General features: G+C 37.8%; 4 protein-coding genes across 13 annotated transcripts; all 4 read left to right on the forward strand.

The window, feature by feature from the left end:
• Nucleotides 1-1,478: 1,478 nt before the first annotated feature.
• Nucleotides 1,479-49,630, forward strand: kank1a (KN motif and ankyrin repeat domains 1a). Of its 8 annotated transcripts, none has more exons than XM_081367132.1 (13): nucleotides 1,479-1,684; nucleotides 29,434-29,562; nucleotides 37,874-40,516; nucleotides 41,948-42,100; nucleotides 43,056-43,152; nucleotides 43,563-43,748; nucleotides 44,875-44,962; nucleotides 45,548-45,767; nucleotides 47,573-47,715; nucleotides 47,832-48,032; nucleotides 48,208-48,306; nucleotides 48,576-48,681; nucleotides 48,837-49,630. In XM_081367132.1, the coding sequence occupies exons 2-12, from the start codon at nucleotides 29,526-29,528 to the stop codon at nucleotides 48,633-48,635; spliced, it is 3,927 nt and encodes a 1,308-aa protein (XP_081223258.1). In that variant the 5' UTR covers nucleotides 1,479-1,684; nucleotides 29,434-29,525; the 3' UTR covers nucleotides 48,636-48,681; nucleotides 48,837-49,630. The 8 variants fall into 8 exon arrangements, with proteins under 8 accessions (XP_081223258.1, XP_081223256.1, XP_081223259.1 ...); XM_081367133.1 differs by having other exon boundaries at nucleotides 1,654-1,814; XM_081367130.1 differs by having other exon boundaries at nucleotides 48,576-49,630.
• Nucleotides 49,631-50,918: 1,288 nt separating this feature from the next.
• dmrt1 (doublesex and mab-3 related transcription factor 1) lies at nucleotides 50,919-84,384 on the forward strand (the record flags this gene model as incomplete). Its single annotated transcript, XM_081366926.1, has 5 exons — nucleotides 50,919-51,110; nucleotides 51,659-51,839; nucleotides 55,242-55,399; nucleotides 70,538-70,682; nucleotides 84,263-84,384. 5 exons carry the CDS (start codon nucleotides 50,919-50,921, stop codon nucleotides 84,382-84,384), a joined length of 798 nt encoding a protein of 265 aa, XP_081223052.1.
• Nucleotides 84,385-91,961: 7,577 nt separating this feature from the next.
• dmrt3a (doublesex and mab-3 related transcription factor 3a) lies at nucleotides 91,962-94,763 on the forward strand. The gene is made up of 2 exons (XM_081364937.1): nucleotides 91,962-92,430; nucleotides 93,717-94,763. Exons 1-2 carry the CDS (start codon nucleotides 92,046-92,048, stop codon nucleotides 94,688-94,690), a joined length of 1,359 nt encoding a protein of 452 aa, XP_081221063.1. The 5' UTR covers nucleotides 91,962-92,045; the 3' UTR covers nucleotides 94,691-94,763.
• A 4,738-nt stretch (nucleotides 94,764-99,501) lies between these two features.
• On the forward strand, nucleotides 99,502-110,560 carry dmrt2a (doublesex and mab-3 related transcription factor 2a). 3 transcript variants are annotated; one of them, XM_081364934.1, is made up of 6 exons: nucleotides 99,502-99,638; nucleotides 99,939-100,301; nucleotides 100,482-100,584; nucleotides 101,047-102,121; nucleotides 110,193-110,344; nucleotides 110,430-110,560. In XM_081364934.1, the coding sequence occupies exons 2-5, from the start codon at nucleotides 99,969-99,971 to the stop codon at nucleotides 110,302-110,304; spliced, it is 1,623 nt and encodes a 540-aa protein (XP_081221060.1). In that variant the 5' UTR covers nucleotides 99,502-99,638; nucleotides 99,939-99,968; the 3' UTR covers nucleotides 110,305-110,344; nucleotides 110,430-110,560. The 3 variants fall into 3 exon arrangements, with proteins under 3 accessions (XP_081221060.1, XP_081221061.1, XP_081221062.1); XM_081364935.1 differs by having other exon boundaries at nucleotides 99,546-99,638; nucleotides 99,943-100,301; XM_081364936.1 differs by lacking the exon at nucleotides 99,502-99,638 and adding an exon at nucleotides 100,739-100,803 and having other exon boundaries at nucleotides 100,057-100,301.
• Nucleotides 110,561-144,179: the final 33,619 nt, after the last annotated feature.

The raw sequence follows: 144,179 nt of genomic DNA on the forward strand, positions 1-144,179 counted from the left end.
AACCACTAGAGGTCAGCCCTGAATAAGTGTCACTTTCCCCACTGAGAAGCATGATGAGCCCATTTCAGCAAATGTTCTCATAAACTTTGAATAATAACAAACATAGACATTAAATCAGACTGAATATACAGTACTGAGTTAATAAAGAGCAATAAGTTACAGAATTAGCTCTAAGAAACTGGTTAACACTGCTGTAATGGCCTAGACCCTACTCTCTGAAGCCACATCCCACCTCAACCCTCAATGATCAGCCACACCACAAAACAAACAAATGAAAATAATGATCATGGATAATGACACAAGTATTAAGAATAAACTATAATAAATAAATAAATAATAATAATAATAAATAATAATAATAAACTCTCAGAACATTTAGTTTATGAATGAGTTCAATACAGTCTATTAGAAAGGTAATTAGAACAGAAGTAAAAACATTCAGGTTAAGTGTTGGATCCTATTAAACATAAACCAAAATAAAAGTCACCACTTTGCAAAGTTCATTTATAGCCTATTGTTGGCCTGACTTGAGAAAAGGTGAAAATGCCCCAGGAAATCTCTATCTATTAGCATTTACATTTGAACTTAAAATAGCCTATAAATAATTATAATAATTTGGTGTTATTATAATCACAATTGGGTGACTTTCTGACCCTGCTGATGTCCTCCTGAGACCCAGGAAAAAAGTTTTTTTGAATTAAGTATTTTTTCATGTCATTAGGCATGACATTTTTCATGTTTAGGCAAAAACAATGTGTTTTTTGTTTTTTCATTCTCCAATCAATTTTTAGGTTTCAGGATTTTTTTAACCAAACTTTGTATAAAAATGATTCTCAACTATGTTATGGCATAATGGAATGAATTGATATAGGCCAACTATTTTAATTTATGCAATAAATGGCCATAAATGGGTTGTTCTATTCAATACAATATGCACTGTATCTAATTTGCATATTAATGTTCTTGGGGCAACATGTAATGAAAAATGTGTAATATTAGGAGTAATAATTGGTAATATTTTCATAATAATATCTAAAATTTCATAGGAATATTGATATATAATTTATAATTTACTTGTTGTTCCTCCCAAAATGCCTGATAAACATGATTCCAAGTGTCCTCTAGAGTGGACATGAAACCAATTGTATTGTTTTGTAACAGAAAGTCATATTTTGATTAGAAACCCATAACATTTTCCTGATATATTGATTTGTGACAATTAACTTGAAAACTAGTCAGATTTAAGTGCTAATTACAGTGCTAAATTTGATCACTAATTTCATTTCAGTAATTTGTAAAGACCAAGGAGAAGTTGTTGTCATGTGAAACTTTCAAGCATTTGGTATCTGTGAAAAGCCCCGAATGTGCTCTTTACATGACTTCCAGACTTAAAACTGTGACATGTATGGTGTCAGAGAAATTCACTAACATGTAATGTCCACTACAGTGTACAAAAGTGTATTCCTGGTTCCCAGGAGGATAGTAAGCAGAGGAGCACCTGCCTTTGTGTACTCTGTTATTTGCACGTCACGCTCTCACGTCAGGGAACATGTATTGTGCGTTCGGGTGAAACACGCTCTTGTGCGCATGAGCGAAGAGGACAGGAGGACACTTCACCGGGACTTTTACAAGGGGAGCGCACGGACGGGAGAGGGACGTAAAAACAAACTTCTTTAAAAAAAAGGTAGGCTAATTTATTGTTCCTTTAAAAAAAAAAAAAAAAAAAACGCTAACCGCATAGGCTACTTATAAACTAGACTTTATCGCTCACTTCAGGGCGCGTGCGAAACCTGATCCCGCAGCAGCTACAACAGGTCTGCAAAACACTTGTGTTTTTCTGTGGGATATGTTAAGCTGATAAATTTTGTCTTAAGTTAAAATTATGAGTATATTTATAAATATAAATGAATCGTGATAGTGGTATAAAAACACTGAATGTAAACTGCAGGACCAACGTTTGGAATAAATGCTATGGGCGATTGTAGTAGGTGCATGTCGCACGACTCTTGTTACATGTCAAGATAAGAGATTACAATATAATTTTAATGGTTAACAGGGTCAGCTCATTTGTGAGGAAAATAATTTTCTTCAGATGTTGTGTGTTGAGACTATACTCAGTGAACCCATGATTTGTTTTAAAACAACGTTCGATATAAATGATAGAGTTTTTGCAGCTAACCTTTGTGTCAGGAAGCATGCGTTCTTGATTCTTCCCGCTACGCCATGCGTTTATGTTTATTTATTTAGGTGTATGTGATAAATGATAAGTTTAGGTTTGTAGTTCTCATAACTTAGTTGGCTATACCTTGTGGAGAGCAGGGTAATTGTTCAAGGTCTGTAACTGTGTTTTTGTGTCTTAAAGTTATGATATAATGTTACTATACTTGTTTGTTAAATATAGTAGTTTAACATTCTACAACTGTAGTATAAATTCATGTCAAGTGAGTGCTGATGTTACAACTTACGGCCAGATGGTTTGTGTTACACTAATAGAACACACAGACATTTGACAATTTGGTTAAAGTGATTGTACACTCCCCGGTCTCCCCTAGATTAGCTATACATTTCCCTGTATTCATGAACTCTTCAGATGCAGTCCTCAGGTCGCTTGACAGGAAGTAAGTAATTATGATGATCGCCTTTCCTGTGCAGATTTCAGGAAGCTCGAACTGATTTTCATGATAACCACACTATAAACGACTGATGTCTTAAAGCTGCTTGGTGGTGGTTTGAGTTCTCGAACAGCCATTTACTGAAATTCTTATCATTCTTTCACTACTGAATTTATCGTCCTATCAGTCGTTATCCAGGAAAATGTAGTTGTACTACCAAAATCTGCTTTGTACCTTAAAAGATACTGAAAACCACCATAATGGGCTACTTGATGTATTAAAGTTCATCTTAAGGGACACAATAAACCGTGACTATACACAAACCAAGACGAGGACAGTGCATCGCGTCATACAACAAAGACAAAACTCTATCAGGGTTACTCATGTGACACTAAAATAATGAGATTTACTTAACAACATGATATGTAACAGAAATGCCCTAAATAAGGAAAACTCATAACTATTTAAACTTTAACATAACCATGGGCTTCTGGGAATGTCATTTTATATGTAACATGACATTTTTTTTTATAGTGCAGCTTTCCATGAAGGTCCAGGAGAGGACTTTTAGTCCTGAAATACACTGAACTTTAACTTGTTCATTGTGTGTGCAGTGTTGGCATGCTCATTCTTCCAGGTTGGCATCATTGCCATGTACAGTCTGCAATAGACTCTCACAAAGACATTATTATGCGCTAGTGAAAAGGATTGTCAGCGACCTACAAATATTATCACCATCAAAAATGAAACCTCTGTTTGGCGTATATCTGAAACAAGGGAGCCCTTTCCCCTTTCAAATATCATTCGCTGGATGCATTCACCCATCATTTCAACAGCAGACAATTTTTAAATTCTTCTTTGTTGGATTGGATCCCTCTCTTATTCCAGTTGCACTCCTCAAGAAGTCTGTGGCCTCTTTGACCACGTTAAACTTGTGATAGTATATTTTGTAAGGGGCCAATCCAGAGGAAAATCGGCACATCCACAGGGTGTAAACTGTTCGGTTCTGCTCCGAGACTGTGAATGGAAGAAGGCTTTGCGATGCCGAGACATCTTTTGGAGGTAGTCCCAGTTGTTTAAAGAGGGAACTGTTTCAAGATGAAAGTCTTCTAAAGCCTCCTTTCACCAATGACATAATGAAAGACCATATTAAAGAATGTGAGATCCCTGTCTGCCTTTATGCTTGCTTTCCAGAGGGATTCTTATTGTTAAAGCAAGATGGCTAGATCTTTTCTTTGAAGCTGAGTGCTGTTCATGGGTGGCAATGTGGTGTTTCAAATGAGAAGAGGTTTGAATGTGAATTTCACTTTCTACCCATGTGAACACATACATGTTCCTGTCAATTTGAAAACAAAAGGATGTTCTATATGCACATTGTGTGCCTCATTAAATATTTATCCTGTACCATTATGCATTTGTTAGCAACAGCAGGCTTGGTTTCTGATTAGGATACTTGTTACAAAATAAAACGGCTACAACTACAGTTAAAAAGGATAGGCTAGATGGATTCAAAAATCATTTACTCGCCCTCATGCCTATCCAAACCTGTATAACCGACTTTCTTCTGTGATACACACAAAAATGGTGTTTAGACGTTCTTCAAAATATCTCCTTTTTCAAAAAAAAGGAAATCCATGCAGGTTTTAAAAGACAATTTCTACGTTCAGGCCCTTGTGGACATATGGCGGAAGCCTCCTCAATTTGCACCTTGCTGAGGAAGCTTTCCACATTGGGATCAAAGCTCAGTTCATGGTGAAGGAAACTGTCACCTAGATCTCTCTCTCTCTCTCTCTCTCTCTCTCTCTCTCTCTCTCTCTCTCTCTCTCTCTCTCTCTCTCTCTCTCTCTCTCTCTCTCTCTCTCTCTCTCTCTCTCTCTCTCTCTCTCTCTCTCTCTCTCTCTCTCTCTCTCTCTCTCTCTCTCTCTCTCTCTCTCTCTCTCTCTCTCTCTCTCTCAGGCTGTAAAATCCACACTGCCGCCTGTTTATACAGAGGAAATTACTTCCACTTTGCTGCTTGGTTAGAATTGTTTGCAAATCTAATCTACCCCCTTTACCATCGCTCCAAGCCTACCAAACATCTCTAGCATAGAGAATCTCACACTATATTGTGGATGGGTTACCATGTCTTTTTATGCTGTTTTTTAACACTGCTTCTGATTTAGTTAGTTCTTAAAAAAACCTAGATTTTTTTTTTTTTTAATTCTGTTTCATAACTTGCTCCTGGTCAATATACACTGTCGTTAAAAAATGTGGAGTTCATGGTTTAAACAAAGGCTGCGTTTATTTGACCAAAAACAATAATGGGAAAAATATTACAATTTAAATAAACTTTATAAAAACTTTTATATATTTTAATGTATTTCGTTTCTGCGATGTAAAAGATGAATTTTCACATGATCATTCAGAAATCATTCTAATGTGCTGATTTGGTGCTCCTTTTATGAACAATGTTGAAAACGATTGTGCTGCTTAATATTTTTGTGGAAACTGATATTTTTTTCAGGATTCTTTGATGAATGAATAGTTCAAAAGAACTTGAAATATAAATCTTTTATAAACTTAGAAATGTCTCTTTCTGATTAATTTAATGCAGACTCTCTGAATACATTTATTAATTTATTTTTCACAAAAAAAAGTCATATTGACCTATAACTGTAGTGTAGGCGAATCTTGAAATTCACTCACTGGCCAGTTTAATTTGTTGTGTCATAATTTAACTTGTTACTTATATTGTTGAACAAAATGCAGACAGAAATACAATCCTGTGTTCAAATTATTCATCATTCAGGATGGTTGTCAATTTGAGTTACTCATTCAAATAGGTACAGTAAACCATGCTATAATCCTTCCTTAAGAGTAAATGCTGTTTTCTATCTCTTCAAAGTAAAGCACGAAATTTTTTTTAGGACTTCCTAGTGGAAAATTTTTCCAGTTGTTTGCACTCAGAATGTTAGTGACCTTTATTTCCATGGTGATTTAATCACCTGCATTTGATGCCTCATCAACTTCATGTTTGTTCTTTCTCTTGGTGGAATAGGATGTACATTTTTAAATCAAATCAGTAATTTTCCATCATAAGCAGTAAATGTACCTTCAGTTAAAGCCTTTTCTCATAAAAATGCACCCTTTTTTTGTCCTGCTAGCCTCAAGGAAGGTTATATTTGAGGAAAAGACTCGGGTACAAGGCAATTAAAATCGAGAGGCAGGAGGTCCAGATCTTTTGTTGTTGTTAACTGGTCGTATCCAATCAGGAACCATCACATTGGCTTGTTTGACCGTATTCAAGACACTCCAGTATGACTTTTTGCTGAGGATGCTGTCTAGACTTCGTGTTTACATATTAATTAGGAATTAATTATCTAGACGATCAAAGTCCGGTGGGAACTTCCTCTTGTTATTTCCTCATTCATTTAATGATTGCAATATTTACAACAACAAAAGTAAAAGGTGCTATTGGCAGTTTTATGGAGTATTGCTTTGCTTTTTGTACTTTTGTGTTCACAGCTTTGCCTTGAGCATCCACGAAAGGGCTTCTCAAAACCTCCCTGAATATAGCTTTTTTTGGTCAGTAGTATCAGTGCATTGCTTTCAGGCTTCCCCTTTTGCTTATGAGAAAGTAATTAGTAAAGACTCTTAATTAGAAGTGCAAAATGAAGAAAAAACGCCATTGCTTGTTTAGGTTGGCTAGTCACAGACTTAAACTGCTTTGTAAATTCATAAAATCTTTTCTTTGTTACCCAGAATGGACCGATTGAATGGCTTGCTGCATTCTGATACATGGTCCAAAACACTGGATTTAGAGGAACACCTGGTCATTTGACGTTTTCTTTTATTTATAGCTAGAAACATTCCAGTAAAATATACCAAAGGATCAGGTTTTCTGCATCCCAGAGAGCTCTCAGCGCTTTAAGGTCATTGTCCTTAGACTATGTGTCTGCCTAACACAGTGACTTTATTCTAGTCTGTTTTAGAGTTTTGGATTGATTTCTAAGAATAGGAGGCCGAGAAATGCTTTACCCATACATCTACTGGTTCGTGTTTACATGTCGAACTGTTTGCTGTTTTCCCTCTTCTTCCTCAGAGTTTAAAGTTTGTTTCCCATATAAAACATTTTCATCGCATAGAAGATGTCCACATTATGTCCACCAGGTTGTATAATTAAATTCCATTTTTAAAATGTCAGAACGAGACAAATGGGGGTCTTTATTATTTATTTAATCATGCCTGTAAGTGGCCGAAGACATCACTTCACTATATCCATTTTTAAAATATTTATTTAATCATGCCTGTAAGTGGCCGAAGACATCACTTCACTAAAAGTGATAACTACATCACTCAGTTGTTCCATGAGGTATATCTAAGAGGTTTCTCTGTTTGGCTCTTCACTTTCCATCAGGCATTTTTCATTAAAATGAAGGTAGATAGATTCACATGTGGCAGCGTGAAGATCTTGTCAGGTGACGAGAGAAAACGCACTCTGAGCAAAGATGCAGCTGGGATTAGTGGGTGCAGAAGAAACTCCTACATTCTCAATGTGTCAGTTGTTTCACAGAGGTCTTTTTGTTCTTCGTGACGTATGGCATACCCACATTTGCAAGTGACATTCATCTTTGTAAATATGGTTTACTCTGAGTCTTTACATAACTGTGCCATTTGACAGTGAAGTTATAGGTCAAATGACTGTTTTCTATCAGACTGAGCCACAGTTGACTTGCTTTCCCTAATATGTTGACATGCACAGTTACAGTCTTCATCTGTCTGTTGAAATATATACTGAGCATCACTTATGTATGTCTGATTGCAGTATGTTTAAAGGCTGGAATTCTCTGCACAAATTTTAGCCCCGATTTACAGTCTGGACAAGTCAATGGCAGTTGCTGAAAGAGCCAGTCAGCAGATTTTGGGCAGTCTGAGTTTACAGATTTCACAGAAAAACACTTACCCCCGGTTTCACAGACAAGGTTTAAGTCTTACTAGTCCCAGATTAAAATGCATGTTTGAGCTGTTTTCACTGAAAGCAACTTGCTCTGACAAATCTAATATGTCAGTGGCATTGTTTTGTCTCAAGATGCACTTCTTGCTCAGGCATGTTTATAAAAGCTATTTAAATGTCCTAATTAAACTATGGCTTAATCCTGGCTTAAAGGTGAACTAAGTAACTTTTTTATCTTAACCGAAGTCATTGGAATGGTTATATGACTGTTTTCGGGTTGAATGGTGGTCTTCTCGCACCCCTCGAGTGCCTGTGAGACGAAAAACCACCCTTGCAACTTTGGGCCGGCGGGCCGCAGCGTCAGGAAGTATCGCGTGATATCAGGTCTCGCGATGTAACAAACTGCTTTACGGCACTGCACGCATATACTATCTAAACATTTATATGCTAGCCTTCTGTGTATTATACATACCTCAGTGGACATGGCTCCGTGCGTTCGCCGGGTTCTTTGAAAACAAATGCACATGACCAGCGGGAGAAGATGGGACGAGCCAACGAGTTTTGACGACCGTGTTGTCAAATATCTATTCCGAAGCTGTAGGGGGAGCTCTATAGAGAAACCCGCGAGCAAAAAGCGAGAAAACAGCGAAGAAATTGGCAAAGCTGCATAATGCAGCTTTAATCTAAGCCCTGTCTGTGAAACCAGGCTGTAGTGTATGACAGGTACAGACTCATTTGCCATGCATCTCCTAGAAACAAGGTGCATGTTTCTGTGTGAGTTTGTTGTGTTTGTCTGGTAGTGTATTTAGTAGTAGTAATTTAGTGCATGATGCCCAGTTTTTGTCAATAACCATTTAAAAAGTCGACAAGAGTATGATGCCTAGTGTTTAAAAATATGTTCAGATTTAAAAAAAATTGGGCTGTATATTCCAGCACTAACATAATGTACGTGCTTGACAAACCTAAGCTACAATTGCATTTCAACTTCAGAAAAAAAAAATTCAATCAGGTCTCTGATAGTGGCATTGTAAATTTGAATTTGTGCCATCAGATCTACACTAGAGAGAATACCGCCCTGGGAACTCCTGTGCTTGATGATACCTGCTCTAATTGGTTGTTTTGATGGCTGTTCATGATGGAGATCATGTAGACTTGAGCAATATCAGAACCTCATACTCTTACATTACTATTCCTGCCATAGAAAGATATCCTAAAAATGGTTGGAAGAGCAGTATGCTTGTATGTGGTTCTGAATTCAGCAACTGAGTCAATCATTAACCATAAACATTTTATAACAAGATTCCAGCAGGTGTGATTGAAGTGAGGAAAAGATATTCAGGGAATGAACCCTCCTCTGATCTCCCCTACACTGACTTCTAAAGTTCAGCGCTCAATGGAATGCAGTGAAGGGTAGCGTTGATAAATACTGAGCTGAAGGTTTGGGGCAGGAACAGGCAGGTCTGAGGAACGTACAACTTTGCTCTATTGAGTGCCCAACATTTATGCAAATCTGCCTTGTTTGAGATCTTTCTTTATACATTTTAACCCTAGTCATGAAGTAGCTGGTCTTTTGTGGACTGTAGACCATAGTCAGGTTAGACGCCATATTGAATTTAACACGGTGAAAACGAGGCTGTAAGGGATAAACTTATAGTCTTTATAATGGTGCACACTGTATAAAGGTTCTGAAGATCACTTAATTTTTACAACTTACAACTTTTACAGAGTTTTCGTCTACTGAAAGTTTTATTCGGAAAGATGTTTTGTCAGTTGAACAAATGGTATGTTGTTAAACTACCGCATAATCCATTGAACACACTGTAATTCTACCCCTCACAGCTTTAGTTTTATAATCGGACAAAATACAAATATCGATATATTTAGTTTATTAGCACTGGAGGCCCTTGAGCAAAGATGGCAGAGTTCAAATTGTATCAGCTGAGCAGCTAGCATTGATATGAATGGGAATGGTAAAAGTTTCTCAAGGTATTATTGACCTCCAAAGTAACAAAAAAGCCATTATTTAGGCTGTGTGTGTATATACTTGTACACTCTAATGTATTTAACAGCCCACATTTGACTGTATGTGTTGTGGCAAACTGACAACCTACAGAGAGCTTGGTTGACTGACCACTGATCTCAGGTTTCAGATGAAGGCGTCTACCTCAGCCTGTCGGACTGCTTGAGTTACCCCATCAATGTCAGCTAGGCCGATGTCATCCTACACAATACCTTTAGGTGTCCAGTGGTTACATGCTGATGGTTTGTCTAAAAGCGATACAACTTTAAGAATAAAGACAGGATGATATGGTGAGTTTAATCTGAGAGTGAGAGCGTGATTCGATCATTTTGTGTTGATCGTGCATGTGCAACATCCCATAGGTTCTGTACAGGAAACGGAAATGATTAGTTCACCTCTGAAGTCTTTGGTTCCGAGTCGTTCGTTCTATTGTCACGTCACGTGATGTGACGACCGTATTGGATACAGAAATTAGTTAATCATTCCCAATAATTAGTAATTCCCATAGTAATATTTTAATTTTTTTCTCTTAAAGTTTCGTGATGCATTTCCAGTCTCAAATTGCATACATTGCGTACTGCATAGCTTCAGCTATGGGGCTGTGACGTGACAAAAGAAAGAATGACTCGGATTGGGAGGTGAGGTGACTGCATAGCCTGAAGACCCAGCTAAGCAATTCATTAATCTGTTTTAATTAATCTTAATTTCTGTTTTGTATAATTTGGCTTTGGCTGCATTAATAGTTTTTTGGTTTGATGTTGATGTTGAGAATGGGAAAGATACCCTTATTTTGGCTAACTAGGAGACTCTAAAGGAGGTCTCACACCGCATCCTTAATTTGAACACTGTGGTGCCCAGCTACGATTCGAAGGCTGTTCAAAACCCTGCCATGCCACTCACATAGTTTTCCATTAAATTACAGTATACTTCATTAAATTCCATTAAATTACACTATACAAATCATTGTTAATAATGCTTTAACCCTAGGCTGGAAGATTGTGTATTGTGCATTTTTCAGCAAAACGTTTGACTTTCTTTCACTTGAATGAAGTCTATGCTTCATATAGAGAGCTGTAATAATATAGATTGTTGTGAACACCGTTAATTAATAAAAATTTAGCAATTGGCTTGATTTCGCAGTTATCCTAACCAGTACAAGCATGCTGCCACAAGCTTGTTCCTTATGTTGAGCTCTTTATGTTCAGACATGCTTTATGTTGCTAACTACTTTTGCTTCTGTTGATAACACATGTACACAGAAATACTCTGTGTGATTTAAAAACCACAAGAACAGCCTGCTAATGTTTTTACTTATCTAAATTGTTAACAGCATGCTTACCTAACCTGAAAGTGTCTCTCTTGGCATTTTTTTGTCCCCCCATATTCACCTAATTTCAAACCGAATTTGGTACTGTCATGTTTCTGCTTGATATTAATCTGAAATAACCAGGCTGTCTGTGTGGGATTCAGTGCTTGGCCTCTCTTAGCTTTGTGCCGAGCTAAAGCAAAGCCCAGTTCATAATAGTCCTCTCAGGTTTCTGTTTTCACTAATACGGGCAGGTTCACCTAGGTAACCAAATTTCCATCTGGATTCAACCTTCTAATGTGTCTTTTCATCCTCCCCTTCATGCTTTTGAGAAAAAAATCAAACAAGTTAATGTTTACTGAAAGAAAAATCACAAAGTTTTGTGCATTTGTTTAAATGGCCGAGCAGGATCTCACCACCTGGTTTGCTTATTAAAATGAACAGGCCACCTGCACGTCAACACAACCTTTTTAGCTGAAAATTATTTCAGGGTATGGTGCTCAATATGTTGAATTTTGCAATAGACATAATATTCAGATAGACTGAATATTAACAAAATATGCAAAATAATATTTTATTGGATTAGGGAAGTTCTATGGAAAAAATCCTTAAATAAGTTTTAGGGTTTGGAGTTTGGGGTTGCATATGTCAAAGTACATGTAAATTAAACCTAAGGGGCAGTTAGCAGTCACAAGTTACCAACCAGTCACAAGTTACAACCCAATATTTTTTTTTTAAATTTACATTTTGACATTGGTGATATACGACTTGAGTAGTATGGAAACTGCATTAAGGCATAATCTATACAACCAATCAGTTTTATATTAGGCTACAATAGTTTAATGTTATTAACAGGTGAGGCGATTTAAACTGTCCACTCTCACTAATGGGTGTAACAGTGAAGTTGCGATTCCTAGTTAGAGTGCAATCGTGACATTACAGAGAGAGTGCATTCGCAAATGTACATGGATGCAAATATGGAGATTTAATCTCACAATCATCTCAAGGGATGATTTGCTACTATTTAACCGATGTATTTTAATATGCACTGTGTAAAGTCTTTTCCCTTGCTAGAACATCCATTATTCATTCTCTAGAGAGTGGCTGGGCAAACCTAAATGTAGCTGAGTCCTTTATTGTTATAGGGAAAGTAAATGTCTTAATGTATGCAAATATGAAAAAATGAGAGATGTTTAATCACAATAGTTTTTTTAGTTTCTCTTTTACAGTGCCTAAAAAGCATGCATCTTTCTCTTACTAGGCCTATATCTTGGTATTATGAATCTTGGAGAAAAAAAAAAAATCACTTGCCAAACAAATAACTTAAGCCCATGACATGTTAGGCATTCTAACTCTTGTACATGACTTTTCATTAATTTATCAAGACATATGATACATGAATTGCTACTTTAAGTAAGTGTAAAAACAAAATGTAAAAGACAAATTAGAAACATGTTACCGCATTTAAGACAATCAGATAAACACCACTTTTATATTCTGAGGCACAGATACTTTACTTTTTTTGCAGTCATATGCTGTGTTATGTATTATATGAGAGTGTTTGGACTGTGTTACACTCTTCCAGGGGCTTGTGATGTGATGACTTAATTAAAAATTCCTTAACCTCAGGCCTTGGCAGAAAAGTGTGCTGTACAGTGACAGATCTCTCAAAGCCTAAGCAACAGAGAACTGGTCATGTTTAACGGGATTCAGTAGCTTTGAATGAAATATATATTGAGCTTTTTATATTTACTTCATAAGATTCACAAAGCTTCATCCTACTTTTGAACTGATCTTTGATAATCCATCGTAAGCCCCTTAAAACTGCCTTAAGTATCAGAATTTAAGAATCTTGCATCTTATCTTTATTTGTTTCTTCTAAAAATCCATTATTCCCATTATCAGTAATTCCAGATTATCTGCAAATTCCTCTAACTACCCTAGTGAAAAAAAACCTATACCAAAATGTATTTAAAATACATTTATTTCATACCAAGTATAGCACAAAGCCATTAACATATTTACTGACATCGCTTGAGACTTATTGATAAAAATATTATAATTAAACTTGGAGTATTTCTTTATTGCACAATGCACATTTCTTAATATTAAGCCTAAAATGTGTTTTAATATCACTCTTAGTAAGGATAGTATGATCTCTGTATAAGATCAGTCTTTAAATGCAAGATATTTAAAGTGTACCTAAAGTATACTTGCAATAGTTTAGCACAATCAAATATACTTATATATATATAGCACTGCTATATATAGGACCATAGCACTACTTCAGGATAATTAAAGTGCATTAAGTAAAAAAATTAGTTGTTCCAATTTAGCAGACTTTAACTAGGCCTATCAATTTAGTATATCGAACGCACAATTGCAGGGTATTTATATTAAGTATATGCATGTGTAAATGTTTTTGTAGTATACTTAGCATAAAATAAATGTATTTCAAATAATACATTTTAGTATATTTATTTTTCACTAGGGTACTGCTCCAAAACCAAACTTTACGTGTTTGTGTGGCTATGTGACAGGACCCCAATTGAGGGGGCTATTTACAGACTCCTCCACATGTCCACGGCGAGAGGACGGTCCCTGGAGTCAGCTTTGCGGTCGATAGACAATGCTTCTCCTAATTTGATCAGTGCTCACTGCTCATTGATTCGTTAAGCCATGCTTGTAATTTCTGAGCTCATTCCCAGGCATTCCTCTAGTGTCAAGGTCATGAGCCGAGCTGTGTTCTGTAAGATCAGTCCACTTGGGGTGCCATGTCTAATGGACCCAGGCAGCTTGTAGACCAGAAAGAGCATCTCACTCCTCTCAAGCTGCCCATTGTGTGGGTTTGCTAATGCTGATTACTGTTAAACAGTTTTTAAGCCAAAATTGGAGATAAAATCTCTTTAGAAATATTTCTGACTGCAATTTAGAGCAAAATTTAGAGGGTGAAATCCAGTCATTCTATGAATCCGTGTTATTCAACTATTTTTTAACATGCACACCAGATTAACACATCAGTTAATTAATTGAATTTCATGAAGAATAGGCATTTGTAAATGTGTAAGACACACACATCCTTAAAATATCTTGTTGATGTTTTTTTCTGAACTGGTATGGGATGTGGTCCAAAATGGAAAACAATTTCAGCCTCTGGATTGACGTGGAAAGACGGGATGTTTAGCAAAACTCCCACTGGCAAAATGTTGTGAATTGTGAAGCCCTTGTCTGCCATAACCATATCACCTGGTTGTTGGTGTTGAAGTCCACAGTCACCTGTTATTGCCTTGAGTGAGGCACTCCCACCACACAGGTCACTGGCAAAGGTAATTACTCCATTGGGAGCTATACCGATTTAAGCCTTCAGTGTGGTCCGTCCTTTGTAATGGCTGTACAATTGACTGTGCGTCAAGCCTCTCTATGTCACAGAGAGCAACCTCGGTGCAGTCAAGCTGTGGAGGGGATTTTTTATAGTGCACTAACAGTGGTTGTAAAGATGTTGGCTACTGTGGCTGTGCAAAATTAAACCTTGTTTCCAGGTCTATGTGGCCACAATTAAGTCTAAGCTTCATTAAAGGTCAGGAGCAATTGATCGACTATAGGGGCATAATTTAGACAGTCCAATTAGAGTGATATTGCAGCTCGAATCTAGAAAAAAGCGCTTCCAAAAACAGGCAGAATCAGGCAACAATATTGGTGAAATATTGGACTCTGTCAGAATTGGAGGACATTTGACTGAAGTAAATAGTTTGCTTCTGTTTCTCCAATCTTCTCCTTCATCCTCACTTCTGGTAACGACCGTTTGTTTCTTCCAGTTAGGGGTATGGCTAAGGTGGTCAGGGAATTGGAAAGTCTTCCCCTCATTCCACGGGAACCACGATGGCCTAGCAACTTTGCTGTTGGAGAAAAGCCAACTGCACACCCTAGAATTTCAGTTTGAGTTGAAGTTTTCATGTCTGTATAAAAGCTCTTTCTTGTACACAGCAAATTCAGGGAAGTGCTTAATGTCAATGAAAATCTTAAACTTCAGGCTCAATACAATACAATAATGTTCAAGCGATATGCATAGAAAAGAGAAGCATGCAAGTTAAATATAAATAATACTTAAGTTTGTAGACAGTAGTATTAGCTGTACTCTTGCTTGGTTAGCACACAAACTATAAAGGTTGTATCAGGGGTATCCGAAATGGGCCGGTTTGGCTTTTACCGGTGGATCCTAACATTAGCACAAACTAGCGCCAAACTTTATGTATCTTTGTACGTTCAAGAAAAGTTCACCTTTTCAACTGCAGTCATTTCCTCTTCTTTCTCATTGCAAGGAAAGCGGTAGAATGACAATTGCATCGTTTTTTTTTTGGACTTGATCGATTCAAACAACAAGGGACACAGCACTGCAGGATGTTGAAAATGCTAGAGCTTCAGCTAATGCAGTAGATGCTTGGATCGCTACGTCATGACTTATTAGCAAACAGATTGGAATCTGCGCAATTGGGAGTTTCATGTAAGAGCAAAAAAGTTCCCGAATGCAGATTTTGCTAATGTTCAAGTTAGTCACGCACATTCGCCGTGCACACTGACAGAAAGCTGCTTGGTTTGAAAGTGACTTATGTTTGAGTTGTGTTCCATACATTTATACGCTATTGACAATGGACCTTTTTTGCCTGTCAAATTTAGCTGAGATTTAGCTAATTTGACTGCACTTTAAGACTTTGTTTATTGAGATGACCTGCTGCTTCATTAGTTCATCTGTAGGAAACTATATGAATGAACACTTGACAAAAGGACATGCAGTATCAATGCAACATTGTGAGAAATATAATTGCTAAATAATGACTGCACTGCAAGGCCCTATTGAAGACTAACTTTGTGTGTATTCTGTACTTATTTATACTTTGTCCACTAAAAAAAATGGTGTATGTTTTACTTTAAAACAGTTTTCACTTAGAAATACAAGAAACACATGACATTTTGAAGTAGACAGACAATTTTACAGTGTATGTGATTGTTTCAAATGTATGTAACAGGTAATTAATGGGGTAAATAGGCTATGTATGGCATATAATACTGTATGTATCTCATAGTTGTAAGTTTCACCAAGATCCAATTCACACACACATTTTTATAATTTGCACTTCTTCTCATATTATAGTTTTCTCATGAGTTCCTCCAGTTCTCAGAGCTCTTGTAATTACAGGGACGGTCTGGATGTGGGATTCCTGCTTTGATGTGAGCGTACAGTGACCCATAGGGTCACAAAGGCACTGTCTGTTCTCCTCCAGAACTCACTTATCACAGCTCTCAACTTCCTGCTGAGAGCAGAGCTCCAGTGGTCTCCACACAATACAGTGCATTATCTGCAGGAGGGTGTGCTAGTATTGTCATAACCTTATGACCCTTTAACCCCTCACACCATAGACAAACAAAAATAACAAATCAGTCAGGAGGGGCAAATGGTCCCAAGGAGCTCAGCTGAAGTTGTCCTACTGTTTCAGATGAATAATTTGTGTTCCTTTTAAGGAATCTGAAGCAATTTTCCAGCCATGAGCCATGTAATAATGGAAAATAATGCTTGTTGAGAAGACTGAAATCGATGTTGAGATGGACTAATGAAATAAAGTCTTTAATCTCTGTGTATTCTTGGTGTAATGATAACTTGCGTTTAGAGCTTTGCTGAGAGCTCTTACAGATTTGTTATACAAGTTGAAGGTTTGCTTTGTCTTCATGTTCTCTTTATGAAATGCGCTGCTCTTTGTGTGTACATATTTCTGATCAGCTGCACATTTGTGAACTCTGAAAAGTTTGAAATGACTAGTCACAGCTGCCAGCACCATTCAACATGTCTGAACATCAGAAACATTAAACAGGCATTATCATGTCCATGTGCAAAATCAGCTTTAGCTGAAGGGGATAGTTCAATTCATAGTATGTCAGATATCATGGATAGGGACTACAGCAGAGAACCAGCTGCTGCTTCATCTGTGTATGTTTATACATTCCTATCCCCGTGTTTGTGTTTTTTTCATTCTTTAAATGTCAAAGGATCAGTCGACATCATCCTATTGATCTCAGTATCTCTTTTTCTTTCTCCAGGCAATGCTTGTTGTCATCTGTTAAAGGAGTTTCTTGCTGCATGCTTTATTTGCAGATCATAAGTTCTGAAAACTGTGGGTCTTCTCTTTTTGTTACTTGAACAGCCAGACGTTTTTGGATAGGGCGTATGCATGAATGACTTTATGAAAAAAACTGATGGGTGTTTATTTAGAGATCTTTACTTTAGTTGCTTGCGTGTGAATCCTCAGACAGAGACCTTTTGTGAACATACTGGATTTTGTCAATGGTTAGATGCTGCTGACATGCTGTCAACCACAACACTCATTATACCTTTCGGTTTGAGCACACATAAGGGTCCATTTACAGACTATAATGTCTCTTTCAAAAGAACTAGGGAAAGCACCACACACACACACACACACACACACACACACACACACACACACAAGGTCTTAATCTGGTAAATGATTATTTTGCTGTCCTCAGCTAACCATTTCACTAATTCTTGTTTTGTAGTCTAAACCACCGCCTTTGTTAATCTCAGTTGATATATATATAAAAAAAATTGGTATACACAATTGTTTAAAAGTTTTTGTCTGGTAAGATTTTTATTGTTTTTAAAAAGAAAGTTTATTATGCTCACAAGGCTTTGATTAAAATACAGTAATACATTTATATTGTGAATTATTATTATTATTATTATTATTATTATTATTATTATTTATTATTATTATTATTACATTTTACAGTTTTAAAAATGTAATTTATTCCTGTGATGGCAAAGCTGAATTTTCAGCATCATTACTCCAGGCTTCAGTGTCACATGATCCTTCAGAAATCATTCTAATATGCTGATTTGGCACTTTGGTAACTTGGCTGCTCGCTCTAACGTTAACCTAAACAAATGTGCGCTATTATTAGGCGCATGTCCAAGTGATTGTGTTGAGTGTGGAAGACAGCTAAAGTATATCGTGCTTACAGGGGGTCTACTTTTGTGTCAGCTCACAATAATAAGAAAATGTTGTGCTTTTGTAAATAAAACAAACTGGATGCACTTTCTGCCATCTCAGTCTCTGTGAAGTTGAGCGTGCCAAAAAAAATACACAAAAAAACAGTGTATACTTGCCTCACAGATATAATAAATATATCTATAGAAAGCTTGAAATGTTAAGCGATGGTCAACCAGTTCAAGTGGAAAACAGATTATGTTATCCGAAACGTGCATATAGGCACATCAACTACTGCAGAGATGATGAGTCGGCATCGTCGACTTAATCTCTGCAGCCGAAAACACAGAAAACATTATCAATAAGTTATTCAAATGTTCAGATAGTCTCCTTGCTGTTTTTTTCACGACACATTCATAATCATTACTTTTGCCGGTGCGCTGGCAAGATTTATGCGTGCTCTTGAGCGCTGATTAGGCAATGTATTTTGTATAGGCAATTAAAGGCTCATTATTTTGATTTCTATAGCTTATTAATATACACGTGCGATTAGTCGACTAATTGTTTAAATAAACGTCTAAAAATCTTTATTTGAGGGCAGCCCTAATTGTAAATGTTTAAAATTGTAAATGTAAAAAAAAAAGGTCGTGCTGCTTATTTTTTTGTGTGTGGAAATTGTGAAACTTTTTACTGGTTTCTTTGAATACAAATTTTAATAGGACAGCATTTTTTTTAAATAGAAATCTTTTGTAAAATAATAAATGTCTTTACTGTCAAATTAATACGACCTTGCTGAATAAAAGTAAAACATCTTACTTACTGTTGATTGACTAAGCAAGCCCAATCTAAGTATTCTTGCACCCCTTCTTACTATTGTTCAGCCTATTCCTGCCTCAGTTGTTATACAGGAAGCTATTCAAATATTTACTGCCAGATTGTGTCTAGTGCATTCGTTCTAGTCATGAGAGGTTTTACAGAGCACGCTTTAGAGTTCTGACAGTCCGACAGATCCCATGGGGAGAATGGGACGGATAGAAAAGTGTGTGTGTGTGTTGGATGGCAGTTACAGGGTGTAAATGTGGGGGTTTCCTTAAACTGGCTTCGTCTACCAGTGGCTAACCCAGATGGGATCCTCGCAGTTTCTCTTCCTCGACTGTGTGGTGAGACAAATCACTTCACTGTGACAACACCATTATCTACATCTCTCCCACACTTGCTGCCAGTAAACAACCGAAATCTCTTAACCTATTTCAGACAGCAAATAGCCATGAATTGGGTATCTCTTTTTTCTTATTTTTTTTCTTACTTTTTAAGACTTTTCATAAAGTGCATTTGACGTGTCAGAATCGTTAAGGTTTCTACTTGATTTCTTTTCCCACCAAGCTTCTTCCTCTGGTCTTTCATTTTCAGATAACATTATACGGCTTCTCAATTAACCATGGGAATACTCTGTTCTGCATGTCATTCGACCTTAAAGAGCATCTCTCGGTTCCTGCTGATAAGCTCACGGCATATTGGTCCGCTCAATATCAGCATGAATGTCTGAAGGAAGCCATTTAATGGCCATCCTTGGCCATGACGTCACCTCAGAAGTCCCTCTGGACCATATCTACAACTGGAGACAAAAGACTACTAGAGTAGTGACCGGCTAGTGGAGATTCTATCTGACTCTGAGACTCAGATATTGGGGTTAACAGCTGGTCCAGTCAGTGCTCAACAGATGGCTGTGCATAAACAGTGGATGAGGGTTAGAAAATGAATTCCGAGGGAATACATTAGGCCACTAACAAGATCCTTTGACACATTAATGTTAATTTGTTACTGCGTCTCTTTCAATCTGGAAGCTGATTTGTAAGCGGAGGTTAAGCCAATTGTTGCTTTCCTTCACCTGCGTCTGTTGTTGGCATCTATTAGGCTGAGTTTTACAAAGCGTATCGGAGAACCTCCCTGAAACATATTGTTGCCTCTTTTACGGTTGCTCACTCGATTCAAATCATAGCGGATGAATGATTTCCCAAACTTTCACTGGGGATGCTCTTGGTCTTTGTTGTGCTGATTTCGGGCAGGGGAACAGATGTGGAGGCTTCAGGATCATAGGGACTCGTAGCGTGGGGAGCAGAGGGAAAATTGATTTTTAACGCATTTCAGACAAAACCTGGTGGGATGCTTGTGCTAAAGCCAACGGTTCTGAAGCGGTTAAATGAAATGTGTATGTTATACCAGTCCCTTCTGCTGGTAATTGTTTTTTTTAGAGGGTTAATGTCCAATGTATGCCAAGCAGTAAGGTTTGCCCATTCCATGCATTTCCCAGCCGAATCCAGCCCCTCTCTTCCCAGCCCCCTGGAATGGGCCCTTTCTCATTAGCACCATTATAGCCCAGCCAGCTCAAGTGGTTAAGCCAAACAAAACCCTTTAGCCTTTAAACGCAGCTCTGATTAAAGGCTGGCAAGGTGTGTTTAGTAACTGCTTCTTTGTAACTGCTGTCTAAAACATTCCTGTAGTGTCTGTCAACAAGGAACGCTCTTTGGGTTTCCAATGATTTTTATTTTTTATTTTTATTTTGTCTTCGAAACGTAATTTGGAATTAACTTGTAGGAACAAAGCATCCTGTGAATTAATAAATGTAATTTATTTATTTATTTTTTATTTTGTGTAGCAGTAACTATATTTAATATACATTTTAAATTATTATTTTACAAGATGGTAAAGAGATTAAAAAATTGTGTTCTGGTTGTATTTTGAAGTGTTGTTTCTCTTTAACTATTTAAAAAAAACTATTTAAATGTTGTATGGATAATAACTATATGGAAAATATATTGCATTAAATGCGTATACCTATATAATAAAATATATTCATTTATTTTCTGGTTTTAAATGTTTTAATTTTATATAGCATCAAATGTTTATATATTTTAATATACACTTAAAGTTAATATACAAATATATGGGTGTGTGTGAAATACAGATAATTGTTACATATAAATATAATAAATCACATGAGAGGTTAGAAACTAAAATATTTAATGTATTTATTTTGTTTTGCAGTAACTTTATTTAAATATGTATGTATTAAAAAAAAAAATATATAAAAAAAAAAAAAATATATATATATATATATATATAGATATAGATATATATATATATATATATATATATATATATATATATATATATATAGATATAGATATAGATATATATATATATATATATATATATATATATATATATATACACTAAAGATAATACAATATGTTTAAGTAGTCTAATTGATCCATATTATTCATATGAAAGCTGAGGATTAATATTTGATTCCCATAAATGGTCCTCTGAGGTAGTCTTGTGTCAGTTTGACTGAACACAACTAAAAATGTTGTCACAAGGTTGACTAGAACTTTTTTGAAGGTCAAAGAGCTTAGACACAATTATTTAACACAAAGAACCAAACAGTTTAATCTTAATTCCGCGCTGCGTGTGGTAGAGCAGCTTTCTGTGACCGTAACGCTGGGAGGCTCCGTTGGCCTCCAGCACTCTCAAGGCTCTTTATCATGAGAAGAGTCTGCCTGGCTCCACTGGAGAGCTGAACAAATAACTGGCTCCAGCCTGTCCTTGGTCAAATGCACGCTTGGACAGAGGTGAGGAGATAGGTTTGGAAGTAAAAAAAAGCACTGTTTTATTTAGTTCCAAAAGTGGTAGTATAAGAGGAGTAGAAAGACATCCCTCTGTCAGACAAAAGAGGGTAATGGTAGCGAGTGTGTGGCTGATAGGGACTACCCACTTTCCTCACACACCCTGAGGAGTGGAAGGGCTGGGTCTTTGTTAAATGAAGCAGTGAGTTTGCTCTGCAGCATTACGTGGAGTGAACGGTTTCCCTTCGGGTGCTTTCATGCATATTTTACATGACTCAATATTGTATTTTTTTTTACTTTAATCGGAGCAGTGAGACAAATGGACTGTTGGTTTTTTTTGGTATGTATGATTTTCTTTCCTTTTCCCCCCTTTTTAAAAAAAAAAATTGCTTATTTAATTGGAGTTTGGTGATTTCATGGATATTGTATTTGTGCTTGGGGGGATTTTTTAGGATATTTAAATGCTCATGCACCCATTTACTGCAAATGTATGTTTGAAGAATGCTAGCCTGTAGATGGCAGTGTTGTCAGAAAATTGTATTTGGACTTGCAGTGTAACCCCAATTTAGTCTGCCTAGAGAAGTTTATACAGTCCACAGCAAGCAGACAAAAGTGGAAGTGTTTCACTGCTGTACATTTCTGCTATTAAAGAGAAGAGAAGTTGAATAGAAAGTTATTTGTGTTGGATCCTCCTGGAACTGTTAGGTTAAATGAGTCATCTGCTATACACTTTTGCTGGGTTAACCGTTATTTGTGATTTATGGGTTCATATTCTTATCTCAGTCACTCTGAAAATCAGCCTGTCACTAACTTCAGACTGGATTCATTTTTGGGAAAGAATAATATTGGAAAGACAAAACAAGAAACTGTCAGACGATCTCTGTTAGCTTGATCTGGAAGTTTTAAACTCTTTAAATGCTAATACATCAATGTTCGAATTTAGGGTTTGTTTTTTCCCATTTTGTCTTCAGTGTGTGTGTGTGCCCCCCTACCTAACCATTATTTTGATCAAATATATTGTAAAGTTTTTATTTTTGTGTGGTATTTTACTTCATTTGGTCAGCTCTTTACCTTTGACAGAACTTTGCTGTCCTTGTAAAATATTCTTCTGTTTATATAGCACATGCAACCCTTTCTGTTATCAGGAAATAGTTTTAGATTATAAAGGAAAGCTCTCAGCTCTTCTTCAAAAGCAGCTCTTTGAAAACTCACTCTACCAGACCTCTTGACATTAGACTATTCATTAGAACAAACGTGGTGTATTGTTTTCGGATTATTCATGAAAATGAGTATGCATGACTATTAGCTCAACTATTTCAAATGTAAGAATGAGTCTTGCTGTATATACACTACTGTTCAAAAGTATGAAGTAAATATATATTTTTTTAATCGAAGACATGTCCCATGTCCAAAAGTCTCTTATTTCAAATAAATGTTGTTCTTTTATACTTTCCATTCAAATGTTTTCAACATTAATAATCATAAGAAATGTTTCTTGAACACCAAATCAGCATATTAGAATGGTTTCTAAAGGATCATGTGACCCTTATGACTGGCTACCAAAAATTCAGCTTTCCCATCACAGAAATAAATTACATAAAATAAAAATGTACTTACATTTTATGCTGTATATTTAATAAAATAGATGCAGTCTTGGTGAGCATAAGACACTTCTTTCAAAACATTAAAAAAAATCTTACAGACCACAAACTTTTGAACAGTAGTTTATCTATAATCTTTCATTATTAAGGCATTCCACAACAATCTATTAACCCCAATTTCTCTGTCAGCATGACGTACGAAGGTCAAAAACCTCTTTAACCTTTGACAACACTAGATAAGCTGGTTTGGAAAGGCACAAATGGACTTTTCATATGGTCTTACAATGGAATCAGACTAATTTGTTCTAAATGGTGTTCATTTCATATAGCCTACTTGTTGTTGTCATCCTTTAAGCTTTAAAGTTGTTTATTGATTCCAAAAGTATCAATGTATTTGCTTATTCCACATATTCCATATATATTGCACATACAGTTTTTATGTTTCAGGGAGTGTGAAAACAAGAAGAGGCTATAGCTTCGAGTGAGATTACTAATAAGCAAACACTTTGCCTTTACTTAGTGAGTCTACAGCTGTATCGCAGGATGCCGTTTAAGGCGAACAGACCAGACAAGAGGGTGATATGATAATGATAAAAATAGGGTCTACAGCTCATGCGAACGGGTCTTTGGTTATGATCGAGTCCCTTTCTCTTCAGGTTTCTTTATATTTAGCTGACCTAGATCAGGTTTGGGACCGTTCAGTCTGATCTTCAGTTTAGAACTGGCTGTAGAGCATCGGCCGCTTGCAGGAGTTTGCACTCAAAGTTTGAGGTTTGACTTTGACTTTTCCAGCAAGTTGATGTCGAGTTCTTGGAATATCCTGGATACTTTTGATTCAGATGAACCGGGTAATGACAATGTGGCTGGATTATTGTACTTATTTATATAATAAACCAATGTAGGACTCTACACTGCTGCCAGGGTTTCAGTGTTTGCCTAATTTGCATGTAAAGATGATTTCTTTTGGTTTCACATTGCTTAGGCTGAAAAACCAGACAGAATAAAAGTGATATGCAGTTTCAGAACCCCTGCTTGTCAAGATAATTATAAGCTTTGAAGCTGGATTTGAAAGAAGGGGGATCAGCATGGTTGTTGTAAGTAATGGTTGGGGGCATTTGAGCCCGGGTCAGACCTTTGGCCCCCCTGCCAGAAGCTAACACGAATGCACAGGTGTGTTCAGCCCCTCTCTTTTCTGAAGTTCTTTAGTTCTGGCTTATTCAAAGCTCAACGCTATAATGAAATTCAGCTGCCTGCTTTCATGGTCAAGTTGCTGCTGGAACCCCCCCCCCCCCCCCCCCAACTCTTGTCTTCATAATGACTGTGGCTGATGGGAAGGGGAAAATGGTGTTTATGAGTGTTCATTAGGCTGTTTTTTCCCCCCACTCTCTTAAACACGAGTGTGAAAGATCAAAAAGGGAGTTTGTACGTGTGAGTGTGTTTCTGGCAAGTAGTTTCAAAGGGAAGTAGTATTATGAAGTTTGCTCGCTTGTTTGGTCATAAAATGATCGTTTCACTTGAGCATGTGATCTTGCCCTCTCGATTTTCTGACTTCAGGTTGTCACATTATTAATGCCTGGAGACCCTTGCTGAAAATTATCAATGGACACACCTGCAGCTCCACCTCAAACTACAACAGCAATATCCGAAACGACCATGTGCTCCTCTTCCCCTGAGGATGTAAAGATCATGTCACTTTAACCCATTATCTGAATTTTTGGGAGAACCGCATGAGGCTCTATAGGTGGTCTCGGGTTTAGAGTGGTTAGTTTGAAAAGCTTTTTGGATGGTGTTAAAGGAAATCAAAAATCTCATATTGCCCCATATCACTTGCGTTTTGCGGAAAAAATAAAAGGAGATATTTAAAAAAAAAAATCAGGTGACCCCCAGCCTTTCATACTCCAAAATGAACAAATGCAAGTAGCCCATATACAGTAACTGCTGTGCTGTATTTCAAGACTATGAATATGATAGATTTGTATGAGAAACTGATACTCTTCCCCTCCACAATAGCTCTCATATTTAGAGCTGTGCAAATAATAGTTAAAAGATTGTGATCTGGATTCAAACACCCACGCGATCTTAATTCTAAATGTCAACGATTTGGCTGTGTCTATTAAATCTTTGACAAGTAGCCTATGATCACAGCGTAACATTCAGATCTACGTTTGCGCTGCCACTGATCCAGAGAGAGCAGTTGTCATGTTTAGGTATGAAACGGCTTCACAAACAGTCTTTTCAACCACACAGTTTCATTATTTCTCTTACAATAATTCAGATTAATTCTGGGATAAAATGTTTTAGTTCGAACATAAACACTGTCTACGGTAGTGATCAAAATGGAGTAAATCACCTTTTGAAATTTGATGCTTCAAAATAAAGATTGTATCAATTACATTGTTACGCCAGTAAGTGTATTTGTCATTTAAATAATTCAGTCATGGACAAACGCTAATTCATCCAGTAATGAAACAAGTTTCTTTATGAGCGAGTCATTGAATCATTCATTCATCGTGCATCTCTACTGTCAATTTTTATTTATTTATTTGATTTTTTTCTCACCAAAGATGCATTTATTTGATCAAAATACCCTAAAAAGTAAATACCGTAAAATCATACTATATTTTAAATATCATTGCAATTTAAAATATCTTTTTCATCAGCCATTCCTGCAGTTTTGTGCAGATTCTTCAGAAAGCATTCTAATATGCTGATTTGCTGCTTAAGAAATATTTCTTAATGAAAACAGTTGTGCTGCTTAATATTTTTTACATATAAAAAAAAAAAATGCTGATACTTTTTTCAGGATTGAGGGAAATGTTCAATGAATAACTTTAATTTTGAATGGTACACAGGCCACAATTCATGTATGCCTTAACCACACTTCCAATTCTGTGGAAGGTGTGGTGAAAAGAGCATTTAAATTAATGAGAAGCGACAAGGAAAGTAGGTGTGTTTGCATTTTTCTAAAGCAATACACCTTACCGCTCCCATTTTAGATCTGTCTCCAGCAGTGGAGCGTGTGTGTGTGTTTGAATTCAGAGCCTCGTACGGACCTGCACTCCATGTTTAAATGCTGCCTCTGGCTGTAGTGTTGTGTCAGTTGACTGCCTCGTCATGCTACCCTGCCCTCACCTCTGGAGATGTGCTATACCTCCCACTAGCATGCCACATTCTTGTGTAATTCCTGTATTTCCTGTGTCACTTTCCCAATCATCTCTGTTCATGAAAATTTCTAGCACAAAATACAGACTGTGTAGTACTATGGAAGCTTGTTTCTCCCACAGAATAAAACCTTTTACAAGATAATTGCGACTTTTTATCTCACAATTGCGAGTTAACGGTTTAACTTTATATCTCGCAATTCTGACTTTATTTCTCATTACCTTTTTTATTCTGTGTGGAAACAAGCTTCCATAGTGTAGCCCCCTTCCTAGGGACACATTTATAAAAGGAATTTGATATTATGGTTATTTTTTTCCCTCATCAGTATCTACCTTTTAGCAAGGCTTTAAGTGATTACAGATATCTTAATTTATATTTGTGTTTTTCAGGAGTCATTTTGAGCTTGTATTTTCTTTCTTTTATAGAGTTAATGGCAAGATTCCACTGACATACCTGGAACAAGTTTATGAGAACATCTTTCCTTGCCATTAACTGTAGACTGTTATGATTTCAATGGCATCGGATTCAGACAGGCCACATCACATGTCCAGAGGTGTTGTCTGTGCATTATCCTTTAATTTTCGTTTTTGAAAAGATTCACTCATATTCTAATATTCAAGTACAGACTTTGCTAGCAGGGTGTTTAGAACAGGGAGTGACACTGAATGAGTAAAAAATGATGCAACACGCCTTTCCGTTTCGTCTCGGTATCAGTAAGAAGGATCTACCTGCAGTTACACGTCAATCTGTAATGGGCTGACCCTGTTTGCTAAAACAGCAACCTTGTTGATGCCATTGTGCCAATAGAGGACTTAACATTGTAAGAGTGTTTGATGGGAGATCTTTTCCTTTACACAGAGGGTCTCTTGTTAGTGGTCTGGTCACTGATCTGTTCTACACGGACGGATGCATCCTTTCCTCTTATAGGACCTGTGACATCTGAGAAAGTTAGCTAATCTTAGCTGTAATATACACTTCACGTTGCATAGATGCTTTGGCTTATAGGTGACTGCAAGGCCGTAGTAACTTCATTCCCTGTGACTAGATGTTGAAGAAGTTTAAGAATGACTGAACAAGGTAGGTGCGCTTTTTAGTCTAATGTCACATCTGCATGCATGCACCTTCGCAGAACGAACAGGAATATATCTAATGTGTGTAAATACACATTTTGGACTGAATCTGAACTGACCCTTGAAGTATTTGTCTGTAGAGTTAGTGATCCAAACTAATCTGTATGACATTTTTTTTTTTAAATAATCAAGCATTCTGCGTTTAAATATATATTTTAATGTTAGCCATTCATTCATTTTAATGGCAGCATTTTAGCATGTTTTGACAGGCTCAGAGTTGACTTTCGGCCACAAATGCATATTTTCATACAATTAACTTGGTACATTTTTGCGTCTTTGTTGAGACAGTTGTTTAGCTTTAAGAAAGATAATCACTCAGTCTACACAGTGTTGAATATGCCTCATTGTTTACAGACTGAAGTGATTTATTGATGTGTTAATGGTGAAAAGGAAAAGCTGTCCTTTGTCTTCGATTCATATAAAAAAAGAAAAATGGTTACACTTTTTGTCCTGGTGACTGTTGAAAAAGACATTGCACAACATTTCTAAGTGGATTCCTCAGTTTGGCTGTGAGCTTTGGCTGTGCTGTATGTTTCTGCAAAAACTGAGACATGCTATTGTTGTAATATGTGTGTTTGTGTATTTCTGTGCGAAATGGAGGAAATTCCTTAACACGTCCTGTGTTTCGTAATACTCAGGACTGGTCCAATCATTGTTTTTACTAGCTTCCCAAGTCTGTGTTCTTCAGAGAACATGGCAGACCTCCCACTGGTTCCCCTTCCTGCCGTTCTTCCACCAGGGGTTTATGAGACCCACCACTGTATCTGCTGCACACATGGATGTTTGCTGCTCTGTCTTTGCTTTGCTTAAACAATCCCGATCTGCTGCCTAAACGCTTTAAGGTCATACTGAATGCTGAATTCAGCAATACTGAATCTTAGTTTTTGATTATTACTGATGCTCCAACATGTAAAGATAAACAGCTTCTCCATCACACAAAAACAAGTTTTTGTTCTGGCACCAGAACAGTTTGAGACAGTTACAGATGGTGAGCTGGTTGCCCAACATTTCTGATTGGTCAAGTTGCTCCGTCTTTAGTTCATTCCAGTTCCAGTGCTAATTTAGAATGCAGTGCAGTTTCATTTCAAATCTCTTACAAGGTGAAGTAGAACGTGACTGTGTTAGGCTGTCAGTCTGTTTCTAATAAGATAGCTTTGATGATGACAAAATTTTATCTTTCTCAAAATTATGCCATTTTTAGGTGATGTATAAAAAATTTTACTCTCAGAAAATAATGGTACAAAAGCTGTCAGTGGTACTCTTTCAAGTGTCCCAATATGTACAAAAGAGGTACTAATAAATAATACACTAGGTAATATGTACCTTTAGAGTACTGATATGCACCCTTCAAAAGTGCACCTTTCTATATGCCCACCATTTGAAGGTTAGAGTTCTATTTGTTGTTAAATATTAAATGACCTCAATAAAAGCTCATGTTTTGGTTAAACTGCCCACAAGGTCTTGCAGACAAGCACACAGTTGCAACACTGAGGTGCGTCACCTATATCAGATCTGAGTCCATGATTTGTTTTGTGAACATCACATTGACTTTTGGGTTGTTTATAGTATATGTACAGGATTTGAAATTAACTTTTTCACTCACCGGCCAATTTGGCTATATATATTTATATATATATATTATATTTTTTTATATATATTATTATTATTTTTTATCTCCGGTATGCAAATTAACAAGTTTGTCGTTATTTGTTGTGTAGTGACGTATGTGTTCAAGTAAGCCAGATATGTACAGATTCTGTGCACAGTATTTAATTTATCATGATGACTCACGAGTTATTTGCGCTATATCTGCACATATTTGGCTTACATGGACTTCCCAAGCAAAGCGGGTTAACATAATAAGTAACACACCAAATTGGCTTGTGATTTAACAGCGTTACCCGCCACAGTTGATTTTTACCCGCATTTGGTGGGTTGGCAGTTGTTAATTTCAAACCCCTATATATTTATAAAATGTGTATTTGTAGTTGTGAATCATGCTGTGCTATTGTGTCTGACATTTTGTGTTTTGTTGTTTTGTCCAGTTTGCAGGTTGCATGGCAAGCTGATTTGATGCATGGCATTTGCATGAGTGCATTCAGGCTCTCTGTGGGATTTCAAACGAGTGTCTGCGGCCATGGCCCAAACCATGCACGTTAACGGCAATGCCTCAGGTAACACCCCTCCCTTTTAATTAGCATGTTTGTCTGTTCTGTTCACTAATGAATCATCAGTGTTTATGCCTAGAATTATTCTCAGTTAAAACTGAAGTGTGTAATTTCTGCACCTGAGTCACTAAATAGAATTGCAAAAATAATACTTGCTGTCAAACAGGTTTCCCCAAACGCTCCCCCTAAACTGTCCCACCCCAGACTCACACCGTTGGTTGAGCCAGTGGTTCTTTGTTGGGCTGGTTGTTTGTGATGCTCAAAAAACTAAGATGGAATTTTTTTTAAATCATGTCAGCTTTATCTTTGCCAAGTGAAGACCCAGGTGAGCATTTGAACAGATTTATGAACATATGCTTGTGAGTTTTGAGACACATTTTTTCAGATTTTTGAGCACTGTTTGAAGATTCATGCCCGCTATGTTTGCACAGTCCGGCGTTTCTTAAACAGGACAGGAGTGTGATTTTCACTGCATTCTGTGAAATATTGCGTGTCAGCTTTGCCGGGCTCCGAACACTCAACCACAACATCAACGCATTCCACTGCACATTCCTTCTGACAATAAAGTGAAAGAGCAACAACTTGAGTAATAAGAAGAACTGTTTTGTCAGTCCCTTTATATTGAGTGATGCAATGGAAATAAATTGAATTAATGGGTTTTGCTCCTTTTTTGCCATGTAGCCAGCGTGTGTTGACAAAAGGTCATTTTAATGGTACTTTAAATGTCAAGTAGGAATGTTCTTCTTGTAGATTAGGGAAATCAGCTTAACTAAACTAACACAGTCAATAGATAGCTTCTTTCTTTATGATATTGTATCTCCTTTTGGCATTTTGGTTGTCTGTGTCAGTAAACCCTCACCTTTGATACAATGAAATTCAGGTCAGTAATAGCCTAAAGGAGATTTTGTGTTGTCTTGGACTCTTTCCATATGGCTCCTCCACAGCAAACTAAGGCCAGAGCACTTGGTGTTAAACAAGGCTGCCAAGCTGTGCCATTATAAAGTCTAGAGTTCTAGCTGATTAGCATGTCAAGATTGAAGGGCTAATGGACGTGCTAAATTGTTGGACACTAGTATTACGGGTACTTTAATACTGTTGAGGTACAATGGTCTTCTTTATTTAAGCGATCTGGTACCTCATTAACCTTTAAACATATTTTCAGTTTCTTTATGTATTATTATGTGTCTTCAAAGTCTAGCTTTCATCCTGATCTAGAGTGTAGAAACTTCCAAAGTAGATTGATGTATTGAACATTTAGAAGCGTTTTTAGAGCCTGGGATCGGATGTGACTGCTTAAATATTTTGTATCAGCGCATAATTTGAGCACATGAATTCCACATTAGGTACAATGTCGAAAACATGAGCTCAAAATGGAAGTTTTGTGGCTTTTAGTCAATGTCTGTTAGCTTTGTGGCCATCTGTGTTGGAAGTTGACGAAATTATCAGATATTTACATTTAAAATTGACATTCTTTTTTTGCGCAGCAAAGACAATTGTACTCCTCGAGCCATTTCATGTGGTGTTTAAGGTTGTATATCAACTGAATCACAGCACGTCTGAAAACTTAAGCAGTATATTATGTAATGAGTGTAACAGGACTAAGATTCAGCCCTTGTATTTGTAACTAGATGTACCGCATCGCGGTACAAAATATGACCGCCGCTCAGGCCTGCACTGGCTTTCCACAAAAATAAATGACGTGGAGTAATTTGGCTGTATTGCGTGTTTATGTATATACCTAAAAAAAGTAGTAGTATGTGCATGTCTGTCTGTGTGTGTGTGTGTGTGTGTGTGTGTGTGTGTGTGTGTGTGTGTGTGTGTGTTTGTGTATGTGTGTGTTTGTGTATGTGTGTGTCTGTGTATGTGTGTGTCTGTGTATGTGTGCGTACATGTGTGCGCGTGTGTGTTTGTGTGTGTGTGTCTGTGCATGTGGATTTGTATGTGTGTGTATGGGTGTGTGTCTGTGCGTGTGGATGTCAGTGTGTGTGCATGCTTGCGTTTGTTTGTATTCCTGCATGTGTGTGTGTGACAGTATCATCCTAAACCAGCAACCCTTCGCTCAACAGCACCATCTACAGGCCGATGAGTGTACAGTCACTAAATGTGCACATAAATGAATTTATTTTATACCCCCCCATGGATGAAATTCTACGAAACTTAGCAGAGGATACCCCCAGAGGATGTCAAGTTAATCATACACATGAAATATGGTGCAGTTCTGAACATCTCCACTGAAGATAGGGGCGATTAAAGCAGAATAATATTGCATTTTCATTTTTTATGGGAGGGGCGCAAATCACAAATGAGTGATTATGGGCTAGGTTGATGTGGGCCCTTAAGAGCAACATACCATAAAGATTTCTTCATCCTCGGTGCCACGGTTCAGGTAGTTATTTATGAAAAACTGCATTTTTTTGGTTTTGGGGGGGCCCAGCGTGGGGGGGGAGTGGCCCCCGGGGACCAAACGAAATTTTTCCGTAGAAGTCTAGTGGGGCTACATGCCCACCAAATTTCATGTTCCCCGGTGCTTCGGTGTCCCTGGTATCGTTGACGAAAAATTTACGGGGGCCCCAGCGCGGGGGGGGGGGGAGTGGCCCCCGGGGACCAAACGAAATTTTTCCGTAAAAGTCTAGTAGACCAACATACCATAAAAATTTCTTCATCCTCGGTGCCACGGTTCAGGTAGTTATTTAGGAAAAACTGCATTTTTTGGGGTTTGGAGGGGCCCAGCGCGGGGGGGGGAGTGGCCCCCGGGGACCAAACGAAATTTTTCCGTAGAAGTCTAGTGGGGCTACATGCCCACCAAATTTCATGTTCCCCGGTGTTTCGGTGTCCCTGGTATCGTTGACGAAAAATTTACGGGGGCCCCAGCGCGCGGGGGGAAGTGGCCCCCGGGGACCAAACGAAATTTTTCCGTAAAAGTCTAGTAGACCAACATACCATAAAAATTTCTTCATCCTCGGTGCCACGGTTCAGGTAGTTATTTAGGAAAAACTGCATTTTTTGGGGTTTGGGGGGGCCCAGCGCGGGGGGGGGGAGTGGCCCAAACGAAATTTTTCCTTAGAAGTCTAGTGGGGCTACATGCCCACCAAATTTCATGTTCCCCGGTGCTTCGGTGTCCCTGGTATCGTTGACGAAAAATTCAGTAAGGTGACGAAAAAAAAAAAAAAAAAAAAAACTTTGACAATCCCCATATGACCGCTTTCGCTAGCTACGCTAGCGGCGGTCATAATAATTTGAAGCCTATTGTCTGCAACAATCCCCTACATGTAATTTACAGCCTTTCCTTCAGATATTCTTGGTTCATTTACTGCTAATATTGGTTGGATTAGCAATAGTCTGGGATGTCCTGCAGGTTTAGTTAATATAAATGATTTAATACTGGAGCTGTTCACCGTTTCTCTTGGTTGCTTGGTTCTTTTATGGCAGGAGTATTCTTAGAGAAGTTTCTGTATCTGTTCCAGCATTGTTGCTTGTTGGTTGTTTAATGGCTCTGTGTGTTTGTTAGTATGGTCTTGAAGATGACGTGGATTTCTGGGATAATTAAACTGGAAGGCTGACGTGGTTTCCATGGGCCGGGTCAGGAAATACCAGGCCAGAGTGAGAAAAAGGGCCTCTGTTTTCTCTTCTGTGTGTGTGTGTGTGTTTGAGAAGACTCTGATATGCTCTGACCAGTAATGCTAGCCTGCTACATTCAAACTCCTGTCCTAGTAAGTGACAAAACAGTATTATATTCAGTGCTCTATAGGCATTTAAAGGTGGACTTGAATGAATGGCCATTAAGTATTAAGGATAAAGTGTTGTAGATACTTGATTACTGATATTCATGTCAATTGTGTTTTGGTGCTTTGGTTTAAAAAGAAATGTTCAAGAAGTTTGCATTTGTATTTGTTCAGGTTTTAAGCTGCTGCTCTGTTGTAATTAATGTTAATGTAGTTAACTAATCATTTTTGAAAGGGACTCCATCGGAAGGTCTTGAACAACAGGTTTTTGTGGAAAACATGTCCACCAGGCAGTAATTGTTGACTAAAACACTTGTATTTGTATTTTATTTTTATATGTAATTGCACAAAAAAGTATTCAGTATTCAGCATATTCCCTGTCATTATTAATGTTGTTTGGTGGCTAAACTGATATTCATCAGATGGTGCAACCATGTAAATACTTAATAAAAAAGCCAGCAAACAATAGGTCAAAGTGAACAAATGCCTAAATTATGAATAGTTATTGTATTGATTGCATTTTCTGATATTGCATGATTATTTTTCTGTCTTTAAAAGTCAAATCGGATGCTAAAGATACTAAATACCTGGCCACTAGAATTCAATAATTATAAATTAATATGAATAAAACGCACAACCACAAAATAATGTGTTAGGCAATGCAGACTCTATAAGGGTTACTTTAAGATTTCACTTATACAGAGAATTATACACAAACGTTTGGTTTTACCACCTGACAAAAAAATAAAAGTCAAAAAATGAATTTAAACACTTGGTAACGTTATGGTACGTGGTATGTCTACCACCTGTATTTTCCTTTTGCACATATACTTTGAAAGATAACTTGGGTGCATTCCTGACATCCTGATCTCTCAAATTTCCATATACAGTAGGTTTTGTGGTTGGCAAAACAAGCTGATTTATGAAGTTTGTTTTTCCTCCCACATAATAGATGTGGGCATCTGAGGTCAGACTTTCAAATAGGCATCTATTTTCATTGCTAACATTCAGCTGATCTCGTGCCCAAGGTGATTGTGAACTCTGTGAGAGATCCACCGAGATTTCATTGTGTAATATGAGAACTGAAAACATTGTCCTCAGGGGTTTGTAATTGGTAATGAATACTCTCAGGAGTGTTGTACTGGAATAGACCTTAAGTGTAATTAGACAAAACATAAAAGGGACCAAAAACAAATCAGAACTACATATTTTAGATAAGAGTCTAGTCAAAATGTTTCTACTTTTGCTAGGCGGCACGGTTTCTGGTGACAACGTAATGCTGATCACTCAAATATTTAGCAGCTATTTGATATGTCATTTTCTTTGGACTTTTAATCAGACAGCATTTGTTAGACACAGACAGTAGATAAGCCATGCCCTTTTAAACTCAAAGATTGTGAGGCACACTTGTACTAATTCCTCTCTGTCCACCTCTCTCTCTCTTTTTTTTTTTGAAAAAGCAGTGCACAGATCAAGCAGGAAAAATAGCAGGGCTGTCTGTGGACATCTATTTTAAGTTGTTTACATGACACTAATGTTACATTTGGTCAAAAGTTGCTGTCTTGTGAGAATTTAGAGAACTATCTTGTCCATCTGCAATTGCAAGTGAACACACAAAACAATTACATATTTTAGAAATATTCCCATGGGATTCCCCAAACTATTTCCTCTCTACCTTTTTAAAGGTTTAGACAGATTGGACAAATCAATCCTAATGTGGACTTTTCTTTTCTTTTGACAAAATCCATAGCTTTTACAAACCCCATTTACATGGGGCTGTTTCTGCTCATTTTGTCCAGAAATAACTTTGTGACAACAGACATGCCAAATGATCGTGTGTCACGTTTGTTTGTCCACCTGTCAGAAACTGTCACTGCCATATCCTTGCTTTTTGGTTTTAGCCAATCACATTTAAGGGTGTGTTCACACTTGTAGATTGATTTGCTTGGTTCGTTTGGTCCTGAACAAAAAAAAAAAACCTTTAGTCCTGGTCCGGAAGATCTGCTGCAAAGAGACGCGGTTCTGATGCTTGTGCCCAACTGTGATGGGCAACATTGCGACTATGACGAGAAAAAACAGGTATGCTTGAGCATTCTGTCCTTTTTAAGGCCACATATTCTGACAACATGTTTCGTTTTTGGTTTGTTTATATGTCTTTGGTCCATGTTGCGTTCATATTTCATTCGAACCACACCAGATTTTGTTTGGAAGCGGACCAAGATCCATCTTTTCAGCGGTCTCGGTCCACTTGTTTAGTGTGCACCAAGGTTCGGATGACAGCGTTCACACTTATTCAAATGAACCGCACTAACAGAGCAAACGCACCAGGGCTCGTTTTAATCGAACCATGGATGCCAAGTGTGAACACACCCCCAAAAGAACTTGCATCGCCCGGCAATTTGATTTTTTCTAATGACAAGGACTATAAATTGTAACCCTAGCCAGCACTAGATTCAGGAGAGGACTAACATTTAGTTTTTAATTTTACACAGGTGGAGTGTGAATGTCTTTGTTTCATTAAAAAAAAAGATTTATTCTGTAAATACTGTCTCACTTTGGTCTTTAAAAAAATATTATTTTTTTACTTACTGCCAGCTTGTTGCTGAACTTTAAACCAGTCTAGCTTCCACTGTTAAAAGTGCTTTTCAACATAGAGTAAGTTTGCTTCAGTACGTTGCCCGTAGCATAAACTATTTTGATCTGAACATCCTCTAGGCTGTTTTTGTCTGATGGTGGGTAGTGTAATTCTAGACTGCTAAAAGAGAGTGTGGGTGGATTATTCTTGGAGCCGTTTCTCACACTGCTTTCATGCGCTTCTCTCTTGTCCATTTAGTGTCACAGGTTTTCAACCCCCCTCCCGGTGAGGTCAGCGCTCAGCTGCCTAAGTGTTTGTTCCTCGTACCAGACGAGCCTGTCTCTCTCTCCATGACATTGCTGTTGTGCTCTTGCTATAGTCAGCAAAGCTAGCTGGTGTGCTTAACAAGCTAGCGATTGTTGCTGTGCAAGTACAGTAAAAGAGGTTTTGTCAGTGCTGTCGAAGGATTGTTGCTTGACTAAATAAAGAATAAAGCTTTTTATTTTGGTCGGAGTATTTAAAAAATGTCTCTCTTGGTCTACTTACTTTTGTAAACCTTTATTGTCATTGAAAAAGACACTATATCTTTTTGTTTTATCTTTAATCCTAAACATAGTTCACATTAAGAAGCAGCAAAAGCTTAACTGAACCTTGTATTATGTGTCTGGTGAGTTTATGCTCCTTAATATGACAAAGACATGCCTGGAAAGAGTGTTTAAAAAGGGACCACTGTTTTAAGGGGTTACAAAGTGTTTAAAGAGCACTTTCAGAGAGGCAAGACAGAAGAAACAGTGTAAGTACTTCATGATTGGTAGAGGCAACTAGCCTATCACAGGCGGCGCAGAGCTGGGCTAAGTTTACACCAATAGTGGAATTTTTCCCCTTATGGAGTGAAGGTTGAGAAAGTGCTCAGTGAGTGAGGGGAGGCAGCCTGCAGCTTGTTCTAGTTATACAACTATGACGGCTTGTAAGGGAACAGGCACTGCTGCATGAGGACTGCTGTTTGACTTGGGGTAAGTGACGCTTGAACAATGAGGGATTAGGTTGCCTTAACCTCCCCAAAACCTATATAGGCAATGTTTGAATGAGTGTTACATGGTCAAGTAAACTTTCATGCATTTTACGTATGTCCTTAAAACGTACCAAGAAAATGTTCAATGGTTTGTTGTTTGTACTTAATGCACTGTGTCTGGCTCTCTAAATCATCTGAAAGTGTCTTGGCTTTCAGCGAGTTAATCTGTCTAACTGACGACAGGAATTCTCTGTCCGATGTGGAATTTGGACTGTGATATAAGCTCTGTTGATGGATATTCCTTGGCTTCTAGCTGAAAAGAAACTATTAACATTTTTACCTCTCTGTCAAGGTATTTCTAGTCTGCTATGTAGTGAGTGAGTGAAATGTTTAAAATATTGTCAATTGCATCAGACCAAATTGATCTTTGGGTAGAAAGAAATATTTGCTCTCCTTGTTTTCCCTTAACCCCACCCCCACCTTGCAAATGCTCAGCAAACACATGGAGTTTGTTTTGCCATGAAATTGTGTGGAATACATCTTTACATTTAGTGTTGGAAACCAATAGATGGGAAGTTCAACTTAGTTTTTTAGTTAATGGTTTGACTGTTCTTGGAAAAATCTTAGCAATGTATTGTATAAGTGTAAAGTGCTGCTGAAATGACTGACTCACACTGTTATGATTACAGGGCATGACAGTAGTGATCACACCATTATCACACCTTTGTGCCTGCAACCTTAAGAGTTGGTTTCAAACTTTATAAATATACTTAATGTACCAAGGACTCAGACTGAAGAACCATTCTGTCAAAATGTATTTCTGTTTTTAGAGTTGTTGGCTGTTTAAATCCTTTTGGGGAACGAGGTTGTTGTTGTTGTTTGCTATAAAGCTTAAAGTAGTAATTCAAAAAGTAAGTAATTTTAAGGACCGATCATACATTTTTATAAATTGTACAATGATTAGATAACAACTAATTTCACTCTGTGTTTGTTTTTTCTTTTTTGCAGAAAAAGATGATGATGAGAAGGACCCTTATTGCTTGGAAACCCCATATGGTTATCAGCTAGACCTGGACTTCCTTAAGTATGTTGATGACATTGAGCGGGGCAATACCATCAAGAAGCTAAACATCCAGAGGAAGCCAAAAGTGGTCAGGTCCGTGCCGCCTCCTCGGAGCAGTTGCGGTGGCCAGACTGAGTGGACTTCAACAGACTCCTTGTCCTCTTCCAACAGCGATGAGAGCAAACAGTCATCCGTCTACTTCACGCCTCAGAACCAGGTAGCCCCCCCTGGCCATACTGCCCAAGTTCATGAAGCTCCCCAAGCCTTTGTGAACGTCCCTGAGACCAAGCAGCTGCTGCCACCACCTTCTCCCCACCTTCTTCGCCATAACCCCCAGGTGGAGAAAACACTGATGGAGACTCGAAGGCGACTGGAGCAAGAACGGCTCCTTATGCAGCCACCAGTCAACGAGCCGCCTCGCAGGCGACTGGCCAGTTTTGGCGGAATGGGCTCTTCCAGTTCCCTGTCCTCTTACAGTGGCTCTTATGGGCCAAGCCAGATTTCACCTAACTTGCATTCTTTCCAACATAATGGACATCTAGGCAATGGCGAGTACAACCCCTACTTTACATCCTCTATGGGTAGTTCAATCCGCCACAGTCCCCTCAGCTCAGGCATGACCACACCAGTGACCAATGTTAGCCCCCTGCACCTCCAGCACATTCGAGAACAGATGGTAGTGGCTTTAAAGAGACTAAAAGAACTGGAAGAGCAGGTAAAGACCATCCCAATTCTTCAAGTCAAGATATCAGTCTTGCAAGAAGAGAAAAGGCAACTAGTGTCCCAGATGAAGAACTCCAAGGTAGCGGGGCAGGGTCCATGTGGAGGTTTTAGGAAGCGCTCCTATAGTGTTGGCAGTGCTGATCAGTATGAGCCCCTGACCCAGCTCAGAACAGGTTCTGAACTTCACATTGAGGAGATGGAAAACACCGAGCAGAGCACCCAAAGGCTACAAGAGTTTAGGCAATTGACCGCTGAGGTGGAGGCTCTGGAGAGGAACATACAGGATAATGGTGAGGAAATAAAGCACAGCTTACACCAAACAGAGCAAAAAACAAACCAAAACATCCAGCGGTGGAGTCGTGAGAGCAAGTCCATTGGTGTCGGAGCCGATGAGAACATGAACGACGTGGTTGTTTACCGAAAGTCTCCTGGGAAAAGCAGAGATGTGGCTGTTGGAACGGAGCAGGAGGTGAGGAGCACAGGAGTTGGTGTGACTGAAGCCATGCTAGGAATGAGCAGTGAGGTAGAAGCTGAAATCGAGATGCAACACCAGACCATCGAAGCTCTCAAAGAGAAGATCTACAGACTGGAGGTCCAACTTAAGGAGACCACCCACCAAATGGAGATGGGAAAGCTAAAGCTTCAGCTTCAAGTGGCTGGATCGAGAAAAAAAACAGACAAGGGTATGATGGCAAGGCCAGAGATGTACAGCACTTCAGTGGAAGCCAGAGTGTCCACAGAAAGCCAATGTGTGGGCAACCATGTTGAGTTTAATGATGCAAGCACAAATCATGTCCAAAAAATTAGTTCAGTAGGAATTACTTGCAGACCAGATGCAAGGCATGTTTTGGTGGGTCCAGAGTTGCCAATGGAGCGGTGGGTTGTACAAGAACGTGCTGAGGTTCATGATCAGTGTGTCGGCAGACAGGTTGTGATGTGCAACAGGAGTGTGGGAGTGGAATTAAGTGTATGTGAAATGGGGATCAACACTGAGTTAACGGCCGAAGATTTAGGACTTTGCAAAAGAGAGGCTGAACAAGCCAGAGAGCTCAGGTCTATTGGATGTGGAGATTGTTCAGTGGATGTAATGGTCAGGCCCATCAAGGAGATGGCAACCCAGAGCACAGCTACAGATGATGTTCTCAGAACTGATTTTGGAGTCATGGTCTTACCCATGTGTGCTTCACAGTACACAAACACAGAAATCGAAACAATAGCCAAGTTAACCAATACAGACAAAGTAATTCTTACTGATTCCTGCACTAATACACAACCATACTCAAAAGACAAACAAGTAAGCACTGTACCAGTGGAGACTCGTACAATAGCCATTGGGGATGGTCTCGTAAAAGATGTGCCGGCCACATTAAAAACACGCTCAGTTTCAGTAGGTACTACAGCATCTGAGGAGGTTATGCTTGATATGTCAGCATCTTGCAAAACAAAAGAGGCTGGGGTTGGCCACATGAGCATACATGAAAACTCCTTAGTCGGTCAGAAGACAAGGAACATTGCCTGTGGCCCCTCTCAATCTCCTGCCCCGACCCAAGTTAAGAGTATGCCTGTGGGATCAATGCCATCAGCAGTACCCATCCAGTCACAGGCTGGGGCAGGTGTTGGACTTGATCACTACATAGAGAGAGTGCAGAAGCTCTTGCAGGAACAGCAGATGTTGCTTGCTCAGAACTACAGTGAGCTGGCAGATGCATTCGACCCACCACAACAATCCCAGTTTAGCTCCATCAACAGTGAGCTAGTTACTACACTATCATCCATCAATTCAGTTATGAAGTATGGAAGTGTTGAGGAACTCTGCAATGTGGACCTTTTAAGGCAGCCGGAGAAATCAGACCACACCGTGAAAGGTTAGTTGCAGTTTGCTTGAACCCTATATGCTCAATGTTTAAGGATCTATGCTGATTTTTAAAAGCTTTTTTTTTTTTTTGCATATTGCGATGACCTCATTAATCTGGTCTGGTCTTACTGGGGAACTGTTGTGAAAATGTTATTTTAATGATCATAATAATAAATATTTCACTGTCCCTTTTTGCATCAATAATTGATATAATAATTTGCATTAATTGATATAATAATTTGGATTAATAATTAATATATTGCAGACCATCGGTCTGGTCTTACTGGGGAACTGTTGTGAAAATGTTATTTTAAGGATAAATATTTCACTGTCCCTTTTTAACAATCTGGAATCAAAGAACATACAAATAGAAGGAAGAAGAACATCACTGAATAATTAGGATAAATCAAGTTGCTGTATACACTCAGGCCCCTGCTGAGAATGTTGAGGAATAGGGATGAGACAAGAGGGTACACGGTGCGATTGTGTCTGTAATGATGCCTGACACGATCTGACAGGGCAGAGTTTTCTCTGACCCTGAAAAATGCATTGGGGGCTTTGGATCTAATCCAACAGTGATCTCATCTTTTTTGGAAGGCAGCAGCTTGTGCTAAATGCCTAGTTGTTGTTGTCTTTGTTGATGCTGATTCATAGGTCCACTGTGTTATGTAATGTACAGAAGCCTTGTGTAAAGATTTTCTCTCTATAAGGCTAGCCTTATGAAGCATATCCAAAGTATCTCTAAGTATGTGCACAAGTACTGTTTTTATTTCCAAGAATGAAGGCTTAAAAATGGTAGGAATCTAAAAGTTCTTAGTCCAGCGGGCTTTTTATTTCTTTCTAATCTTTTATTTAGAAATACCAGCATTTTAGCATGAATTTTTTTGTTATGGAATGCTCTGAAGTTATAAATAACATTTCCTTCTACTCTGTAGAGAAGGGGTAAGCGAGAATGAAGGAGAGAATTTTTGTATGCACATCAGAGTATTATGACCAATGAATCAGTCAAAATTGCTGTCAAGATTTAGTGTTTCCATGTCTGCTGTGATAAGATTTGGCTCTAGATTAAGCAGGAGATGCACTCAGGTATTCTCCATGTCATACATTCTTTTGCTGAAATGTTTTTATTACATTACGACATTTGGTGCATGCCAATAAAAGACCATCTGATATCTAAACCTGAAGAATTCTAGAGTCTTGAATTCAGATTCATACCATAACCATTGCACATTGCTCTGTGAGATAATAATAAGTAAGAACAGCATTCTGACACTTTTATGTGATCTTGAGATGCCCTTTTCATGCAATTCTGTTTTGGCTGGAGCTATATTATAATGTCTTCTTGGACGTATAATTTGAGAGCGAGCAATTTAAGTACAGAAATATATTGCTGTTCCTCATGTGTCCCTTTTTTCTGTCTCTTCTTGTTCTATTTATCCAGAAACGCAGATGGTCAATGCAGTCCATTCCCACTCGAGTAGTGTGAGAACAGAGGTCACACGGATAGAAAATGTCTATACTGACGACTCGCATGAACAGAGTACAGCTACACAGAAAAGCCGCATGGACCAGCAAATGTCCACAGCATTGCATGGTACTGTATGCCCAGTTCTGTCACTAAACGAGATATATTTGTAAATATTTTTTCAGTTATAGTTGATAATCAGCGTGTTGCTTTCAAGTACTATAAGACTGTGAGTAACCATTATAAAATAAGCCACTTCTTCATGTTGAACTCCCCTTGATGGATGGTTTTTTTCATGAAGCCACCCTTGTGTGACTGTCTTAGGAGAGCATGTAACAGATTAACAGCTTCAAGGCATGTAGTTCCAGGGATTCAGCTGCTCTCACCTGTCAAAATAAGGGAAACGTGGATAATGAGTGCCTTCATCATCTGCTATGTTCGAGATACAGACAGTCAGAGGGAGTGTGTCCATCTGTAGGGCATGTTCTGGCAGTTCTCAGAACTGTTCTTTTTTCAGTCTCCGTGGAGAGGGGCGGTGATCCTCTTCGGTATTTGGCAGAGCAAAGCCTGTACTTAACATGTTTGCCATAGCTTTAGGCTGCGGGATGTTTCTTTTGCTTCACATAGTTTTTTTCTAAATGCATGTTCTTGCGGCGCTTGATGATATTTTCTTCTGTTGAAAATTACAACAAATTTGGACATTCTACATGTCTGTCAGATTTGGAAAAGTAATGTAGCCAACTCCAGCTTATGGTCCTGATTAGCTGTTGCTGGCTAAAGTAGATTCTACTTGTTCATTTCCCATAACAGCAATAACACTGTATTTCATAAATCATGATGTCAGCTTTATGCGTTTCTTTCAATTTTGATAGGGTGTGTAGATTTCTGTCTGCATTTGTGGTGGAGGCAAAATATTATTTGCAGATCTATATTAAAATCGTTGCACTAACAATATGCATGTAAATTTGAATACCTGACTACGCTTTGTACCTGGAAAATGATATGATTTAAAATGTAAATAATTAAGGTATACTTTAACAGTATAAAATAATTGTTGATTGCCTATATTTTTCTTTCCTACTAGGCAGTCACAGCACCCTGAAGTCCATCATGAAGAAAGACGGTCATCAGGGACCTAATGGCACAAAAAAGAACTTGCAGTTTGTTGGTGTGAATGGAGGGTAGGTTCTCGTTCCAAGTAAGAGGAGAAAATACATTTCTCACGGAAGAAGTGTGTGATAAAAAATATGTCTGAGTTGATGCTTATCAGTTGATTGTAAGGCACACAAAAAAATAAATAAAAAATTGGATCAAGACCCAAATGCAAAGCTTATTACATGGATACTTACAAAATAAAATAGCATGACATATTACTTGTAGTTTAGCTTAAGCTGTAACAACATTACAATATAAATGTATACAGTATATTCTTCGTAACCTGCACATGAAAGTAGTTATGTTGCTATGAAGAATAAGTGATAAGTGGTTATTTTACTAAATCAGTGCTGCAGTTGAACAGTCAGACTAAGGTATTCTAGAGTAGCATGTACATTGTGCATAGATTCAACTCCATGCTGTTTTCCATCTCTAGGTACGAGACGACATCGAGCGATGACTCCAGCTCTGAAGAGAGCAGCTCCTCTGGGTCAGAGGATGAAGGGGAGGAGAAAGACAAGATGGCGAATGTGAGAGAAAGGAGGAAAGAAGAATTCCGAAACAATGAAGCAGTGGATGAAGATAGAGACACTGAAGATTTAGGCCAGGACAAAAGGCAGAGGTAAGTACTGCCAGTAACTCTTAGATCCACATGCAACAAGTGATTCATAGTTAGTGTTGCGTCATTTATGACTGTAGACCAATTCAAGCATCTCTTGCATTAGAAAGAGAATTTAAGGTATTTTGGATGTGATGTCTGCAATGTAATATTTTTTAAAAAGTGGAATGTAGTCACTGGAGGCAGGAATGGGAGCTCTGTATAATCATATCAGTTAAGAATCCAGCATACCAAGCCTGACATGAGTCATGAGTAAGAGTCCTATAGTAATGCTTTTCATAATCTCCAAGTAGTCCTCTTTCCACCTGGAATTAACATTATTTCATATCTGGATAGTTTCTGGATATTTTTTAGCTAGAATGCATTTACACTTTGCATTTCAATGTTAGAGAGCTGATCACACTTACCCATGCTAAATGGAAAATGCTATTTATACATTTTCAACCATTTACTAATTTAAAAAAAATACTTTAGCAGATAGTTCTAAATGCATTCAGACGTGGTCTGTTATGTTTCCCTAATTTACAAGCATTCCAACAGTAAAAGATTCTAATAGAGATTAGAAGTGAAGGGGAGAAAAAAATAAGTTTTAAATCGCTACTTTGAAATTTGAGAGATGTGAGTGAGGACTTGGGGAGAGAAAAAAGAGATTCCTAGTTTAGTCCAGTAGGATCATTCACGGGATATTGTTCATTAAATCAGATAACTAGAGCACAAGACCACAGTCTCTGTTGTCTTTTCTACATTGTGAGAGCCAATAAGCCAAAAAACAGCACACAAGAAACAGACGTTGCTGTGAAATTATTTCACGTTAAGAAAATACCAAGCAGAGTCTTTTTTACTAATGGGTAAAAATAGAGCATGACGGAATTAACGTCCTTGAGTTGTGGATAATTATTTTTGTGACAACTTCTGTTTTACAGATTATGTACTTGTATGCAGGTAATAGAAATACATTAGCATTTACATCTTTGTCAAGTGTTCAGAATCCAGAATGCCCTGATCACCTCAAAATGTGGTTTTCGTTTGTTATCCAAAAAATAATTTTTGTCCTTTACCCAATACTGGTTAGCAGTCAGAACAGAAGTGTCATGCATTTAGTAACACTGCTTTTTTTTGTTCTTCCCAGGTATGAGTTGAATGAGAAGATGCTTTCTGCATGCAATATGCTGAAATCCCACCTCAACGACCCCAAGACTCTATCCAGTAAAGATGTGGTAAGATAATATAACCTTGTGTAAACCCTCAGTGCACAAAAATAATATCTTTGATTCTAGATAAGTATAATTAGTTTAGTATAAAAGTTTTGCCGTTTTTTTTTTAAATTATTATTATTTTTGATAAGTCAGCAATCTTGCCAAACACTTGCCAAACTTTTCTTCATGCTCTGCTTCACTGCGCCTGAACGGGAAGGAAATTGGCTCCTTTGTGGTTAACGTGGTGTAAAAGAATGTTGGATCAACACTTATTTCTGCTGACCCCCGAGCAGAGGGTCTGAGACGCGCCCAGCTGTGCACTGACAGGCCTACTCTTTAAGTCCTGCCTCAAGTCAAAGCTGTATTAGCCCTGAATTTCAGAAAGGATGTGTCTAATAAGTGGATGCAATTTAGACTAATTAAGATCATTATGTAACAAGATGCTGGATGTTTCTCTGTTTTGCTTCTGTTTACCAATCTTATGTTTTTACATTGATTTTGGGAATCCTTCCATGTTGAAGTGTTACTACAACAGAGCACAATCCATTAAAATCCCCTGTAATACATTCTGATCTCAATCATATTTCTCATTTTGTGTCATTCCAGAGGCCAAATGTGAACACGGTGCAGCACGAGTGGTTCCGTGTGTCCAGTCAGAAGACGGCCGTGGCAGAGATGGTGGAGGATTACCTGAATGCTTTCAGAGGCATCTGCCCTGCCCTGCTACAACACATTGTAAATATGGCTGATGGCAATGGAAACACCGCCCTCCATTACAGTGTATCCCATTCCAACTTCCACATTGTGAAAAAGCTGCTGGATGCTGGTAAGTATTTGACTCACATTCCACATTTCTACATTTTCTTTTAAAGCCACTTAGTGTACAGCCAGCTAATTAGAGCAGTGGATGATTGATGAGTGTGAAGGTGGAGTGTGTTGATGTTGTTTGGGACACGTCGGCATGAATAAAGTCACATGTGATCACATACGTAATCGGATCACAAAACACTTTGGGCCCGTTTACACCTGTAGTTAGCTCTGTGCATTTGTGATTGGATCACCAGGTACGAATGTTAATACTAGGGATGCGCCAATACCACTTTTTCCAGAACGAGTCAGATTCGATACTAGTACTTGCTGATACCGAGTACCGGATTTTCATTCCATTTTACTTTTTTTTTTTTTACTGTAACTAACTACTGTTACTTTCACTGTTCATATTATTGTCTTTAATTTAATAGCACAATTCATATTTAGAGCTGCTCCAGCAGGGCTCAACCAGTCAAGAGCAGTGAGTGATTTTCTCTGTCTTTTGTTCTTAGATTAACATTGAGGACGGAGACAGCAGTAGTTTTATTAGGCTTCTGTCACTTTAAGAGCTGCACGTATCCAACATACTGTTACATGCACAGTTTATTTTCAACTGTTTACATTCACTTAAGACATAACCGACTATGTTTCACAAGGATACTTGCCTATACGGGCAATATTTTTTACATAATTTTGTGTGAATTTGTCCGTTAAAGCACAAGACGACATAAAAGAGAACTCGATTTAATAGGTTATTTTGCGCGCTGTCTGAGAGGCAGCTTTTCTGGGCACGCGCTTCAGATGTTTGCACATAGAAAACGTAATGTTATTACTGTACCGCCTTCCTGAAATAATGTAGGGAACCACTCGTTATACATAAACCATGTAACAGTTGATGTTTGTATTTGCACATACGATTTAGATTTAATTCAAATGACGCATGTGTGCTGAGTGAACAATCAGCAATCAAAAGTAAGCAACCGAAGTGTGCGCTCTCTCTCTTTACCATCAGTTAACGTTGGTTTTACTTTCTTTGCTATCATTTCCAACCGAACTACAAAATTTCCAGCATTGTCTATGAAAAAGGGTTGTGCGCATGACAAGCTCTCATGTCTGTGCCGCTGTGCGCTCAATACACCCCTGTGTGTTTCGCTTCTCAGCTCGCGCACAGCTGCTATATAGGCGTACAAATTGTATTTGTTTAACATTCTATTATTTCGATACATTTACTTCATATATATCCTCCTCTGAGGTCTCTTTTGCTCTGTTGTCTGTTTCTCTGTCACAAGCACAGAACTGCACACGCTGCGTGGTATTGGTTGTTGGTATCGGACCATTATATTAAGTATGAGCGCACTTCTTTCGAAAGTCTTACCAAGCCCAAACTTTTGAATGGTAGTGTATGTCAGCTAATGGCAAATTCTCCAGCCACATCCAGAATCAGGCCGTTTCCCAGTGTTCCCCCTCCAAAAAGCACCAAAGACCTCTCTGAATACCACTTGATGAGGTGCCTCGACTCCTGAAAATAAAAGCCCATTATCCCAACCTCTTTGTGCTCCTCTACTATCTGACTCTTTTCGGGCAGCCCCCATTGTCTCGATTGTCTGCTTCCATTCTCAGACCCTCTGGCCATCTTTGCCCCATTGCCAGTCAGCGAAGCCCCGCTTTGGTCCTTCTCTAATTCCACAGCCCATGACTTTGAGTCTGAATACCCTGCATCTCTTAAATTCACACAAAAGATGGCCTCCTTCCAAATGCATTTACCTCAAGGGTGGGCTCAGCGTTCTCTCTGATTCCCCTGTTCTCTCTGTTTCATCACAGACGTCTGCAATGTCAATCAGCAGAACAAGGCGGGCTATACTCCCATCATGCTAGCAGCACTAGCTGCCGCGGAGGCCCCGAAGGACATGAGGGTGGTTGAAGAGCTGTTCAGCAAAGGAGATGTCAATGCAAAAGCCAGCCAGGTCAGTGTGATAAGCTAAATAGTATGTTTATAAATGCGCATTAACCTAGATGAATAGCTTTCCACACAGTCACTTTAGACGTGTCTGAGCTGATCTCATTGACCCTGTGAATCCAGGCTGGTCAGACAGGGCTGATGCTGGCTGTCAGTCATGGCAGAATGGACATGGTGAAGGCTCTGCTCGCCTGCGGCGCAGACGTCAACATCCAGGACGATGAGGGCTCGACCGCGCTCATGTGCGCTAGTGAACACGGCCACGTCGAGATAGTCAAGCTGCTGCTGGCTCAGCCGGGCTGCGACGCCACACTCAGCGATAATGTGAGTGAGCGGAGTCCTCTTTTAAACTAGATAATCCATCAAATATGTTTAATGAACATGAAGCATATTTGTATAATGTGTCTATCTCGTTTTTCTTAGTGGATACTGCAGTATTGTTATGAGACAGCAAGTAAGGCTAATGAAGCGTTGTTGTTTTTTGTTTTTTTGTCCCTAGGATGAGAGTAATGCCCTGTCAATTGCTCTGGAAGCGGGTCATAAGGACATAGCAGTGTTGCTGTATGCCCATATGAACTTCTCCAAAGCACAGTCACCAGTGAGTGTCCACACTTTCACATTCAGCTGATATGCAATGCATTCATTTTATCTGTGTATTTGTACATTATGATAATAATTCAAAATTTCTTTCTTTTGAAAGAACTTGAAAAATTGGGATATTTTTTGCACAGAACTAATATAAAGAATCTTGACCTGTTTCAGTGTTACAGCTGAGAATGACAATTTATTTTATAATGGTTATAGATTTTGCAGCTGACTCATGTTTGGCTCTTAATCATGCCTTTTATGTCTGTAATCTGTTCACAGGGTACGCCTCGTCTTGGGAGGAAGACTTCACCCAGTCCTACAAGGAAGGGACATGTTTGATTGGAGAGCTTTTAGCCCACCCTGCCCGAGCTGCTATTTTTTTCAGGTTCTGCCATGCCTACCATTTTCATCAGCTAGAAACCAAATCTAAAGCTAAAAGACTGAAAACTTACTTCAAACCTCAACTAATGGATAGTAGGCAATTATACTGAGCACTTTTGCAAATGTCTTCTTAGTGATGTCTTTCTCCTTGGCTTTCAGATTATATAATACAAATGGACTTGCTAGCTAAGAGTCAGTCCTTTCAAGACCTCAAATCTGTACTCACCCTGAATGTATTCGAAACGAAGTATTTCTTCTGCCTGAAATCACCAGCATAATATCAGAGCTAGACGTCAACTGGAACGTGGCTATGGAGTTGCCTTCAGAATTTTTTTATTCTCATATAAATGTGTCATTTTATAATATATGAAAATGTCTTGGTATTTTTCCTCCTTTAAGTGGCCTAAATCTTATCTACAGTCCTGTTCAAAGCTGATCAATCAATAATTTATAATTCCAAGATGTGGCCAATGTTGCCTGACAATGAGTTTTATATTTGAACCATGTATAATGAGTTTTATATTTGAACCATGTATATGCTGCCCAGTATTTTCAGGCTTTAGAGTTTAAATCTTTTCTCCTCTATCAAAACCTGTATCAGAGATGTCCAGTGCGTATCACAAGTTGAAATACAGACTTTCAACTTGTTTTATACATATGTTTCTAGATTGGAAATGGTCCTTACATTTATACTTGCCATTTCATCTATTTAAAAATCACAGTATTTAGGAAATTAGAGATATATTTACCAATTAAAAGTTTTTATCGGAAATAATTGTACTTTCATTGTATATAATGTATGTTTGCGACATAGATGCAATAGCTTTGGCTGGTCTTTATGTAATAAACTTATGTCTTGCATCTAATATGTGGCTTTTCGTGTAGTCACAAATATAATAACAGAAAACTGCCGATAGTAGCCTATAACTCAATAATAAAGTACTAAAATGACATGGCTTGTTCCTGTTTTTTTTTTTTTTAGTGTCTCCTGTGAAACTTTTCTTTCAGTAGTTTCGTACATGTCAACAGTACAATGTCTCCCTCTACTGGAAAGGAGAGCTAATCTACCATTAATGAATTTAGGCATGACTTGCTGTCTCCTTTCAGACATGCACTATTATTCAAACAGGAAATATTCAGTTGAAAATAATGTAATTGCATACATTAAACCAATGTATTTTTAAACATGATTTAATATTAAACATTTAATTTCTTACTATATTTTAATAAAATAGGCCTAATTAAAACTGCCCCTTAATTAGCTTGACTCTGTTCCTGTTCTTTGCAGGGGTGGGATTTGCAGGCATGAAAATATGATGTGAGGAGTGACTTTTAGTTATGGACACTCACATTGCAAGTTATTATTATTATTATCATCATTATCATCATCATCCTCAATGTCCTGACTGGTTATGGCTAGTTAGCCCCTGCTGGTTGATACCGTAACTACACCATTATGCTGCTAAAAACATTTTTTTCTCTCCTGACCATGATCCAGAATTGGGTATGTATTCTGACATTTTTTTTTTTTCATGCAACAGTATATAATATTTATTAGTATGAGTCAAAAAGAAAGTCATTATTTTCCACTGCACAGAAATTGTAGTATTGCAGTTAATTTGATACCCTGTCTGGACAGTGATGTCCTCTAGCTCATGGGTTTTCAAACTTCTTGATCGGACAGTCCAGTAAAAAAAGAAGAAAAGAAAAAAACTGTAGAATATTCCGTTTTTATTACGTTGCCTCTTTAGCTACCCTTTACCTTCAAAGTACTTTAGATATATGTTTTTTTTATTATTATTATTTTTTGAAAATATTTTTATAATAATTTTTATTTTCTCTGAACTTTCCTGATATCCCCGGACCCTGTTTGAAAACCCCCGGCCAGTTCCAACTCATCACATTTGATGAATCATGAAGCTTTCTATTTCTTTGAGACCCATATATCCAAAAAAAATTAAACACGCTTTATAACGCAATCCTCGCATTTTGTTTTGTGTCTTTATGATCTATGATTTCACGAGACACTTGGGAGTGACTTTGGTCTCAGTGGGAAGAAACTGAACATAAGCTCCCACGCGCACTGGAATGCACAGGTTTGCCCGCGCCAAACATTCGCTTTTTGTATCAAACCTCAGACACCCCCCCAGCCCCCCTTGCCCCCCTTATAAACGTCTTATAATCCGCTGGCGTGACACATTTGCAGCAGAAGAGTCTGACTGTCCTTTACCACCTGTCAGGATGAGTGAGGAAGATCAGAGTAACGGCCCTCTGGCTGTCAGGAAACCGTCCCGTATGCCCAAATGCTCACGCTGCAGGAACCACGGCTTCGTGTCTCCACTAAAGGGCCACAAACGCTTCTGCAACTGGAGGGACTGTCAGTGTCAAAAATGCAGACTAATCGCTGAAAGACAGCGGGTCATGGCAGCCCAGGTAACGTTACACACGAGCCAATCCTCGATAGGACCATGCAAGTTCAACCCGATTTGGGTTTTTATTTTTTCCTGTTTCGTTGTATGTTTGTGTTTGTGTAAGTGTTGTTTATAAACTTTTAACTTCTCCATATTTCATGCCTTGCCTCCCCCTATCGGTTTTTTTTTAATTCATCGTTACTGCATCAACCGCATCGCATGTTTTTTAGTCGGTTTTCCAGTTTCCAGTCGAGTTTACAAATAATTGGACTGTTTGCTACAATAATCACGATAAATTGTTTACAAGCACAGTAACGTTTGCTAGCTACATTGTTGAACAGTACAGGTTTTGCGACTGTTTCAGCTAGCTGCAGTTTGGCGCCGATATTTTTTTTTTTATATATATATTTTTTCGAATAAAACAGGCTGCGGAATAACTATCATTTAATAAGTGTTAAGAAATTTAATTGTTACGAAATTCTATTTTAAATGTCTCGTGATGCTTTTAATGCATTAGAGAGTGAACTTGTTGTCCCGGCTGGGCCTTGAGTTCAATGTTTGTCGCGTTAGGTGGCCTTGCGGAGGCAGCAGGCCCAAGAGGAAGAGATGGGCATCTGCAGTCCGGTTAACCTGTCCGGTTCAGACACTATGGTGAAGAACGAGGTCGTGGGTGATGTGAATGTGTTTACTATCAGCTCAGGACCGCCATCACCCACCAACAGCAGTGCCACCGCATCTCCCACCAACCTAGGTGAGAGAACCTGATTAACGAAAACAATACGAGGTGTCACAAAGGATGGCCTAGGCTACATCTCAATTTCTTATATGGTTTTGAGTCAAAAGTCCAGTTAAGAAATGGATGTGCTTATTTACAGTATGCTGGGTTTAAACATTATTTTGTAAATGAATCTAAGCAAAAATTCAAGTGTCATCATATCCATTATAGCCTTTCTAATAGCTGTTTTTGGGCAATACATGAACAAAATAAAATCACACTGGGATACATTAAGGCAAGAGTCAAATACATATTCAAGGCAGATTTTAACTGTAAGGGCATCTTTCAAAAAATGTCTGGTTGGGGCAAGTTGTCATGCAGAATCTGCAAAATGTAATTAATTTGAACAAAACGATGGAAGTTGCAGCGCATGTAAACTTTTGAACTGGGTAATTTTATGTGAAATGGCTTATTGAGGGGAGTGCTTTTTTTAATAAATATTTTATAATATTATATTATATATTTGAAAATATTTTATTTTGTTAAAACTATGAACATTTTGCAGAAGGTAGACAGATTATGAGAATGAAAAAGGTCGTAGTAATGAAACTTATGACGGTACGCTTTTTTAAAAACACTTTATAAGAGGCTCATGATAATATAATTTGATAAAATGCATTTCAAAAGAAAAAATGTTTAATGGTTTTACTGAAAACAAAGCTCCAAGTAGTGGACATGCAAGCTAAGTGAATAGAACCTTAAAATGGATGGTTAACATGATATTGAATGAAAAAATATTTTACTGAACTTTTTTTACTTTTGACCACAACTTACTGTATTTGTTGTAATTTTATGGAACTGCATTCATGTCATTGCTAATTTATTGTACATTTAAACAATGTTTTTGTTATTTTTTATTTTGTTATTTTTTTCTTTCAGTTTCATTACAGTTTCAACATGTTAAACGCTATCTTCTTTTTTCTCTCCCTGGTAAATAATCACATAAATGTTCAGTAGATTTTTGTAGTCAAATAGTACCAAAGTTAGGTAAAGGTAAATTAAATTGACTAAAAAAAAATGACCCTGAGCAATTTTAACTACAGCAAAAATGGGACAACTAGCCCCAGTCTTCCCTAATCTCATAAGCACTATATTTTTGAGTAATTTATTTTTTAATTTTAATACTATGGGGCTGTTGAATTGTTTGTCCTACACACGAGAGTTTTAATGTCTTGAAGTTTGGTAACCGTAGTATAAGTGGAATAATTGACAACGGGCCGTTTACTTATTAGAAAATAACACGCACCCGAGGCTTCGTGGCCACAGACATTACCTTGGGTGTGTATTATTTTCTGATAATTAAATGGCCCGTCGTCAATTATTCCATATACATACAATTTCAGGATTCTTTAAGCCAGACAAAAATCTAGTTCAGAAAAAATATAAAGAAAAAAATCCTTTTAGTCTCAGAAAATATTTTTCCATGCAATATCATGTTGACAAAAACAAAAGAAGATATTTTGAAGAATGTCGGTAACCAAACAGTCGATGGACCCCATTGACTTCCATAGTATTTATTTTCCTACTATGGAAATCAGTGGGATCCATCAACTGTCTGGTTACCGACATTCTTCAAAATATCTTCTTTTGTGTTCAGCAGAAGAAATAAATTCATACAGGTTTGAAACAACTTGAAGGTGAAAAGTTCTATTCACTTGGCTTGTATGTCCACTACTTGGAGCTTTGTGTTTAGTAAAAGCTCTTAATGCAACAAAACCATTTAACATTTGTGTTTTGAAAGGCATGTTATCAAATTATATTATCATGAATGCCTAAGAGGCACAGCATCAGAAGTTGCATTACTACGACCTTCTGAATTTGTCCATCAATTTACACCCTTTTATTAAAATAAGACCTAAGCTCAACTCTTTGTAGGAGGTTACTGTGAATCAGCCCTTTGTCACTTTACCATGGGAAAACGAAGAGATAAGTACATCTTGACCCCCTGAACTATCCACTGTGTGTGAGTGGCAGAGGAAAAACTAAAGGAACCATGACCATGGACATCTTGTAACCATCCCATAATTCTCAATTCTGCCAACCTCCTCAGAACACTGAGGTGCACATCCATTCTCATAAGGGGGGCGGGAGGCTATCAGCGTAGATGGCGATTGTGCCGTGCCAGACCATGTCTGTGTCTGTTGTGTTCAATGAATGAGAGAAACATCCTGTTCCTGGTTCTCCGATAGGACTAAGGAAGGAGTTGGATACCAGACAGGTCAAGGTTGTCTATGCTCTGTGATTTAGCCAGCTGCCTCTTGAGTTGCTGAAAGATGAAGCAGGAGTTACTGGCGGTTTTCAGAATTTGTCGTCAGAGATAAAGGGACGCACGCATGACACAACACACATGCAGACAAAATAACTTCTCATGAACTGGCATTTTAGATCACTGTGAATCCGTGCCATTACCGTCGCTAAAGAATATTTTAATCATTACTGAATTTTGTGTTTGTATATCATATGCATATGTTTTTCACTACTCACTACTCCTAATGTGTGATACCCATTGCAGAATAGGCCATTCCAGGAGAAACTCTTTGTCATTGAAGCATGTTTTATTAGATTCTACATTTTACGATTATCACGATTCGATACATATCACGAAACTGAACTCACGATACTATATTATTGTGATACTCCAAGTCAAATGGTAAAAGATTACCAAAGAATGTACTGTTGATTAAAATGCAAAATTTGGTTTTACATTGGGGTGGAAATGAATAGACTTGGACTTGGTGCTGGTAACCCATTGCACAGGTAAATGGTGACACCTGAATAAAAATAGTCATGATTCTGAAGCTAAAAATACAGAATTATTTTAGACGAATATGCTTGCACTCTGTCACTAGCTAGATATATTTAAAATAATGTAGGCCACTTTTTATCAGGACCCACAAATATCCCCCCACTGCATTATTACACATTACATTCAACACCATATATATTTTCCCGGTAGTTTAATGTAGTACACTGAAACTCTATAAACTTGAATTGTTTCTCACACAGTAATTTTCATTTTGGATGAACTACTGTTTGCACAATACATATTGTCACTATCCATGATACATATTGTTGCATTTTTGTATTGCGATATATTGTGACACAATATATTGTTACACCCCTAATAATTACTCAATTTAGCATTTGTTGATCATATGCATGTTTGTATGCCTTACAAACTTTTTGCAAAAAAAAATTTTTTCAAACATTTGCAAGCATGTGTTTTTTTTAATGTTAGAATAGCTTGAAAGGAATACGCTTCAGTTGGTTGATTTAAAAAAAAAATAGAAACTGTATAATTTCCTATTTTGTATATTGTGTAAAATGTGAATCTGATGGATTTGTCAGAGAATTTTGACCTATTGTCTGATGTTTCAGAGAGCCGTTCCATGCTGGCTCTGAGCTCTGCAGTGCCCAGCAGAGGGCACAATGAGGGCCCTTCTGAGCTGATGGTGGATGCCTCCTATTACAACCTCTACCAGCCCACACCGTACACGTCCTACTATAGCAACCTGTACAACTACCAGCAATACCAGGTGAATAAATGCGCTCCTCACATGTCAAGTGCAACTGAATTGCTCTTTCAGGTTATACATTATTAATTCTACACTAAAATATGCTACTATATGCTAATAAAATAATACATATTTATTATCATTATATATATATATATATATATATATATATATATATATATATATATATATATATATATATATATTATAATACATATAAATATTTAATAAGTATGGACTTATTTAATATGTACTAAGCTACCTAGTCCCATTTGCACTTTATTTCAGGAACCTTTACTGTAAATTTGTAAACAGTAAGTTGTTGCATTATTTTAATGAATTATTTGCATTGCCCTTCTCCTGCTAAATAGTACATTTATCTTGATTATTCTGGCTTCACATTAGGTAAAAAGTTTGCTTCATAATATTTTATAGTATTTAACATAAGTAGTTTTTTTTTTTTTTTTTTTACACACTAGCTATGGTATTTCTTTACCATAAATTGTCACAGTTTTTTACCGTAGAGTTGCGTCACTGTAAAAGTAACAGGAAGTGTCCATGACAGATTTTAAGTTTGTACTTTCAAAAACGACTCAAATTTATTTTGAATTTATCTAGTGACCCCAAACTCAACCCCCCCCCCCCACTTCCCCCCACTATGTAGTATCTTCAAACCAACCCTTTAGTACTGTGTGTACCTCACACGAGCACACTAGCAAACATCCATGTGAACGCCAGCATGTTGCACACACCTCCACACTCACCCAGTCTGCGTCCCATGTAGCCCAGGCCACGGTAATAAGGTGATTAAGTGTGTTGCAGCCGTGTTGATAGGGGCTTCTGTCATTGGACCCGGCTGCCTTGTTGAAGTTGGCAGGCCGTAGTGAGCTTCTGTCCTCGGTTTACAGTGATAATCCTTGTGCCATCGTTCCAAACCACTGGCCAAACACAGCAGGAAGGTGTGGAGCTTTCATGCCACGCTACACCTCTTACAGGCTGTTTACATTTCCCCGCTCCCCCTAGCCGGAACCGCAACTAATTCTGTCATTGGAGGTTTTTTAACCCTTATCCTCATTGAACGACTATCACAAGACAACTGATATATCAAACAGTGTAAATAAGAACTGCTTTCAATTAGTGTCACTGTTTTTGCTTTATCAGCTAAATGTGTTTTTGTTAGTTTAATATTGTATTTAAAAAAATCCTAATCTGCAAAAACACATATTTCTATTTCTACGCTCTCACTATTCTACCAGTAAAATATCTTTTTAAAAGTATGTGTATAGTAAAAATATCTTTTTACTTCTGTGTATAGTAGTTGCATTACAATTTTTATTTTATGTAATGCTGGTGTAACTACACTGTAAAAAGTTATTGTTGGTTTAACGTATAAAAGTAAGTTACCTGGTTGCCTTAATTTTACGTTCATTGAAATAATTTTTTTTAGTTAATACAATGAAGGAGATTGGTTTAATAAATAGACACCCAAATATGATGTTATCTGAACCACATTAATTATCTAAATTGATTTGACAAAAGATAAAAAGCTGTGATAACAAATCATGAGTTTTTTTTTTTTTTTACAGTGTACTGTTCAAAAGTTTGGGGTCAGTAAGATCATTTTTATTTGAAAGCAAGAATGTATTAAATTGATCAAAAGTGACGCTGAAGCAAATTATTTCTTTTCCCAATAAATGCTGTTTTGAACTTTCTATTCATCAAATAATCCTGAAAAAGTTGTATCCCAGTTTCCTCAGAAATATTAAGCAGCACAACTGTTTTCAACATTGATAACAATAAGAAATGTTACTTTAGCAGCAAATCAGCTTATTAGAATGATTTCTGAAGGATCTTGTGACACTGAACTGCTGAAAATGCAGCGTTGCCATTGCAGGAATAAATGACATTTTAAAATCATATTAAAATAAAAAAATGTATTTTAAATTGTAATAATATTTCACAGTTTTTACTCTATTTTATATATTTGAGCAAATAGATGTAGCCTTGGTGAGATTAAGAGAATTTCTTTCAAAAACTAAATATTACTGACTGTAAACTGTATAGTACTTACAAAGTGGGGTCAAAAAGTCAGAGACAACACTGGAGAAAATGCTTTCAAATTATTTAACGATTTTATAATGTTAAAAAAATCATTACACATGAATATATAATTATCATAACTATTTTGAGCTTGATTGCAAAGTCAATATGAATTTCAGAATTTCTTAGTATTTGGAATGTCCTCGTTTTGCTCCAAAAAGAATCTTGTTCTTCTATGAAATCTGATCTTTTGTACAAAAGATTTACATGGTCGGGATCACAAATTAGCTTATTTGATTAGTGACCTGGAAATAGTGCAGACCAGCGGGGGCTAGGCGTTTCCATTTGTAATGATAGAGACATTAACATATTAACTGTGTGGTTGAAGATTTAACACCAAATTATATTCAGATGTACTGTAATGCAAACCATTAGCCAGATGCAAACCATGCAATTCTGAGGCCAGGCACATGAATCTGTCCTGACAGCAGCTCTCCAGTGTGGACATTGTCTGTGTCAGACTATACTGCACAAGTTTGAAGATGTCTGTTTGAAGATATCCAACTGGACAGCATGAAATTGAGGGCATCCTCAAAGTCATGGACCATTCAATTTTGATATATCATCATTGTATTGCAACAGTTTTACAAGCCCTTATTAATCAGCCAAGACTCACTGCCATAAGAAAGTGTCTTCATACCATGATATAAAATGGTTTTCATATGGAGATCAGCCTGTGTGTATGGACTCCGATTTATATTGCAAAGTATCCCTGTTGTATCAAATCTGATCTACTCAAGTGTGAAGTGAATTCAATCTATATTTCTCCAGGGAGTGTTATATACACACGTCAGTGATGGGGCCATATTTCAGCATATTTGTGCAGTTGGGTCCCTGATGGCGACATATTGCTCAAGGGTCACCGCCTCCATCTCCTTAGTGTGTCCCAGGGTTTGAATTGCAAAGGTTAATGACATTGCTCATGTGAAGATACAGCTTTGCTGTTTAAGCACAGCTCTGTAGAGGGGGAGTGACTTTAATTCTGATCTCACATTGCCTGATTTGACTATTTGGAAGATGCGTGAAGGAAATATAATGTTTTTTTAGTAAACTATCGCTGCGTCCGAAATCGCATACTGTCTAAGTAGTACTACATTTGAGTTTACTTCGTTATGTTCTATATAGTATGAATGTGGGTAGTATGAATGAAATTCGTATGTACTACATCCGCCATGTTGTTACTGTCACATGACTTACCAGCATCAGTTGCGTCGCTTCACTTCCATTCATAAATCCCCTCCCGTGGCCTCGTGGGATAGTAAATTGTCCATTGAATGCACACTTCAGAATCTCTGCAGAAGTAGTAGCCTAGGTCACCCAGGGACTTTTGACTGCTGTTTTTCAAATACTATGTATTCGGACTACTTTTTTGGCGTACTCTTTTTCGCATAGAGTAGGGAAGCATTCGGTTTCGGATGCAGGTTCTGTTGAGATTCTGTTTATGTTTGCTGATCAATGTTTATATGTGAATAAAATACTAAATTAAATCTGTTTATCATATAAAGCTATCAAGTCTTTTCAGAACATTTGGAGTAAACCACTTAACTCCTATGGATTAGTTTTACGATCTCTTTACTTCAAAGTGGTAGTTGTGTGGACCATCAATGGAGGGACAGAAATCTCTCAGATTTCATTAAAAAAATTGTGTTCCAAAGATTCAAATTTGTGTTCATTTGTGTTCTGAAGATGAACGAAAGTCTTACGGTTTGGAACGACATGAGGGTGAGTAAATGATGACAATTTCATTTTTGGGTGAACTAACCCTTTAACATTTAGCAAGAGTTGTTTTTATTTATATACAGTATGTTAAAAAATGCATTAGAATTGTACAGTAGTGGCTAGGGGTGTAACGATACCCTCATGTCACGATTCGATATATATCACGAAACTGAACTCACAATTAGGCCTGTCGCGATAGTCGATAAGTCGATTAATCGCACGATAAAAAAAATGAGCTCGATAATTTTTCCGGCCGCGATAATTCCATTTGCATGCTTGTTTGTTTTCCTCGTCTCTCTCTCTCTACCAAAGAGACTGGATGACCACTCTCGCTCGGTTCTTTAGCGTATAGGAGGAGTGAACCCTCTTGTTGTCAGTTGCATGGTCTTTGTGTGGGAAGGCGGCGCTTGTCAGTCACATGGTCTTTGTATGGGAAAGCGCCGGCGGCCGCGGGACTGTTTGCGGCTACTGCCGGGAGAGAGAGAAGACGCTAGTTGTGAGTTGCGACAGCGAGCCCAATCACATGAAAATGCATATCTATACCACAAATGTTATTTCTCGTGCCATTTATATGCCAAAAATAGTTTTTGCGTGCATATGATACACTCTTTATGGCGTGTAATACGCACGCACTCCTCACCCCTAATCCTAACCAAGTATTTTCAGTGCGTAGCATGCACGCAATAAAGTGCGTCTCTGTCTTCCCGACAGTACACAATCACTTGACAAAGTAACAGGAGTAACAGTGCAAAATTTGGGTGATATGGCTTGTTGAGGCTTTTTTTATTTGTTTACAAAGGTCCTAACTGTCAGTTTTGCCTGTTATGGAATGTATCACTATTTAATAATGTCTAAAGCCTAATATTTAATATTTTTTGAAGTGCAATTTTGTTTCATTTTTTTTATTAACAGACATTTATTTTGTTAACAGACACTAAGAGTCCATTGCTTTCATTGTTTTTGGTTGTTTTGTTCATTTTTTTGGATATTTAAAATGTTTTCCGTTTTCAATGTTTAATATTCTTTAGAAATAAAAGTTTATAGATCGTTGAAAAGGTGTACCTGCATTATTATGCCATTATAATTATATTAAATGAAAATGGTCTCAGTACGACAATATTATCGTTTATCGCGATAATTTCTTGGACAATTTATCGTCCAGCAAAATTTGTTATCGTGACAGGCCTACTCACAATACGATATTATTGCGATACTCCCAAGTTATATGGTAAATGTACTGTTGATCAAATTGCTAAATTTGGTTTTACATTGGGGTGGAAATGAGGCTTGGACTTGGTGCTGGTAACCCATTGCACAGGTAAATGGTGACACCACAATAAAAATGTTCATGATTCTGAAGCTAAAAATACAGAATTATTTTAGACGAACATACTTGCATTCTGTCACTGACACAGACTTTTGGCATTATCAGGATCCACAAATATTCCCCCATTGCATTATTATACATTATATCTAACATTATATATAGTAGTTTAATGTAGTACTGACACTGAAACTCTGTAAACGTGAATTTTTTCTCACACAGAAATTTTCATTTTGGGTGAACTATGCACAATACATATAGTCACTATCCACAATACATATTGATGCATTTTTCTATTGTGATATATTGTAACACCCCAGTAGTGGCCAAAAGTGATGTCTGGAGGGGATATTTGTTTTTAATGACCCTACAAGTTCAATTAAACCATCAAAATATAAGGAAAATAATATATATATATATATATATATATATATATATATATATATATATATATATATATATATATATATACTGTATATATATACTGTATATATATATATTTTTTTTTGTAATAGTTTAAATATGAGAGAACAACAAAACACTAAACTTGGTTAAGTTATATATCTGACAAGATTATTTTACTACACAAAAAGCTTGCTGGAAAAAGAATACACTGACTAGAATATAATCAGTTATTAATATTTCATTGGTTCTCTTGCGTTTATCATTTCTTTGAATGACAGCCTGGCTAATAATTTATTAAAATTAGTTTCTTTGCATTATCACAAATAAAACAACTGACTCCAAGCACAACTACACAACAGAATCTTTAACAAATATTGAATAATATTTCAATAAAGGGTGAAGATGTCAATTTTCCTAGGCCGGAAATCAATTTTGGGAACTACTGTAGTTCATACAGATAGTGTCTTGAACACTGCTTTTTTTCTAATTTCTAAATGTTTTCCATTTCTAAATTACTTTCACTTTCAGAGAGAGTAACTGAAGATTCCCATTTAAAGGCTCAAATTCTGTGTAGTTTAAGTAGTTTGACTTGTTTTTAGTAAGTAGTTTAATAATAGTAGTTTGTAATATTTTAATATTTCATAAAAAAAAAATAAAGAATTAGTTTAAATATATATATATTTCAACAACATTTGTCTGTCAAATCAAAGTCAATTTAATACAAACAATTTTGAGGGAAGAAAACTATAAAACATGAAATCACAGATAGGACTCATGTAGACTCGTGATACTGTGTGTCAAGGTCGTTAAGATAAAAATATCAGATTATTAGACTTTTTGACACGAAGGTTAGTTTAGGTTGTCATGTCAAATGGAATGAGTGTTAAGTTTGAAAAATATTGTGGAAAATCAAAGTATGAAACCGAAGTGTGAGATTTGTGTTCGTGTTTTGTAATTCTGAAACTTCACAGTTGTTGGTATGGAGTTGTTTGTAGGACATTCATGTATTCTATCTTACATTTACAAAATCATAACTTACCATGAAACTTTCCATCATAGCTTCTTCTCTTTATCTTTATTAGGGTCAATTTGATAAGGAAGTAATAAGGGCGAGGAGCTATTCCTCCTCATCTGGCTTTTATCTTAGTATGTCCATCTCCCGCCCTCTCCCACCTCCAGTGAGTGGGGCTCCGCTGCACTGCAGGTGGAGAATGAAAATATGAGGGTTGCGTAGAGGATCCAGACAGCTGATGGTGCCAGATAAGAGCTCACTCAGGGAGGTAAAGGACTCCAGCCAGCCCTCATTAATGATGCTGCTCTGGATCGAACAACGCTAGCAGGCCTGTTCGTCATTTCTGTGTGAGCACTTCTTGTATTACATGAATTGGGAATCACAATGCACTTTCAAACTGCTGAAGATGTCCTAAAGCAGGCACAATGCAATGTTACCAGATTTTTGTCTAGATATGTTCATACCTGAGATAGAGATCAGAATCACAGGGAAGGACGTTGAATGATGCATGGATTTTACTCCACTTGCACTTATTTGGATGTAAGTGTTATGGTGGGTTAAGAGTGGCATAGAAAAGCAAGGAAATAGCTGAGTAGCATTGCAAATATTTTGGCACAAACACAGTGTTTGTCTCTTGCTTGTTGTGGCACATGCTTTTTTCCACCTTGTTTTATTTCATGTATTGGTGGGGTACTCAAAAAAAAAAAATACAGTTCAATTTGTATTATATTTGTCATAGGCAATAAAATAGGCTGACATTGTTTAAATAACAGTTTATAAACCTGTCGAGAGTTGATGGGGTGAACAGTAAATGGTGACATATTACTGGCTGACAGAAATCAAATTCCATAAAAGTGAAATTGAAAACACCCTAAAGCCTCTGTGCTGCCAAGTAGACAGCTTATTTTAAAGTTCTCAAAAGAGGGAAGAAAAACTTGCCAGAGCAGTTTGTTGCAGTTTATTTTGAAAAAAAGAGAGAGGGAGAAATAAAGCAATCTAGGCAGAAGGTCAACCATAACTTATACTGGCCATTTTTTTTCTCCCTCTCGGACTAGAGGTTTTATTAAATGTTTTCAGTGCTCTGAGATTGTCATGCAGTGTGCAGTAGAACTCGAGACCATCACTGTTGGTGAACCATATACTGTACCTGGTTTACATCTGTATTGTTTGGTATATCTTCTGGTTCAAAAAGATACAGATGGACCATATATGTATAAAAGAATGAGAGAAATTACAATGCCCAATATGGTGTCTACAATAAAGGATCAGCCTTTAAATTAAGAAAGCTTGTTGCCTTATTCGTCAAGGCACTGCCTAGTCTATTTGCTTTAGAGTGTGCATGCACATTAACTGGGCCAACATGCAAATACACTACTGTTCAAAAGTTTGGGGTCAGTGGTTTTTTTTTTTTTTTCCAAGTTGTTTTTCTTTTAGGCTCTCTTATGCTCACCAAGGTTGCATATATTTATTCAAAAATACTGTAAAAACACTAATATTGTGAAATATTACAAATTATTAGTAAATATTTTTAATATATATATATAAAAAAAGATTCCTGTGATGGCAAAGCTGAATTTTCAGCAGCCATTACTCCAGTCTTCAGTAGGGTTTCGTATCGTTTGAATTTTAGTGATTCAGATTCTTATCATTTCCCAGTTTCGATTCCAAAATGATAAAAAAAAGTCAAACATTTTGATATCAAACATATTTATTCTGTCTTTTTGCAAAACATTCTGTTGCAGCTGTATACCATGAACAAAAATCAGAAGCCTAATGAACAAGTAGACTAATATAATTTCAAACATTATTAACCCTCTGGGGTCTGGGCTGTTTTTGGGGCCCTTGAGATGTTCTGACATGCCCTGACATTTGTGCTTTTTTCAGTTGCTTATAAACATATTAATAGCAAAGGTGTAAATTCACTCTATATAGCACAAACAGGGCTACAATAATATGTGAGCCACGTGTATGTACATGTTTTCATTTTTGAGAGAATAATGTTTATGCATGGTTATTGAAAAAAATAAAAAATAAAATTTCTGAAATAAGGCCACAAAACACATAGTAAATATGTGTCAATAAGACTTTTGACTAATGGATGTCCTCGCCTAGAGTTTTTTCTTCAAAATTATGTGAAAATAGTCTTGCTTTATCGTTAACATAAAACCATACATTGTTTTAAATTGATGTAAAACAGGTTTTGCTTGGAAAGCCAATATGCGAGAGGGGCGTGAACGAGGAGTGGTTTACACCTTAGAATACAATGTCCCACCCACTCTGCATAATTAGCCATTCATTCAGGTGTGAAACTGACTGAGCCACAATGCAAGGACAAAAGATATATTTAGAAGAAGACTTATATTGACCATTTAAAATTTTGCTTACATCTATCTTGTAAATATGTTTTGCTATTTTATTAAAAAGGTTACAATTACAACAATAATTACAATTTCAACAATATTTCAAGTGTACTCTTTCTTTGTAAAAAAAAATGATTATAGGCCTACATTTTATCTATGTATTTATATTTCAGTCGATTTTTACTCATCTCAGTATAGCAATACAGTTTGCTAAAACATCATCATTCATTCACACGCGATTTAAATTTTACTTCTGGCAAAGATGAAGTTGACGATAGGCTATTGACTCGCGATCTTCGCAGTAGGCTAGTGTTTTGGATGGTTTTGTTTAGAACCAGCTTTCTGTAAATATATTTCATATATGTGAGGCGAGTAGGCTACGGTCTGGTTCATGATGATCTCCAGTTCAAGCACCTTATGTTGTGATTGCTAGCCTATATTTACTTTAAAACCAGGAAATTTGTTAATGAAAAAATTATTAAAATTAAGATACAATTGATACAAAACGAAATTCGTTTTAAAGAAAGGATTTGTACTTTCTGTTTTGAGGTCTCTGTGAAAGTTTGAAGGTCTTTTAGTGCTTTTTTTAGAGCGCTCGCATCCATAATGGAGAACTGTCACGTAATATTGTTTTTTCCTCATAAATGCGAACACGAAAAATAAAAGACAAAAGACTTTTAAGTAAAACTTACTCCGAAATTGTGTTCTCGGCGGAATTCGCTCTTCAAAATGCTGCCGTTCGTCGTCTGAGTTACAATCTTCCTCTGAGGAAAAGGTGCATTCTTCCTCGCTGTCCAGAATCATCTGAAGGGCGTCTTTATTACCGGAGAAGCGTGTCATACTCAAAACGCGATGAACTATCAGTAAGTCTGATGAAGAAACTGTGTTTTTATGGCATTGATCGGGGGGCGTATGCGATGCATACTAGATCACCTAACTATTTACATGTGAATCGCGCTGGGGGGCGGGGCGGCTGCAGCTCATTTAGAGATAATGGAGAAAAACGGTACCTCTCCTTGCTTTCAAACGGATTACATGAGTGAAAACATTTGTTTTTTATATAAATTAATTCATTTAAAAGAAGAGATTTCAAGCTTCATAAAGACATATCTCACGTGCCTGTGTGAGAAGTATTCGCTGAGTTATGATTCATTTTCGGACGCGTTTCAGAATGGACTACACGGACAGAGAGAAGGCAGAACTCGCTTCGTGTTTATTTTTCTTTATTTGGCGAAAAGCACAACACTTTGTTTTTATTGTGAGTATACACAAAAATAATACACATTTAACAGAATCGATTGATGTATGAAACTCCTATGGAAAATCAAAGTCAACAGAGTATTTATGAGTTTCTTTTACACTGATAAAAAAAAAGCGAGCTGGTATCGCCGGCGATACCGTCGACCTCGGGGGGTTAAAGACAAGTATACATACAGTCAGTAATACAATAAGAACAAATAAGCAAATTGGCAATAGCACAAATTTACACAACTGAGCAAAGCTATTCAAGATTATAGTTAGTCAAGATCAGTGATTGGACAGACATGTTTAATAGGCTTCTGTCACTTTAAGACCGAATGCACGGATCCAGTATACTGTTACACATGCGTTTTCTTTCTCAACTGTTCATGTTCACTTAAGACATAACCCACTGTGTTTACAAGGATATTTTACATAACTTTGTGTGTATTTGCCCGTTCAAGTGCAAGAAGACATGAAAGAGAACTCAATTCGGTATTTGTGCACTATAAGTGACTTTGTGTGTGTGTGCTCTGGATGTACCCAGCATAGAAAACAATGTGTGAGTACCAAACTGAGTTCTCTTTCTCGTTGTCTTGTGCTTGAATGGTTTAAAACCACATTAAAATTGGCACACAGGAATCGATTAGCCTAATCGAAGTATCCGATTCCCAACCCTAGTCTTCAGTGTCACAGTCTTCAGAAATCATAGTCTTCAGTGTCTTCAGAAATCATTCTAATATGCTGATTTGCTATTCAAGAAACAATTATTATTATTCATTTTAGGGCTTTGCGATAAACACTATCATATCCAGATCACGATCAAATTTACGTCGATAACGATGATAAGCTCTGGACATTTTTACTCGATATAAATTCATCTAACAGCCTATCACACAGCAGAAATAAATGCGACAACAGCCAGTAAGTGCATGTTTCTAATAAGTGATTTCTGTGTGTCTCTGTGTGAATGGACGGCGTGGTTTCGTCTGATACACACACACTCAAACACGTGATGCTCAGTGTTTTCAGCGTCTGCCATCTCAATATTTGAGGACATGAGAACATGAGCTTCATCTCCAGAACTGCTTTGAGAGTCACTTCACAAGCTTTTCACAATTTAATTTGAGAAAAACTACCTTCAAATACAAACTGGAACTAAAATTAAACTAAAAGATCTTCACGACAAACCTTCAAAATAAAAGTTTGGTTTAACCAAGAAATTATTACAGAAATATATCACTACTGTATGCTAAAAATTACTTTTCAAAATAATAATAATAATAATATTATTTCTAAGGAATATCACAACCAAGATGATATGTTTTCATCCATGTTTTAAATGTTTACACTTCTGTTGTGCAGCATCTTATTTGACAAAAAAATCATTTTTTGTTGTTGTTATATTTTGATTTGATTACTTTGGAAAAAATTAGTGATAAAATATTTTTGGCTATATCGCCCAGCCCTATTATTAGGGATGGGTACCGAAACCCGGTATTAAACGGGCCCCGGTGCTGAATTTTGAAATACCGCTGGATCGATAAGCTCGGACGTTATCGGTTCTGCTGTCGGTACTGGAGAAATTAAGAAAGTGCTATTGCTATTAAGAAATTATTATCTTGCTAATTTAATCTCGCCAGCCACTTCTATATATAATAATATTTAACCATTTGACTGATGCATTTTTGCTAAAGAGAGAGAGAGAGAGAGAGAGAGATCTTTAACGCGGAGCGACGGCGCGCACATCACAACGGCCCTGGTTAATGAGTGACGAGTGACGATGAGGACAGAACTAAACATTCAAACGGTTAGGCTACACTTTAGATCTTTGATATTAAACTAATTTTATTTTAGATTTAGATTGTGGCTTCCAATGATTATAAAAAAGATATTTGAGGTATAACCATTAAAAACTAAAGCCGCATTCATTCTGTTTAGCGCAACTTCCCCTCACAGCGGTGCGCTGTCATTTCTCCCTAAAACCCAAACGTAATGTCAGAATCTGCACGATCGGTGATTGTTGTAAAATGTGGTCTATACTGTTGCTAAACTGCGGGACGCGTTTGATAATAAAAGGCAAGTACCAAAATTGAGCAAGAGACGCTGTTTCAAATGCGGCGCGCGCTCCGAAACACACCGCAACGAGACAAGCAACGTATATTTTGGGCTTTGTGCGGATCTAAACGATCAAATATACACAAAAATATATCAAAATGGCCGTCTTGGAGATTCACTTAAACAGTTTATTCACTTAAATACAGTTTATGTCTTAAATGGGCGTAAATAGTTGGGAGAAAATATGAGGCGTAATAATGATTAGATCTGCATTTGGTCTTAAAGAGGCAGCAGTCCAATAATCCTGCTGACGATTGCTCCATTAATGTGAATCAAACAACAAAAGGCAAAAGGAAAATCAGTCGCAGCTCTTGAATGAATAATTTTGGCTTTCATAAGCTTTAATCAATCTATGATAAACTATGCAGTGTTATTTTAAATCTGACTTTATTAGATGTCTTTTTAGCCCATATTACTCTTGAACAGTAATGTCAGACATTACTGAAATTAAAGCACTGGGTATATAATTTGTATATTTGTTTTATTGTATACTTTTTTTTTGTTTGACCATGTGTTTGTACTTTGTTTTTGGTGTCCTATGTCTTAATATAAATATATAAAACACAAAAGCCTGCACCCTTCTGCATAACACAGCCTACATGTTTTATTTGTTTTGTTAAAGCATTGCTTTTTCTTTTGCTATAGATATTTATTTTACATTTCAAAATATAAAGCAATATTAATTATGTTCTAAATAATTTTTTTCCTTTTTTTAATATAACAAAAAGAACCGATAAGAATACCGTTAAAGTACCGGATCGATAAGGAGTATCGGTAAGAGTAGTAATACCGTTAAAACCTTAACGATACCCATCCCTACCTATTATAAATGTTGAAAACAGTTGTGCTGCCTAATATTTTTGTGGAAGTCATGATACATTTCTTTCAGGATTCTTTGATGAATAGAAATTTCAGAAACTGTATCCTTGCTGAATAAAAATATTAATTTATTTTTAAATCTTTAAAAAAAAGATTTCTTTAAAAGAATCTTATTGACACCAAACTTTAGAACAATAGTGTAATGTTTTTATTTTTAGCGTGATTAGAATTAAAAAAAGCAATTTGTATGATGCCATTTTGTTGCCAAGTGAACTGACTCGCAAAATCTTTGTTGCTATCCTATTGTTTAACATTGCTCTGTGTTCCATGCGAGCTAACTTTAACTTGTTTTTCAAATTATGATGTAAAACATTGATGAGCAATTATACAATGTGAATGTCTGCACCTGCAACTTTTAAAGGTCCCATTCCATGGATTATTTTATTCTTTTATAATGTTTCCTGGGGTGCCCTTATAATGTTAGTATGTTTTTTAGATACATTTTTTTTTATAATTTAGAAATAAAAGGCATTTTTCCTAGCCTGATTTCATCACCTGATTTGAACGCTCTGTTTGAAGGGGCGTGTCTGCTGTGAGACTTCAATGTAAACGCCCTCTGCTGTGATTGGCTGACATGCTTGCATATGAAATATCTGGCATTACATGTGGAACTATCTGGAAAACCTTTACCATTACAGCTAGTATACGTTTTTACTATTACAGCTATCGGGATTAACGAATCGTGAGAAGTTTTTTAAGTATTTAGATCTATTTCAGTCACATAAAAGGTTGCAGTGATGAGCATTGAGCAGATGACAGTCTGTTGATCGCGTGAAAAAAGATCTTATTGCAACGCAGTTTCTGCACTCACTAATGATTTCACCAATGCAAACATGAAGTATATAAATACAGTAAGAGATTCGTTGTGCAGTGTAACAGCGTCATTGATTTCATAACGAGTTTTGGCAAGTGTCCAGATAAACTTGCGCTGTGTGATTGACAGCTTGGGCGATTGGAAAGGGATTGTTCTTTGATCGCTTTCTGTATATTAATCACAGTTTAAAGTCCACATGAAATCAAAATTGACCATATTTACTTTGTTTGCCTAAATTGATCGTTTTGTGGTGAACAATTCATCCATGCAAGTCAATCCACACAAAAAAAAATTTTGGCTTCGTAATCTTTAATCAAAATCTGAAAATGCCCCTCCCCTCTGCATTGGAGGACCTTCCCTGATGACGTAGGTTTGAGGAATTGGTTTGGGCAGCGCTTAACCACTCCCCTCAAACCGTTAGTCTGTTATGAGCAGAGATGGAGAGGAGGAGCGCTAGAGTAAAACCCTGCCTTCTGTTCAATATTCCGTTTCACTGGGAAATGCGTCACAACACTGGAGAAAAGTCGTTTGCAACTTCCGGTTCACGCGGACTTTAAGTAAGATTATTTTCATCCTACTAAGAGAAACGATGTGAAGTTGATCGCTACTTCCATAGCAAATCACTACTTACCGCTTGCTGGAATATAGTTGAAATTGTCCCCTTCGTCAGTATGAAACGCTGAGAGAAGCCTGCTTGATATTATCCCAGTTTAGAAAAACAGTCCGTGGTGAAATGGACAGAGCAAACTAACAACTTCGAATTAAACTTTTGCGGTATCCGATTATAGATAAACATCAACCACGTCTGTTGACATTTCGCCATCAATACGCCTGTATTCCTGTGGGCGGAGGTTAGTCAAAATACGGTTTTAATGACGTCATTAAAGAAGGAAGTAGAGGGATGTAGTCCAATCCAGCCGTTTTTTGTAGGCGACTTCTGTTAAATAAAATATCTCGCTTGGCATTGAACTTTGAGCTTTATAATTTTACAGATATTATTTATACTCTAACAACAACATTACACACTAACTAAAGTTTGAAACATGGGATCACGAAGAACGGGACCTTTAAAAAGCGATCTTGCGTCTTTTGATTCTTGACTATTCACACCATTGGACTCTTTATGTGCTGACTTAACTCTTCTTCTTTATTTTCCACCTGCCCCAAAATCAAATCCCTTCTGAAACAGATGCCCAATGGAAATGGCCGCCTGTCCAGTCATAATGTGCCCCCCCAGTACCGCACACACCCCTACTATTCATCATACCTGAGTCAGGGGATCGACACGGCTGCATGTGTCCCACCCAGCACCTGCCCTGAGCCAAAAGCAGCAGGTCAGTCACACACACACACACACACACACACACACACACACACACACACACACACACACGCTTCTTAGGGCCATAAACTTTTATCCAGAGATTATCAACAGTGTGAGCAAGTACATCTGAGGGAGGTTCATACTCTGAGTCAAGGGCGCTGTAAAATTTATAAAAATAAATAAATTCAAAGGTAAAACTTTTATGAGCATCATTTGTTCTGGTGACTTCAGATTTAAAGAGACAAGGACCATGTGCTAAGCGCTTCAGTCTTAGAACATAGAAATCATAAATTGTATTTTATATTAAAATTTCCTGTGCCTTTTACTCTGTAAAGCTATGTAGCAAAACTTAAACTAAATTGTCTAAAATTATTTAAACATTTTTTAGAAACAATGTATGGCTTACTGTGCACCATTCTCCACTAATTTAGTGTTAAAGGACATTTTAGTTCTCACCGTCAGTGTGAGTATGATTATGGTGTTTCTGTGATCCACCATTCCCGTATGCCTCCAAGCTTGCCACCTGCCCTGGCTGTTAATGATTTTTACATGCTGATTTCCAGTGGTTTCAACATGAGGGTGCCTGTCACCCCCACTATCACTGCAGGGGGTGTCATGTTCCATTACAACACAAAACACTCCAAGTTGGGTGGTCCAATCTACAAAACACCCTTACTCAGAGCCCAGCATTGAAGGGTCTGTGATCTATTATACGTGTTCCGTACCTACTATTTATATGATTCCGTAATGCAGATTTTTTTAATGATTTTAATATTAGTTAAATGTGTTTAAAGACGTGAGGGAGATCAGCAGAATGTAATAACTGCAAGTTATCTCATTATTAATTTGTTTCAGTACAATAAAAACATAAGTCTTTTGTCTTCATGTCTTCATAACACATTTATTATTCTCACGCAGAATGAGTATACTGTACATGCAAATATATAGCTAGCTGTCTTTTTTCTTGAAGTGGGTCTCTCAGAAGGGGATCATCATATGTATTTGGGGGTCTTTGGCATCCAAAAGTTTGAAAACCTCTGCCGTAATGAACTTTAGTCAGCATAGATGGCATTTTGTGTGTGTGTGAGAGTGAATTAAACTTTTTTCAAACTCAACTCAACCTGTTCGAACCCTTTGGTTAGGAAGAAACTAGATGACACGAGTGACCGTCCAAACTAGTGTGGCCTGAGTTTGATGGGGTCTGCACTCCCTCTTCATTCAGATCCCTAAACATCTCATAGTGTTTTATTGTGTCATATTCACAATCACAACTTCTACAATCAGACCTGATTAGCTGTTCCCAGCATTGTTGTTTTCTGGTAACTATAGAGGACTTTGAGGTATTACTACTTGTACTGTCAAGAGAGATTAAAAAAGAGGCAACTCCGTAAATGACAAGCATTCAAGTTTAATTATTTTCAAAGTAGCTTTACAGTAAGATACAAAGGCGCCTGGTTTTCAGATGGTTATGTCTCCTGAGTCCTCTGCACTGTTTCTGTGGCTCCAGTGCTTGTGTGGCATGTATTTATTTTCCCTAGCGCTGGGGTAATCAGTTGGCCAAATATGAGGCCAAATAACCTTCAGGAGTGCGACGCTGTCCTTTCCGAGCGGCCCCCACAGCTGTCTTTGGAAAATTGCCTCTGGGGTTAGTGAGCGGGAACAAGTTAAGATTTACAAACAATGATGAAGCTTGTCATGCGTCTTTCTCCATCCGTCACGAGCGGCGGCCTGCCGGGGCGTCGAAGTGTTCTTCATAAAGCTCAGCTCGCTGTGAAATACGCCCCTGTGCGCTCTTTACTGCTGGGAGCTCGTCAGCAGCGCTCCGCCATAAATTGCCTGGGCCGGAGGTGACACTGCACTCCATCACCCGGCAGGGCAGCCTTACCTCCGCCCGCATCCGCCCCCACCCGCGGCAGCCGTCCCAGCCCGTGAGATGATGTGCCCGCTGTGAGTTATGTTGGAATTTCAGTGTTATACGAGACAGTCTATGGGTTTTACCATTTTTTCTCATGCTTTGTTTTTTCTTTGTCACCGTTTATTATTGGAAGATTCAAAGTTAGTTTTGTTTGCGGTCTGGGCCTAGTTTACAGTTTTGGAGAAAGTGGACAGGGGGCTTTCTGTTTGCCAGCAACCATATTTGAAGAGAATATGGCTGGGCAATATGGCCAATAAAATTATATCTCTGTATTTTTTTTGGCTGAATGTCGATATACGCTATATATTTCTGTATTTTTTACTTTTTTCTATTTTGGATTAAAAACAAATCTGTGTTTATTTAAAAAAAGGTTCTTTAATATCATGCCTAATGTTGTCCTACAAACGATGTTCATATTGAAGGTTATGAAAACAAATATAGCGAATATAACCACGTAGGCTATGCTATATGTGCAAAAAAAAGGGTTAAACCCACATTACATTCTAACATTGTAACAACAACATTACAATCTAAAAAAAATAATAATGCTTTTTTAAAGCATTAAAGTTAAATTCACAAAATTAAAAAATAAAATAAGTAAAAACGAAAGCACAGACTAAATGTTAACTGTAAGAGGAACACACATTCACTTATCTCAGCTTAGTAACTTAGTCCACATTTGATTACCCCATTACACTTTACAGTCACTTCAGTTACAGTTATCATAACAATACACTCAATTGTAGGTTTAAAGGAACACTCCACCATTTTTTGAAATAGGGCTTATTCACCTTCTTTCCTACATTTAGATAGGTGGGCAAATGCATTTTTGTCTCAGTGCATGCATTGTTTTAGTTTGACAGGGTCGGCGCTAGCTTAGCTTAGCATAATGAATGGAATCCTTTGTTGCCAGCTAGCATGTCCTGAGTAAAAGTGATATAAAAAAACAACAAAAAAAACACCTAATTACTTCTTGTGGCCTGCGTATTCACAACGAGTACAAATAGCGATGCAGATTAACACTAGGCGATTTCCTAGGCAGATACTGACTTATTAAGGACTATATTAGGGGGAAGCACAGGCGAAGCACTGCTACTTGGGCGCAGAGATATCACGCCCAAGTAGCAGTGCTTAGCCTGTGCTTCCCCCTAATATAGTCCTTAATATATAAGTCAATATCTGCTTAGGAAATCGCCTAGTGTTAATCTGCATCGCTATTTGTACTCGTTGTGAATACGCAGGCCACAAGAAGTAATTAGGTGGGTTTTTTTTTTTTTTATATCACTTTTACTCAGGACATGCTAGCTGGCAACAAAGGATTCCATTCATTATGCTAAGCTAAGCTAGCGCCGACCCTGTCAAACTAAAACAATGCATGCACTGAGACAAAAATGCATTTGCCCACCTATCTAAATGTAGGAAAGAAGGTGAATAAGCCCTATTTCAAAAAACGGTGGAGTGTTCCTTTAAGGTTCTACATATATGGCACATTTAATGTCCAACAACATTTAATGTCCAATATTTCATCAAAATGTAATTTTTTGTCAAAATTATGGCTCTCCTCTTCTATTGTGCTCTATCTGTCTGGTGCGCATGTGTGCAGCGGCGCTCGATCACTGAAGTCTGTGAAGTTTAGCGGAGACTCGTTTAAGCATAAGGCTCGTCCACTCCTGACAGCAAAATGGATATTTTTGCTAACATTTACAGATGGAGAAAGTAACTTTGAAATGTGGTGTTTTCCTTAGAGCATAGCTTAAATCTCAAATGCATTAAACAGCACAAGTTACCTGCCAGAGCATCTAACAGAGCAAGCCACTATAAACTATACATGTTAACTATATCTAACGAGTTATTTTGAAACCTTTAATATAAAGCATGTCTCATGTTTAGGACAAATTGTATTATGCACTTTCCCCACAACAGGTCACCCTTTGCCCTCTGCTATTTTTCAGATGCACTCTTAATATCAAACTACTGTATGTCGATATAAACGGTAATGCCCATCCTAAATCGTTTATAAAAAATATTGGCCTATTGATATATTGTACGTACCGCCCAGCTCTTGAAGAGAATATGTGGCTTTCAGAATACAATATAGTAAAGATATTGTTTCATAGTGCAGAAGCCTTTTCTAAAAGTAACACTATACACATTATTAATTTATTTTCTTTTTTGGATATGGTTCTATGGTAATACATGTTTTATTTGGCTTGGACCAAGCTAATGTTATGCTATTCTTTGAAATACTATACCATCTAGTATCCTGTAAATATAGTATGGTATTCATTCTGGTCCATTACTTATTTTTTTAAATAGTACAATGGTATTGTAATCTCGTACATCACTGTACACCATGTTTCTGCCACAGTACTTTTTTCTAATAAGTTAATTTTTTTTGTTGCTGTCCATCAGCAATGCTTTTATTTGAATACAAATATGGTGAAGGGCTTTATTTACAGGTAATTAATTACACATTCCAGTCACATCGAATCATATGTACTGTGCTTTAGACATATATCGATCGGTCTGATGCCGTTTACAAACCACAAATTTAATGGATGCAATTCTTCTCGGTCAGAATGTTATATCACTTTCAGAGGCGTCAGACCCCCTGTAAAAAGTTCCAGGAAAACACAAAATCTCATAGGAGCAACCAAAGAGCCCATTCATTCTCTTTCAATGCAGAATAACAAAGGGGCATAATGATTCCCTCCCAGCTTCAAGCATAATTGAAAGGTAGCGCTTGAGCAGGAAGAGGTGTAACTTCTCATCTGACAGAGAGGTAGTGGAGCTTTTTTTTAACCTTTAATCCATCCTGTTCGCATTATTCCTCTTTGGAACATTCATAGAACTCTGGCACAGCCTGTGCCCTCGAGGTTAAGTGCTGTTACATTTGTCCTTTATTTGTTTGTTACACAGTTTCGCTAGCCTGGCTAGGGTTACATATAGGTCATGAGTTCACAAGAAGTTGCATACACTAAATTTAGGGTTGATTATGGTTGAATGTTGTGTGATGCCAGTTGCATGACAGCTTATACTGTTGTACTCTCTATATTTCTCTACAGTTCTTATCTATTTCCCCTTCTGATCTCAGATCAGTAGGAGTAAGGTTCTCTATTTTTCACCTTTTACACGCAAAACAAAAACACTTGATAGCTTGCTTTTGTAATCTGGATCGTATGTGAGTAGTAGAGATGATAAGGATGGCTAATGTGCCACATAATACATTTCAAAAACTTTCAAAGGAATTGGTAAAGCCGGATGTGTCTCTGTCAGGTAAATCAGATGGTAAATCAGTGGCCTGCAGGCAAAATCTCTGGCTGGAGTGTTATTTAACCACACAGTCAGTTACTCCTCCGTGTCATGCTGTCTTCCCTTCTCCAGTGCTGATGCTAAATGCTCTGTCTTTTCTCTCTATGGATCGGTTAAATACCAGTGTAATTGGCTGCTCCAGGCTCAAGCACTGTCGTAATGTGTTGTACAACATTTCCATTAACACTTGCCTGAGGCACTGAAGAGATAAAATGGATAATGAATGCAGCCAAAGGTTCTGCTCTCTTTAGCACACTGTCCTCCTCAGGAGACGGTCTGTGTTAAGGAAAGTCTAATCTCACTTTATACTCTACCATTCAAAAGATATATTTTTTCAAAGGAATCGATACCTTTATTCAGCAAGGATTCATTAAATGGATCAAGAGTGACAGCAACAGATTTATATTCTAAATAAATGCTGCTCTTTTGAACTTTCTATTCATCAAAGGAATCCTGAAACAAATGTATCACGGTTTCCTCAATGTTATTAACCAGCAAAACTGTATTCAACAGTGGAGATGTTTCCTGAGCACCATATTAGAATGATTTCTGAAGAAACATGTGACATTGAAGGCTGAAAATGAAGCTTTGCCACCACATAATTGAAAAAAAATATATATTTAAGTAGTAGTTATTTGATTGCTTTATTTTATTGTCAAATAAAATGTTTTTTAAAATTACACAGCTTAAAGAAAATATGTGTTCATAGTTGCTGCAGAGCGCTATATTTTATGGGAATCGGTAGCTATTAAAAAAGCTAATCTATATTTTGGGCATATTTTGTGTCTTCACCTCATAGTCACTGGTTCATTTTCTACACACATTTCAATTATTTAGTTATTTGTAGTAGCATTTAATTATTTTTGCTTACTAATGGAAGGTGGACATTCATTCTTGAGCAGAATGTTTTCTAAATTTGGTTTTATTCAACTTCTAACCCCTGCCGTAACATCATGAATACAACTGAATCTATTAGGTTGTTTATTTCACCCAGGGGGGCTTCAGTCTCCCTCAGAGCCTTGCTAACTGATGCCTTCACCGCTTATTTCTCACTTGTGAGTATTTTCTCTCCTTTAAGGATAATAACACAAAATCCCTCAAATCATCGATCCCGTGTCTCAAGTCATTATAGTATATCCATAATGTTTCGACGGATCGGCACGCGGGCCGGGAGAGACGGACAGGTCATTTGCAGGGCCGGCGGAGAGCTGTATCAGTGCCAGTGATTTAACAGGGAGGAGGGCCTGTCAATTCTCTCAGAGACACTTTGAGACTGGGGACAGATTGGGGAACAATACAGGTCTGGAGGTGCTTATGTGTTTAATTAGCCTCTGACCCTGGCATGATGCCTCCTGTCAGACGTTACAGGCCACTCATGCTGATCTCTAATAGTCCAATAATGGGGACTGAAGTGTCCGATGTGCTCACATGTGAGCTGAATATTAGCAGCCATTACTTTAGTCTTCAGTGTCACATGATTCTAATGCCGATTTGGTGCACAAACATTTCTTATTATTATCAATATTGAAAACAGCTTAATATTTTTGTGGAAACTGAGGTACCTTTTTTTTTATTTTTTTTATTTTTTTATTTTTTTGAGTAGACAGTTCACATAAAGATCACATAAAGAAACATTTACAAAAAGAATTTTGTTCCCACTTTATATTAAGGGTCTGTAACTATGTACTAATATTTAAATTAATCATGTTTACACTTTATTTTAAGGTGTCTTTGTTACACTGTAATTATATATTTAAGTACCGAGTAATATTAAGTAACTACATGACATGTACTTATTATAGGGTTAGGATTAGGGTTTGGTTTAGGGTTAGTTGCATGTAATTATGCATAATTTATATATATTACTAACTACATTTAACACATAGTTACATTTAACAATGAAACTCTAAGATAAAGTGTTACCTTAATCGGTTTATACAATGCACTTACTATATACATGTCATTACATTGGACACCTGCATGTAATTACTGATGTAATTAATTTCTGTAATTACTTCTATAATTACACTATTGTCCCTTTCCTTACACTTTAACCCTCCCTTACACCTCCCCATACCACCAAACCTGTCCCTAACCTTACCTGTATCCCACCTCAATAGCAGCAAGTGTTTTGCAATACAACATGAACACAATAAGTGCATTGAACCTAACAATTACTCTTCATGTAAGTACATAGTAGTTAAAGACACCTAATATAATAGTGTAACCGGATTTGTTTTATATATATATATATATATATATATATATATATATATATATATATAAAATACCTTAGTATTTAGTCTTGCTTGGTGAAGTTCGTTTTTCATACTTCAGTTTTGGATTTTACACATTGGCGCGTAACTTATCCTGCATGACTTGTACTGCATGCTTGAATCATACCGCCCACGACACCTTATCATTGTACGGGTGAGTTTTGCACAGGCTACATCACAGACATTTTCTTCAATAGTTGCATTCTGTTAGATGTGGTGTTGTTTTTTTTATCAATATCTAATGTGCAATATTAAGTTCATCAGAATAAAAATCTGAAGGTGCTCTGAAATATTATACCAAAAAATATTCAAATGCTTTTGAATTTTACTTGTGCAAGCTCATGTTTTTCATTAAGCGTTAAACACGTCAACATCCACCTCCCTTGAGTGCTTCAAACTCCAATGCCAATGTGATTGTGAGTGAGCACTTGACTCCGAGAACAGCATCCGTCTCTCTGCAGCAGCCACGGCTGTTCACTCTTTGAGGAGTCAGCAGCTGTTTAAAGTGCCGCCTCCGTGCTGTAGGCCTGTGTTTTCTGCGCCATTAAGTCCTGCCACAGCTCTAATGATTGAGAGAGACGTGCATGTCATTCCTTGAGGGAACTCCATCTTCCCCCAGCACATCTTCAGCCAAGTCATGTCGTATGGACGTGTGTTTGTCTCTGAGGGTGCTTTCACAGCTTTTGGTTCTGAACAGAGTTTGTTTGATGTCAGAGTTTGGTCCTTTTGGTTAGTGTGAAAACGGATGTTCAAATTTGGTGGGGTGAATGAATGAATTACATCCAAGTGAACGACAATATGGTTCACCTTTGGGGTGAATTGGGAGCTGGGATCCGAACAGGTTTAAGGAATGGTACTTATTCAAAGAACCAGTTCTTAAATGTACCCTTGCACTGCAAACAAGCAGAGACGGTCTCCAAAATGTGTGCAGCACTTCATTCACGATTGAGGCGGGTGGAGCTCCTGAATGAGGTTTTTCCGACAGTTTGAGGATCCGTAGGAGTTTGGTCACAAACTCTAGTATAAAGCTATTTAATATAATGTACTATTCAAGTTCTGGTATAAACTATAGGCAAAAGAATTAAAACATTTTACTTGTATTTTTTCTAATCAAACCGTTTTCAGAACTGTAATGTTACTGAAGGAACACAGAACTGAAACTTAAAAAAAAAAAAAAAAAAATACTGATTCTGCTCTGAGTGAACCCACCAATACTACAACTGAAAACGATAATTGTATAGCTAATAACCAATAATTTGCAATTCTGATGCAGGGATGACATCAAAACCTGGAAGTCTAATTCACCGCTGGTTCTTTTGTCATTTTCCTATGGGGTTTTATAATGTTTTTTTTTTTTTTTCAATTAATGAGTAAAAAAAAGCCTGTGCTTGGTAAACATAACTTGACGATATAAAAAAAATTGTACAATGTATATTACAGACACTGAAAACATGAATTTTAAAACAGTTCTGTTTATTTTTGAAAATGTATGTTTCTAATAAGTAGCTAGATAAGACAGTTTTGGGTATGAGAGTGTGCAGTGTACGACGTTGTAGAACAAAACGTTAAAGTATTGTCAAGTGTGCCACAGTTGTTTACCACAGGCTTTATTTTACTCATAAATTGAAAAACCCCATTTTAAAACCCCATAGGAAAATCTTGAAGGAACCGAATTGATCTTCCGGCCTCGATTGCGATTCTGTACTATTTTGCCGGAATAAAAATCTAAAATCAATTGTTTAATATTTACTATTATGTATAAAATGAAAAATGAACATTCATTTTTTTTTTAGATTGGCATATGATTTTTCAAATATTAACTAATTGTAAAATGAAAAAAGGGATAAACGAGCATGTACAATTAAAATCCAATATCCACTAATATTGATAAATTGAATTAATATCAGCCTCCCTGTCTCTTAAACATGTCTTGTTGGGCAACTCTGCTGCTGTTAATGGAAATGGAAGATAGCAATTTCACATAGTATGCTCTCTTAAGCACTTGTTTAATAAGATCTTACCAGAAAACATTTTAGAATTGTTTTCATATGTACATTTATAACACTTTGTGTAATTCTAATCTGTCGTATCTATTTATTATTATTTATTACTTTAATAAAAAGCTACCTACCTACCTCTGATATCAGCCTATAACCTATGTTGAGCAAATGTGCACTGAGTTTTAGACTGATACAGTGACATTTATTCTTAATTTTAATGGCTGTAAGCATCTGTGTATGAGAGCATCTGTATACACGTTCGAGCATGTACATGTGTGTGTGCGTATGCACCCGCCTGTGTGCGTTATCTTTATGCAACTCTGTGTGTTTGTCTAAGTGAAGGCATTATGGACCCTCATGGCCCAGTGCTGGCAGTATATGAGTTGCAGAGGAAAAAGCTTATCCACAATAGATCAACCCTGAATTACCATCTTCTCTCACATCTGGGCTTTTGTTCACCTTTTCCAAACTGCCAGAAATGATTGAGCTTCTTTCACTATTTCCCCTCCCCTTTTCATGCTCTTTTTCAAAAAAAAAAAAAAAAAAAAAGGCTTCCTTTTGTTAAACCACACAAAGACTGTTTAATAGTTTGGAAATCTAAGATAGTCAGCTGAACAAGGGTGAATAGGGCAAAAGTTCAGATGGGAGAATAAGCTCTTTTTGAACAGCGTACAGAAATTAAATCCTCTCTTGTTTCAATACTGTTTTTCACTTGACAGACGCGTGTGGTGTTGTTTTTTTGCCAATACTTGTCACTGCCAGAGTGTTGGAAACTTCTTGTTTGGCAACTTTGTGAAAGTTTCATAAATGTCATTCTTATCCAATGTGTTCCCTTCTTAAAGAACCCACTTCAGTTTAAGGTGTTTTTTTGCTGGCTTAAGATGGTCTTCCAGCATTACCAGCTGTAAATCCCTCCAAAACCAGCTAACCAGGATAGGCTAGGTCAAATTTTGTGTTAAAAATTAAACTTATTCTGAGAGAGAATTCTTCAAAGTCAGTGAAGATGCACTGTATATTAAAAGTACACAAACTCCATTTGCTTAGGTTTTATCTGCGTATTTAAAGGCCTGATTGTCTGTATTACAGAGCGTTTACTGCTGATCTAACATTAGTCTATATTAAGCGCTAATACAATGATAATCAAAGGCAACGAAGCTGTGACACAGAACATGTCCGCTCGCCGAACAGCCCCACTGCTGATTTACCGTCCCCACAAACGACCTGTCCACTCACCCGCGAGATCTTCCCTTTAATTACACCATAGATTTCCCCCTGATGAACTCCCTCAGAATTAACACAGCCACGGCTAATTCCAGCCCCCTCCTCTTTCACCCTCACTCGTGTATTATTGTTGTACAGAGAGCGCCGGTGCAGTTTAGCTACACAAACATTAGTATTAACGATTGGCCAGTTTGGAATTGGTGACAAACTGCAGGCGGAGCGCAAAGTTTTGTAGCCTGAAACCAATCAGGAAGTTAATGAGGAGAAAAATTACTCCTTTTCGCCAGCGCCCCTTAATTACCTCCACGCCAGAGCAGCGCAGATGAAAAAGAGGGAGGGCAGGATGGGATGAGAGCCACAGTAAGAGCCTTTATGCTGCTTTTCTCGGGTTATGAAGGTCAGGAAAGCAGCTGAACAGGATTTGTGTGCGTTGCCCCTCCCGACACTCGTAATTTTGATAGAATCTGTAGAGACTGTAATGTATTTGCTTCATATGCACATTGAGATGAGAGCTGACCTGGCTCAATGCACAAAGTACCATCCATTTTTATAGGGAACTATAACGTTTGTGCTGCTAGTGTTTCGGTTTTACATTTACATTTAAGCAGATGATTTGGTCTTTGGGTTAAAACTGAAACATAATAACTGTGAGGGTTTATTTAATGTTGAACTGAGCATGTGATTCTAGTTATTAGTCTTAATTCAGATTTATATGAATGCTGCTATTTTAGTTGTCGGTCTCGCACAGACACTGGAGAAGGTCAGCACAGTACAGACTCGTCCTGCACTCAATAGCCGTGTGCTCGCTCAGCAGTCTGACTGGCTCAATACGCGTATCTTCAGCTTGAGTGAGTTTGCCAAAGTAGCCAGAACTTGCTGCAGTGTGAGATTTATAAAAGGCACCACTGTCTTTACTTTGTTGTAATGTTGAGAGCTGACAGCACTGCTCATACAGTTAATTGATGCTTTTTGGTTTGACTGGAGAAGCTGATGAACTCAAGATCAGAAATACTTCGACAGTATTGTTTCCATTCTAACACTGTGTTCTGTGCAAGATTCAGCTTGTTCGCAATATTTTTTTTTTTGTAGTTACAGTAAGTTGATGAGATTTTAAATGCAATTGCCCCCCAAAATACTTAAATTACTCTTAGAAATATGTATCCATGCATTAATTTGATCAAAAGTGACAGTAAAGATTTACATTATTGCAAAAGAATTCTGAATTTTCTATTCATCAAAAAATGTGTCCGTTTTTACAAACATATTAAGCAGCACAACTCCTTTTAACATTCAGCTTTGTCGTCACAGGAATAAATTATATTTTACAATATATTCAAATAGAAAACATTTTTTTTTAAATTGTAATAATATTTCACAATATTATTGTTTTACTGTATTTTTAATCAAGTAAATGCAACCTTGGTGATACTTTCAAAAACATTTAAAAATCGTACTGATCCCAAAAGTTTCAAGTTACTTAAAGGGATACTTCAGGATTTAGCATTAAGCTTTGTATTAGTAGAAAACCTGTAGTATTTTCGAATTACCGTGCTTTCCACCCTCATATCCCCCTGAGAGGAGAGATTTATGTATTTTTTGTCTGGAAAAAATCCTCCGATGACGCAAAAATCGTCATTTTGTGTCATCGGAGGATTTTCTGGCCAGAGGCTAAAGACTATAGCCAGTAGGAAGAGCTGTCCCGCATGTGTTCAACCCGCCCATAGAGGGTGGGATCTCACTCACATAATGTACACACAGTCAGCCATCTTTCTTTGGAAGCTAAGCTAGCAGGCTCTTGTTCTGTGAAGAAAGCTGAGTAGTAGGAGAAACCTGAGTAGTAGGGGTTACCATCCTCCTTTTCCCGGACTTGTCCGGCAGGCGAGATCGTTCAAAATGTCCTGGATTCAGCTTTTGCTTTCTGCGGTCGCCATTCATTGTTTACATGCACACCTCTCGTTTCAGTCTAACTGAATTCATTCCGATCGGTGAATCTGAATGTAGTGTTTACATGAACGCTAAACAAGTGATCGGTTGATGTGCGTTTTAACATTGCTAAGAAAATTCCCGCACCTCCGTGAGAGACCGGCGCCATTCATCAGTAATGACGCCACCGGCCTCACGCCGTTCTCCCGCGGCCGTCAGCCTCGTCCTGCTCGCCACAGTAAACATGATGAATGGCGACTGTAGAATGCAAAAGCCTAATCCCGGACATTTTGGGCGAACTCGAAATCCCAGGCAGACTCGTCACGGAGACTCACTGGTAGCCTAACCTTGTTGTTTTCAACTGCGCTCTCTAACCGGTAGGCGTGGCCTCCTAGGGCAGTGAAGCAAGTGCATTCTGGGAGTTATTGTCTTTCATCCACATAAGCCAAAAATACATTTTCTGGCTTTTCTCAGTCTAGAAAGCTCCAAATTAAAAAATTTCTTCACATTTCTTCTACATAAATGACCTATTTTAAATACACATTAATCTTTTCAGAGGTGAAGTATCCCTTTAACACTCACACTTACAAGTTCACGGTTACACTAATGGTAACCTATCAGAGTAACTACAGGTATGCACTTTTTGTCTTGTCTTGAACAATATATCTTATGTTTATGGTTGTTCACATTTCTGACAAATGCTACTTGGCTTTATATTTTGTTTCTAATGCAAAGACATTCAAACATCTTTAAGTGTGGCTTAAGTGTCCAGATACTTTTTTGGCACTATTGTACTGTGTCAGGATCCACAAAGCTCATGTTACATGAATGCTTCGGGTGTCGTTTATCACAGATCCCATAACCAGATTATGCTCTGGCACAAAATGTTTTCAATAATAAACAAAAAACTGTTTATCTGATGTCATGATGCATCCTATTTCAGCTTACTCCAGTGGAGTTCAAGACAGCTCAATGATCAACACCGAGAACAAGCTGGAGTGTGAGAGCAGCTCAGAGTCCGGAACCTTCTCCGTCGACTCCGTCATAGATGGGGCAACCAAGTAAAACACCCTCACCTGCACCCATCTCCCTTTTACATCAACTTGATTTTTTTTTTTCTAAAAGTTTAATGATTCTGTAACCAAATCCTACCTTACTGTTCAACATTTTAATGTTAACACTGATCAGGTTGATCAATGTGGTGTTATTAAACTTTGTTAGGGTAATTCTTTCATATTTTTATAGACATAGAAATCAGTTTCTCAGTGATGATCAGAAATGCCGTTTACCATGTTTCACACAGCTTCAGTTTGTTCACTTTGATGCTGCAGATTTTTAAGACTAAAATGAGTCACTTTCGCTTTCTAGCAGAACGCCATTGAAAGAAATGGCAGAGCCGAGCGATTTATTGTCACGTATGGGTTCAAGCTCAGTATTGCTGTCATTGGCCTAATGGATAATCTAACTTCCTGTCCATGACCTTCATGCTGCAAACTATATGAGGGCTTCTCAAGCATTTCCATAGTGTTGTGCGGGACAGTTGGGTTAGAAGAGATACTATTCAATTATGCCTCAATCTCACAGCGAAACGGCTTGTTTATTTATGGCCGTCACTAAAGGGCATCATTTAACTTCCTGCGCATGATCCAGCTAATGTGCAGTGCTCTTCTGGGCTTTCTTTGTATTATATGAAGCTGTGCCCTTGATTTTAATGGTGTTGGCACAGATAGTGTCCTCAGTCAATTCACAAATAGAGGAGAAGAGGGACACACAACTTTGTCTTTCCTTTTAAGGCTCTGTTTGTTACAGATGCACATTTAACTACAAATGATGTAATTTTTCAGTATCTTGAGCTGATTGAAATGAGCCATGTGTAATCTGACTTTTACATTTTTTTACTATAATTGATGGCCCTTTAATATGCTTCGACAATCAGTATATCTTTTGCACTTATTTACTTGCGTACAGCTTAATAGTAATGGGTATCTAGCAGAGACAAAAAAAAATCTTTCTAAAAATGAATGTAAAATGTAATTTTTTTATGCATTTCCATTTTGTGATTTTGTAAGGTTTTGTTAAACTAACAGTTCACAGTTTGATTCATGTGTTAATTTGATTTCCAGACGTGTAAATTCACCCACTGTATTTCGGTGTTGGTGTGGATATTCCTCTGACACCATGATGTTACCAATATTTTTATTATTGTTATGATTATAAAACAATGCAAAAGCTAATTTGCAATCGTTGTGTGTTTATACACTCTCATGTTCAGTGGAAATAAAATCATTATTGATGAGATATAAAACCCGAAATGAAAATTACTTGTATTTTCTTTGCTCTGCACCCTCAAAACATTCATTCGATTCTGCCCCATCTGCTGTAATCAATAACCCGACCATCTTGTTTTTTTTATTAAATGCACTTACTCTTAATTTCATCCCCCAGTGGTTTTAGTGAGAAGAATGTGGAGTTACCTATATGGCTTTGGCATTATAAATCACTTCTGGAGAGCAGATTGTACAGCAGTATCGATTGATCCTGATATATCACAGAAATTTACTGTCACTTCTGTTTTCAATTAAAGATACAATCAGTCAGATAATGACTTAATTGGATTTTACAGAAGATTGAGTTTTATTGTCCCGTGCTTTACGAGTTTAGTTAAGGAAGGCCGCTTTATCATAGGCTGTCAGCGCTGGGCTCCGGCGCGCCGCCGTGTCCTTCTGTTGCTGCTCCGGGTTTGTGTTCCAGCGACAGCCTGAAAAGTGTCTGTGGATTTGTTTTCCTTGAGCTGCTATTGTGCCATAAATCTCGGCGGGTGCGTGATAGATAAAGCCGCCCCTGTCCCAAAGTCTCAGTGCATGCTGGAGGCGCTAGACCTGCGTTTTCTTAAGTCAGGGCTTTTGGATTTAAGAGAGGAAGAGGTCATCATAAAAGTGTTTGATGACTACGGTCTGAAACAAGGCCCAGTTTAATCTGTAATAATACATTTATTTGAATTGAATGCATTTTATTTCGAGGGTCCCGTAAAGATATAAAAGAAGATTACTGGAAAGTGAGTAGAAAGAAAACATTGGGAGTCAAATTTATGGGGAACATGCTGATTGTTATCTAACAGTTATTACAATTACAGATTACAAAATCAAATATTAACATTCTTGCTCTGCACTTGACATACAAAAACCTGTTTAGATGAATAGAAATAATACAAACATATTTTGGTTGCACACAGTTTTGCTCATAAGTTTACATACCCCTTGCAGAATATGCAAAATATTCATAATTAACAAAATAAGATTACAATTTTTTTTTTTTTTTTTTTTTTTTTTAGTATGGTCCTGAATAAGCCATTTCAAATAACAGATATTTACATATATACGCTCACTGGCCACTTTATTCCTGTTCAACTGCTCGTTACCGCAAATATCTAATCAGGCAGTCACATTGCAGCAACGCAATGCATTTAGGCATGCAGCAGAGATGGTCTTCTTACTGGGAGATGCGAGGGTCTGTGGCTCTAACTTGGATCACGTTAGGCATCTCATCCTATCAGATAATGGCAGTGACGTCAGTGGTCAGCATTCAGAGTGTTATTGACGGTCCGTTACAGTTTACGTTACACACAGTTTCTTGTGGATTAGCTTGTTTGTCTTGTGAATAATTTGGTGTTATATAGCTAGTAAACGTACTGTTGGACTGCATTTCTTTGTGGAATGTGCTTTACTGAGCGGAAAAAAGAGTGAATTGCTCTATTAGCTGCAGATTACTGGTCACTACAGTGTGAATAAAACCACACTTAAGATTAGATTTGAGTGTATATTAAAAAACAGCTTTATTGGGTAATTATATTGACTAAAAATGTAATTGTAATTTCATTTTTGAAATCTGGAAGGATAGAAAGAATACATTTTTTTTTTTTCTTCATTCATTATAAAGCATTATATTATTATAAGGCATAGCAGTCAAATCATTACAATTCAAGTCTAATGTGTTCGTTGAAAACTGGGGGGGGGGGGGCTGGCCCCCACATGGACATCCCTGTTCTGATATAATAATTAATATTATATAATTTGAATAAAACTTTTGTTTTCCAAGCTTGACAGGCGGCCATGTAAACGCTTCAAGGCATAGGCACATCCGCATATCAATGCGGGATTCACTCTCGAAATTGCGATGACTGACAGTGATAACCATAGCAAAGGATGAGGCAAAAATACCCTCACTAATTTCAGAAGCACCCTCTGCGATGTGATTCTGGAACTTGGCCTGGTCCAAACGCAGGATTTTACTGCATTAGGTAAAGCAATTGTTATTTATTATTTGTACTGGCTGCCAATGCCGTGCCAAATCACACATTTGCTTTTCTGTTCAAATTAACAGTGCTTTGTGAACGTAGATGCTTTAATAACGAATAATTTGGTAATTAGGTTGTTGCAACACATAACATGTCTTGAAACTATTTAATGGAAATATATAACCCCGCACTGCTGGCCCCCCTGAGAAATACAAATGCCCAAGTCGTGTGTCCATGTCAATGTGACAAAAGGGGGTCTGACCCGGTTCTAGGTGTACCTAATAAAGTGGCCAGCGAGTGTATACTGTATAGTCCACAAGACAAAATAATAACTGAAGTTACACAAATGAAGTAGTTCAAAAGTTTACATATTGAATCATATTATGCCCACTGTTTATAGGAAAATCCTGCTGGCACATTCTTTGGTTTTCTGGCATCTTCTGTAAATTTAAGCCCCTTTCCAACAGTGACTGTGTGACTTTGAGATCTCAACATGTTGCATTAAAGTCACCATGAAATCGAGACAATTCTTTTTTTTTTTATGGAACATTGCATTATTATAAATTATTATCCATGCACATCATTATTTCATGTACCTCCGTAATCTTTAATCAAAATAACTTCCCCTTACTCTTGCAGCAACATCTCTTCTCTGATGATGCGTTTACTGGCGCGAGGGCGGGACAACCTGTCACTCACATGACATCATACCACAACCATCCAACCAATTCCCAATGGACAAAATCAAGTCCCACCCTACTTTTTTTTTTTTTTTTTTTTTGGAAACCGGTTTACTCGGATATACGTCACAATAAAGAAGATAAGACTATTGTAACTTCCGTTTCATGCTGACTTTAAGAGCCAGGGGTGTAAACTTGGATGATGTGCACATTTTTCATCATTTTTTTCATTTACTACTGCTGTTCAGAAGGTACACAAGATATTTACATTTCCCAAAAGACAAAATAAGTATAATTTACACCAATCATCCAATTCAAAAAGTTTTTTTTTTTTTTTTTATGATTAACATCTTATATATTCTGCAAGGTCTATGCAAGAACTGTTTTATTTGCCAACATGTCAATGTGATAAACACCTTCAATTATTTTATTTTTTTTACAATTATTTTGTTTAAAAAAAAATGAAAGCCACACACCATAACTTTAAATTTAGTGCATGCTCAATTATGCCAACAATGTGATCAAGCACCTGATCAGTGAAAGTAATGGCTTGAACATGAAACCCTTTTTCCCCGGCACAAAAATAAAATATAAATAATCATAATACAGTAAATGTGCAAGAAATCCGTAATGAGTCTGAATGATTCGATTTGAAGCTGTCAGTGAGTTTTACAATTACTTGTTTGTTGTACTAACTTAGTTTCTATTGCACTCAATTGTATATTTTAAGTCCCATTAGAGTGGGTTATAGAGACAGACAACTATTTTGTTGTCTGCCTTTGTTCACGTTGAGATGGAGAGGGTGTGCCGGGGAGGTGTGGGTCCTGTCAGAGTCTCAGTGATTTGAGCGTCCTTGGAGGCTGTCCACACAGAGGGAATAACCAGACATTTCACTGGACAGATGTCCCATCATTACTCACAACATTGAAACTATTGGCTGCCTGTCAGTGAGTCGCAATGAAAGAGAAGCCAATTGGGGTCTCGATGGACATTCACGGACTCAACGTTGAGTCTATATATAATTAGCACTATCAACCTCAATCAAACCTGACAGAAAGTACAAAAAGAGACTATAATTAAATATAAGAGCGTGAAATTGTATAAAATGTATTTTTTTCTTTTGTACCATTTTCTTTGTATACTGTAGGTGTTAAAATGCATTCATTTAAAACTGCAGTTATCTGTAATACAATAAATAACAAACAGATTAAACAAATAATGAATGACAGTATTCCTTCTGAAACATTAGACCTGCTTACAAACAGAAATAATAAGTAGCTTTGTGTGTGTGTGTGTGTAACATATAGTACTACTTGTTTTCTCTCTGAGATGGATCTATTATAGATAGTATTGATCATATTAATATTATTACTTATTCTCAAGTTGCTGGGGATTACCTTGTTTGCTAAATTAATAATGTTCAAATGTAAATTGTTAGGGAGTGAAAAAGTACCTGTTACACTGAGGGTTTGACTGGAGATTTAGTTGGTGTCATATACTCAGTTTATGGTTTCTTGGATCTTAGACCTGGGACATTTACTGGCTTTATTCTGTCCTTCAGCTCAGTATAAAACAATTTTTGGGCTCCACATAGATAAACCAGTCTAGTGCTGCTATTATGGTTCACTTATCCCACAGAAAATGTCCATACTAATCTTTCACCTTTGGAAATTAAACAACACTTTTTATTCAGAAAACAATTCAACTTCGAATTAGTGGTATTTTAGCCATACTATGAATGCAAAATGTATGAACACCCAAAAGAATGTTTATCCATTTATTGTATCTCTTATAATCAGTAAATGTCATGCAGTTCTGATTAGACAGAAATATACACATTTATATAATTTCACAATAATTAAACAATCTGATTTTTATAAAGGCTTTGGTTTCATTCATTTTCTTTAATTGCATTCAAAAGAGCCCAATATTTGTTTCTTTGCTGGTAGTTAGGTTTTTTCTACTTAAATCCTAAAAGCAAACAAATTTATCAAACTAAAAAAAATAAGCATTATAATGAATTGTACTTTTCATTTTACATTGAATGGATTTGTATGGATGGTAGGCTATATATGATATGCACGTTCACCTTATTCTCTTTTTATTTTTCATATCCATTTACTTTGATGTCAATCGGTGACAGAAAACATCAATAATTTTATTAACATTTCTGTTGTCCTCCCACTCCCCTTGGTGTGAATTCCCCTCGCCGTGAACAGACTGCACGCTGCATTATCGTCACCTTGAAATTTCATCTGCTATTTTCCAATTAAAAGCTTAATAGCCCTGGAAACGGAGTTCATGTGGTGAAGTTTACCGTGGCCTCCAGTTCTCAAAGTTGTGCTGCCGGGATCCCATTACGTGCTTGAATAAACCCATTTAGGAACAGAAACGGGACTCGAGGGTGCCCGGTGTTGAGTTTCACTGGACTTTAAAAAGCGATGGGCATCTTAAAAAAAAAAAAGGTGTGCTGCAATTTACACCCTATAGCCTACATCGCGCGCCAAATAGCATTTAAAGTCTGTGTATGTTTATGTGTGCACAAAACAAAATAGGCCTGTTTAATGTAGATGACATCGCCCAGTTCAATTGATTCAATTCATTTTTTTTTTCACCTGATCCTTCCAGGACTCATTTGGTACAAGTCCAAATTATATTGCCCAATTAACTCGCATGCATGTCGGACTATTCAACATTTTTTCATGGGAATAAGTTAAGAGCTCATTCAAATGCAAACCACCATATTATTGTCGCCTGTGTTTAATTCGAATTCACAGCGTGTGGTTAAACTGCCAAAGCGGTTGCAGGATTTTCATGAAAAGCGCACAGCAGTTATATGAATTCTTTTCTACATTCCCACTTCATTTTTGGAATTACTGCACTCCTATGAGAGCCTCATATGTTGAAAAATCGCTGTGGGTCCGATTTCAAACAACCAGTGAAAATGATGGTGGATTATAATTATTATTTAAATTCTCTTTATTTTTACGCAGTTTTACTATGCATAGCGGGAACAGATATATTGTCAAGTCAATTAGAGGATTGATTTAAAATATTGCGTATTATTTTATGGGAGTTGACGTTTTAGGATTAGCCTTACAGTCAATAATTTTCGATATTTCGCTAAATATGTTAAAGTTTGTCTAATGCAGCCGATTTGGTTCTGACAATTCGCCAAACGCCAATTACTTTTTAAGCAAAACACTGTTTGTGATATAGCCTATGTAGGCTACATGTAGCCTACGATAAAATAATAATTTACAACAAGTGTGCTTTGTTGATGCATCATCCTACACATATCCAAGGCAAGTTGGTTACAAACTTTTGAGACACCTTCAACCATTTATTTCAACTTTTGGGCTCCAAGTTTTAACAGATAATTCCCACACTGCTTAAAAACACACAAAAATAGTAGGCTGTTTCTATTAAAAGGTTGCATATGGCAAGATAGTCTAATTGTAATTAGAAAAAAGCGAGACTTCCTCCCTCCATCCAGTGTCAGGGGAATGTAAATTGCTCGTGACAGCGATGTGAGAAATAGAAGTTACTCGTTAGTGCGTGTCAGATCGCCTGATGCACTTCTTTATTGCGGGGCGAAAGGTGGATCCTCGTCTTAAAGAGTCAACACCTCTCATCACGAGTGTAGCGAGCAGCAGAGGGGCTTGATCTCTTGGCTATACTTGACAGCACTCTTCCTCTACTGCTTATCTGATGCACTTGCGCCTCTGGCACCTCTGGAAACGACTTGAGAAATGAATGGCTACGGATCGCCCTACCTCTACATGGGGGGCCCGGTGTCCCAGCCGAGAGCGCCCCTCCAGAGGACCCCCAAATGTGCCCGCTGCAGGAACCACGGGGTGCTGTCCTGGCTGAAAGGGCACAAGCGCTACTGCCGTTTTAAGGACTGCACTTGCGAGAAATGTATTCTAATAATCGAGCGCCAGCGGGTCATGGCGGCTCAGGTGGCACTCAGGCGGCAGCAGGCGAACGAGAGTTTGGAGAGTTTGATCCCGGAGTCACTGAGAGCGCTGCCCGGCATCACTGTGGGGAGCGGAGAGCAGAACCCAAATAACCCACGGTCCAGCGACATCGACCTGCGCTGGAGCACAGAGACCGTGACCCCTAAACCACCGCAAGGTAATCGCTTACATAAGGAACTCAATGTTTTGACATTTTACTCCGGAAAACTAAGTTTTAGCAACACCGAAGACGAAACGTATAGGCTATATCGTATTTTTTATAAGTTATTTTTATTGTAATTTTATTTTTTTAAATAGCCTACTTTGTATTAATCGTTTTATTTTAATAATTATAATTTGCCTATTATTATTTTTTTTTTGTTATAGGCTACACAATTATAAAAGCTTACAAATAGGATACATCTAATCTTTAATCTAAAACTGGAGTTTTGAACCTACTTTTTTAAAGAACATTGCCACGTTCACAAGAATAAAAACATAATTATCTCAAATATATAACAAAAATAATCTTTGCACTAAGCAACAACCTTACTGATCGAGACAACACGATAAAGCATAATGCGGGCATTTTTGTTTCCTGGAAGTAGCCTATAGGCTATATCTATATATAGCCTGTTTTCCTGACCCGGAAAAAATTTAATCATATGTATTGTTATTAATTTTGTTCTTAAAAATAGTATTGTACATTATCAATTATATTATGGTGTTGTTCCTGACCATTGTTAACCATTGCAAACACGTTTATTGGACGCACCTTTTTCCATGTGAGATTAAAATAGGCTACATCAACGTGAAGGTTCTGCTGAAGGATTTTGCCTAGTCAGGAATAAATAGCACAGAAATATTTAAGACAACCAGACATGAAGTCGAACGAAACGGATTAACATTCGTCTTATTTCGGCGAGGTGATGAACTTGGATAGTTTGAAAGATCGACATTGTTCACCTCACAGGTAATAGCACAGGGCCTGCCGATCTTTTCGGATGAGGTCAAGCTGAAATGCAAATGAATGTAAAATGTTTCTAAAGTAATCAGTTTTCAAAACTGTGGTGAAGATGAATCGACTTTAGATTTCTCAGTGCGAGCGCGTCAGCGGGTAATAAAGTCGCCCATTATAAATCACAGGAGTGCTGACAGGTCAATAACCTGAATGTTGCACTTCTAGAGTCTGCAGAATCGGGCAATGTTTAGTATAGCGAGTCAGAATTTTAGCTGGACTTTAGGCTGGCTTCCACTTCAGTCATTCTGTATGAAATTGTCAGCCCGTAAAACATTTGAATTAAAATTTACATTTAGCTGAGACTGGTGGTTTCATAATCATTTAGATCTTTTTTTTTTTTTTATCATATTGCAGCTCAATGATTTTTAGGCTGCAGCATCACTGTATTATCATCTTTTAATATACATATGCTCATGAAGTCCATGTGTGTGTGTGTGTTCCAGACCTCAATGAGGATCTGTCTGGTGAGCAGTCTGGTGGAGAGAACGGAGGCAGTGCCAGCGACCGAGAACCAGAACCAGCTAGCTCCCCTGAGGAGTCGAAACCTAACTTGTGCTGCACCCCTGACACCTCAGACCCAACTCCCCAGCTTGAGGAGTCCCGCTTCAGCCTGTCTAAAACCTGCACCGAGCCAGAGCCCAAAGCTGACAACCCCAAATACTCTCCTGAGCCAAACCTCCTCATCGAAGGCCTCTCAGGCTCGGTATCTCTGCCTTTCAGTCTGAGGGCCAACCGACCTCCACTGGAGGTCCTGAAGAAGATCTTCCCAGGCCACAAACCAGCAGTCCTGGAGCTCATCCTGAAAGGCTGCGGTGGGGACCTGGTCGGAGCCATCGAGATCCTGCTGTCCAGCCGTTCCACGATGAAACCAGAAAAGATCCGGTCTGAGAACTCCGAAGCCTTGGTTCTCCCGTCGAACGGCCACCTTTTTGAGCACCCGCTGAGCTCTTACCCCGTCTCGTCTTCCAAGTGGTCAGTGGGTTCGGCCTTCCGCGTTCCCGATTCCCTGCGCTTCTCCTCAGAGCCTTCTGGTGGAGTTGTACCAGGCCCTCTTAGCATGCCGTTACAGCACGGCTTCCCCCAGCCGCCTCGATATCCCCTCATGCTGAGGAATTCCTTGAGCCGCGGCCAAGCCGGGCCCTTCGTGCACAACGACTTGACTCTGTGGAATACCATGACTTTGCAGCAACAGTATCAGCTGCGCTCACAGTACATCCCGCCATTCTCAGGCCCGACGGCCGGAGTGATCCGCAGCTCACCGCTCCTCACCAGCAGCAGACCCTCCGAGGAGCATCGAATCAGCATCCAGGAGGAGAGCTGCCCTGTCATTGCCAAACAGAGCATGTACGCTGCGGATGAGGAGTATGATGAAAGATCTGACTCCTCAGACTCCCGGATCCTGAACACTTCCTCCTAACTTCTGCGCACTCCAGCGCTTTCAATAGAAACGAGCACTGAGATGCGTTTCAAATGGCTTCTTGACATGATACAAAAGAGACACTGCTCGTCTAGGAGCGCAATGAAACGATATACATTGCATTACTTGAGGTATTGTATTTCTACCAGATCTGAGGTTGTTGTGCCAACTTAATCATGTGTGGAATAACATTAGCTTTAATTTTTTTTTGAGGGGGGGATCATTAAGGTACTATTATTTGACCAAAAAATCTGAATAACTTAATATATTTGAGCACAGTGATCTCTATTTCCACTTTGCATGAAATGTACCATTGATAACAATTTATTGTAAGAAAAAAAAAAGGAATATTCCAGCAGTCCTGCATGTAAAAGTACGGCAAATAAACCTTCTATGAACTGTTATTGTCATTGTGTTTACCTGAAGCAAACATATACATGTATTAGCTATCTGCAAAACAAATAGTATTAGGTAATAAATAAATTAGGCATGGATTTGTTTTTAGAATGCAGGAAAAAAAAACTCTTTACAATTAAAAATTAAAAGGCATGATTTTTTTTTATTATAAATATCTCACAGAAAAAAAGACAATATGTTACCTTCTCGTTTTGCAATTAACCCATTACCAATTCAGTCCCCAGCCTATACACTAATTAAATACCACTAATAATAACAAATGATCCAGTCGTCATCGTTCTCTGTATTTAGTTTTAAACCAGTCATTCGTAATTAAATAACATTTGCCGTTTATTATTTAATGGTTTACGTTTTTAATGTGAATGTGATGAGAGTGATTATAAAATGGGTATTGCAAGTTATGTGCATTTATCAAAGCCGAAAAGAGCAGAAAAATGAGCTAACTGCGCCATCTAGTGGACCCTTTTAACAATAGCAATATCGTGACTAGCCTACTCATCTAAGAAAAGAAAAAAACCTTCAAAAATATGCCTGATTCCTGTTTAGTATTATTCGTAAATACGTAACCTACACACCTAGCAAACATTAAAGGCTAATATGTTTAAGATATTAAACTTATTAAATAAAATTCCAAAAAGTGCTGCAGAAGAACGTTTTTTATGCCATTGAAGATCCTTTTAGTGAGCAGATCTTAAAATAACCAATTGTTTTCTTACTGTGAAGAAAAATGTATTAATCTAAAGAAACTTTTTCCACTATAAAGGTTGTTTTAAAAAAGGTTCTTCATGGACCATTGTTGCCAATTCATTTTTTTTTTTTTTTTTTTTTTTAAAGATAGTTAAATAGAATTCGATTTTATGGAAAACATAAGATCAAATTAATGTAATGTCATTCACTGTGAATGTCATTCTCCATGTAAAAAAGCAATAATTATTCCATCATCTGTCAAATTATATCATTCATAATTGAGCCTATTATTAGGCTATTAGGCCTACTTTTAAAGCATTTACCTCCTCCTGTAAAAGTGCAGGAATTCCACATGCAAACATCGATGATGACTCAATACTGTCACCTTGTGATTGTGTACAAAAGAAGTCATGGTGTCATTAAATTTGTGTTATAATTCGCTATCTAGGCCTACAATCTGACACAGGTTAATTATACAAATAGTAGGCTATGTCACGTTATTCAGCGTCTGAGGTAGGGCTATTGAAGACGTAGCTTACACTATAATAGGCTAACTAATAACCTACATTCATATAGCAGTGGCGATTTACCTTGACTTGTGCTTGTTTAAGGCACATGGTGTTTATATGCGTATGAGATGCTACACCATGCGGTCGCTCGAGCCTCGAGTGTGCAGGTGTTGCAGATTTAACACATCTGTTGACTTAACCGAGCGACAGCTTTTAATTTTGAAATTTGAATCTGTGCCTCTAAGTCAACATGGCTGTGCTCTCGCGTAGCTAAGTCAACCGGACACACAAATTATGAGTTATTTGCACGTGTTACCAATCCATCAAGCCAAGCGTTCTCAAATGCTAATTAACATAACAGGGATTCAGTGAACTCACAGATCTCTTGTCTCCTCACTCAGATCAGGTTACATGTGTGACACACCCTGAACCAAACCAGAAGCTCGGACGTGATTCGCTTAATTGTCGCACATTGATTGTAAATAAATATCCTCAAAGGTGCCTGAAGGCATGGACCTGCATTTACTGTAATAGAAAGTAGCTATTGTTGGTAGGCTACATGAATCCTTAACAATGCAGGCTATACTAACATAAAGCCCTCATTTCGCAACACAAGCTTGCAAACAAGCACAAAATAGCCTACATATGGGAAATATGACAAAGAACTGAAACAGTCTTCTCTACGGAGTAAAACAACCACTCGCGTAAAGATAAAAGATCACTAAACAAACACACTCCGATTTTTCTCCATTTGGCATTGTCATGTGCGTTTAGAAGGCAACAGAAGGGATCAAAGCATTCCACATTGGGGAAATTGCACCCTGGGTAGCAGTTGGGTTTGCCGGCCGTAACCTTGCTAATAAATTAAGAGGGAAGAAGGGCGAGTGGCAATTGCTGCACCTGCACTGCAAACATCTTCACCACATGTGAGACACAGAGATGACGGCGCACGACCAGACAGACAATTAGGCCCAACCAAAATCACTCTATACAAATACCATCCTGCTTATAAATAAAAATATGTTGCCAAATTCTTATAGGGTCTCATTTTTTTTCAACATTTTTTATCAATTTGGATATTTAAGTCATTTCAACTTAAATTAGTTGGATCTTGTAAAACTTCATTTTAAAAAAAGTTGAAAATTGCTTAACCTATTTTAATGAATTAAAGTAAACATGTTTTCATAACTTATCTTTATTTTATTTTTATTTTTTACAGTGTGGATAGGCCTATATAAAAAATAAAGACGAACGATTTCCCGTCAGGTTTTTTTTTTTTTTTTTTTTATACATAGCCTATTGGAAACGTCATAGCCTGCATAAGATTTTATATATAGGCCTATATATATATATATATATATATATATATATATATATATATATATAACCCGTTGAACGGAATATAGGCCTATATCTATTCCAGTGTTTCCCAGCTCTGGTCCTGGAGGCACACCAACCGTGCACATTTTGGATGTCTCCTTTAATGACTATTTCTGGCCCTGGGGTCTCTGCTAACAAGATGACGAGTTGAATCAGGTGTTTTGTTAGAACGAGTTTGAATATTGGTGTGCATCCAGGAACATGGTTGGGAAACACTGATCTATTCCTCATATCCTCGTTTCCATTTGGGATTAAATGAACATGACCCATTATGTAATTATTGTAGTCCTACAAGTTATTTTAGGCTACATTTTTAATTCCATTGTTACATGCAAGATCTTAAAATATAGGTTAACCAGACATTTTTTTTATAGGCTCCAAATGACGCAGCCAAAAATTGTGTGCAAAGCCCAATCCCAAATTAGCTGTTCATTTAAACCCTGTCAGCAAGCTTGACTCTCCCGTGCTCGTCCCGCATATGCTGCTGCCTGTATAAAGCCACCATGAACAGTAGCTGTGACATTCTTTAGTGTCAGTTGATTTTACTTTGTTTTGAGAAACATCACACATGGTAGGTCGATCGGGACAAAGAGAATTGTGTTTTGTGTATCAGTCCCGCATGCTTAGTCAATGTTTTTTTTTTTTTAAGTATCGCTTGTTGTGTCAACTGTCATATCACGCTCAATCTTGAAAAGTTGAACACAGTGTTTAAATGCATCCCCGAAGGGTTGTGCATTGTCAACAGCAACTCAGAAAGATCTAAATTTGTGTAACAAGAGATCTAGTCTTGTTAACAGACAAACTAATTTGTCAGTCAACCGCTTCTAATCATTAAAATTATAAATTGGTCTCTCGGAATTGCAACTTTTATAATTGGGCCTATAAATAAAGACAAATGTCTTAATTAAATAAACGTCTATTCGACGTTTTAAGATAATCATTACAAATGTATTTAAAAAATGCAATTAATCATGCTAAAAAGAATAATTAATATTTTAAGGGAACCTTTTTATATAGGTGAAAGCAAACAAACAAAAAACACCTGTATAGCAACGCTGTTAGGTGCATTTGAATAAAAATGAAAATCCATCGCCAGTTTTTGCATGCACCAACTGTAATTTGAATATTGTCAATTAGTGGTTACTTTAGCCACTGCAAGCACATTAACGAAATATTACAACGTAACTTGCAAATGCGCGTTTGCTATAACCTATAATTACATAAACAACATAATTCAGTTGTCCAGCCTAAGGCAATTTAAATAAATGTAACCTTCACGAAAAATATGTAAAGTGTTTATTCTTTTCTTTAAGCATCTGCCAGCCAAAGTGTTACGTTTTTAATTTATTTTCTTTTATCAAATATTATTTTATTAATGTTCTGTCGTTTCTTATCGGGAAAATAATTTAATGTAGCCTAAAAGGCTATAGCTGTAGCCTAAGTCTGGGCAATAAATAATTCATTAATAAGCCGAGACATGGGGGTTGAAACTCGACGTGTTAAACAGCTGAACCCCCATTGCCCTCCGTGATTAATTGATAGTTTCCTAGAAATGTTTTATTTGTAACTTCACTCCATTAAGAACTTCGTTCAGAGAGCGATTCGATTCCAGCCAATGGGGAAGGTCCGTTTCACATCGAGCCAATCGAGATGTGCTGTCACACGCCGTCTCCTGATTGGCTCTCTGCGAGCGGAGCTTCCTTATTGGCTGTGCCAGATTTGCTGCGCGGATCTTAGAGTTGAAAGGCTGAGAGAATCTCACCGCACATTTCAGTGACAGATCAGGTAGACTAGTCTAAATGTTGCTCAGTGAAAAATATTTGAAGGTGGCCTAATTTACTTTGGAAAAGCGCATTTTATCGCTTCAACATCTCTAGGAGAGGAGAAAACTCAAGTCCTGGTGCTATAAAGACTGTTGGATATACACTCATCTTTTATTGGTCTGCTTTGGGAAGGTAAGTGTCTATGAGAAAGGAAGTCGGAATGCTAGGCTACATAAAAAAAAAATAATAATAAAAAAATACTGTAAAAAATAATAATACTTAGCCTACTTTTAATTGTTGCTTTAATAAAAAAAAAAAAAGGTAAATTCAAGCTACCGTGATTTTGTTTCAAGCTCTTTGGATAATCTAATTTGACTCTTTGAAACTCAAGTAGAAACTACAATAATTAATTGGCACGCTAAATGACTGCGAAATATTTATAATAGCCTACTTACTTCAAATAATTTACAATTTAGTCCTCATTTCTTCAAGACAGCACATCTATTTACACGCATCCTGAAAATGACGGATCTTTCGGAGTTTGAGATCGACGTGGAGGGCCTGGAAACGGAGAGCGACGATCAGGCTGTGTTCACCGGCACTGGCGAGGACGACGCGGCGACCAAAGAAGATGACAAGCCCAGCCGCCTAAACCTCGGCTCTGGAGACCAGCGCAAACTGAGCCGCACTCCGAAATGCGCCCGCTGCAGGAACCACGGCGTAGTGTCTTGTCTTAAGGGGCACAAGAGATTCTGCCGATGGAGAGACTGCCAGTGCGCAAACTGCCTTCTGGTGGTGGAGAGACAGCGCGTAATGGCTGCTCAAGTGGCCCTGCGGAGACAGCAAGCGACAGAGGTGAGTGCGCGCTAACTAATGCATCACTCATTTAGACCATTCATAGTCATCAATTTCAAATTGAGGAAACAAAAATGGAAACAAAACAGTGAACAACAGGCAGACTTCTGCATTGCTACAGAAAAAAAGAAGTTATTTTTTAGAGCAATATCTCATACAACTGTGTATCATGTAATTAAGGACAAAAAGGGAATATCTGGGAAGCAAATACCAGTGGAAAGACGAAGTATCTATCAGAGACACATCCGTCCATCGACCGTGCTGGCAAAAAGTATTTTAGAAGGTGGGTAAAAAATTGAAACAAACTGCATGCACAAATTGTGAACTCTTCCTCGCTGCTTATTTAAAGCTCAAGATCGATCTATCTGACTTTTCATCCTGTTCCCCTTCTTTTTAAAACTAATTTGACCCCTCTTTTCTCCTCTTCTTTCTCTCAGCCTTTCTTGGACTTCTGTCCATTTCAAATTAATTCACTTGGTTCCTCTCTGGATATTTTCATGGCGTAAGCTCCTTTTAAATACAGCATGTTTAACTTATATTATTATTATATATATATCATATAAAACAATAAAAAAAATGTGCATGATATTATTGATGACAAAAATGTAAATTTCTACAAAAGTCACATGTTTTTTGTTTAAAAACAAATAATTCTTCACTGTAAATCAACAGAAAAAAAAATGTAGCAGAAATCTGGTCTGTTGTTTTATAAAAAATTAACCAAATGTATCTTTTTCATTCACAGGATATCGTCCAGTGCAAAACGACCCATATCTAGGAGCCGGTCCCGCTTTGCCCCCTCCTCTGAGCGACCGCATGAGGAAGAGACGAGCCTTCGCCGACAAGGAGCTGGAGACGATCATGCTGGAGCGAGAGTACAAAGAACGGGAGCTTCTCGAGTCCAGCCAGCCCGGCTCTGCCTCGCTCTTCCTTCCCGGCAATATGGTCCATGCTGCCGAGTACAACTCCTACAAGACGGCCTTCTCATCCTCCTCGGCCCCATCCACGGTTGAACCTTCTCCCAAAGATCTCTGTGGCTTTCTGCCTGGCTGTTTGGATCTCTCCCTGCAGTACGCAGCCACAGGGGGGACGACGGCTAACGTGGAGCTCATCTCCTCCAACGTTAGCGTAGCGACCACCTATCGCCAATACCCGCTCTCACCTCGCTTCGTCATGTGGCCGCGGGGCAGCAGCAGTATCGGCGATGCCCTGTTATACCAGCAGTGTCTCTTGAACGCCACCGCAGTCCAGAACTTGAAACCCGGAGCTGTTTGGGATCCGAAGATGATGTGCTCCTCCGAGAGCCACCCGCCAGAGCACGAGGCGGCGGCGTCCAGGCTCGAGGGATCTCGAGTGGCTCCAGAGCCCTGTGACCTCCAGCCGGGGCCCAGAGAGGCTCAGACGGGACTCGGCCAGAACGGAAGTGGCCGTTCAGCCTTCTCGCCTCCTAAGAGGGCGTATGGACAAGCTTTCCCAAATGCAGGGAGCCATGAGCATGTGATCAACAACATGAGCAAAGACGCTGCCAAGCACACGCTGTCCATGAAGCTCAACTCCTTCCATTCCCTCATACAGCAGACACTCAACGACAAGAATCCGGAGATGAATGGGCCGTACTGTAAGGAACTGCTGGAGGAAGCGGCGAAAAAGCTCAGGGAGGGTACAGCCAAAGACACAGTGGGACTCAAAAGCTCAGAAAGAGCGGGAAAGGACTTTGCAGCAAAGCCGTGGAGCACCAAGGTCACCGCAGGAGAGTCTCTGTCGTTCTCAGTGGAGGCCATATTAAAAAGACCCGCGCTTTCTTTAAATCGGACATCCCAGTAAGGCTTCCTGCTAAAATAATGATGATAATTTTAAAAGTACTTGTTTGCTTTCTACTGATTGTATATTTATTCACACAGACACATTTGGACATTTCATAGAAAAAGAAATGTCAGAAAAATGACACTAGCATTAATCTAAGCAGCAATGCTGTTCCCCCCCCCCCACACACACACACATCTGTATAAAACTGTACATACCATTTCAGACATGCATGTTGTACGTTATAATACGTCATAATGTGTAGATTATTTAAATGTAAATTTTTCTACTTTAAAAGTGTCAATAAAACGAAAATTTGAAGTATTTTAAGATGTATCATGTTCCAACCATACTTTGTCATAGTGATATTATTTTGACAGAAAAGTTATTGTTTATATTAATCTATTTAAGCAAGGCAATAAAACAAGAAGAAAAAAAACAAGACAAAAACAACATCAGTTAATTTAAAATATGAATATGAATTAAAAAAAAAATATATATATATATATACAATATAATGACTGATAAACTTTTGCTGCAAACAATTGCTGCTTGAGACGTTCATTTGTTATTAATTAGTTCATGGATTGTGGCTTAGAGCAAAAGCAGAGTAAATGTAAATATGTGCAAATACTGCAACTATACATGTGATTAACTCAGTTTGATTCTAGACAGATGACAATGAGCTTTTTGTGTACATTGTTAGAGGCAATAATTTACATTGGCCATCGAGTTTATAGAGTAACTGTGTGTTTATCTGAAAGGATTACGCTTTATGTGCAAATGCGGAGCACCTGCTCAAGACATTAATTGTCTACATGTATCGCAGATGTCGTTGAACGAAACACGAGAAGTCCATAAATTGTGAAATACCTTTTACAATTCACTTTTTTTTTTACATTTAGCTTTAGCCGACGTCAGATTATGCTGAGCCGTATGTAAATGCAGCAAATGTATTCTGAAGATGATAGAGAATAAGAAAAATAAAGTGACAGCTAAAGCTAAACTTATACTTTACTACATTAAGGCTTGAATCTGCTTCCATTCTATCATGTGAAGTAAACCCTGCTATAGTTTACTCTGCCTATTAAATAGAAATTTCCAAACTACATATGAAATTATTGTAAATGGATCTAATAAATGTTAACAATATAAGACTGAGACATAGTTTAAATGCTCATTGCACAGTTCATTGGTTCAGATGGAATCATTTCAGGCTTCAAATGGAGCAGGGAATAGTCTCTGCACGATAGCTCCTAAACCACTGAGAATAGCATGAAATTATATATTGACTACAGCTGTTATGTTAGTCAAATTCTGCTTTCTTAGGAAGAACAGATCCTGGTAAGGAAATCAAAACGATCACATTGGTTGTTCTGTGCTCATTTTACCTGTTATCTCTTCGCTTATTTACTGTAAATACCCTTGCAATGTGGAAAATGGGTCAGTAACTATGCAACATAAGCTTTTGAGTTCAAATAAACTGAAGCCAGTGAGGGTCGATTGTAACAGTAGGACAGTGAATCTGCTGATGAGCCCTGTTCCCATAGTGTCAGATTTAGCACATTAGCAAAGTGCCATCACTAGCATTGCCAGCATGTTTGTTCAGTTCCTTTTACTATACCCTTATGTCAGTCTGTTAACCTGTCTGTTTAAAAAACTGTTGCTAACACACACGAGGAAAGCAGATCAGTTGTTCCACATTTATATTTCCGCAAGCAGAGTTTGGGAGCAAGTATGATAATGCACTGCAGTTTATGTGAAACAAGCAGTTTTGTCTTTCAGTATAAAGAGATCTGACCAGTGAGAATGAGATCATAAAATCAGATTTTGATAACAGACAACACAAAGTAATAACTAAACGCAGAAAAACATCACTCACTGAAAAAAAAGATCACATTTTTAATCAGTATTTAAAGATATTTCAAAATAGCAGTCTTATAAACTTGTACTTGTATCTATTAAGCATAAACCTCACTAGTTAGATTTATGCTCAAAACTAAACCAAAAAACGATTTGTTAATGTAATGTACTCATTTTTTAATCTTGTTTTAAGAATGTCTAGATATTTTTAATGGAAAACCAGCAATGATAATGCACTTCTGTTCATTTGCATTGCAGCACAGTTTACACCCAAAACATTTGTCTGGCCAGAGTAAGTGAGGACAACTCAAACTGGCCTGGCCACTCGCACCTTCTTTTTCACTCGTTCCTCCCCAGGTGCAGAACAAACCCATCTCTCAATCTGTTGACTTTGTCGCCTCAGTTGCTCTGGCCGAGGCCTCGCTGCAAGACGCTAACACACATCGAGCCAAAGAGCATTACGCGGGGAAGTCACAAGGCCACGGGGTTATTTTGACATGCGAAATAAATGGCGTGCTGTAAATTTTGCATTGGCTTTCACCAATGCATGAACGAAAGGGGCAGGGTCCTAATTTGTTACCCTCATCTCACTACCTGCAGCTTTTTGTGTGCGGAATTCCTGCAAGGCAACATGTAATATAATAAGAAATGTGTAGCGCTGAAGCTTTTTGTCGAATTTGCGGCTCTTAATTACCGTGTTTGCTAAGCTGACAGCTGATGAAGTCAGTGCGGGTAGTTGAAGTTGTGTCTGCTCACACACTCACACACAAACTACCATCATCCACTGTGTTTCCATGGCGGAACCTTGTCAGGCAGGTTTATATCATTAACACCTGTGGGATGTTTTTCTTTTCTCCTTCCTTTCACTTACCCCTCTCTGTCAGGGTTTCAACACATGCACAAACAGCCTTTCTTTTACAACATTGACTGTATTCTCCAATAAATAACAGCTGAGTATATCAAGAGGTTTTCCCTAAACAAGCAACGCTGGAAACGTCACCTCCTCCCTTTCATGGCGGGTTCATAAAGTAATCAGCCAAAGTGACAAGTCAGGGGGAGCGTGTGAATTGAGAAACGGAGTACAAATGAATGTCGCTTTTCAGATTAGTTCATATCGAAGCCAAGCCTTGTTGTGCTTGTGGTATTTGTTCAAACAATAGTACAGTCCTGACCTCCTCGCTGCGCTCCTGCGTTTAAGCTCTCGTTTTTTTCGTTGTAGTTTGTTCGCAACATTTCCAAGACATTCAAGTAGATAAGCAAATCGCCTCAAGGTCAATGCAAATGCTTGTAAATCCAAATGTTTGTAAAACGCTGCCTGTAACAACATTTCGTCTTGATTCGTCCTGGTTGGCCTTGGCACGTTTGCCCATCGCATGTTTTTCTATAGCTTGTTTCGACTGTTATTGTTGAGGGGCATTTTGTGTGAGTTTAACCTGAGTGTTTTGTGTGTATAAGAGCAGCAAACTATCTTCTGTGTCCAACAATGCATGGTCTTAATTTGCGATTCTGAAAAGAACATGGAAATTGTATGGAAATCCTTGGAGAGAGACGTCAGATTTTACTGCAAAAGTCATTTTCGAAGATCTTTGCTTTGGCTCATTTACAGTGCCCTAGCAAGAGAGCCATGGAATGATCCAGAGAGGACGACATTGCTAATCGAAAATAAACTTTGACCTGTTCTGATGTGCTTTTTTGGCCAATAAATGATTGTTTTGCTGATTCGTTGCATCTAATTGGTTGGCTGTAACCACCATAGACATTGAGAAAGATACAGCGCTGTTCAGAAGTTTGGGGTCAGTAACATTGTTTTGAAAGAAATTCATACTTTTATTCAGCAAGGATGCATTAAATTGATCAAAAGTGACAGCAAGGACTTTTACAATGTTACAAAACGTCTCCCGCAAATAAATGCTTTCTATTCGACAAAGAACCCTGAAAAAATGTCTCTTTCAAAAATATTAAGCAACTGTTCTCAACATAACAATTATATAATGTTATAACATAATAATGTTTCTTGAGCAGCAAATCAGCATATTAGAATGATTTCTGAAGGATCATGTGACACTGAAGACTGAAAAAATTCAGCTTTGATATCACAGGAATAAATCACAAATAATATAAAACTACATAAAATATATTAAAACAGAAACCAGTTCTTTTATATTGTAATAATATTTCAATATATTAATATCATTTTTAAATGGAACGTTTTGGACGTCATTTATCAATCTCAAACACACTGTCAACCATGAAGAAACATTATAAAGTCATTAACAAGCTAGTAGGGGGCTCAGCTCCCAGGGGGCCACAGTAGTTTTGCTAAAGAAGTTGTCACCCATTATTGGAGTCCAATGACAAAACACAGCTCTGTTTTCCCAGAGAGCGCGCTGTTGGCTTCCCATCGCTGTCCACAAACCCTCAGCTTGGGGTTAAGAGTCCGGCCCCTGAGGCTACTTGACATCTGGCCTGGCCGTGGCTCTCTGATTCCTCCTCTCTGTGCATTCTTGGGGTAATGCCTGCTGGGAGAGAGGGCTCACTTCCCTCGTGCAAGCAGGCCGAACAAAGTCTTGCTGAAAGATCAGGCGAAGGGGAAGAGATTACATGTCAGGTTAAGAGTGGGTGAGAAGCAAACACGGGAGCCCCTGATGAGAGCGTGAAGAGGCTCTGAGGGAGGAATGTACACAAGGGATTGTGTTTGGGTTTATTTTGGGGTGGTTATTGTTCAGTAGCAACAGGCGGTGAAATTGGGGGTGGTGGTGGGGGGGGGTGAAACATACAAATGGTTATACAGAAAGACAGCTAATTCAGCCTGCAGACATGATTGTTTTTTTTTCTTTATTAGAATTCTATTTTATTTCATTATTTTATATATAAATATATATATATTTAGGTTATACCATCTTAAATAAAGCACCATACACATAATATATTTTGTAAAGCTGATCTGTGTGAAAAACAATAGAAAACTTATAATTGATAATATATTTGTTCTAATTTAATTTCATTTAATTTAAGTTTTACAATGTAATAACCTGAGAAATGCAACAAATCATGCACATCCACATAATCATATTGTTAAGCTCTGTGTGAAACAAACAATAGAAAACTTTATTAGGTCTTTCTAATAGGTATTTCTTCTTAGGTCATATCATCTTAAATAAAACACCTAATACATTTTGTAAATCTGATCTGTGAAAAACAATAGAAAACATAATTAATTATATATTCATTCTATTTGACTAATTCAATTATTAATATTATTATTTTTACAATAGAATAACCTAAGAAATGCAACAAATCATGCATATCCACATCATAATCATATTTTTAAGGCTCATCTGTGTGAAACAAACATTATCTTTAACAAGCATTATTTCATTTCATTTCATTTTATTTATCTTTTATTTCAATTTATTTTGGATTGCAAGGTTCATATAGTCTCTTTTCTGCAATCTTCTAACATCACTCTCACTTTCTCTTCAAACAATAGGAGGCTGTTAAACTTGATAGGCATTGCTGGCCCCGCTAGCACATTTACACAGCAGCGTCAGTGTGTGTAGCATGCTAGCCTGGCAAGATGTGTAGCTAGTTCTTGCCATAGTGGCAGGACATCCGTGGAGGACTGACCGAAGAACTTTTTACAAGAAACTCAGTGAATGACTCCTTTTGTGTGACACACTATTCAAAGGAGTCATGATTACATTTCGAAAGTCATTAAAAGTAGGTTCCTCATGCAAAGCTTGACAAAGAAACTTGTTTGAACACACACACACACACACACACACACACACACACACACACACACACACACACACACACACACACACACACACACACACACACACACACACACACACCACAAACTTAACCTTGCTGGAGGGTAAAGGCTGAGTCGTTGCTACTCTGACACTTAGAGTCTATTTAGCCAACAATATGTGTGCTAATCTCTGTGTTGCCATGTAAACACAGATTGTTTCCTGCACAATGTTGTGCAATAAAACTGGTTCATAATTTAATTCGCTCTGAACATAAGAGACATCAGGACATGATGTCCAAATACCAGCCAGCAGGGGATCTTGAGACGATCCAAACATCGGCAGGCTGTTTGATTTAACACAACAGGCGCAGACTGACCACTAGACCACTTTTTCAGTTTTTGGCCACAATCAGCATGGGCTGACCACTACAATAGCTGATTTGACTGGATTTGAATAACTCATTATCGCTAATGTGGTTTGGGCTTTTATTATATATGAAAGGGAAACAGGGAATATCTGCACTGTTCAGGAGAGTTAAAGTCGTTTTGAAACGATTCAGTTCATCGCCTTATTAAATTATGTTCTAAAATCTAAAATAATCAGCTTGAACTACACTACCATTCAAAAGTTTGGGGTGGGGATTTGTAATGTTTTTGAAAGAATCTCTACAATTATTAAAATTCAAACAGCAATATTGTCAAATATTATAACAATTTAAAATAACTATTTTAATATATTCCTGTGACGGTAAAGCTGAATTTTCAGCATCATTACTCCAGTCTTCAGTGTCACATGATCCTTCAGAAATTATTTGATGCTCAATAAACATTAATTATTATTACCAGTTATTATTACAGTTGTGCTGCATAATATTTTGTGGAAATGGTGATACTTTTTTAATGATTCATTTAGAAAGTTCAAAGGAACTGCATTTATGTACAATATGTATTTTTTAAATAACATATCTTTTTTTTTTTTTTTTACACAAGCAACATACACATCTCTGCTACAAATGAACACAAAGTTTTTTTACTAGGACCTACCATTTTCGTACAGTTGCACTGAAAGTGACAGAAGTGCAAATGTTACAACTTACCCAATATTAATTGTAACAGACAGAGGGGTTAGTTGTAACACTTGTGTGTAACAGACATAACTCAGTACTATTTTATCTGTGTAGTTTGATATTATTTGTACATCTGTTTAGACAGATATCCATACATCCATCCCTTATCCAATCATCCTTCTATTATGGATGTAAAACAAATAAAAACAAGCTCAAAATCACATTTTAAAGGGTTTATTGCATGAAAACAGGCTATATTCTTAATAAATAAACAAAGATCAATGCATAGTAAACAAATGTGAAAAAAAAAATCATAATTTGACATTTAAATTCCAACATTGTTTGTGAAAGTCCAACAAAGTTAAATGTGGCAAAATAAATATATAAATAAATTCTCAAACCTGAAAAGCTGTGTGGCTCCCAGTTTTCATTTCATTAATGTACACTTGGTGGCTTAGTTGTAACACTGTGCTACAACTGTGTAAAAAATATTTTAAGCCTAGCTAACAGTTGCTAGGAGTTGCTGATATGTTTCAAAAATGTTTTAGCCAACAAGACAGAGATTAAGGTAATATAGATTTGGTGACATACAACACCCAACTCAGAAACCAAAAAAAAAAAAAAAAACGTATGATGAAAAAATGTACTTGCATGGTGTCTAAACACTCTTTGTCCAGTATCTTCACGAAATCTTATCAAAACTTTCCACAAATCAGCCGTCTTCTGGCAGCGAGAGAAAAAGAGTGTTTACTGACCCCAAACTTTTAAATAGTATTGAATATATTTTATGTATATTAAACTTACACAAACCCAGTATAATGTATCATAATAATATTTTGAGCATCAACTGCATAACAACAGGTATATAAAGGTACAGTTAAAATAAATTAAATCAAAGGATAATAATGATAATATTAATAATAAATCATGATAAAAGTAGTCAAACAAAGCAATTGTATGAGCTATGTGGCTTTCAAAGTCTTGGGATATAGTGCATGATTAAAATACATTGCATACTATTATACTCTTGCGACTCCTCTAAGGCTAGTACAAGATAAGTAGAGCAAATACTGTTATATAGCATCCTGCATCGTCTCCGAAAATGCTCTAAGACCATCAAATGAAATTCCTTTGGGTCCACCTGTTTCTTTTAAGTATACATAGCAACAGTAAATATCCTGATTTGTGTGCTGTGTCTAATTCTCTTACTGAAGGCCTCTGCATGACAGAGAACTTAGGTGTGATGCCCTGTCACATCACAGATACACAGATTTAGATTTAGGACTCAGACCTGCCCTACAGTGGAAAGACTACACAGATGAGCCTGTTACTAAACCGATCCATACCATATCTGACATTGAGGAAGAGCTGTGAACATCTCATGTTTCCCCCTCTATCCAGGTGGCATTTCCTCCAGGGTGATCCTCTGCCAACCTTTGCATCCCACTCCATCACCTGCCAATGGACAAGACTGGACGTTACTGAGGTTACTGGGCTTCTTAATAATACATGAAACATTTCAGTGCCAATGGACAAGATCTCCAAAGTTGCAGGTATTCATTTCTGGAGCATGCAACAATAAAAACACACACTTGACTCCACCTTTAAATTTCACAAGATGTGTTGTCTTTTACACAGACACATCAAAGACTTGAGTGGGAACCTGAGAGAGTGAGGGGTGATGCCCCTCGTGTCAGTTTGGACACTGAAGTCATCAGATATATCTCCTGAAACCTGGCTCTTGAAACAAAGCTACATACCTTTACTTTGATGTGTAGGACTGAGATAAAAGCTGTCCTCTCGCTGTCCTCACCGTGGACGTATTATAACCTCAGAAATAGGCTACAACACGTCATGCACATCCACATCATAATCATATTTTTGTCAAGCTGATCTGTGTGAAAAAACAAAAAAACAAAAAACAATAAACATGTTTTTGTTAATGTATATGTGTGTGTGTGTGTGTGTGTGTATATTTCCAGACAAGGAAATTAAGGGACAAAGGGTTACCAGAGCCTGATACAAAATATGATCAATCACATAGGGACGTCTACATTTCTTGGTGCTGTCACCTTAAGGTTGGTTTGAATGTGTGTTAGCAAATGATTTATGTCTTAGAGCTCATTATAGAAAATTGACGAGTCTTAAAATACGCTCACCTGCAAAACAGCTCTTGGAGCAGGGCTATCATTTGATCAAAGGCCTTCTGCTGAAATCTATGAGAAAAACCCTCATGTTTTCTCAGAGGGAAAAAAATTATATCACCTCTGTAAAAATGATCTGCGCGCAGTGCTCCTTACTGAACAACTGAGAGATCATACTGTACGTGTTAAGACATCGCCATTACAGACTGTACAAATTTGCCCTTAGTCTTTAGTTCAAAGACGATAATATGATAATTATGCATTTAAGTATATTGTAAAGTATTTTTCTCCGACAAAATCCATTTAGAGGCCCTTTGAAAGGCAGGGGGGCGACATGTGCAGCTCAGCTGCTAGCGGCAGCCAAATGCAAGACTTCCTGCACACATTACAGTAACAGAGTGAAAGATTTATATCCGCTGCACCAAATATGACCCTATGAGGCAACGTTCAAAACCATCATTATTAGTCCCACACCCACAGGTTATATGCTTAAACAGCACATTCGTGTTTGTCATTATAATTACTGTTCTTTACAATTACTTAATCTTAGGAAATTGTATGTATCAACCCATATACAATACAGCCCTACTGTTTGCTCTGTTGCAATTTGCCGTCACTTGAGTCATGGAAGTGATTAGGAAAATAAAGGGTGTGTTCAAGCTTCAAATCCACACAAACTATCCAATTAGTTCTGATCAATGAGTTCTCTTTGCCAATGGCAGTAAAACAATCTGTCATATCTAGTAGCCAACTGCTTATAATAGAAACATCCAGCAAAATAATTCACGGGTTTAAGTGCAGTTGATTCTTGAAGGAAATGGGGTGGATCACTGTTTGATGAGAGCATGGAGGTGAATAAAAGACAGCATTGGCCAAGTTCCAGCTTCACGCGGTTACTCATTGTGTGGAAAAAGGTACTTCACTACATGCATTTCTCCTTTCAATAATGCTCTTCATAAATAAACACCAACTTTTTCTGTAAAACCATGGAAGATGTATTGTATATACAGCAAAACAAAACAAATCATTTATGTCGCATTAAACTTTTGCAAAAATGTGAAACACAAAAGGAGATATTTAGAGATATGTGTTTTATCATTTTTCCTCTAGTTTTCCCCCATCCACTTTTTGAATCCCCATCCGGATTTACCTCTGCTGGCTTTACTTGAAGAATAAAATAAAATAAATAGACATCACGCACATCCATTATCATATTTTTGTCAAGCTAGATCTGTGTGAAAGAATATAGTATAAAAAAACAGTTTTTACAACTTGCTAAATATAACTTTTTTGAATAAAATGAAATAATAAACTGAACATTTAAAAACAATTATTCAAAAGGATCACTGTCAGAGTATTGTTGAAGAAAATAGTCTGACAATGATCCTTTAAAGAAAACCTATTGTGCCCCTTTTTACAAGATGTATTATAAGTCTCTGATGTCCCCAGAGTTCAGTTTTAGTAAAGTTTTAGCTCAAAATTATGGAAGCTTGTTTCTGCCACTGAATAATAAATAAATAATAATAATTGCGACTTTTTATCTCACAATTCTGACTTTTTTTCTCACAATTGCGATATATCAAGCCAGAATTGTGACTTTTTTTCTCAGCATTGCGAGATATGAAGTCAGAATTGTGAGAAATAGTCGCAATTCTGAGAAATAAAGTCGCAATTGTGAGATATAAAGTCGCAATTTTGAGAAATAAAGTCGCAATTGCGAGATATAAAGTCGCAATTCTGAGAAATAAAGTCACAACTGGGAGATATAAAGTCAGAATTGCACGATATAAAGTCGCAATTGCGTGTTATAAAGTCAGAATTGTGAGAAATAGTCGCAATTCTGAGAAATAAATTCGCAATTGTGAGATATAAAGTCGCAATTCTGAGAAATAAAGTCGCAATTGCGAGATATAAAGTCGCAATTCTGAGAAATAAAGTCACAACTGGGAGATATAAAGTCAGAATTGCACGATATAACGTCGCAATTGCGTGTTATAAAGTCAGAATTGTGAGATATAAACTATTCTGTGGTAAAAAAAAAAAAAAAAGTCAGTCTTTTTTTTCCTTAGAATTGGACTTTATATCTCACAATTGTGAGTTTATATCTCACAATTCTGAGAAAAGATGTCAGAATTGCGAGATATAAACTCGCAATTGCGTGTTATAAAGTCAGAATTGCGTGTTATAAAGTCAGAATTGCGTGTTATAAAGTCAGAATTGTGTGATATAAAGTCGCAATTGCGAGAAAAACAGTCAGAATTCTGACTTTATAACACACAATTCTGACTTTATATCTCGCAATTCTGACTTTATATCTCGCAATTCTGACTTTATAACACACAAATGCGACTTTATAACACACAATTGCGACTTTATTTCACGCAATTCTGACTTTATATCTCGCAATTCTGAGAAATAAAGTCAGAATTGCGAGATGTAAACTCGCAATTGTGAGATAAAAAGTCGCAATTATCTTTTAAAATGTTTTATTCTATGGCGGAAACAAGCTTCCATACAAAATACCCCACAGATATTTTTTTTTATAGCATGTTAAAATTGCCTTTTTTGGGGGGTGAGCAAAAACACATGCAAATAAGCTTGTGCTCACAGCCTCCTTTCAAGAAGAGGGCAGAGCTTCAAGACCTCATGCTCCGGCATACAGGCAACAACAGAACAGGACAATCTCACGCACTGAAAATGTCAGAAACTGTCAGTAGCGGTGTTCAGCCTTATATCTTCAAACCGGAGTCGGACAATGATGGAAAGACTCAAGAAGAAGTGACCACATGTAGAATTAAACGGGACGTTTCTGAATGGTTAATTGATGAATTTATGTGAATGGCGCAAACGTAGACAATTTTTTTCCTCTAAGAAAACATGTGGGTTTTTCTCATAGATTTCAGCAGAAGGCCTTTGATCAAATGATAGCCCTGCTCCAAGAGCTCTTTTGCAGGTAAGCGTATTTTAAGACTCGTCGATTTTCTGTAATGAGCTCTAAGACACACAATGTCCCCATGAGTCTTAAGTGCATTGGTACATCCCAAAACACAATACAACAACAGTACAACTCTAGCTGCTACAGTGAGGATACAGAAATGGTGGACTGTGCTTCTCACTCAGGGCTGTGTCTATGCTAATAGGGCAGATCGTCATCGGCTGTGGGCGGGGCTTCTCCCTACAATGACGTCATTGTAGGGGGGAATCTGAATCAGCTCGTTTGAAGAGACTGCTTTTGATTTATGGTAATTAAAAAAAAAATGAGCGAGTAGATTTTTACCATTATAGGTTGATTGTTCTCGCACACTGTTGAAACATTGGTGTATTAAATTATTAATTTTGCACAAAAGGTCCCCTTTAAAATGGATTTTTTTCATATTGCTTAGAGAGCACATCAAGATCTTTGCCAAAGAGAGTTTTTTTTTCAGCATTATCTGCAATTTATAATTGTAGCTGTTCTTGAATCCAGTCCAACACTGCCATCTTCATACTAAATGCAGTAGCTTGGCAGGGTCTCAGCAGAACTAGAGGATGGACGGCTGTGGTAGTAATGAATGACAACAGAGATGATTGCATTTAAGAGACAGCCTGCATGCAGTGGACCCCCTGTCCGCCATGCTTGAGGTGATGGGACCGTTTTTAGAGGTGATGGAAAAGCCAGACCACTAGTGCAGTCTTTTACTGTTTCTTCCTCGGTGGAAAATCCTCATTTCCACCGAACACGTTGGTGTCTCAGGCATTGAGTGACCGGGGAAAGTGTATATAGGGCTATACCATGACATGTGTAAGAAGATATTGGTGCATTTGAAGTTTTAAAAGCTTCTGCCTGAAAGATTTAGTAGGAAGAGAGAAAGGGGGAATTGTATATGACACCTTTGCGAGAGCACTCTTATAAATTGGAATCAATTTTTCAAAGGAAATAATAAAATCTGTTAACCCCTCCCACCCAGTGCCATGCTGATAGGCTCCTTTCAGGCTTGACAAGCGACATTTTTTTACAATTACTGCAAAGTATTCGCTTCCAGGCCCGTACCTTCCATGGTGCTCTTACAGACCAAGCTAACTGTTTAATGGTCCAATTCAACCATTTTTATATCTCTGCAGAAAATATGGGCTATAATTTTGGAGGAAACTCAGAATCTATATAGGACCGCAGAGGAAGACAAAGCATCGATTTGGTTTTAAATTGACGAACTGATGGGAAAAGCAAAGTGCATATAATAGCCTGTGTGACTTCAAAAAGGCACCGCATGTTGAAAAAGGAAAAAAGAATACTGTTCTGGTGTGTCATGCTTGACTGCGCTGGCTTGTAACAAACCTGACCCAGTTGAGCTATTGGTGACGCAAGACCAACGCAGTGACTTGTTCTCAACGGCTCGTCTGAAAGTTCCCTGCTTTCATCGGGACTCAAACAGGCTTGCCAAAGCTATTGCATTTACTTATATCACTTTCAGTAAAAGAAGTCTATTTCAGCTCATCAACTTTAGTGACTACAACTAAGGTTTAAGGTCGGGGTGAATATTTTGAATGTACTGCCTGACAATACTGATCAGATCAGATACTCTTCTGATTTGCATTTCCATTTGGAAAAGTTTATCAGCACCTGGAGAAGATTTAGTAATAAAAATAAAAGTAATAAAAAAAGTAATAATAAGTAATAAAAAATAAATAGACTAAATAATAAATGGTATACCATTCAGAGGTTTGCGGTCTGAATGTTTATGAAAGTCTCTTATGCACACCCAGGCTGCATTTATTTGATAAAAAATACATATTATTCTAATATGATGATTTGCTGCTCAAGAAACATTTATATTCTTATAAATGTTGAAAACAGTTGTGCTATATATATATATATATAAAATATATATTTAAAATATATATTTTAAAATATATACATAAAATATATATTTTATGATCTTAGCCTATACTGACCCTAAACTTTAAAATGGTAGTGTATATATATTTTTTTGTCTTATTTTGGAGGTGGACACTTAGTAAAAACAGAAGCTTGAGCAGCTTAACTGAACATAAATGCATATCATAACCAGATATAGATATAAGATATGATGTGTTGTCTTTCTTCTGAGCCTCTGTCGATTCACTCCATTTGACAATATTCTGTACAACAGTAAATTTCTCACAAATTACAGATACTTTTATTTTCTTATCCTTACTTTATTACCCATAACTAGCCTTATTATATTTATATAATTCAATTCTGAATCAGTACTCTTTAAGTTCTCTTAATCTAACCAATTGAGAGGCTGCTTGTAACCCAGCAGCCAATGAAAGTCCATCTTCAGAGACTGTAGTATTATCGCCACAATACGGATCTCTGTCAAGTTTCAGTGCCTCTCACATCTGTTACCTCAATGCGAGAGACCCCAACCTGCTGGCCCTGAGGACCAAACATGCATAACCTTCAATTTCCAAGCTTGACCGTTACAAATCCCATCCAGAGGCTCTGTTGTAACACAGCAGAAAGAGTTATTCCTTCATGTAGATGAGATCTGTAGTTCAGATGCTAAGCTGATCCCTGTTCTCCACAGCCGCTGAACTCCATTACCCCGGATGTGTACAAACACGGCTAATAAATACATCAGATGGACAGCACAAGGATCCTTTCCCCCTGTGATCGGAGAGGCCGTTAAACCCAGTTCTGCTTTATCAAAATGAAATTTTCTGCATCTGTAATAAGTATCAAAACTCAGCCGCTCTTCCTACCTCAGCTGCTTCCCAATGGAGAGACGTTATTTACGACTGGCTTGGCCTCCTCGTTCTTCTGAGGGAACTTGAACACAAACAGTTGACAAGTTCTAGAGCAGCATGACAGTCGAGAGGTGCCTAGAAGAGATGGCATGCTGCTCCTCAGCTCCAACCTACACCTCCAGCCTCCATTCTGGTGGACATGTCTTTCAGAAGGTCTCAGTAGGGGCTCTGACAGTCAAAATTGCATCATCTTTGGAAGGACATAATTGCAACCAGACATTTCAGTCTATCTATATATCTTTCAATCTCTCTCAGCTGTATTTGTCTTCCTCAAGACTTGAATGATGAGCTATTGTTGGGATGAGGCCCTGATTTTCACTTATTCATATTGTTTAAACAGATATTTTGCTGTAAAGTCTCTTGGTCCATTATAGAGATCCATAAAAGCAATTTCTTATGCAACCAAAAGGCTTGACATGACTCTCACTGGATATCATTTGGCCCTCGAAACCTTAGTTCACTCAAAGCCTGACATCTTAAAGCCTTCCAAACACTTTGTTGGATAGTCTTACCGCTTCTTAAGAACACTTAATCCATATAGGCCCTGGAAGGTAATCCATGGGAGACTGGCAGGAGAGGTCCTGGAACATGGGTCCTTTTTTTGGTACAGAGGCCATACAGGTCTCCACAAGTCCTCTTCTTTAATCTCACTGCGCTTTGCTCTTGTGCTCTCCATGACTGCACTGTTCCCCTTTTCAGAGTTCAGATCTCACACCCTCATGTTAACTATGCCACAGCTCCAAAAGCACCTAAATACGACACTTCATGTTATAGGAAGCATTGTGCTTTTCTTAGGAAGAGGCATAAACTAAGATGTAGGGCTGGGAATATGGTTTAGGTCTGTTTGTAAGCAGGTATGTGGCTGCAGCTCTGCATTACAACTTGCTTATGTTGTTTGTTCAGAATTACAGAAAAGAGAATGGAACAGCGGCTTAACCCTGCTTAAATAAATGTTATAAAGAAATGTATAAAAAATACAAATAAAACAAAATAATAAAATAAATTGATAAATAATAAAAAAGATCAATATTTCTGTCTTGGTCTAAGGTAAATATACTATTATTATTATTATTGCCCTTACTGGCAAAGTATTTTTTATTTTATTTTTTAAGCATAAATGTCACTTATGCTTAAAAGAATAAAAAACAATCTATTTACTAATGGGGTAAAAAAAAAATTGGTTACACTTTATTTTAAGGGGATAGCTGCATTGTATTTACTCGAATAAGTACTGAGTATATAAATTAACTACATGTACTTACTATAGAGTTATTTAAAAATGCATAATTTAAAGTACATGCAGTAACGTGTAAATACATCACCTTAAAATAAAGTGTTACCAAAAATTTGGTCACACTTTAGATTATAGGGTCCAATTCTCACTATTAATAACTATTGAGTAGCCTATGAATTTTAAGTTTAGACATTGGGCAGTGTTAAGGGATGTAGAATATGGTCATGTGGTATAAGGCCTTAATATGTGCTTTAAAAGAACAAATAAAAGGCCAATATCCTATGCATGCTAATAAGCAACTATACTGAGAATTGGACCCTAAACTAAAGTGTTACCAAAATTTCTTATGCAATTTTCATAATTAAATTGATCTTGTTGAAGTTTGCTGGAAAAAAAAGATGTAAATGTAAGGAGGAATAAGTTCTGGAAAAGAATGCAAAGGAAATGTTCTGACACGTCCCTAAACAGTTTCTCATAATGGTGCCCTATCAAAACGAATAAATATGATCTTCCTGTTTCTAGCGTCCATCTGAAAGTATGATTTCATGCAGCACTCATCCATCATGGGATCAGTTACTGAGTCCATACTTTTCTGGGCACCTGGAAGAGTACACAAACTACAGCACAAGAGACACACGCACTTACTTATCTATGCAATGGAAACCATCTAACATGTTTGAACTTCTAAACTTTTTTATTGACGAAAGTTGTCAATTTATCTTTCCACTTAGGATGTCAAGTGCGTTTGTACCATGTTTCCCCTGGATTTATTTGTCCTTTTGGTGTGCTTTCCCCTGGTGGGAGGCTGGTCGTTTAACTGCAGAGGACTCAGCTGGACACAGCAAAAGTCCACTTCCTCTCACACTGGGAATGTGATATAAGTCAGTTGGGTCATAGAAAGGAAACAAAACAAAACCAAACCAAACAAGGCTTAAGCAACCATATTCTGCTACTGTGAACATTGCCTTTATGTTCTGTGAACACAAAACACTCAACCTCACTGTAACACCCTGCCCGAGGACAAGAGAAGTGCAAGGCGGTGAAACTGACCCTGCATAAACACTTTCAATAAAAGTTAACACAAAAGATTTGAAGAACCACAGGCCTTGAGGTTTGTGTGAAGATGAACTGGCCAGATCTGTTTTGCTTGAGCAAGAGCGGATCCAAACGGACCGCCTGCAGTTACTGTAACGCCCTGCCGAACAGGGTGATGCAGCTATTTCCGTGAGCGTACAATACCAAAGGAATGCACAGAAAGCCATAAAAGAGAAGCTGGATTCTAGATCGGAATATATAGAGGAGAACATTAATCTCTGCTAGAGGTTTTCCTTTTGTTTCTGGAAGACTCTTTCCAGGCTGGATAATTCTGTCCTTCATGTGTCCACCTGTTTTTTTTGTTTTGTTTTTTTCAGGAGATTTTTTTTTCCACCTCTCAGTCTTTTGTACAAAGATTTGGGAGGGAAGCAAATGTGTAACGGATGTGCAGTGATGTGATCTACCGAACTGATCTGTTCTTAGATACACTAACCTTTACGGATTAGAATAAATCAGAGGTGAAGTCTCAGCCTTCAACCCCCAGCCTTCTTCTTTTATTTTCTCTCTTCTCTCTCTCTCTTTTTGTGCAATCCCACATGTGCTCAATATATCACTTAAAGTATATCACCTTATCCCTTTGTTTATCATCTCCCAGGATAACTGTGTGGAATCCTCATGCTCAAGCGTTCCATGTCTATAGTATTTCCAAACGTATTTTACAAGAGATCAGTTACTGAGCTTAATGCTTTGCAACAGCAGCGCTGGTAGCGCACATGATATCTTAAATGTAACAATCAAAGAAGCATGCAAGATTTCGGTATTTCCGCTGGCCTACAGATGTGCCGATGATTCTCTCACCCCATCTTCCAAAAGCTGTAATGTCAGTTTTGGCAAAGAAAAAAAAAAAAAAAACACTTCAAACACACTAACATCTTATCACCATGTGTCAACATGAAGTTGAATACAGAGCAGATTTACTGTGGCTCTTCAAGCTATTTCTACTAATTCGGCTGGTGTGTGCACTATTTCTACAGTATGTCACTAATCAGATAAGCGAGGACAGGGCACTATTTTTGAACTCTTCATCATGTTCCTCAAACCATTCCTGAACAATATGTGCAGTGTGGGAGGGTGCGTTATCCACTTCCACCAGGAAACATAATTGTCATGAAGGGGTGTACCTGGTCTGCAACCATCTTTCGGTGGGTGGAATGTGTAAATGTACGTCCACATGAATGGCCAGACCCAGGGTTTCCCAGCAGAACATTTCCCAGAGCATCACAATCCCTCCACCGGCTTGCCGTTGTCCCGCAGTACATCCTGATGCCATCACTTCCCCAGAAACGGTGCACACGTACATGGCCGTCCATGTGTTGTAAAAGAAAACGCGACTCATCAGACCAGGCGACATTCTTTCATTGCTCCAAGGTCTGTTCCGACCCTCGCATGCCCAATGTAGGGGCTTTCAACGGTGGACAGGGGTCATCATAAGAACTCTGATTGGTCTGCAGCTACGTTGTGACACATTCCTCCCATAACCATCATTACAATTTTGTGTGACTTGTGCCACAGTTGGCTCGGACCAGACGGGATATCCTTTGTTGCCCTCGTCATTTTTTGGGGGGTTTGTCCCTCTTCAGTCCACTGTCGGTAAATTCTCACCACTGCTGACTGGGAGCAACTCACAAGCCTCGCTGGGTCAGAGATACTCTGACCCAGTCAACTTACCATAACAACTCGGCCCTTGCAAAGTCGCTCAGATCTTTATTCCTACCCATTTCTCCTGCATCCAAACGTTGATTACAAGAACTGATTGTTTGCTTACCATCTAAAATACCCAGACCATATATGTGGCTTTGTTAGGAGATGATCAACGATTCACTTCACCTGTGTATATACAGTATATAATAATAAAAACTACTGTTAGTAATGTATCACTTTATCACAATACCATCTGATTAATCTTTTGCAATATCACTTTAATTAACAAAAGCCAGATCCTCAAGGATGCCATTCTTCAGGAAGTTACATTATTTTTGGTGGGAAAACAAAAGCAAAATTGACTAATAATGAATTTGATGAATTTTGTGATGTTTTTTAGAATTAGTATTTTTTAGTAATTTAGTATTAATTGGCACTCTTTAAAAAAATTCCATACATAATATCAGAATGGCAAAATGTATCTTCTTTTTATCTCTTACTGAGCAATGGCAATGACTTTAGCTCTTTGTTTCCTGTTAGGCGCCCTGGTAAATGTCTTGCCATTGTTTGAATATTCAAGCTATAATTAATCAGATTCAAGTGTATGAGTGTGACCAGGGCATATAGGTGTTGCATAACAGAAATGACACATTAAATACTAAGACAAACATATATATTTTTCAATTCATTAGTGTTATGCTAATTATACAATTTAGCATGAAATAATATTTTATTAAAGAATAATACAAAACACTGAATAGTGTTTTAAAAATGTCACTAGTGATCTTAGACTATTAGTCCTCACACATGTGTAAATTATGACTTTTTTCCACAATAAATAAATGTGCATATAATTATTCAGCTGAGCTCATACCATGTAAACCCTCTACGGAAATGATTAATTTCTAAGTATTATTAATTACCTATGACCATCTTCTAAAATAGCATTTTTTGACATTTGAAAGAATGAAGGCTTCCAGTGACTCACAGACTGTATGTGCACGAACAGAGCCAAAGAAAATGAAGGACTAAAAAAAAAGGAGTGACACTGGAGATAAATGAGCTTCCTTTCTGCAGGCTGAGAAATGAATGTGGAGCCAGAGAGGAATAGGACGTTCCATCCCACACGTCAGCCAATCAATGCCTTCACAGAGAGATCGGCGGTGTCTGCTTCTGTACGGCTGGCTGATGGGACAAATGGGCTTTTGAATGATGACGAACAAGTGAAAGACACGTCCGCATTCAGTCGGCTCAGGGCCAAACCTTAGCAATAGCTGCCCAGAGACTGTCTAGTGACTGTCTAGTGACTATTGGACAGTCATGAAATTGTTCGCAAATGTAAAGCAGTTATATTCACATGGCCAGTACCTGGATTTTTATTTGGCTGACAAAGAACATTCCAACAGGACAGGCCTTACAAATAGCCAAAGACAGGCTCTTATAATATTATCAAGACTTTTTATTATTAGAAACTATTTTTTTCTAACAATATTCCTCGCCCAGTGCTGTTAAAATCATATAATTTTTCAGTAACAGTACTTATGTATAAACAGAAGCTCAATAAGTTTCAAATTTCAATATGTTTTTAAGAACAGAATAAGGATTTTGTTTTACAGTGCTTGTCCCAGATTTGTCTTACACTTACTCACATCTCAGAGAACATGTCTGTTCATTTCTCTTGTGAAAAAAAAAATGAAAAAAGTATTGTATCGAATAGACCACAAGGTCAAGAGGGGGCAGCCAGATATGGTGTGTTAATGTGACCAGGAAAAGTGGAATTAGTTTTAATGTTTCACATGCTAATATTTTTACAGTCTCCCACAGTTTTGTATTACATGACACTGTAGAGGAGGAGGAGGAGGGGGTGGTCACCTTTCAGATATTGAAACCTTATGAACACTGCTGTCAGTGTTCCAGCTCCATGTCTGCTTGAATGGAGATGCACATGCAGCTTTCTCTCACTCTTTCTCTTTCAGTGGTTATTTAATGTCCACATGCACCCGGGTGAAAATGTTAATATGTTTTCGAGTGCAGAAGGGATGAGGGTGCAAATCTGTTTTAGGAAACAGTGTCTTGTTTGCAGAAAACAAAGAGGGTGTTTAAGTGCTGATAAGAACATGTGGCAGTATTAACAGAGAATACGTTTTTCATATAGGAAATTTCCATGAACTGAAGAATGGGCTGGTCTGAGATGGAAAATGTTAGCTTTGTGTAGATGATAAACAGCAAGAGTGCCACATCAGTTGAGCTCTCATTATTGTGATATTGCAAAATATAATTAATATATTATCACAAAAACTCAGTGTCCAAAATTAACTACACCTGTCAAAAGCAGATAAATTGAGATCATTTACAATCCAAAATATTTATATTATATTCGACCAACAAAAACTGAAACACTGGGGTATATATAAATACACAGACTATCAAGAGGTTAACAAGGCACAGGTGAGACAATTACTATAGTGATTAACAAGGGTAACTAAGGAAACCAAAGCCACTTGAAGGCAATCCTGCAACCTTAGCCAGAAAACACTGCGGTACGTGGGTTAGACAAGAGGACACACTTTTTTAATTGATGTCAGTGGAGGAGAGGCTTCACTATGCAGAATAAACCACTTTTTTGAGGAAATAGTTTATCATTTAATAAATCTACGGCCCATCGGCTAACCTTCAACATGTTTGCTCTTAAACATTCATTTTAGATTGATCTATTTCTACACCAAAAAAATGCTGTTTTATAAAAGAAGTCATTGACAATTGTGTGACAGGTAGCATTCAGTGTATATATATATAATACACAAAACAGCTTGTGAGACAATGAGAAAAGTAAAAAGAGAGAAAGAGAGCCAGAAAGCGAGGGAGAGCCGGAGACTGGCAGATAACTCATCTATCCTACCCCTGTTAACGCTGCTGCAGCTCAAGAAAGCAGTCGATCATAAACAGATAGCTCTGCGTCAGAGAGAATTAATCTTCATGCATACCTTTCTCTGAGATAACACAGCAAAGCACAAGAAAGGTCCTGTCTGTTAAGTATGATTTGTTTAGAGAAATACATGCAGTGTTGCCAGATTGGAAATTTCCAAGTATCGTACCAGAAAGCTCAAAATTATCGTATTTGGAAGAAAATTATCGTACACGAGTCAAACGTACAGAATACATCTATTTATCTAGACCAACAACTTTTTGACACGACATGCAAATTACTTTATTGCTAAATTATCGACCTCAGCTTGAAAACAACTGACCAAGCGGTGCGCCAGGAAATTTTTATTTTCTTCTTTTTTTTCTTTGCAAAACATAAAAAGATGACATGTTTATGATATTCAACTTTGTATACAATATACAAAAGGAACGGTAACTTATGCTCGTGAGAGAGAGTCATTCTCCACGATGATTGGCCGAGAAGACGTAATGTGAGATGAGATGCAAGACATGCGTAACACCACGTTCACGTTCTCCTCACAATTATGACGGTAGACGTAGAATCCACAGCTAGATCAATGAGTAGAAGCCTTATGATTACAACGGCCATCATTTGAAGTGTCACAAAATTCTGAAATTTTCGTACATTATGGGATTTTTTTCATTATTGATCAGAGGTCAAATGTATCATACAAATACAATAATTATCGTACGTCTGGCTATACTGAATACATGTAATACACTCTTATTGAGGATATTCATATTTAAGACTCAGGGGCTACAATCCTTGTATTCTCCAGCACAAAGAGCATTTAACTTGCTTCATTATCAACCGCCATGACTGCGAATGAAAGCTTGTGTCCGCACTTAATTTTTATTTTACAGTCAGGGTCCTTAATTCAGAAAAGTTGATCCATGTTTGAAAGCTACAAAGCAGCTCCAGTTCACAAAACACCGACCATCTGATTAGACACATGTTGAAGTCATTGCTGTTGACTTCCACTCCATCCAAGAGTTGCATCAAAGAGACGCTGACAGTCCTCATATAACATAATCCTTGGCAGGTGGAAATAAAACAACAGATCTGGCTCAACTATGGGTCCTATGTGGTGGAGAGAGAGAGAGAGAGAGAGAGAGAGAGAGAGAGAGAGAGAGAGAAATAGAAAGATAGGAAGAGCTGAGAGAAAAAGTGAGAATGAAACAGTTAACTCCCACAATGGAGGCATTTATGCATAATGATATAATAAGTAATTCATAAAGCTAAAATGTAATTTAAACAGTCTCATTTTTGAAGAATGACCCATATGGGTTGATGACAAACGTTCAACTTCAATTTCCTAAGAGAATATCAAATAAATCATTAAGATGACATGTTTACCTGATTGGTATGAGGACATTGCTGGATAATCAAGTGACATTACTTTGTGCACATTTGTCCACAACCATCAAATCACAAACACAGATGAAATGCAGTCACAAATTTGTGAGATGGTCCTGTTTGTCAGTCACATGATAAAGAAGTAGGAAAACTAATCATGACCAAAGGAGTGAAAGGTTATGCTGAAGCAATTAGACCTTGGTGGTGGTCCATGAGTTGGCCCATAAAACAAAAGATCTAAACCAGACACAGAAAGCAGGCAGTGTGTTACAAAAGGAGGAAAGATGAGTCAAATAATTTGTCACTGTTGAAAAGCATTGAGCTGAAGAGGTCTAAATCAATTTTAACAGCCTCTAAAAAATAGAGGTATTATAGGTATTTTATATGTAAACATTGCTAATCCTTTCTGAGGAATCCTGGCATGCTCCTTACAAAGATTTTATTAGACACAGTGATAAAACAGAATATTATTGGCCTAAAACATGTCATGAGCACATGTGTTAGGTGCTGTTAGGGTTACAGTCTCTATGTTATCGCCAGTTAGCTTGTAATTGGAAAACCATGTTTCTGAAGGAAGTGAATGATATCAAAGCAAACTGAAAAAAAACCCCCTACAAAATCAAGACCAAAATTACATCATGGCACAGCCCTTATAAAATGTCGCCATTTGGCAATAGCAAAAATGTTTTATGACAAAATGCTATCCAGTGTTTTAACAGGGTTGAATAGCCATAAAAGGTTTAAATCTTTTATGTGTTCTTTCCTCTTTGCTGTTTCTCACAAATACTTGATTTCACGTATGATTTACAGCAAAATCAGGCTCTCAGATATACAGTATGACATTGAGCAGTTGTCACTGTAAACACTCAAAATAATTAATTGGCAAACATAAATTCAACAAATTAGTTCAATCAAATGAACTTTTATGAGTATTTAGAACTTTCTTTTTCTTTTGAGTTCACAAAACTGACACATTTTAAGTAATCTGAATTGTTTCATTGTTTTGAGTTATATGAATATCTTTTAATTTAGACGAACTTAAATTTAACTGAAACTGGGCTGGGATTTCTATTTCCAAGCATGCTTTGCCACTCAAAAGGGAGAGTAAATGCTAAAATTAAGTGTTTTTCTGTGCAAGATTAATGTTAAGTGGGAGATTTAGTAGTGTTTAATGTTTTGCAATGCTAATTTAGAAGAGTTTGTAATGATGTTTTTTTGGAGAATGTACACTTTTATTCAGCCATATTATGTCAGAAGATTTCATATAAATGCTGTTCTTTTAAACTTTCTATTCATCAAATAATCCTTGAAAGAAATATACCATGGATTCTACAAAAATATTAAGCAGCACAATTTTTTTTAACAATATTGACAATGATAAGAAATGATTCTTGAGCAGCAAATCCTCATATTAGAATGATTTCTGAAGGATCATGTGACACTGAAGACTGGAGTAATGATGCTGAAAATTCAGCTCAAGGAATAAAATACACTTAACATTTTTAAAACAGATATTTTAAACTGTAATAACATTTCACAAAGTTTTACTATTTTTGATCGAGTAAATGCAGCCTTGGTGAGCATAAGAAACTTCTTTCAAAAATATCTCACCAACACTAAACTACGTATATAAAATGATTAAAAACTATATAATAATTTTTTTTTATTTTTTTATGTGATTCGAAACAAATCAGTAGTTTATTCTGGGTGAGTTTTCACACAGTCCCTGTCAGTTTTAAGGAACACAGTGACAGAAACTAAAGCAAAGACTCGGATGTAGAAGGTCAGTGACATGATCTCAAGGGGAAACTTTCCCCACCTCGGTCCATTATAACCTTAATTTGGGTGTAAAACTGACAAAGGCACTTTGGAGATTTATGTGCTTCTTTGTACTGTCGACTCCCATGTGTGCAGCCTGTTAAGATAGTGACTGGACAGGCTAGCTAAGACTTTTTAAAACAGTCCACAGACACTTTTAATCTGCCTAACACTCACTTGTTTAGATTAGATCTGGCCTCCACACATGGAGAAAGCATAGAGGGCAATTAAAAACACACTCTGTCCCTGCCGGTGGCCTTTTGCACTGGCAATGGCTTCCACACTTTTGAGCAGGGGCGCGTCTGCTAAACAGATAAAGCGTTGTTTAGCTTCTGTTACACTTTGCCCGCCATCAAGCAGAAGTTACACATCCGTCCACTTGAAGCGCCCTCTGTTTATTTGCTTATACAGCTTGGTAGGAGGCCATACGTTTGGTCGTTAAGACTTTGATTGCCACCTGCACCTGTCTCGGACAACGCTGTTTGTTACAAAGTCTGCTACTTCATTCGGAGCTGCAGGGGAACATGTGATGGGTGGGGAAGCGATGGCTCTCTCTTACCGGTCTGTTTGAATCGGCCTTTGTACAAAAGATGGAGTGAGTGGCCGTAGGGTAATTCTATACCGCATTTACCTCTAAATGAAGCAGCAGGATGAAGTGAGTCATTTGGTTCAGATAAACAAATTTGTGCAAACCTCAGCTCTGCACGGCTCTGGCCTCAAATGTGTCTTACAATGCAGCGCAAGTACTTCAGCATGATATGACCGATAGTAAACTACTGCTATAATACTGGTTGTATTCATTTTAAGAGAGTGATTTACACAGTGAAAGCCATTTAATCCATTTTTTAGCGTGTAATCCTTAGTTCTGAGTCTTAATCGTAGTCTCTAATCTTAGTTGGTCCTATTGACATATGATTACCTCATAACCAAGAAATATTACAAAGATCTGGTCTTGAAACTTCTAAATGATTTTCCCTATTTTACATGCCTTCTACATCACTTCATATTTGTGGACTTTATTTCTTGAAATTGCAACTTCCTATCTAACAGTGTAACTTGCTTTACTCAATGACAGTAAATTTTATTTTTACTCTGACAAAATGGGCTTCCATTATGTCTGACAGCAAAATTTGCAGAGAGACATTTTGTATTAACCAAAATATTTATTGCAGCTGCAAAAAGTGGTTATTTTTCTGGCAAACATATTGTGATGTGTAAGTGGAACGCATGTAAGAACAGGTCTGTTTTGTTTCCTTCATGGTAAGCCACGCCATGCTATGCCTGAGCGCACAAATCATTCTTGTCTTCCACGAGAGCCCAGCTATCTAGTGTAGGAAGATGCTGTAATGACATCTAAATCAGTGATTCTCAATGACTGCTGTTGTTTTAGCATTTGCCTTGCTTCTGTTTTACTGCCAGACCGCTTTTGGCTCCGGATTTTCCTCTTCAGAGGCCAACAACATGCACCAAATGTTTCACATTATCGGTGTGAAAATCCCCCAATTCTTTGGCTTTTTTTCCTTACAAGTCCATACATCCGTGGAAACTTGATATTTCATATTTCATTCTGGTTTGCGGATGTCATCACGAGAGATGCTGGTTCACATGCAACTGGCCGCCCGAGTCCTTTGATCAGCCTGACCACGACTAATTACGAATGGAGAACAACTGAAAGAAATATCGAGAGATTTCATGGGAATTGGCCCAATGGCTGAGCTCCCTAATTCCAAACGGTCACTGAATGTCCATTGAAGAATGTGTCTTTTCAAACAATGTTATGATGTCAAATATAAAAGAAACAACAACTCCGATGAACTGCATTAAAGTTCTACATTTGTCAATGTCAAATAAACATCACTTCACACAACAATTAGATTCTGTTCTAAAAAAACATGTTAAAGATCCAGATTGAAAGTGATCTTACTAGAAAGGTGTTCTGTCGAATGTGACTATTTGAGCTTATAACTAAAACCATGTCAAAACTTTGACCAGGAAAGGCGAACATATGTGATTCAGAGCATTCGAAATAAAAACCTGCAGCTCTGGAAAATAATATCCCTGAGCTGAGATATCAAGGGAAAGATGTAAAAGGAAATTTAAAGCAGCATAAATGTTCTGAGTGTTTAAGAGTGGTGCAAAGGTCCCAGGGGTCTCATCTGGCAAAGGCCTTTGTTCACAGGGCAGGATGTATCCAGCGAGATAGTTTCCTTTCCATAACATTCCTCGTCTCAGATGTGCTCCATTGTATGCTTGAGTTCCTTATCAATTTACTAAAAAACTACAGTCTTTATCTACACTTTAACCCAATTGGGATTCCAAGATTCCTTAGAACGTACAAAAACGAAACCGGAAAAGCTAAACACGAGCATCTGAAATGGCATGTTAGTCCACATTGTTTCTGTGAGGCATTTCTAAAAGGCTACAGATTTTTTTCCAGAAGAGTTGCCAGGTCAAGCCTGGTCACAGCAGCAGGTGACTCAAGTGAGGTCATTATGTGGTCGTTAGGGTGATTTGAAACCAGCAAGCAACTGCTGGGTTCGGAGGTGAGAGCTGTCACACATCCCACAGGAGTGTTTTTGTTTTCATTCTGCTTTCTTTTTTTCCAGGGATGCTGTCTCACACCAGGTTTTTACATGCACGTTATCTTCAAAAAGAAAGAAATTAGCAAACCTTGGCACTTTAGACATGCGTTTGGCCCCTTATTGACAACAGTGATTCATGCCGTTTCAAAAATCCCAAGTTTGGAAGAAGGATTTTTCATAGACGTCTTAATCGACACAGCTACACTGCTGGTTTTGTCATCAGCGTTTCCATAATAAATCAGAAAATTACAAATGTGTGTCGTACTTTTGTTTCAATTGTTCACACGGACAAATGCAAAGCATTTATGGATCCGTGAAACCTATGTTTTGGCTGACTTTCCCAGGCCATACTGTGATCAGCCTGGATTCATCTTACATCTCTTTCTCCCCTCTGTTTGCAACAGGTTCACTGCCATAGAAAGTGAAGTGTTCCACATTAAATCCTCCCAACTACCTGTCTGATAGTATGCCAGCTTAATCCCTCAAAGTCTGCCAGGTCTTCCCTGCAGGGCTGGAGAGCACAGAGAACCTTGGTTTCAGTTTTATAGCGACTGAATACACCGCGGGTGGTATTTAGAAAGGCAGAGGCAAATATGGGGCTATCTATCTATCTATCTATCTATCTATCTATCTATCTATCTATCTATCTATCTATCTATCTATCTATCTATCTATCTATCTATCTATCTATCTATCTATCTATCTATCTATCTATCTATCTATCTATCTATCTATAGATCTATCTATCTATCTATTATATCTCAATTGTCATGCACAAATGTTCATAAATGTTAAAGGAACACTCCGACTTTTTGGGACTTTAGCTTATTCACAGTATCCCCCAGAGTTAGATAAGTCCATACATACCTTTTTCATTTCTGTGCGTTCTGTAAGTGTTATTTGACGCACCCACCGCTAGCCTAGCTTAGCACAAAGACTGGATGTAAATGGATAAGGTAGCATACTAATCCCAATAAGTGACAAAATAATGCAAACATTTTCCTATTTACATGTTATGATCTGTATAGTCACAGCGTGTACAAATAACAAGGCTATATGAGACAGAGACCATTTTTAATCGTATAAATACTGGGAACTATATTCTCACTAGGCGTAGAAGCACAGCTACTTGGGCGGAGTGGCTACTTGGGCGGAGTGATTAGCGCAGCACACGAGACGCCCTGTGGTGAGGAGCAGAGAGTTCGCTCAGAGTTGGAGTAATAGAGTCAGCAATTACTAGATAGTAAATTTATAGTTTACAATCATGGGTGTTCGCTGTATTGTAAAGAGCTGCGACAATAAACAGGGGAAACCAGGTAATACTAGGATGTTTCATAGAATTCCAACCAAAAACGCTGACCTGATGAATCGATGGCTACTTGTTCTGGGTATAGATCCAAACACACCTGTAAACAGCATCAAGAAGTATTTCGTTTGCTCTGAACATTTTACTATAGACGACTATTTTGAAAAAATGCAAGTTGCCACACGGACCATGAAACGTGTGCTAAAGGATGCAGCCATCCCATCGATAATAAAGACAGGACAAATTGTATCACCTGTTGCTGCGGTAAGTGTTCCGTTATGTTTTGAGATGACTAACATTAGCCATACTGTAACAGTGCCATGCTAATGTAATGTAACCTTAGTAGTGACACTATTACGTGAATAGGGGCTCCGTGTATCCCCTTTATTGTTATTATTGTGTTGTCATGAACACACTGTATCGCTCAATAACAAATGATCTGTATCGCTAAATGTAACTCTCAGGACTGTAACATTAGTGACGCAAATATTTTGATTGTCATCAAGCCTTGAGATTGATGGCAATACCCGGTCCCATTCATTACAACAAAGGCACTCAGTTTCTGTCGGCATAGGTTGGCATGTTCCACATTTACACCACCAGTCCGTGTTCGTTCTGATTCTCCCCTCGACATCAATCTGTTCGGCATCTTGTCTTACAGCTTCCAAAGTTTGTAACTCCTCGTCTGTGTATTCTGGCTCAAAACTATATGGTTCTGGATCTTGGTTTGATACCCAGTAAAATTCCTCTGACAATTCCTCAAAGTCAGCCATGATCACGAGTCACGTTCGCTACTAGCTAGTTAGTCACGTTTGTTTTGTTTACGGAACCATCAACAGGGCGTCTCGTGTGCTGCGCTAATCACTCCGCCCAAGTAGCTGTGCTTCTACGCCTAGTGAGAATATAGTTCCCAGTATTTATACGATTAAAAATGGTCTCTGTCTCATATAGCCTTGTTATTTGTACACGCTGTGACTATACAGATCACAACATGTAAATAGGAAAATGTTTGCATTATTTTGTCACTTATTGGGATTAGTATGCTACCTTATCCATTTACATCCAGTCTTTGTGCTAAGCTAGGCTAGCGGTGGGTGCGTCAAATAACACTTACAGAACGCACAGAAATGAAACAGGTATGTATGGACTTATCTAACTCTGGGGGATACTGTGAATAAGCTAAAGTCCCAAAAAGTCGGAGTGTTCCTTTAAGGGGGATAGTTAACTCAAAAATAAAAATTCAGTCATAATTATTTCATGCTGCATTAAACTCACATGCAGAGGCGTCATGCCCATTCAAACCGGGCACATGCCCCCTCAGATTTTTGAGCCAAATGGATTTGAATGCAGCTTCCAAAAGACCAAAAAAAATATATATATATATTTTACATTTGATAATTAAGCCTTGAAAGCAAATGATCACACCAGTGTGTTTCACATTATCAACTGTTCAATTCACTGAGGCTGGCGCTGAGCCAAAGATGGACGTGCTCAGCGATTCAGTGTTTTCAACCATATAATGTTTATATTATGTTGTGACATTTAAATACAGATAAGTAACTAACATAAAACATTCATAGTTTATAAAATATACACTGATGTCTATGGAAGTGGCAATCCTTTCAAATATAAGTCCAGACTGTGGTCTTTAGCGTCCTTGTCAGCGCATCTGCCTTCCATGCTGGTGACCCAGTTGGAGGCCTGCACAGAGCTAGTAGGACCTGAGGGGTTACATTGGTGCCGTGACCTGGATGGGAGTGTGTTTAGATGGTAAGTCTCTAAGGAAACACGACTTGGTCATCAGGTTCCTGAGAAGCGTCAGAAGGTTGAATCCTCCTCGGCCACACCTCATCCCCTCTTTGGACCTCTGTCTGTTCTTGACGGCCCTACAGAGAGAACCCTTTGAGCTCTTGCAGTCAGTATAGATTAGAGGGTGGGGGACCTGCAGGCATTTTCGGTCAGCGAAGCATGCCTGGAATTCGGGCCGGCTGACTCTCACGTCATCCTGGATACGTGCCCAAAGTTCCAACCACTGCTTTGAGGGACCGGGTGGTGATCTTGCCCAACCTGCCCCCGGAGGAGCACTGGTGTGTCCTGTTTGTACATGGATGGCACGCAGAGCTTCAGAAGCTCAGAACAGCTCTTTGTCTGCTATGGAGGCCAGTAGAAGGGAAAGGCTGTCTCTAAGCAGAGGTTGGCCCATTGGATAGTGGACAGTATCGTCTTGGTGTACCAATCCCAAGTACGCCAAATAGGCTCATTTGACTCGGAGTGTTGCTTCTTCCTGGGCGTTGGTGTACGGCACCTCTCTGACAAACATATGCAGAACTGCAGGCTGGGCGACATCTAACACATTCGCGAGATTCTACAATCTCCGAGTAGAGCTGGTGTCTTCCTGTGTGTTGTGTACATTCTGTACAAACAGTTAATATGTGGGAAGGATGTCTCGGTGTCTCGTTTGCTGTGCCATTCCCCTCTGAGGACGGGATAAAAGTGCTTATTCTGCCCCTCAGGTGAGTTCCCAGGACGGTGAACCCTAGCGGAGTTCCTCCAGCAGTCAAATGCGGCGGATGCATCTGACACCAGGTCTAGTACTTGTGTAAATGCCCCGTTGGTCAGCCCCTGTACTAGACTAGATGCCCATTGTGATTCCCCTTTTTTAGGTGATCCCATATGTGTATTTTCCACGGTACGGCTTCCCTGTTGGCAAACCCGTGTCTTTACCTCAGCAGAGTCCACTCTGCCATCACTATAAACGGTATTGATGCCACCCCTGCACAAGGGGTACACTCATATGTAGTTAATATGCCCTAACGGTCAGTCCATGTGTGCAACTCCACATGTCACCTCCCTATGGAAAGGATGTGTTCTCCATAGCATCCCTTTCTGGTTGGAATAGGCACTCTTTCCCAGTGTTATCCAATAGTCTCACTGTACAGGATTAGGGTTAATGGACAATACAATACAGGCACAATACAACAAAATAGATTCAATAAATTAAAATTCAAAGTATGTATAACCTTTCTGGTTGTCAAATGTTAGTAGACCATGTTCATAGTTAATGTGATGAACTACACCTGTGCTTACTCTGCTTGTAAACTTAAAACTTAATTTATCCGCTAAAAATCACCTTGACACTGGTTAAATGTATCTACAAACATGAAAAGTTAGTTTTAAGAAAAGCTCAAGCATAATTTGCATGCAAAACTACTTACAAAATCTCTGATCGCATTACACAGTACAAACAACATCTTATTTTGGGCATGACTTGTATGTACATTCTTCCTCATTTTATTTCCTAAGCATCAGCTACAGCTTCTGTTTCCTGGACTTCTGAGAAAGCCTCTTCTTCAACAAGTGCAGCCATCACATGTCACACAAGTATCTAACTACTGTAACCAAGTCAGAACACATGGGTCGATGAGAGCACACTAGAACTGACAGTCGCAGAGTTATGAAGTTTGTCATGCTGGAAGATTATCAGTTGGGGAGTGAAAACACATGTGCGCTTTAATAGCAAAGAAGAAACATAAATGTTGATCGATTTATAACACTGCATGTGATTTATTAAAAGGTAAATAACCCACAATGCCAAAACCATCTCTTTTTGTATATCAATTCCTACACCAATTAAAGTCTGTTACAGCACCCCTTTTTTAAATAAAGTTGTTGTGATAAAACTTGCTATATAGGAGCAGAAAACATGCCAAGTTCTTCAGACAGGCGAGTGAAAAATGTGCATCTGTTGACAGTTCAGATTTAAAGTTGCTATGGATTGAGGTAAGAAATGACCTGTGTTGAAATGGCCTCAAGCATTCCAGTGTAAAGACATGCAAACCGATTTGGTTCTACACAGTGTGGCCATATAATATCGAGCCACCTGGTCTTGGCGCTTTTAATGTGGGAAATTTCAAACTAATTCTACTTCAGAGCATCAGCTGGGGTTCCCAAGACAATGCACCTGATACTTAAAAGAAGTTCACAGGACTCTACGGAAAGACAGATCACTCCCATGAGGATGATCCTCACTCTCAATCTACAATCCACGGGCACCCCTTAGACTCAGACTAGGCACAATTACACTCACTACTTTTTGTCAACCTGAATGAATTTTGACCTCAATTTAGGGACAGAGGGAGCGAGTCTACTCTATGTTCAGGCAGATCCATAGACCTCAATGCAACATGATTGTGATGTCACAGCAGACCATGCTTAACTTAATTTACTCCCACCCACACAGCTCTTGTATGATATTGGAATTATTTTGACATTTAACTGCATAACACTTGTAGGCGCACTGTTATAGTTTATTGTAGTGTTATAATTTTCGTTTGTGTAAAATGTTCCAACAGCCCAAGCATACATACAGGCCTATAGAATGGTGCATAAAACAAATTCAAAAGGAAAAAAAAAACCTGTAAATAATAAATCAGCTCCATTGCAAATCCAAGTGATCAAGGACTTAGGATGTTCCATTTAAAGACATTTCAAGGGTTCTGCCAGTAGTGGGCACTCGTGCAACTTAAGCAATGACGTACATCTGAGTAAACGAGATGGAGGGAAGTAAGGGAATGAAGGGAAGGGCATACAAATTTGATTTAAAAGAAACCCAGGATAATTTGTGTAAATAAACTGATTCAAAAATATGATTCACAGATTCGATTCCCACCACGGCACTTTGGGTTATCTTGTTAATGAAATATTTAGTTGAATGCTGCGGTTCGTAATTTGATTTGTGTATTCTAGTTTTATTTAATCTTATTTAAAGTAAATCTCTCCAAGTAATTATCTGTTTAAATTGAAAACTGTCACCTGAGATGTTTTATCAAATTAAAACCCAATTGTTTTTGTGAAAGACAAATATGGCTCTGGTTAAATTAAACAACTGATACATTAAAAACAAAATAAATGTAAAGATGTGATAAAATATATATTTAAAAATAATAATATACCTAATTTAAGGTAGCTAACTAAATTGACGCTTAGTCTGTTTACAAACATTCATTTTCGTCAATAAGAATGAATCCAATCCAATTTCAGATTCTGAAAGTCCAGTTTAACTTGCAACTTGCAATCAGAATCACATATTTGTTTACACATGCATTGCATGTATTCCGAACAAAACTTCAGTATATGTGCATTGCCCAGTTGCAGTGCTCAAAACAGCAAAAACCTATAATGTCACCAGAGCTACCATAAGTACAATAGCCATTTTTGCCTTGATGAAAGTTGACATATACAGTGGGGAGAACAAGTATTTGATACACTACCGATTTTGCAGGTTTTCCCACTTACAAAGCATGTAGAAGTCTGTAATTTTTATCATAGGTACTCTTCAACTGTGAGAGACGGAATCTAAAACAAAAATCCAGAAAATCACATTGTATGATTTTTAAGTAATTAATTTGCGTTTTATTGCATGACATAAGTATTTGATCACCTACCAACCAGTAAGAATTCCGGCTCTCACAGACCTGTTAGTTTTTCTTTAAGAAGTCCTCCTGTTCTCCACTTCTTACCTGTATTAACTGCACCTGTTTGAACTCGTTACCTGTATAAAAGACACCTGTCCACACACTCAATCAAACAGACTCCAACCTCTCCACAATGGCCAAGACCAGAGAGCTGTGTAAGGACACCAGGGATAAATTGTAGACCTGCACAAGGCTGGGATGGGCTATGGGACAATAGGCAAGCAGCTTGGTGAGAAGGCAACAACTGTTGGCGCAATTATTAGAAAATGGAAGAAGTTCAAGATGATGGTCAATCTCCCTCGGTCTGGGGCACCATGCAAGATCTCACCTCGTGGGGCATCAATGATCATGAGGAAGGTGAGGGATCAGCCCAGAACTACACGGCAGGACCTGGTCAATGACCTGAAGAGAGCTGGGACCACAGTCTTAAAGAAAACCATTAGTAACACACTACGCCGTCATAGATTAAAACCCTGCAGCGCACGCTAGTTCCCCCTGCTCAAGCCAGCGCATGTCCAGGCCCGTCTGAAGTTTGCCAATGACCATCTGGATGATCCAGAGGAAGAATGGGAGAAAGTAATGTGGTCTGATGAGACAAAAATAGAGCTTTTTGGTCTAAACTCCACTCGCCGTGTTTGGAGGAAGAAGGATGAGTACAACCCCAAGAACACCATCCCAACCGTGAAGCATGGAGGTGGAAACATCATTCTTTGGGGATGCTTTTCTGAAAAGGGGACAGGACGACTGCATCGTATTGAGGGGAGGATGGATTGGGCCATGTATCGCGAGATCTTGGCCAACAACCTCCTTCCCTCAGTAAGAGCATTGAAGATGGGTCGAGGCTGGGTCTTCCAGCATGACAATGACCCGAAACACACAGCCAGGACAACTAAGAAGTGGCTCCGTAAGAAGCATCTCAAGGTCCTGGAGTGGCCTAGCCAGTCTCCAGACCTGAACCCAATAGAAAAGCAAAGAGGGAGCTGAAAGTCCGTATTGCCCAGCGACAGCTCCGAAACCTGAAGGTCTGTATGGAGGAGTGGGACAAAATCCCTGCTGCAGTGTGTGCAAACCTGGTCAAGAACTACAGGAAACATATGATCTCTGTAATTGCAAACAAAGGTTTCTGTACCAAATATTAAGTTCTGCTTTTCTGATGTATCAAATACTTATGTCATGCAATAAAATGCAAATTAATTACTTAAAAATCATACAATGTGATTTTCTGAATTTTTGTTTTAGGATTCCGTCCCTCACAGTTGAAGTGTACCTATGATAAAAATTACAGTTATATGCTTTGTAAGTGGGAAAACCTGCAAAATCGGCAGTGTATCAAATACTTGTTCTCCCCACTGTATGTTAGAAGAGCTTTTTAGCAAATATTTAGTTTATATTTACTCCACTGACCAGTTGCTGTAAGATATGAGACGTAAATAAACATACACAAGTTCATATAACACAAAACAAATGTAAACATGTTCCTCCTGTACAGCAAGGTATTTTTGAATCTGACTTAGAAAATCAGATTCCAGCATTTACGTTTGAAATTGTTTCCTGTTGATCAGATTATTGCAGGTCGAAGTTTCATTCCATTCAAGCTCATTCGGATCTATTGAGGTGTTTGCATGAAGGTTTTTCAGTCCGATTAAGCCATCAATCTAATTACAGATTATTTGGGTGCATGTAGCTACCTCGTCTCATCAAAGGACAGCAGGTGAGTGAGTACAGATACACTGTGTTTCTTCAGAGGTGTTGAACACCTGAAGATGAGGAAGATTAGGGTTTAGGGTTCACCTATCATGGCGTTTCCTACAGTATGTCCCAACACAGCACTGTTTTGAATGTGGTTAGTAATGGCTGATGTATTCTCCACAGTCCATGTAACTTGAGGAGGCCGCCGTTTCTGCCTGGAGACATGTTGGATCGAGGCCACAGGGTACTTGACTCTTTCAGAGTGAACCTGTAGGTTGCAGCCACCACTGGGGTCTTTCAACCTCAAATGCGAACTCCATCAAAATATCATCTCTCCTGTGCCGGAGACACCCTGCTCATTTCTGCAACCCTTAACACCTATGAAACCAAACAACCTGAATACCTCCACAGGCCTTTATTTATTACTGCTCAGTTTTACAAAGATTTGACACAAAAGAGTCATAAAGATTACAAGATCCATACACCTTTCTATAAAAAGGTGGCAACCAACTCAAAAGTCAATGCTATTATTTCAGCAGGTCCTTCTCATTCCTGAAGTAACATAACACTCTTTTATTAAACTGGTTAGTGGAAATGCAGAGCACCTGCTCTAAAGGGGGGGGGGGGGGGGGGGCGTTTCCCATTCTGGGTAAATGCTGGGGTGTAACTAAAAGTAGAGAGATTACTTACCTATATAGCATTTTTTTTAAAGTGTAGCTTTTCTAGTAACAAGCTAAATAAATAATAGGGTGAAGAGAATGCTACAGCAGTTTTAAGAGCATATTGTGTTATGCATGCAGCGCAAACTGAAAGAAGGGTCAAATCAAACACGCTCTTCTAAACGGTTCTCTCTCGTATATGTTGGAAAGTCTGAATCGTTGTAGTGAATCAGTTTGTTCGGAGAATTGTGTGTAAATGAAATGATTCAAAATGATTCACTGATTCGACTCTCACTGAACTGATTCAAAAATACAATTTACTGTTTTGATTCTCACTCATTTTTATGTTCTTCTATGGAACATAGAAGTTGTTTTGAGAAACATCTCAGTTTTTCTACACAATGGAAGTCAGTGGGCTCCAATTTTGTTTGGTTTCCAACATTCTTCACAATATCTCTTTTGCGTTCTGAAAGTATGAGTCGCTTGTATATATTGTTTAGCGAACAGTTTAAAAGTCGACTACCCAACACTGATTCTCATGTCTCAGAATTTGCCAGAATAATCTTTTAAGGGAGAGAAAAACATTTTTGTTACTCAGTATTTCTGACAATATGGGTGGGCTTAGGGGAAAGGTGCAAGTATGCATTCTCATGACGCATTACCGAGGAAGGGATTGAGGACCCATCAAGCCATCAATAAAATGCACATCTTTCACATGTAGAAATACCAGACCATCCGTCACACAGCAGGCAGTCGAGACTCATGTGCACGTCCTCTAAACCAAATCACACAAGCATACGGAACATGTGTTCTCAAAATGTGACATCTTACCCACACTGCACCTCAAAGCGCAAGATTTCAAAGGCCCACAGCGGCATTTATTGTGTCTACCTGGACTGTATATTTTTTTGCAAAGCAGTTTCGTTTTTATCACCTTGAGGAACAGTTTAGACTGGTACCGTTCACGTCACACATAAACTCTTTGTTTAAGCTGTAAATGTGTAGGCGTATGTGCCCCTTCACGTTACATGTGCTCTTTGTGATGATGGTGTGATGATTTAAAGCATTCAGTGTTATTGAGATAACATCTTAAGTGAGTCAGTTGCAGTTGCGTCTGTATCTTTTGGAATCACATCAACTAGAGAATGATATAAACTGCTAGATTGTTGGGAAAGATTGTGCTAAATTTCCCCAGATGACCACTACAACGTCTAAATATACCGCCATTAACCCACATTGTATAACAGAGGAGATAAGAGATGATAATATAGCAGAGAAATGATACAGAACAGAGATAATGTAATGTTAGATGGCCACTTTCATTAATCAGATGCATCATGGGTGACAGCAATGCTGATGTTTCCACTCACACCACTAAAACTGCTTATCTAAGCAAAGTTTAAGATCAAAATGCCTCCATCTTGTTAATAGAGGCGTGAATTTAATCACAGTCTCTGAAAAACTTCCCTTATGGTCAGAATCTCACAGTTTCTCAGGTAACCTCTCTGATGTGCCAAAATGCTGCAAACAACACCTGCATCCAAAAGTATTTTGCCATGCTTCATTGCTGCGATAGATACACCACCACTGAAAGAATGCAGGGACTTTCTCAAGAAAGAAATGACCAATCAGACATAAGGAAGTGCACGGAGACCGACTCCATCTGTCAAGTCCGTGGCCGAGTCATGAACCCTCCTCTTCCTCATGCTTTGAGCAGTGAATGTGAGCTCTTGTAAAGATACCTGCTGAACTGCCGCTCTGATTAATGCCTCCAGATATTTGACAGGCTTTGAAGATCTTTACACACATGCATGCAGTGGGTGAGTGTGTGGAGGCCGTGTGGTGGCGTGATGTAATTTTGTTTGTGGATGTTATAGCTGTCCTCATGTCCTGCGATTCTGTCTACTTTCGCGATTGCCCTGATAGCTGTTCTGGTACGGGTGCAAAATGTAATTCAGGATCAAGGCAGAAAACACAACATAGAGATAAATACAGGCGGTGTTCTGTAGTGCTCAGTCAGCTGCTAGATAAGACACATAAGAGGTTTAAAGGCAAAACACTGACAGAAAAACACATTTCACGAAACCACAATCTCAGCGCTTTGTGGCAATTTCACTAATTGATTGAATCAATAATGACTTTTTAAGTAATACTGACCAATGCATGATTTGTGTAGCACAATGAGAAAGGCTGGTCTTGGACTGATGGTATGAAAAATGTTAACAGAACATCAGCCATAAATGGGATACATATGCTAAAGCACTTTGGGAATGATAGAACAAACTCTCTTTCCTCAATAGGAGAGAAACCTCAGGGGAATTATTAAGACTTCCTAGAGTTCATATTTGGCCTTGAAATGGTCTATAAACGGCCAAATGATATCAAGCTGTGCTGGGGTATATTTTGAGCCATTCGTTTTTGGTTGGAATATACTATGTGAGTTTAATAAAAAATGACATGCCTGCAAGAGGATTGATTAATTTAAGGTGCAAATGTCTAATTATATTTAAATTAGACAATTATGTTTCTCAATAAAACCACTATTTTGAATATGTAACTTTTTATAATTACATTTTTTATATACAGTACATTTAAAGTGATAGTTCACCCAAAAATGAAAATTCTGTCATCATTTACTCACCCTCAAGTTGTTTCAAACCTTCTGCTGAACACAAAAGAAGATATTTTGAAGAATGTCCGAAACCAAACACTTGATGGACCCCATTGACTTTTTCTTCCATACTATGGAAATCAATGGAGCCAATCAACTGTTTGTTTACCCATATTCTTCAGAACATCTTCTTTTGTGTTTATCAGAAGAAAACTATCTTGGGTGAACTATCACTTTAAATAAAATAAATATGGCTACAAAGGTACTATTAATTAGGCTATAATATATTGTTTTACTATTGTTTTAATATACCTTTGTAGCCTATTTATTTTATTTAAAGTGATAGTTCACCCAAAAATGAAAATTCTATATATGTATATAAACTTTCACAAATGAGAGCAGTCAGTGCAGCACTGGAATAATCGTACCTGTTGTGTGTTGTTTTGTCATCGGTTACAGTTTATCTTTGAAACAAGATTATAAAGTTTGTCTATACAAATACAGGCAGCCCTTGTTTATGTAACAGATCATTTTAAGAGGTGCATTCTCTTCATCAGAAATCAGTATTTACCAACAAACACTGTTTAGCTGTTCAGTTCCTTGTTCAGCTATTGAGCTATTTTTCATGGATGTGTAAATACAAGGTCAAGATGTCTAACACTTTCTGAGAAATATAATTTTACTTAACTGGTAGTTACACCTAAAAACAAAACATTAAATATTTAGCATAAAAATGAACCTGCTTTACCAGATAGGCCTATAGTCCCTGACATATGAATTGAGCAAAAGAAAGCATTTATTTAACCACAAAATACCTATTATACAAATGACCTAGTCTGCTTCTAATTCTAATTGAATCCATTCTGTTGTGTTTCCATGTTTTATGGGGACTTTCCATAGACATGATTTTTATATTGTACAAACTGTATTTTCTGTTCCCTTACACTAACTGTTACCATAAACATACCCATCACCCAAAACTTTCTGCATTTTTACATTTTCAAAAAACATAATTTAGTATGATTTATGGGGACCAAAAAAATTCACCATGACAAGGATTTTGGATATTGCCATCTTTGTGGGGAGAGAGACAAACACACAAAGATAGACAAATTAAGTCAATTAACAATACCGTAAATAATTAATTCAAAATAAATAAATTATAATACAATAAATATGCTAAATAAATGATAATTAATTGGACTACTGTGGCTGCAAAATATGTTTTTTTTTTTTTTTTACTTCCAGAAGCAGGTGTCAGTAATGTGACGGTAATCAAATATTTGAATATTTGATGTTTTACTCATGTAAAATTATAAAATAGATTTAGTCCTGTGTAATGGTAATCCGGGAACTGCCATCTTTGTGTCCTTGAGGGAAAGGCAAAGCTGCCCATGCAATAAGTGTGCTTTAAGTCACTTTGGATGACCAAAACAGTACACGTCATTTCAGTTATTTAAGGAAAAATGACTGTTTTTTTCACAGAATATAGTGTAATGTTGTTGGGCAGTCGACTTTCCATAGAATTACAAACTAGCTCTGTATCAGTTAAGGAATAGCTATAAATGCATTTATTTAATACATTTAAATTGGAATCTACACGATCTGGTATTTTGTGTGAGCAATTACATCCTAATGTAACTGCACCTATACTGTGAATGTAAGAATTGTGTGCATTTTTTTTGTGTACAAAAATTCTGTTATTATTTTATTTATTATATTTTTTATGTGTTTATATGTGTTTTTCCCCCACAGAATGTTATTATTGATAGAATTTTTGGTAACTTTCTTTGTTCCTGTTTGCCAACTCATTCCTCAAACACAAAATAAAATACACATTTTACTCAACATCCGCTTCAGTTATAGTTACAGTAGCCTAGGTTCAAGGACACTGAAAAAAAAAAAAACGAAAAAAAAAAAAAACATCTAGCATATCTCAGAGGTACGTTGTATAGAATTGCCGTTGACATGACAACTTATCTCTTTGGCAATGAGCTGAAGAGGCTTGTTACATGCTTCTGTGACACTTCCAATCAGCACAAGCACTAAAGTGATAGTGAAAGACAAGGAGGCAGAGGCCCAGCCCAGTCACTTTGCCTGGGCGCATTCATCACAGAAACCGCATCATGCTTTATTCCAATAAAGCCTCGTGAAACAAGAGCTGATTTCTTGCTAAATTTCAACATTAGTCACAGGTCCATATTTCAGGATTAGCAAAGTCTATGGGGAGTAATTGTTGCCCTAGGAACGAATGAGGCCTGCCCGGGTTAAAGAACCACTCAATTTAAAGACATTTGTTTAGACATTGCTTTGTAAAAAGAAAAAAGAAAAAAAAGTACTGTTATGCTACCGGATCAACGGCCACAAATTCCAGTCTTTGTAGCTGTCAGTGATACCTTGTGAGTGATGCCTGAGGGGCAAAAAAAATTTTGAAAATGACATTTTCACTAGGTAAAGAGGTTTCAGCGTATGTTAGAGTTGTCTAATGGTTACCTTGCAAAGGCTAAATAGTTACCCAAGTACTTGAAAGATCCAATTTCACAAGTTTATATGAGGAGGATCAAGACGGGAGACCTTTCATCATAAAGGCACTTAAGATCCATGCTGATATTCGATAGAACTTAATCACTGTTTAGAAAAAATGGCGCCTGTCTAAGCACTCTTGGATTCCTTCATTTCAATGAGTGGATTGTGATTTCTTAGGGGACTTGCATTGACTCGTATATGATCCCCAAACATTCCAGATCACTCGTTCATTCATCCGTTTTCAGCACTGTGCTAATGCTCAATGTGCCTCTTGAGACTGTCTTTATTAGCAATTCTGCATTAGCATTTTAGGCCCATCCACACTGACATGACATTCCATACTCCATATATAGCTTCAATCATATTCATTTTAACCATAATATTTAGTTAACTCATCTTCTGTGGTTTAACTGAAAGTCAACCCCTGTGACCCCCGAGCACAGTGAACTCTATGTATTATTGAATATTGAATTATTGAATGCACTAGTACACTAAACGGATATAATGTGAATGTGACTGAGTATGGGTCTTATGTCA

Source organism: Scardinius erythrophthalmus (assembly GCF_964197995.2).
Source record: "Scardinius erythrophthalmus genome assembly, chromosome: 5".
NCBI classification, from domain to species: domain Eukaryota; kingdom Metazoa; phylum Chordata; class Actinopteri; order Cypriniformes; family Leuciscidae; genus Scardinius; species Scardinius erythrophthalmus.

What these genes read in the sequence shown, in the direction of transcription:
- kank1a (XM_081367128.1), top strand. Translation starts at nt 23,896, where the DNA reads ATGTCGAGTTCTTGGAATATCCTGGATACTTTTGATTCAGATGAACCG. An exon ending in TTTTGATTCAGATGAACCGG is followed by an intron (nt 23,945 to 37,873) that starts GTAATGACAATG and finishes TCTTTTTTGCAG; the next exon opens with AAAAAGATGATGATGAGAAG. An exon ending in TCAATGCAAAAGCCAGCCAG is followed by an intron (nt 47,716 to 47,831) that starts GTCAGTGTGATA and finishes CTGTGAATCCAG; the next exon opens with GCTGGTCAGACAGGGCTGAT.
- dmrt3a (XM_081364937.1), top strand. Translation starts at nt 92,046, where the DNA reads ATGAATGGCTACGGATCGCCCTACCTCTACATGGGGGGCCCGGTGTCC. An exon ending in GACCCCTAAACCACCGCAAG is followed by an intron (nt 92,431 to 93,716) that starts GTAATCGCTTAC and finishes TGTGTGTTCCAG; the next exon opens with ACCTCAATGAGGATCTGTCT.
- dmrt2a (XM_081364934.1), top strand. Translation starts at nt 99,969, where the DNA reads ATGACGGATCTTTCGGAGTTTGAGATCGACGTGGAGGGCCTGGAAACG. An exon ending in GGCAAAAAGTATTTTAGAAG is followed by an intron (nt 100,585 to 101,046) that starts GTGGGTAAAAAA and finishes TTTCATTCACAG; the next exon opens with GATATCGTCCAGTGCAAAAC. An exon ending in TCTTTAAATCGGACATCCCA is followed by an intron (nt 102,122 to 110,192) that starts GTAAGGCTTCCT and finishes CCCTCTATCCAG; the next exon opens with GTGGCATTTCCTCCAGGGTG.